The 121054-nt window shown below is 35.9% G+C and overlaps 9 protein-coding genes across 13 annotated transcripts; 5 read left to right on the top strand and 4 right to left on the bottom strand.

The window, feature by feature from the left end:
- Positions 1-28314: 28314 nt before the first annotated feature.
- Positions 28315-29684, top strand: LOC140884592 (uncharacterized). The gene is made up of 2 exons (XM_073291389.1): positions 28315-28756; positions 29393-29684. Exon 1 carries the CDS (start codon positions 28388-28390, stop codon positions 28730-28732), a length of 345 nt encoding a protein of 114 aa, XP_073147490.1. The 5' UTR covers positions 28315-28387; the 3' UTR covers positions 28733-28756; positions 29393-29684.
- An 8505-nt stretch (positions 29685-38189) lies between these two features.
- LOC140882186 (homeobox-leucine zipper protein HDG11-like) lies at positions 38190-42294 on the bottom strand. The gene is made up of 10 exons (XM_073288007.1): positions 41597-42294; positions 41280-41397; positions 40998-41186; positions 40434-40904; positions 40228-40329; positions 39933-40145; positions 39661-39841; positions 39302-39570; positions 39134-39223; positions 38190-39029 (listed from the first exon to the last, which is right to left on the bottom strand). Exons 1-10 carry the CDS (start codon positions 41716-41718, stop codon positions 38622-38624), a joined length of 2163 nt encoding a protein of 720 aa, XP_073144108.1. The 5' UTR covers positions 41719-42294; the 3' UTR covers positions 38190-38621.
- A 5754-nt stretch (positions 42295-48048) lies between these two features.
- Positions 48049-53855, bottom strand: LOC140881414 (probable cyclic nucleotide-gated ion channel 20, chloroplastic). Its single transcript, XM_073286705.1, has 13 exons — positions 53618-53855; positions 52338-52840; positions 52082-52273; positions 51783-51881; positions 51413-51550; positions 50859-51107; positions 50461-50721; positions 50177-50322; positions 49999-50076; positions 49706-49835; positions 49310-49556; positions 48511-48673; positions 48049-48401 (listed from the first exon to the last, which is right to left on the bottom strand). Exons 2-13 carry the CDS (start codon positions 52833-52835, stop codon positions 48284-48286), a joined length of 2319 nt encoding a protein of 772 aa, XP_073142806.1. The 5' UTR covers positions 52836-52840; positions 53618-53855; the 3' UTR covers positions 48049-48283.
- A 1850-nt stretch (positions 53856-55705) lies between these two features.
- Positions 55706-58559, top strand: LOC140883764 (NADPH--cytochrome P450 reductase 1-like). 4 transcript variants are annotated; one of them, XM_073290349.1, is made up of 8 exons: positions 55706-56044; positions 56169-56252; positions 56331-56479; positions 56651-56749; positions 56961-57110; positions 57223-57300; positions 57390-57541; positions 58244-58559. In XM_073290349.1, exons 4-8 carry the CDS (start codon positions 56744-56746, stop codon positions 58293-58295), a joined length of 438 nt encoding a protein of 145 aa, XP_073146450.1. In that variant the 5' UTR covers positions 55706-56044; positions 56169-56252; positions 56331-56479; positions 56651-56743; the 3' UTR covers positions 58296-58559. The 4 variants fall into 3 exon arrangements, 2 of the variants coding, with proteins under 2 accessions (XP_073146450.1, XP_073146449.1); XR_012150455.1 differs by lacking the exon at positions 56961-57110; XM_073290348.1 differs by having other exon boundaries at positions 56331-56749.
- A 7010-nt stretch (positions 58560-65569) lies between these two features.
- Positions 65570-68293, top strand: LOC140882431 (glutamate decarboxylase-like). The gene is made up of 6 exons (XM_073288430.1): positions 65570-65727; positions 65811-66015; positions 66612-66812; positions 66899-67367; positions 67516-67568; positions 67691-68293. Exons 1-6 carry the CDS (start codon positions 65642-65644, stop codon positions 68162-68164), a joined length of 1488 nt encoding a protein of 495 aa, XP_073144531.1. The 5' UTR covers positions 65570-65641; the 3' UTR covers positions 68165-68293.
- An 851-nt stretch (positions 68294-69144) lies between these two features.
- Positions 69145-73282, top strand: LOC140883979 (DNA polymerase epsilon subunit B). Of its 2 annotated transcripts, XM_073290615.1 has the most exons (13): positions 69145-69357; positions 69433-69616; positions 69983-70136; positions 70261-70393; positions 70730-70806; positions 71508-71612; positions 71705-71785; positions 71891-72021; positions 72103-72197; positions 72292-72391; positions 72595-72709; positions 72808-72918; positions 73010-73282. In XM_073290615.1, exons 1-13 carry the CDS (start codon positions 69195-69197, stop codon positions 73148-73150), a joined length of 1590 nt encoding a protein of 529 aa, XP_073146716.1. In that variant the 5' UTR covers positions 69145-69194; the 3' UTR covers positions 73151-73282. The 2 variants fall into 2 exon arrangements, with proteins under 2 accessions (XP_073146716.1, XP_073146715.1); XM_073290614.1 differs by having other exon boundaries at positions 69145-69616.
- A 275-nt stretch (positions 73283-73557) lies between these two features.
- On the bottom strand, positions 73558-82967 carry LOC140881954 (uncharacterized). The gene is made up of 10 exons (XM_073287643.1): positions 82405-82967; positions 81201-81945; positions 80014-80638; positions 78997-79168; positions 77973-78333; positions 76920-77030; positions 76043-76385; positions 74777-75002; positions 74452-74673; positions 73558-74004 (listed from the first exon to the last, which is right to left on the bottom strand). Exons 1-10 carry the CDS (start codon positions 82929-82931, stop codon positions 73851-73853), a joined length of 3486 nt encoding a protein of 1161 aa, XP_073143744.1. The 5' UTR covers positions 82932-82967; the 3' UTR covers positions 73558-73850.
- A 1368-nt stretch (positions 82968-84335) lies between these two features.
- On the bottom strand, positions 84336-107787 carry LOC140881875 (uncharacterized). The gene is made up of 9 exons (XM_073287512.1): positions 107478-107787; positions 105680-106962; positions 103707-105054; positions 102619-102898; positions 91500-91607; positions 91270-91425; positions 86023-86145; positions 85279-85422; positions 84336-85081 (listed from the first exon to the last, which is right to left on the bottom strand). Exons 2-9 carry the CDS (start codon positions 106899-106901, stop codon positions 84893-84895), a joined length of 3570 nt encoding a protein of 1189 aa, XP_073143613.1. The 5' UTR covers positions 106902-106962; positions 107478-107787; the 3' UTR covers positions 84336-84892.
- A 986-nt stretch (positions 107788-108773) lies between these two features.
- On the top strand, positions 108774-113139 carry LOC140879009 (uncharacterized). The gene is made up of 5 exons (XM_073282640.1): positions 108774-109096; positions 109254-110247; positions 110337-110835; positions 110998-111138; positions 113129-113139. The coding sequence occupies exons 1-5, from the start codon at positions 108774-108776 to the stop codon at positions 113137-113139; spliced, it is 1968 nt and encodes a 655-aa protein (XP_073138741.1).
- Positions 113140-121054: the final 7915 nt, after the last annotated feature.

Genomic DNA, 121054 nt, shown 5'->3' with positions numbered 1-121054 from the left:
AAAATTATAGTTGAGTGGCATGGATTGCAGCCTTCGCTTTCAGAGCCAGAAGACTCTCTATAATTGCACCAAAGTCATAGGATTAAAATACTTGATGCCGCCTAGATTGGGAGTGTCGGCGGTTTGATAGTTATTTTATTCCTCGGGATCCCAAAGAACTAAGCTTTATTGATATCAGATTTGATAGCCTATTCCTTGGCACATGCATTGCATTTATGCATTAACCTAGAGATTGCTATGGTTTAGATTATGCAGATATAAATGCTAGCATGTTGTGATATGCTATTCAAGATATGAATATGTGCTATTGCTTTAGATGAGTCATTATGTGTTAAGAGTTTAAGCATCGATGATGATTCTATGATTTACATGTTATTACATGTTTTATGATTTTAGAGTTTTATAGCATATAGATTCCATATGCTTTCATGATGTATATGCATGTCTTTCATACTGAGATTTATTCTCATCGGAGTTATCCGGCTGTTGTTTTGTTTGTATGTGTGCATTGCATCAGGTTAGGGGCATGAGCGAGTCAGATGTGACTTGGATAGCACGAGATTGAAAGATTAGAAGTGGAGATTCGGGTTTTAAGCAGCTGATATGTATTGTATACAAACATGTTAGAAGACCAGGAATCTTGTACATGTTTATGTGAATCATAGTTTATATTCAAGAATGGATGTATTTGAATATTAGGATTTATTTGTCAATGCATGTATATTATTTGGTAGCTTATCAAAGAGTATATTTATGCATGTTCCTTGGTTGACAATAAAAGTGTTTCCTGCAGATTTTCTGGAAATACAGCTCGCTCGATCGGTAGGATTTCACCGATCGAGCGAGGCCTTTTTGTGCTCAACAGAAGGTTGAAATTTTGGGCTCGCTCGATCGGTAAGATTTCACCGATCGAGCAAGGCCAAAATGGATGCAGGCCGAGAGTTTGAATATTTAGCTCGCTCGATCGGCAAAGTTTGCCCGATCGAGCGAGGGGCCGAGTTTTAAAAAAAAAAAAAAAATTTTGTTTCCTCTTGGTTTGAACAATCTTTTATTACATGATTAATTGTTAATTAATCTTTTATTGCCCTAAGATGAGATTAGCAACTCGGGTCCCCACAACAGGTGGTATCAGAGCATAAAGTCTTGGATTAAGATAGAAGTTGAGCGGGGTAGATTGAGTCGCATGCATTTATAGTATTACATGATTATGCTTTACTTGCTTTACAGAATTGTATGCGACGATGATTGTTTGATTGAACACTGCTTGCTTTATCGATATGAGAATTACATGCTTATATGCTGATATGTATGCATGATTTCTTGAATTCATCAGAATAAATGAATTCGTTGCAAGCATGTTTTATATGAAAAGCATGATAATTTTCAAGCATGTGTTCTATTCAGAAGCATGAGATTATATGCATGTTATACTGCAATTGTATTTTATAATCTCTGCCATATATATTGCTTCTGGTATTGAATAAGACAGATGATGCAGAGAGCATGAGAACCTCAGACAAAACAGAACCTCAAATAGAACAGAACCGTGTTGAGGTAAGATTTTGAACCGAATTGTACTGAGGAGTATGTTAGTTGAACAACTCCAAAGCTATGAATCATCAACTTAGAAAGATACAGAATATGCTATGTCTAGAAAGGAGTTGATTTGAAGAGCTAGATCAGTTGTTCAAGAGAAGCATATTCAGATGAACATAGAACCAGCTTGATTTTATATCAACTCCAGGACTTAGCAAGAGGTTGGTGAAGTTGCCAGAAGAAGTACTGAAATTGTTTGGCAGGTAAGTAAACAGAATTGTTTCTTTCCGTATATGCAAAAGAAGATAGAACAGTAAACTTTGCAGAATAGAAGCATAAGTTGATTTTAAGCCAGTAATAGAAAAACGAAATCATGAACCGGTAGTATGAGGCAGAGTTGAATTTTTATTCACGCCTCTGTAATTATGAAAACCTATGATCATCACCTCCACTACAACTTCCATAGCAGTATAGCTATGAAGCAAGAGATAGTGGCAATAGCAGCAAAGATTGATTTAGTCTAAACGCCAGCAGATAAAGACATATAAGCATAGCTTCCTTAGCCGAAACAGATCAAGAGAACATGTGAATGACAGATAAGGTCATAGGCAATGCAAGTACAGAAAATGAGGCTCAAGTTGTATCAGATAAGAATATTATAAGTAAGTGAGTTAATTCTAGTTAACCGCTTATATATTGATTGCATAGTATACAGTCATAGATTAATGATTTGTTATGCTATAATCCGTATCTGATGAGCCTTTATTCAATATATTTGCTGAGATTTTTGCCTTTGAGTAGAAGAAATTCATTTGAATAATTAGACAGAGAAGATGAAATGCAGACTTGAGGAAATAAGATTGAATATGCATTATAGATATTAATGCAATAACTGGGTATCAGATAAGAATTGATTGATTCTGTGCAGTGATTAAGTTAGATGAGCAATAGCAATGACTAGAGATCTATTTGATATGAGTTGCAGAAATAAATTTCTATTATGTCGGTACTGTTTATATCACGTTTGACCGTGGAAGAATGTCAGTAGAATTCTAGTTGATATATTGAACTAGTACAGAATTAACCTAGAATTGACAGCTATGTCAGTGGTTCGAATGTACAGAAATAGTTCAATGACATATTTTGACTTTTCTACGACATGAATGCAGATCTATATAGAGTGGTGTCTAGTACGAAAGTATTATGGCAACTCATATAGAAGAGCATTACTTGAAATGAAGAACTTCAAAAACAGCTAGCAGATTGCGTAGAAAAGAGTTATGTAGTACCGAAATGATGATTAATTCTATGACAATAAGTTAAGTCAAAAAGAGTATATTCGACTATTGTCAGCTGAGAATTAAGAATTAATAAATGAACTCATATCAATAGAGAATAAGAAAAATCAATTACAGTGGAGTTTTTTCTTCAATTTTGCTGAAGCTATTCCATCATAGAAATCATGATTCTTGAATTTCTTGCTATCGATTCTGAGGTTTTTGTATTCGACATCGATCGATTTTGATTGACTCTTATTTCTTTGCTAGAGTCTGATTTGATTTACTCGCTTTAAGTTTTGATATGCAAGTGAGTTGTTTTCACTGTGCAGATTTTGTCATTCAGAATGTTTGATTTTGGGTGACTTGACTTGGGCGAGTTCCTTTGATTTGAAATTTGAGAATTCTTGATTATTTGATGTGAATATTCCGTTTATCTTGAAGAATTTGACTTGTAACTGATAGAAATTCAGATTCAGACTATTAGCAAGATTTCTGGGGTTTAGCTAATTGCTGGATTTATTGGGTACAGATCTGTACTTGTTGAATGTTTATGCTTGGCAGATACTTAAACAATCAGAATTGTTGTGATCCAAGCTAAACTCGAATTAGTTTGGACAGATAAAAGCAACAGATTGATTGAGAACGCTAGATTAAGATAAGATAAGACAGCAGAGCAGAACAGATGAATTTTTGCGGTGAATAATTGTTTGATTATGCCAGATATTCTAGATATGGAATATTAGATTCTGAAAGAGGCATATGAAAACATATTTAATATCCATTCAGTTGTCTAAACATGTATGACTTACATGTAGTCATTACTTGGAAATCAGTATTGGTGAAAGAACTGAAAGCAGACACGACAGAATTGACAGTACCACTACTAAAATTCCAGTAAAAGAAGCAGAAAAAAAGAACTCAAGTGGTTTCTGTAACAGATTAGTTACATAAGAGTTGAAATCAGATCAACTTTGTGAATGACTTTGGTTTGAATCTACTTGAATCGTCATGATTTTGCGATTTAGAGTGTAGTAGATTTCGACAGATTCATGAATATGTTGTATTAGATATGATACAAACATAAAAAGATACTTGTCATGTATTTAGCAAGATGATCAGATTACAGGAATTATTGAAATCTATTGTCGAGATAGAGACTTTAGATTTGTTTTCTAGATTGTGACATTGATTGTCAGATGTTCTGAGTGTTTGGTTGTATGAGATTTCATTATACCATCCTCTGATTAGTGGATTATCAGATGTGATTATCTAGATTTCCGAGGATATTCTCAGAACGATAGTACTAGATTCGGTACTAGTTGATTGATTATTTTCCACGTTATTACTATGATTCCTGTGACATCTATTTGATAGATATAAAGACAGTATTTTGATGATTGATTGATCAAAAACACAGAATTGTCTTTATATGGAAACAATCTTACAGAAATATCAGCTATCAGACCAGATATGAGTCAAGAAACGATAGAGAATGTGAAGATTGCTTCGAACAAAATAAGAATAGAGCAGCATGAACAGAGCTAGTACATGAGTAACAGATAGAGATTTGAAGCCTGAACAGAATGATCAGTGAAGAATTTCTTTTCCGAGCATCATTAGGTTCAGAAAGAGGTTTCAGAATTGATTCCTATGAGTATTTGATCTAGCTTATGGATTAATACTCGAATTGTCAAATAGATGAATTGTTATCCATATGCATTGGCTGAAGAATATCAGCTAGAATATGTATGTGCATTCAATTCAGGTACAACAGAAGTAGATAAGATGTTAAGCAAGACAGATTAACTAATGCAGAATTCGATCACGAGAAAGAGCAACTTAGATATAAGTTGACTCAGTGATTATATGTATTGTCAAAGCAATCAAAAAGAAGATTAAGATACGATAAAAGAAAAGATATCAGAATAGATATCGAAAGCTCAGAGAATTGAAGTTAGTATTACTTCAGTCAGCTATACAGTTTACGAGAATCAGCAGTAAGATCGAATGCGATTTCGAGGACGAAATCATTCCTTAGAGGGGAGGAATTGTAAGGCCCGAAAATATTAAGTTCTTAATTACGGGATTTAAGATTTAAATTCCGAATAAAAGAGAAAAGATGAATTTAAAAATTTATGAAAATTAGAGATTTCAATTTCGGGTAAGAAATATTTAATTTGAGAATTTTCGGATTTTAAGATTTTAATATCCGGAATTCTTAAATTAAAAGATGAAACATATTTGAATTGATATTTATAGAATTTAAGATGTGAATTCCAAGATGATAAATATCAAGGATTTAATTTGAGGATGAAATCCGAGCAAGGACCCATTTGCAAATATTGACCAGTTCAAGGACTAAAATGCGATAAGGTCCAAAATGATTTAATTTTAATCCGAGAATATTTAATTTGAGAATATTTAGAGTTTAGAATTAAATTCTAATATTCTTAAATTATTTAGGATTGAAATTGAATTACATCGCTTGTCCGGGGACTGAATTGCAATTAAGCCAAAGTTCAGGGACTAAACTGCAAATAGGCCAATATATATCCAAAATTCACATATTTCCTAGCCTTTCACGTGTGAATCAGAAAGGAATCAGAAAGTGGCCGAGAGAAAGAGAGAAGGGTTCCAAAGCCAATTTTTGTCCCTTCAAGTCCCGATTAAAATCAATCCGCCCGGTAGAATTTTCGATTGAACATATATTTGCGATCACAGCTCCGAGTGCTACGTTTTGACGTAAGTTTTGTGAAGTTCTACCATGTTTGAATTTTAAGTTGTTGTTAGAATTAAGATTTGATTGTATAAACATGTTCTAGCATATACGACGATAGTATATCTAAGACGGATCGTGAAAAGATCGTCGTTTGAACATGTTTCCGATTTTTGAAAGACTTGTTGAAATTCTGAAATTATGGGGCTGCATATTTTGAATTTTAGCTGTAGAATTGGTGATGATATGAGATTGATATGATTATCATATTGATGTTTATGCTTTTGGAAAGACTGAAATCGTATCGTTACGCCGCCGGTTCAAGATTTTGAATTGTTATGCATTCTCAATGTCTAGAGCTCATCTTCAAGTTATTGTAGATGAATTGAATATGTGATTATGTTGAGAATGAAGATATAATGATATTTGAATCGAAAAGATTTATCGGACTCGAATAGTTACGACGTCGGTTTGAATTCTGATTGTAGTAGCACGATTTGAATTGTATAAGCTTTAAAGAAACATCGATTCAGATTGGAAATTGATGTTTAGATATGTTATAATCTATTTCAGATTTGAATTGAAGATTATTGAAGTTGAATCGATGAGTTTGAGTTCGAATGACTTGAAGTGTTTGAAGTTGAATCAAAAATACCTTCAAGTAGCACTGATTGAAATGAGCAGATTTTGATGACTGATTTGGCTAGCATTGAGATGATCAGCATTGGAAACAGATTCAAGAGATTTGAATCGCGATGAAAGGTATGAATCGACATTATTCCTGCCAGGTAGAACAACTCGAGAACGTGGTGGTTTTCGAGTTATCCTGAAATCACATACTTAGTTGTTTAGTGCTTTTATATGATTTATATGAGTTTTGATGCTTTGTTTGATTATGTGATTATATGTTCAAGTTGTTTTACAGTTTTTAATGCATACAACTTATGTTGCATTCATCTTGAACTCCAGCCTGTAAAGCATAAGGGCAGATTAGCCTAGAGTGCGAAATGACGTTTGGAAAATTATAGTTGAGTGGCATGGATTGCAGCCTTCGCTTTCAGAGCCAGAAGACTCTCTATAATTGCACCAAAGTCATAGGATTAAAATACTTGATGCCGCCTCGATTGGGAGTGTCGGCGGTTTGATAGTTATTTTATTCCTCGGGATCCCAAAGAACTAAGCTTTATTGATATCAGATTTGATAGCCTATTCCTTGGCACATGCATTGCATTTATGCATTAACCTAGAGATTGCTATGGTTTAGATTATGCAGATATAAATGCTAGCATGTTGTGATACGCTATTCAAGATATGAATATGTGCTATTGCTTTAGATGAGTCATTATGTGTTAAGAGTTTAAGCATCGATGATGATTCTATGATTTACATGTTATTACATGTTTTATGATTTTAGAGTTTTATAGCATATAGATTCCATATGCTTTCATGATGTATATGAATGTCTTTCATACTGAGATTTATTCTCATCGGAGTTATCCGGCTGTTGTTTTATTTGTATATGTGCATTGCATCAGGTTAGGGGCATGAGCGAGTCAGATGTGACTTGGATAGCACGAGATTGAAAGATTAGAAGTGGAGATTCGGGTTTTAAGCAGCTGATATGTATTGTATACAAACATGTTAGAAGACCAGGAATCTTGTACATGTTTATGTGAATCCTAGTTTATATTCAAGAATGGATGTATTTGAATATTAGGATTTATTTGTCAATGCATGTATATTATTTGGTAGCTTATCAAAGAGTATATTTATGCATGTTCCTTGGTTGACAATAAAAGTGTTTCCTGCAGATTTTCTGGAAATACAGCTCGCTCGATCGGTAGGATTTCACCGATCGAGCGAGGCCTTTTTGTTGCTCAACAGAAGGTTGAAATTTTGGGCTCGCTCGATCGGTAAGATTTCACCGATCGAGCGAGGCCAAAATGGATGCAGGCCGAGAGTTTGAATATTTAGCTCGCTCGATCGGCAAAGTTTGCCCGATCGAGCGAGGGGCCGAGTTTTAAAAAAAAAAAAAATTTTGTTTCCTCTTGGTTTGAACAATCTTTTATTACATGATTAATTGTTAATTAATCTTTTATTGCCCTAAGATGAGATTAGCAACCCGGGTCCCCACAATAACCGTGGCAAATTTGCCACGATGAAATTAATCCGTTGCAATTTGCCATGGTTTAAACAAACCGTGGCAATAATTTTGCCACGGTTTTTGTTTAACCGTGGCAAATTGCATTCATGCGTTAAATAAAATAACATTATATTTGTCACGGTTTAATCAACGGTGGCAATATTGCCACGGTTAAAAACCGTGGAAATATTGCCACGGTTTTGCACAACCGTGGCAAAATTAATGAATTCATTTAATATAAAATTATATTTTGTCACGGTTGTTATAAAACCGTGGCAAAAAATTATATTTGCTCTCTCTCCGACCACTCCTCTTTCTTCTTCCTCTTCTTCTTCTTCTGTTGGGATCGGTTCAGAGGGTAGAGGGGGGGTGAATACACTCTGAAACTTATTTTCTTCCTTTTCAAAATGATCAAGTGAAGTTTAGTTCACTTAATCTGTTTTCTCAACTTCTAAAACGGTTTGAACAACTTAAATAGTGCGAAAATAGTTCAGAGGTTTTAGTGATGCAAAGGCAAGTTACAACACGATGTATGAGCAATATGTAAGATAAATATGCAGTAAAGACTGAGGCACGATTTATGGAAGTTCGAAGGCTTAATCCTTCTACGTCTCCCCTTCTTCCACTTAGGAAGGAATTCACTAGAAGACTTTAGTTATTACAACGTCTTGCAATACACCCACTTCAGACTTAGGACTTATCCAATGTCTAATCCGAAACTCCTAGATTTACACAGATAAGATTTTCAGTTCTTATCAGACTGGTGGAAGCTTTCAGAGTAGCTTCAAGTCTCTTCAATAATGAATACAGTCCGGTTGAGCTTCTCAAACTGTAGAGCGGTCGAGAGGCTTGGAAACCCTAGGATGATCCTTGAAGATCAGATATGTAAACTGTAGGCGAGGGTTTATTTGAGCAGCAAGTGAATGATCTTGTAAGTGTGCTCAAGTATTGCTTCAGTATATCAGATGAGGACTTCTGATAGTATTCAAGTGATTGAGTTGATTGAGATTTTTCGTGTTGCTTGTCCTCTTATTTTGTCTTGAGCAATCTTCCCTTTATATAGGTCAATCATCAACGTCTTTATTTTGAACGTTCTGATGCTGCATTGAATGCACATTTAATGCTTCATAAATGCATTGATGATTCTGCATGAAGATCGTACTCTTCTTTAAATGCAGACAACTTCCAGGGTCCAAAACTGGTATAAACGGTCGAATGCTTTATCTGTAGCCATTCTGCGTTTTTGCCATTTTAGTGCAACATGTTGTCTCGATGCAAGAGTCAACAGATCTTCTGATACGCCGGTTCTGCTTTTGATAAAAGATCTTGCAAAGAACGTCTTGTCTCAAGTATTTGTCTTGAGATATCTTGATAAACAGTTGACTTTCTTCCGGTAGAGAGATTTATCCTCTGCTGGTTTGAATAACCAGTCGATAGGCTTGTGACTGCAACCGGTCGAGAGACAAAGGCGGTTGACAAGCTTTCGGTAGATAACTTGAAGGGTTTAGACGGTTGCGGTAGGAGTTGTAGTGGATTCCTGAAGTACAAAAGATTGGTAGCACATTCCTATACAATGAGTTGTTGTTTGTTATCACCAAAATGTCGGATTCAACAATTTCCCCCTTTTTGGTGATGACAAAACTTAAGTGCTCCAAGGACAATATGAAAGCATTACAATGAACTTCATTGAGAGAATGAATTTCATTAATTACAATGAGCATTCTTATTACACCTACTAAAGAAAAACAAAAAAGAGATGCAGCTGCGATAAGTAAAGAAGAGATAAGTTGTTCATCTTTTGAACCAACTGGCTCCTCCTGACCTATCGCCTTCTCTTCTTCTTCTGTCGGCTTCTTCCTCACGTCTTCTTGCCTCTGCTGCTCTTCGTTGCTCTTCTTCCCCCTTTTGGCATCACCTTGGTTGAGTCGAAGGATGATCTCAGTGAGTTGAGTGCCAAGGCAGGCTTGCATAGTATCAATTTTTGCATCTAGTTGAGCAAGTAGAGTAGCTTGCATAGTGTCCATCCGATCATTCAACTGCCTATGAAGGCGGTTTTCGGATCTGACAACTTGTTCGGAGACGGTAGAGAGCGTATTGATTTGAGTGCGATGATGGGCAGTGATCTCTTTGGACAGGTGAGCAAGGTCTCGAGACACGGTCTCAAAATGCCGAATCATCGTCTGGCGTGAATTGTCAACTGATAAGGATGAGTTTGTGATGTCTTGTGAGAAGGATCGAACTGTTTGCATGAGCTCATGAAGCCTATTTATCAAAGTGTGATCCAGAGCTGCGGCCATGGCTTCAATTAATGAGTCATCAATCGGAAGCATTTGACTCTGTGTGTCATTCCTTGGTGAAACCGGGCCAGACTCAAGATGATGTGGTGCTGGTGATCTGGCTGGTGAGCTAGCTGATGGACCTTCCAATAGTGGTACAGTTGGAGATGTAGGAGTCTCGACTGCAGCCAAGATGGTTGGTGGAGTAGCAGGATCAGCACTCGGTTCATCCATTAGGAGATCTTCCACAAACTTTTCAGTAGATGGAGACGGTTAAAGTGCTGGGTCAGCATTAGTCATTGGCTGTTCTGAAGGTGCAAGTGATACAATAGTGCTTGGTATCTCTGTTGGGGGCACTACTGCTTCACTGCTGCAAGGAGCTTCTGTCACAGAGGTGACAGGAATCTCTTTTTCAATCACTTTGAAAGAATCTTGTGGACGACTGGGAGAGGTGTGAGCGGTCGTCGCTGGAGATGAGTGAGCAGGCACAGCTGCTTCCGGTTGAATTACTGCTTGGACTGCGGTTGAGGCGGGGTCGACCGATGAAGATGCTCCCACAATCGATCCTAGAGCGGATGACTGAAACAGGTCAGCAGTGATGAGACCGGTCAGAATCCCATCTGAAAGAGTAAGAGCAGAGACGTCTTCTTCACCCTGATCTTGGGTAAGAAAAGTCTTCATCATCACCTGTGCTTCCAGTCCATAAGCCTGTAAACAAGCTGCTGAAGCTGCCGTTTTTACGTTGTTAAGAGCTTGGAAGTGCTGAAGTAGTTGAGTGATTTGACGTAGACTATTCTGTAGTCCAGTCAGAATCACAAAGTCATTGGCGGCGGTAGGACTCTTGGATTTGAAGTTCTTGACACGCTCATTAATCAACAGAGATAACAGGCTTCCTCGAAGCTTCAAGTCGATGAGTTGTCTTCTTCCCAGAGCCTCCACGATGTCTTTAGTATCAGCAAAAAGAAGCATCTTTTGCTCAATAACATTCAGAGCTTTCCACTTAGGAAATATTTGAGCAAGCGTCAGGTGAGTACGGGAATGATGCCATCTGTCAAAGCGTTGTAGGTGACGCTTGACAGTGCGGAGAACGTGAGAGATGATCAAGTTGAGCTCTACAGTAGTTGCTGGTTGAGCCTTAGGTGAGTAGATCATCACACCTTTCCCTTTGTCCTTGGGATCAGCGAGAGTGACATTTGGAGTTGATGAGGCACCTTCCCTGATTATCACACCCTTGGTAGGACGTGGAGCAGTAGTAGCAGCAGTGGTAGTAGTCTCAACCTTTGGCAGAATTGGTGTTGGAACGGTAGGAGCAAGTCCAGAAAGAGACTTTAACTTCTTGTGCTGCCTCTTCTTCTCGCCTGCAGGCGTGGATGACACAGCTGCTTTGGAGACAGAAGGAGATGACTTGCTGAAGGCTTGAATCAGTGGAACGTTCTCACGTGATTCGTCTTCAGAGTCAGACTCTATGATAAGTTGACGCTTGGCAGATTTCTTGGTATGGGCTGGTTTGGCCGCTACCGAAACTGTTGAAAGCGGTTGAGTGACAGCAATAACACTTGCGGTTGAAGGCAGAGTGTCGACCGCAACCTCTTTCTTGTTCAGAAACTTGAAGATTGTAGACTTGTTGAGCCATTTGGTGGGATGCAGAGGCTCCGTCTTGGAGAAGTCTACTCCAAGGACGCTCAAGATGTGGCAAATTTGCAGAGCAAATCCCTCGGATTGCCCTTTTCCCCTGATCATTTCACATAAGGTAGTGAATAATATGTCTGACCAGTTGATGTTGATTTTGGAGGCGATACAAGCCATGTATTGGAATTTCTCCATCGTCACCTTGTCGTATGATCCAGTCTTGGCAAGAAGATTCTTGGCCACGATGTTGGTCAATAGCCGGAATGGAGCTTTAAGAGATGTCTTCTGAGCCGGCAGTTTGATCGGAGCATCAGTGGTTGAGAACTCCTTTAACCAGTATGAGCAGTTACCATCGGGAAGATCCGCGCATTTTGTCAAACCCCTGGAGGGCAGATCAAATGTGCTGGCGAAGAACTTTTGATTGAATGAGTAGGACTCTGTCCGGATCAAGCATTTGACAGTCCCATGCTCGATTTGAGCGGTTGCAAAGAACTCCTTCAATACAGGCAGATCGCAGATGGCTCTGCTTCCCAGAAACTTCTTTAGTCCAGAGGCTTCAAGCATGGTGAAGACCTCAGTGATTCCTGCATTGTTTGCCTCAATAACGGAATCAAAGTTGATTGCAAGGCAAGTCTTTTGGATCGACATGATAGCTGTAGATAAGAACTCGAGCAGAGAGTAAGCAAAAGCTTGATAGTAATACGATAGAACTTTTAATGCAATATGAAAGCTTTAGCAACGGTGAAAGATTGATATACGAGTTTAAAGAAGTATATATAGGAACCTATGGGCCATAGGGTGACGTCATGAAAAGTATTTTTGAAATTCAAAAAGTTTTGAAGAGTATAATCACCGTGCCCAATTAATGTCATTTGGTTCAAAGCACAAAGCTGCTAGTACGGAGCCTGTCAGAGACTAGCTAAAGGCGGATGATATGCCAACATTTATGTCAATGTAACAGCTAAGCTATTAACGTCATACTGGCAATCATTCCCCCTAAAAACATGCATACTAACTTAGATCTACTAAACCAAGAATATTTCGAAAATATGAAAACTTAGCGTCCGGTAAAGGCTTGGTGAATATGTCTGCTGCTTGCTGATCGGTAGAGATGTATTCCAGCCTGATTTCCTTCTTTAAGACATGATCTCGGATAAAGTGATGCCTGACATCAATGTGCTTTGTCCTAGAGTGCATCACTGGATTGTGAGTGATGGCTATGGCACTTGTATTGTCACAGTAGATTGGAGCTTCACTCGACCGGATTCCATAATCATTAAGCTGCTGTTGAATCCAGAGTATTTGAGCACAACAGCTGCCAGCAGCGAGATATTCTGCTTCGGCGGTCGAGGTAGCAATTGATGTCTGCTTCTTACTTGACCACGAAATTAGTCTATCTCCAAGGAATTGACATGTGCCACTTGTACTTTTGCGATTAATTCTACAACCTGCATAATCTGCATCTGAATAGCCAATAAGATTAAGATTTGAATCTTTGGGATACCAAAGACCCACATTAGTAGTTCCTTTAATATATTTAATTATTCGTTTGGCGGCAATGAAATGAGATTGCTTAGGTGCTGCTTGAAATCTAGCACATAAACAAACTGAATACATGATATCCGGTCGAATGGCAGTCAAATAAAGCAATGAGCCAATAAGGCCTCGATACATTGTTACCTCGACCGGGATTCCCCCTTCATCTTTATCAAGCTTGATTGATGTACTCATGGGGGTAGATACAGTTGAGCACTATTCCATTCCAAACTTCTTTACCAATTCCTTGGCATACTTGGATTGATTGATAAATATTCCAGTTTCAAGTTGCTTTACTTGCAATCCAAGAAAAAAATTTAGCTCGCCCATCATGCTCATTTCAAACTTCTCCTGCATCATCTTAGAGAACTTTGAGCACAACTTGGGGTTAGTTGACCCAAATATAATGTCATCAACATAGATTTGTACTAGTAACACATGATCACCTTTTACAAATTTAAACAAGGTCTTATCGACCGTTCCAATTTAAAAATCATGTTCTAGTAAAAATTTTAGTAATGTATCGTACCATGCACGCGGTGCTTGTTTTAATCCATAGAGGGCTTTGTCAAGTTTATAGATATATTGAGGATGAGTAGGATTGACAAAACCTGGTGGTTGTTCAACGTACACCTCTTCTTGAAGTAGACCATTGAGGAATGCAGACTTGACATCCATTTGATAAACTTTAAAGTCCTTGAAAGCTGCATAGGCAAGAAAGATGCGGATTGCTTCTAGTCTTGCAACTGGTGCGAATGATTCCTCAAAGTCTATGCCTTCTTCTTGTCTGAATCCTTGGGCAACAAGTCGAGCTTTGTTACGCACAACAGTGCCATGTTCATCGAGCTTGTTACGAAACACCCATCTAGTTCCAATCACATTTTGATTTTCCGGTCGAGGAACTAGATGCCAAACATTGTTGCGGGTGAATTGATTCAACTCTTCTTGCATAGCTTCAATCCAGCTGGCATCTGATAGAGCTTCATCTATCTTTTTGGGCTCTACCTGAGATATGAAAGCTGCATGCAAGAATTCATTAATCATTTGACCACGTGTTTTTCGAGGAGCAGAAGGGTCACCTATAACCAACCCAGGTGGATGATCTTTGTTCCACCTAAAATAATTCCCTAAAGGGTTGTCATCAATTGGTTGACGAACGTCCTCGTTTACTGAATCATTATTGGCAGGAGGATCATTATCAACCGGTGGATCCTCTTCTGGCCTTGTTTGATCATACACGATAGAGGGAACTGGATCATCCTTCTTTTGAGGATATGGATCACTGTCACTTTCTTCCTGTAGATTTGTGTTTTCCAGTCTATGACTCAGATCATTTATGCTCCCTTGAGTTTGTTCTGTACAGAGAGTAGACTCATCAAAAACAACATGAATGGTTTCCTCTACCGTTAGTGATCTTTGATTGAACACTCGATAAGCTCTGCTAACGGCTGAGTAACCAATAAAAGTTCCTTCGTCTGCTTTGGCATCGAAGGCTGTCAAATGATTTTTGCCATTGTTGTGGATAAAGCATTTGCATCCAAAAATTTTGAAGTATGAAATATCAGGTTTTGTGCCATTCCAGATCTCATATGGAGTTTTGTTAAATCGTTTATTAATCATAGATCTGTTTTGAGTGTAGCAAGCTGTGTTAACTGTTTCTGCCCAAAGCCTTTGAGAAACATTTGAATCAGCAATCATAGTTCTGGCTGCTTCTTTTAAAGTACGGTTCCTTCTTTCAGCCACCCCATTTTGCTGTGGGGATCTGGCAGCTGACAACTCATGCTTGATTCCCTGATCATCTAGATAAGTCATAAGAGCAGTGTTTAAAAACTCAGTCCCTCTATCACTCCTGATTCTATCTATCACAGTGGATTGTTCATTTTGCAAACGTTTAAAAAGCTTAATCAGGTGAGGTGCAGTTTGATCTTTTGAAGAGAAAAAGATGACCCAAGTAAATCGAGAGAAGTCATCTATAACAACAAGAGCATATCTCATTCCCCCTATGATTCTTACTGGTATAGGACCAAATAGGTCCATGTGAAGTAAATCTAAGCATTTGGAGGAAGACATACACCCTTTATTTTTAAAGGTTGCTCTCACCTGCTTTCCTAGTTGACAAGCAGGACAAACTTTGTCTTTTATAAAATCTCCTTCAGGCAGACCAGAAACCAAATCATGCTTTCTCAAGTTAGAGATGGACTTAAAATTTAGATGATTTAACCGCTTATGCCACAACCAATGTTTATCATGATGAGCAGTAAGACAAGTAGGTGAATAAGTATGTGAGCAAGACCAATTTACCTTGTAGGTGTTTAGGTCTCTTACACCGGTCATAAGAGTCTCACCTTTGTTATTTTTGATAATGCAAGTGTGTTTGTGAAACTCGACCGAATGATCATTGTCACATAGTTGACTAATACTTATCAAATTATAGCACAGTTTGTCAACAAGCAACACATCTTTAATAATGATGTTACCATGGATAATCTTACCCTTACCCACGGTTTTACCTTTGGAGTTGTCTCCAAAGCTGATCTTTGGTCCTTTGCACAGCACGACTTCTGTTAGAAGTTCTGGATTCCCTGTCATGTTCCGTGAGCAACCACTATCTAAATACCAGGTAGTGTCCTTGATAGAAGTGGTCTTCTCGCCCGTTTGGACTTTTAGTACCTGCAAAAAGTGAGGAACTTTTGGTACCCATATCTAGTAGGGTCCAGGTCGGATTAGCCCTTTTGGGACCCACACCTGGAACACCCTTACAGGTTTGCCCGTGTGCGTGTCCAGAAATCTGTGCGGTCGATAAGCAGTAAATGTGTGTGCTTGTGAGGTTGCTATGTGCTGCTTGCCTTTTTGATCTTTATCAGTTAGCCTGTACCTCTTTTGAACTGGCCTGCAATTAAAGTACTGGTAAGGCTTCTCCTTTGACCATCTTCTCTTAGAGTAGTTAGACTCATTCCATGGCCTTTTGAAATTAGATTGGTTTCCCTTTCTTCTTTCATTAGGTTTTGGTTTAATCCAAGTTCCTCTTTGATTAGAGATCTGGGGATCCACATATCCCAGCCCTCTATGCTTAGACTTTCGTTCATTAGATACTTTCTGATTTTTGTCAAAGCTGCACTCATCATGTTCATATATCGTGCTGGACCTGACAAATCTTATTTTGTTAAGATTGCCTTTGTCCAGGCTTGACTGAATACAAGATTCCATAGACTGTTCATTTGTTCCAAACCCTAGACCGGTTTTGTCATGTGCCGGTCTTTGGATTTCTTGAATCTTGTCAATGGTTACCAAAGATTTATTCCGAGCCTTAATTTTTTCAAGTAGTTTTTTGTTCTCAGTCAAAGTTGCTTGGAACACTCTTTTCAAGGTGTCATTCTCAGTAGCCAGCAGACTTAGCTTGACCTTAAGACCATCAAGCTCTTTTCGCTGCATGAAGCTTGACTTGCTTGACTTATCTTTTAGGTCAGCTCTTTCTGCCTTTACCTCCTCGAATTCCTTGGATAATGTTTTGTATTCATTAGCCATTTCGTGTAAAGCAGTAACTAGATCATTGTGAGTAAATTCAGGTGAACCAAAGTCAAATACCTCCTCAGCTTCTTCTTCGATGTCAGCCATAAGACATTCAACCTTTTCATCATCGCTGTCATCTGAAGAGCTTCCGGTATTGGGGTTGTCAGAGTCAGACTCAGCCCACTTGCTTTTGCTTTCGTCTGCTACTAGAACCCTTTGGTTTCTTCCTTTTCCAAACATCCTCTTGTCCTCCTTGCCCTTTCTTCTTTCGAAAACTTGCTTCTGATCATTGCTCTTAGGCTTGGTGCAATCTGCAATGAAGTGGCCTGGCTTGCCACAGTTAAAACAAGTAGGACCATCGTCTGTATGGTCCGATTTATGATAATTTTTAAATTTAGAATTGTTTTTACGCATAAATCTACCAAATTTCTTGACAAAGAGTGTCATGGCTTCGTTGCTGATTTGCTCAGCTGATTTCTTTGGAGCTTCCTCGACTGGTGGACGCATCACCGATGAGGTTAAGGCCTTGGTTGGTTGAGAGGTAGATGGTTCATCTTCTGTCCTCATGTTGAGCTCGAACTCGTAGGCTTTGAGATCTGCAAAGAGATCATGCAGTTCAACCTTGCTTAAGTCTTTTGACTCCCTCATGGCCACTGTCTTGATCTCCCATTCTTTGGGCAAAGCTCTCATAACCTTCACAGCAATTTCACGGTTAGTATAAGTTTTTCCTAAAGCAATAAGGTCACAAATGATACTACTAAACCGTTCATCAAATTCGGCCATGGTTTCCCCTGGCTTCATTTTGGCATTGTCATATTTTTGAATGGCCATAGTGAGCTTGTTTTCCTTGGTTTCGTCATTTCCTTCACACAGCTGAGTGAGCTTCTCCCAAATCTCCTTTGCTGTGGAGCATGACTTGATTTTACTGAACATGTTCTTATCCAGAGTTTTGTATAGGATGTCCCGGGCCACATTGTCAAGATTGGCCTTCTTTTTGTCCTCAGTAGTCCACTCAGCTCTTGGTTTCTCAATCATTTGTCCTGCACCATCGGTTAGAGCTGGGTTGACCTTCATGATTTTGATAGGACCGTCTGTTATGACATATAGCATGTCATCATCCTGTGCTGCAAGATGTGCCTGCATGCGAATTTTCCAGTCATCATAATCTTCTTTAGAAAACATAGGAATTTTGTTGAAAGAAGTCATGATTTTAAAACTTTAGATCAGCAGTTGAGAAAGGAACCCGCTCTGATACCACTTGTTGGGATCGGTTCAGAGGGTAGAGGGGGGGTGAATACACTCTGAAACTTATTTTCTTCCTTTTCAAAATGATCAAGTGAAGTTTAGTTCACTTAATCTGTTTTCTCAACTTCTAAAACGGTTTGAACAACTTAAATAGTGCGAAAATAGTTCAGAGGTGTTAGTGATGCAAAGGCAAGTTACAACACGATGTATGAGCAATATGTAAGATAAATATGCAGTAAAGACTGAGGCACGATTTATGGAAGTTCGAAGGCTTAATCCTTCTACGTCTCCCCTTCTTCCACTTAGGAAGGAATTCACTAGAAGACTTTGGTTATTACAACGTTTTGCAATACACCCACTTCAGACTTAGGACTTATCCAATGCCTAATCCGAAACTCCTAGATTTACACAGATAAGATTCTCAGTTCTTATCAGACTGGTGGAAGCTTTCAGAGTAGCTTCAAGTCTCTTCAATAATGAATACAGTCCGGTTGAGCTTCTCAAACTGTAGAGCGGTCGAGAGGCTTGGAAACCCTAGGATGATCCTTGAAGATCAGATATGTAAACTATAGGCGAGGGTTTATTTGAGAAGCAAGTGAATGATCTTGTAAGTGTGCTCAAGTATTGCTTCAGTATATCAGATGAGGACTTCTGATAGTATTCAAGTGATTGAGTTGATTGAGATTTTTCGTGTTGCTTGTCCTCTTATTTTGTCTTGAGCAATCTTCCCTTTATATAGGTCAATCATCAACGTCTTTATTTTGAACGTTCTGATGCTGCATTGAATGCACATTTAATGCTTCATAAATGCATTGATGATTCTGTATGAAGATCGTACTCTTCTTTAAATGCAGACAACTTCCAGGGTCCAAAACTGGTATAAACGGTCGAATGCTTTATCTGTAGCCATTCTGCGTTTTTGCCATTTTAGTGCAACCTGTTGTCTCGATGCAAGAGTCAACAGATCTTCTGATACGCCGGTTCTGCTTTTGATAAAAGATCTTGCAAAGAACGTCTTGTCTCAAGTATTTGTCTTGAGATATCTTGATAAACAGTTGACTTTCTTCCGGTAGAGAGATTTATCCTCTGCTGGTTTGAATAACCAGTCGATAGGCTTGTGACTGCAACCGGTCGAGAGACAAAGGCGGTTGACAAGCTTCCGGTAGATAACTTGAAGGGTTTAGATGGTTGCGGTAGGAGTTGTAGTGGATTCCTGAAGTACAAAAGATTGGTAGCACATTCCTATACAATGAGTTGTTGTTTGTTATCACCAAAATGTCGGATTCAACATCTTCCTCCCTCCATTTCAAATCGGCCGAAACCCTAGGTGCCGCCCTCTATCCCCGCCTCTTTCTGTCGATCTATCCCACTAAATAATATGATATTTGAGATCTACGTGTTGTAGGGATCATTTTATTGAAGTTTTTCATTTTCTCGGTGCCGCCGCCGCCGCCAATGCCCACCCTTACGCCGCCGCCACCGTTTCTTCTGGTAAATCGTGTTATTTGTGAAATATTTTTTGTATTAGCTTGTGTTGGGTGAATTATCAATTAAATGGGTATTTTTTTGTGTTAATTTGTTAGGTGTTTTTAAGCCCCGCCGCTGCTCGCTGCCGTCGTCGCTCTCCGCCGACCCCGCTGCCAACACTGTCTTGCCGTCACCGCCGCCGGTCCTCCTCCTCCTCCGCCGTCATCTCAAGTATTTTATTAAATTTAATTTACAAAATTTAATTATAATTATTTGATACTAATTTAAATTAATTGTTTAATTTGAAATTTGGATAATTTGTGTGTATTTTGGTTTAATATCTGAATTTGTGTCTATGTCTGGATAAATTTATTTTTCAAATTTGTGATTGTATATATGAATTATATTATTTATTAATATTAAAAAATTATTATTCATTAATAATAATATATAATAAATATTTTTAATATAAAAAAGTAAACTTTTGCAACGGTTTATTATTTAAACCGTGAAAAATTGTTGCTATTGTTGTGCTAAAGCAAGGCAGAACATTTTCATGCTTTGTCTTCCATGGCAAATTAAAAAGCGTGGCAATCTTGTACTTAAACCGTGGCAAATATTTTGCCACGCTTTTACTTAAACCGTGGCAATAATTTGCCACGGTTAAGATGGCAAACATTTGCCACGATGACTTTTCGGACGGTTTTTGTGAACCGTGGCAACTCCAATTTTACCACGGTTTATGTCACGCTAGAACCGTGACAAACACCGTTTTTTTTTTTGTAGTGCTTGTTGTGGCAAAAGTACTCAAATATAGCAGAGATGATCAATTTCAGTGAAACCGAGTCATACTTAATTATAATAGAAAAAGTGTTTTTCTAGTTAAATTATGAAATTTAATACATTTATCCATGTACAAATTTATTCCAAACATGCAATTAAATTTTGAAACCGTTTCAAATCAATAAAGAACAGTGGTATATGTATATATTAGGTTGATACAAAGTGACACAAATGGATAGATCATAGAAGGAAAAATTGTTTTTTTGTTCATGTATGTTTGTCACTTTGCGATTTCAGTCCTTTATATTTTCAGATATCAGTTTTAGTCCGCTATCTTTATTTTTTTGGCAATTTTAGTCTTTTTTTCCGACGTGGCGCTGACGTGGAACCAATTCAGTGTTGATGTGGAGCTGACGTGTACAGTGTCACGTAAACATTTTCGAATAAAAATGACCGAAATTGTAAAAAATCGGAACATGCAGGACTAAAACTGAAATATGAAAACATAGAGGACCAAAATCGCAAAGTGACAAATACACAGGACCAAATTTGCAGTTTTTCCGATCATAGAATGATAAATACTTTTGCCTACGTGCATTTATATATTCAGCAAACCTATTATATATATATATATATATATATATATATATATATATATATATATATATATCAAACCCTATCATAATTCTTGAAGCGCAAATTATTTTGTATAGCTTTTCGACTTGGAGGAAGGCAGCTTGAAGAAGATCATCCCCAGCTGCAAGCACCATTTGCTGCATATTAGACAAACTTTCGGGTTAGTATAGTAACCTGCAAATATATATTAATATAGGTCAATTGCACCATGCAAGTTTTGCATTACATGCTTGTTCAAGAACGTGTTGATAAGAGAAATGTATGTCGTGAATCATTGATCAAACATCGATCAAATAACAATATTTTATATAAAAAAATGCATAAATATCAGTAAATATATAATAGAACACAAAACTTTTGTGAGAAGATATTCAGAAGTCAACCTTATCTTCATATATCTTTAATAATATTTGGTCCTTAATTTAATTTAATTTGTGGTTGGAGAGCATGCAGGGAGCGAAGTTGAAGAGAAGAAGTTGAATTCGGCCGTCACTTTAGGTCTTTTCTCCCTTCCGTAAATAGTTCTCATGAAATTACTCTAATTTTGCTCCTAAATTTGGTTTATTCGTCATGTGTGTTGATTTAGTTACTAAAGTTTTTTAGAACTAGCTCGAAATCGTTTTCGTTGCAAACTTGACTATTCTAGTGTGCTAATTGCATATCAGTTAATCATTGATCAAACATCGATCTACACCACAAACTCGAACACTACTTTGATACATCTAGGGATGGGATATGGTCGAGACCAGTCCCGTAACCCTCCTACCTAATTCTCATCCCGAAAAGAATTGGATTTTTTTTTCTCCCGACCTCATTCCGGCCGACACATTTCGGGATCCTGTCGGGCATGGAGAAAAAATTCTGAATTTTTTTTACATGTTTAAGATTTCGTTCAAAAAACAAAAACAAAAGTGTAATTATATATTTTTGAAAAATTACTATTTAGAAACTTATATTTCTAAAGAAAAAAAATATTCAATTTAAAAACAAATACTATTAAAATATTTCGAATAATACTTCAAAAAATTTTCAATAGAAGAACATCATATTATGCATCGGACAATTCTTAATAAAATGTTAAAATACAAATTACACATCTTTATTCTGATTAAATAATTATAAATATGAAGTGATTAAATTATTAATTGATTTTTTAAAAAATACAAAAAATAAAATGTCATTTCGTGATTTTATATTCGATCCTTCCAGTAATAAATAATTATGCAAATTAAGTACACAATTAATTGTTACATAAGTCGATGCCTAATGATATTTATCTCAATCTATTGTTAAAATTACTAATAAAATATATTATAATATTATTTCGGGATGAGTCGTGAATCTCGTCGGGATATAGTTTTCTCGATATTAATCGGGACGAAAAAAATCCCGAAATTTTGGGTCGGAAAAATGTCGGGTTGAGATTTTTTTCCGGACGGGAGAATGAGATGTGATTTGGGAAGGGTCGATGTAGTGACCCTTACCCGGATCACCTACTAAACAGAACTTAGGCATGCAATTAACTTAATTAAAACAGATATCAGAATAAAACTGCGGAAACCAATAACATTATACAATCCCAAGTAAAGGAATCTGTAATTATCCAATAATATACAACCAAATCGAATAGCTGTATAAACCCAAACAACAGTAATAAAACCTAGACGAAGCTCCAGCTGGCCAACCACTGACTAGCCCCTCCTGGATCCACCCTCCTCGTCCAATCGCAAACCTGCCCCATGGAATAGGGTGTCCAGAAAATACAGAGTACGAGACGTGAGCATACAACGCTCAGTACGAGAGTATGAGTATACATGCATGCAAAGTGAACTTCCTATAGACTCGAGGTCAAGGATCAGATAACAGAGACAGACCGGGCCCTGGTATGTAGCACGTTGTGCCGTCGCTTCAGGAGGTGGCTCCCATACCGAGATAATCGTGGATACGCCGGACCCAAATCGATGGAAGTCCATCCACTAACAGGATAGGGTACAACCCTACTACAGACATCTCGAAGGAGATACAGCAAGATGCAAATGAATGCAGCATAATATCATGGCATATAAATCATGCAGTCATATAATACATGCATACTCAGTCAGGATATCTCGAACAGTACTTTCGTACCTCAAAACAGTGCAAGCTCTACCAACTCTAGGTCCACGCCTATAGTCTGCTCTACACTGCCAAATGATACTACTATCATCAAAGTGCTCTAAAAGCCTTAACTAAGCTATTGCATACTCCTAAATATTTATAGGAAGCAAAAGCTATACCTTCGTCCGTCGTTAGCCCTTTGATGTCGATGCCTCCAGAACTTGGGCACAACTCCGCTACGACTATCGAACGCCTCGCCGACCTCCGGACCAAGCCTAAGAAGACTAGAACAGCTCCAAAAGGACTAGAAAGGAAAGGAGAACTCGGAATTGGCAAATGAAAGTGAAGTCTCGGCCTTCTATTTATAGACAACGATCGGAACTTCCGATCCTTGATCGGAACGTCCGAACCTCGATCGGAACGTCCGATCCTGCCATCGGAGCTTCCGAAGATCCTGATCTGCCACGTGTCAAAATATCACTTGTTGATTCCGGATAGGGGTGATCGGAGCTTCCGGTCCTGATCGGAGCTTCCGATCCAACCATACGTCATGCCTGACGTAATAACATCGGTGCCTCCGATCGCTCATCAGAGCTTCCGATCCTATTCGGAGCTTCCGATCGTGCCTTCGGAGCTTCCGATCCGTCCGATACCTAATTCAATTAATTAGCATTAATCCTTTAATTACTCAATTAGGGCACGGGCTACTACAGTCGAGATTTCAGGAATTTTTTTACAGCCGTAGATACATCTATCTCTTCTTTTATTTTTTTGGTCCAATATATAAGATTACAAATTTTATTATATCATTTTAAATATATTTAAATTTCATTTTGCTATCAATTTAATAACTGAATTTAGCTTTCATTTTACTATCAATTTAATACATTAACAACTATCAAGTTTTTGATCAATTACTCTTATATAGATTATTATTAATTCAATTCCTCCAAATTCAGTTTAATCTATATATATATAATAACTGAGTTTTTGCCAAATATAGTAAAATTCCGTCAAAAACTTTAAGCTAAAATAGGAAACAAACTTTATTTAATTCTATTTATATGTTTTATGCACCGAAATTTATTTTAAATATTACTTAGAAATAGTTGTCATTTTCATATATATCTATATATATAATGCACAAATATAATTGATTCAAATTAACTTACTTTATAATAATTTTATTTGCCAAAAACTTACGCTTAAATTGGTAGATATTAATTAATACTATAAATATAATAATAAATCAATTTTCAATTTAAAATTTGCTTAATCACTTTATAAAAATAATTAATTATTTGAGTCCATATATATTTCAAAATATCTTACAATACTATAAATAATAATGTACAAATGTATTATATAACAATTTATTTCATTTAGTATTTCGAATTTGCTTCATAAACAATTTTATACGAAACTAAATTCATCTGAAAACATGCTTCCAATGCCAACTAACAAACTTTTCAAACAATTATCATATATATGTGAAATCTTCAATAAATGCTATATATATATTACATAATAATAACAATAACAAACAACAACAACAACAACAACAACAACAACAACAATAATAATAATAATAATAATAATAATAATACAACAAAATTTTGCAGACTTCCCAATTATATATATAATTTTCAATAAATGATAAAATTTTTGTAATTTAGAATTAAAATTTATATGGGTCAAAATTCGTCTGAAAATTTGCTTCAAATCAAATTTTGAAACAAATTACCAAATCAAATTTTGAAACAAATTACCGCATATATGTGAAATTTTAATAAATTCTAAATTTCTATAATAATACAACGAATTTAGAATATTTCTCAATTACATATAAAATGTTCCATAAATAATACAATTTACCTAATTTAGAATTAAAATTTAGAAATTTTACAGAATTAAGAAGGTTCATTTTTCTTTAAAAAAAAGTTTATGTTAGAATACAGAAGATAATATTATTCGCAGAAAAATTTGATTCGTTTTAAAATATTTACCATATTTATGAGAAATACTTATATCATTTGAGATAATCTTTAAATGGACATACCAATTTTGTGTGATTACATTAAATTCTTTATCTTGGTTGATATAACTCTTATTAATAAAAAGAATATAAAAAGATATTATAAAAAATTATATATTATTTTTCTATCAGAATTTTTAAAAATAAATATTTTTCAAAAAATTCAAATTTTTTGTCGATTAATAAATTTGATTAAAAATGATAATTATTTTTTGGAATATGTTAAGTAAATTTATATCAAGGTTCTAATTAAGATACGTAATATAGATTTATGGAAAGTCAATATACCAAATATTCTAGACGACGCTCTTTTAAAAATTCTGAAAATGTAATATTTTATAAAACAAATGTTTTCGAAATAAAAAAAATCATAATTTTCCCTCAAATATATTTGAATTCAAGAAATTTAAATATTTGACGAACGCAGAAGTCATCTACGAATCAAAATTTTTTGTCATGTTTAATCTTGAAGTGTCGTGTAATTAAATGATCTTAGCATGCATTTATTATTATATTTTAATTTGTGTTAATTTATCACTTTATTTTTCTAGATGTGATTGGGGTAAATATTGTTATTTTAATATCTTATTTTTATGGTGATTATGAATTTGAATTCTTATATATTCCATATATATTTATAATTTTTTAGGCACCACAAGTTAGCATGCACTTTGTGGGAAAATTTCATGGATAAAATGATGATATTTTTTATTACAATTGGTGATGATCCTGTATTGAAAATAATTGGTGATCAATCACATAAATTTAAAAATATTTATATACACATAAAAAATATACGATGTAGATCATATATTGTAATTTAGCTTTTTTCAACCAGAGAAGTCGCATGTTGTAATTTAGCTTTTAAAAAATATTTCATCAAATAATTTATTAAATTAAAAATATTTATATAACACACATAAAATACATTTATTTTCTTATTAGTTTTTTTATGGTAAAAGAAAATATTTTTAATTTTGTCTGCATTGAAAATAAAAATAATATAAGAAGAAAACATAAAAATAAATTTAAATTATTTTTTATTATTATAAAAATAATATTTATCTGGTTTTATTACAATATATACTTTTGAAAGATAACTACACAAAACACTAAAAAAAACAATAATAAAATATAGTCCATAATTTTTTACCATAGATTTTTTTAACAAGATAATTATTTTTTTTAATTTTAATATTCATTATAAAATTTTTTCCTATCAATTATCTAATTTCGCTCTTTAAGAAAACTAAAAACAAATATAATAAAAAATATTTGCAATTAAAAACACATATAAAAGAAAAATATGATAGATTAAACAAAGATAATTTATTAATGAACATATTTTTGGTCTTTAAATTTGAAGAAAAGTATAATATTCTATCTTATTAGTTAAAATTTATAATTTTAAACCATTTATAATTTTTAAACTCCGAACAAATTGTAATTTTTTTTTTTTTTCAAAAAGGTTATTGTTAAAAAACTTTTATATTTGGTTTTTGTGTATATACACTTAACAATTTTTATAATCTTACCAAATTAAATAAATTTATCTATATGAAAATTTTACCCACTATATTAAATTAAAATAATAAAAAATTTTAAATATGATTTGTATATTGTTATTTTGGTCTATTAAAAAATAAATTTAAATAGTTTCCTTTTATACATTGTTAAAAATGGGTTAATTAAAATATGAAACAATATTTTTTAGAATTATAAGATTTTGTGGGACATTACGTTTTAAAATCCTAAAGAGTTGTAGTATATAATAATACTAGAGAGAAATAGAAAATCCGAAATTATATTAAAGATACCATAATTTGGTCGCCAAAATGATCTATATATACTTAAGGACAACAAATCGTATCGTACCAAAAATATATGTCATATCGAAAAATATTGAATAAAAATTTTTTATACCGATACCGCACCAAAAATTTTGATATATATCGAAATCGGTGTACCGAAAATTTTGATACATATAATTATCATAACGATTATACCAAAATTTTACGATATACAGAGATTTCGATACGTATTGATCGGTATATATATTCAACTTTATACAAAAAAAACTTTATATTTTTTAAAAGTTATAAATATATGATATTATTAAATTTTAAATATATTCATTATATTTTATCAATATTTTTAAAGATATTCAAACGATTATACTTATTACCTATATATTTAATCGTTAAATATATAAAATAACACACCGTGCATCGCACGGGTGAAAAACTAGTTTACTTTAAAAACACACACACACACAATATATTTCATTACAATCTCCCAAAATAATTTTTTCTAACATATTCTCTCTAATCTATTGGGAAATTAAATACTTATCAAATATTATACAAATCAAAGAATTTTTTTTATCGAAAATAATAATTGTTTATCCCATATTTGTCTATTTGCAACGTGACAATTCTTCTTTTTCTTCATATTTATTAAAACAACATAACAATTCTATGCTTATTTTTAAAAATACGATTATACATGGTTGTTTTTAATAGGCGCCATGGCCCATGTTGCCTGTTGGGGACGTAAATGGTAAATAGTAAAAATAAAAAATAAATAACAGGACTTAAATTGTATAATATATAGGATTGTTCGGTTTTAATTTGTCCAAATTTGGTTCGGTTTTTCGGTTTTCGGTTTATGAAAAATGTTTGGGTTGGTCGGTTTGATCAATAATACATAACATAATAAAATGTAGAGATGTTCATCGGCCGGTTCGATTATGTTTTTGGTTTTTTATTTCGTTTTTTTCGGTTTTTGTTTTAGAAATATATAATCCGATACTCGAACCGTTTTTCTTCGATTCGGTTCGATTTTCTATCAAAACAGTTCGATTATTTCGGTCAGTTATTTCGGTTTTGATACGATTATTAAAATTAATAATATAAATATGTTATAAAATATAATATCTTATCTTTTTACATGGTTTCTTAGTAAAATTTTTAAAAATAAAGTTTAAGTAAATTACTAAACAAAAATCAACTAAAAATTACATTAAACCACCATCTTAATCAACTATGAATTACAAAAACAATCGCAAAGATTTACATAAAGAACAATCAACAAGAATTATTCAAAATGATTATTTATTCACTAAATATTATGCCATAACATATATAATAAAATATAAATATAAATATAAATAAAATTATTAATTTAATGAAATTTCGTTTTTGTCGATCGGTTCGTTTTGACATATATAATCCAAAATCGAACTAAATAAATTTCAGTTTTAAGATTTATATCTGAATTACAAAATATGATTTCCGTTTGAGTTCGATGTTTGATTTTTCAGCTTTGAATTTACAGTTTTTTCGGTATTATTATTATACAACCAAAATAATCGATATCAAAATTACAACTTTCCCCAACTTTTTAAATTAAGAATGCCAATTGAGCAGAATTAGGTTAAAATACTTGTGGAGCTGAGCAAAAATAGATACGAAACACCTCAAAATTCAATCTCGAAGAATGTCGGAGGCATACGAGAGGGTTCGGGCCGGTCGGCTGGCCTTCAAAGGCGGCGAGCTCGCCACCCGAGACAAAGCCATAGACAAGAAGAAAAATAAGAAGAAGAGCAAGAAGAGCCTGCTCGACGACTCTGTGCCGTCGGAGGACCCGAGTTTGAGTGTCTTGGATCCGGGTCCGGGTACAGGGGAGGTGTACACCATCGACGCCGCGAAGAAGATGAAGTACGATGAGTTGTTCCCTGTCGAATGTAAGAAATTCGGGTACGACCCTAATGCTAAATCCAAGTCAGTTGAGGAAGCCCTCGATGATCGCGTGAAGAAGAAGGCGGATCGCTATTGTAAATGAGTGGAAACATCCTCCCTTTGATAGGTGACGTGAAAAGTACTTTTAGGGCTTTCTTATTTTCTTGATTTTTCTTGGTTTCTTCTGGTAAAGTTTTGGGTAGTTTGTTGGGGTTCAGCTGGGCTGATTGGTAGCGATTATTCGATTTATGAGAATGTAAAATCGAGTTACTCGTGTTTTATTTCAGTTTCTTGCTGTCGAAGTATTTTCCTTTTGCTTTACATTTACTTTATTTTGGCCTTTTGGGACATCGCTGATAATTGAGGAGCCGTGTTTCTTGTTTTCTTGATGCCTTTGACAAAGAGGAGGTGTGCTTGAGCTTTTGGCTTTGCAATCATGGTCTGATCTTGTATCTACAGGATGGAAAATAATGTTTGATCGAATAAAATTAAATAGTTATGTGTAAATCTGAGTGTGGACTTGACATTTATGGGGATAGAAAATGTCTGGGAACTTCTAGTTATTTGTTTGAGCTGTTTAGGTTTACAACGAGTTCAAGCGAGCGGCTGCTTGTAATTTTATCTTGATACAAATTTCAGTTATGTACTTTAAATTTGTTGTCTAGCGAGCCATTCGGGACTTTGAGAATTGATGGTTAGATATTGTGTGCTGATTTGGAACTCTGGCTTCTGGGGCTGAAATTCTCCTTATTGCTTCTTACAGGGGTGAATAAGTGTGCAAAAAGGTTGTCGAGGGCTGCTCAGACTGATGATCTCAAATGCTGTGATCTCGAAGCTTGTATATGTCCTACAGGGTGTTGTAATATGTTTTACTTCTGAATAATTTCTTGGAGGTTAGGTTAGTTTTATGAGGTATATCTGGTGCTGTTGGGTGGAAAGATGCTGAGTTTACTTGAAGTGATTCATTTTAGCACTTGTATTGAAATTGGGGCCGATTAGCTACAGATTTTTATAAAGTAGAATTTATAACATTTGATCCCTATGGAATTTTTCAAGACATCTTGCAGTAGGCCTACTAAAGCATTTTAAAGCTTCAGGCAATGTCTTACAACAAAATATACTCCTTGTTGCACATTTTTGGATTTGAATTAAATTTGATCGGCACGTATGCTCTTACTCTTTGCATCATTGTTCTTATTCGTAACTGTTGCCGGTACTTTTGCCACGTGGAAGGCCCATTTTCATGTGTCATGGAAGTTGATTCAGGGTTTCATTTTTGGGGTGGGGTTTAATTATGTACCTTTGAAAATTGATGTTTATTTTCAATTGAAGGCTGACAGTCATATTCTTCCTCCTGCTCTCTCCCTCTATCGACTATCCTAACGTTGGATGAACTTAAAAATTACAGCAGAAGTAACTCAGTTATACCAATTATTTGACATTCCTGTTTTGAAAAACCTTGAGATCTGAATCCTATTCCATCCATGCCATCAGAACCTGTTATTGTGTGTATAACAAGTCTTTTTTTTTTTTTTTTTTTTTTTTTAAAGTATTTTGTATTACAAGTCTGTATACCTAAGGATAAAAGGAAAACCAGACTATGCATTCATTATAAGATTTGTTTTCTGACTTTTATTCTTCCTGTTATGGTTTATTTCTCTATTTACGAGGAAAAGAATTTTGTGACTAATTGAAATATCAGTGATAATATAATTTTCAAATATCAGAGATCAGCTATGGCTGCTACATGTTGACTTCAAAAACATGTTGCAGAGATGAAAAGTTTCACAGATTTGATCATGTTCGTTGTTTGTGCATGAACAATGTCTGAACTGGCTGCACAAAGACTTTGCCATTATGCTTGAAAACAGGAAGACAGTGAAGAGACAATTGTATTAATCATAACTATAATGTCTATAGTCGTCGACAGTTATCCGTGCACTTGATCTGTACTCACCCTGTCCTCTGGAAATTCTCATGTTACCTAATTGAAGCATATGATCACTCGTTCCCCCATCCTGTGTTTGTCATTCATGTTGCTTCTGGTGTTGCCATCTTTACAAGTAGGTGTAGATTCGAAATCTCTTGAAATGAGCTGTCTGGAACTTTTCCCAGTGACAACCTCCTGCAGACGTTCCCAAAACTGTAGACATCTCCCAGGAATGGCACCTGCTTTGCCATGCCATACTCTGCAATGCGATTGGATTTTGTATATTTCAACTCAGCTGTGACTGCTATAATAACGTATCATTATATGAGAGAGTACTTTGATTGGGTGATCCTTGTTCTTTAAAATTGACTTCTATCAAGTTAAACTTGTTTGCTCTCTTTATCGCCTTTTGAAATAAAAGCAGACTCGCTGTTGCCTCTCATTCACATGTTCTGTTCCATATCTGCTGCACCAAGTTCTTGATCTGTGAAATGAAAAATCTTCCAATATTGTTCTCATTTACATGTTTTGCAGCGATTCGAAGCCGGTTCAGTCATGTTAATTGTTAAACATTGAAAACTTCCAAATATGGAAGGTTTCCGCTAATAACACTCCCTCATATTGTTTGATATTAACAGAATCTTGATCAAGCCATCTGACTATACAAGATGGACAAGTGTTCCAAATTTCTATCAACTAATCTATCTGCTTCACTTGATTTTCGCTGAGCAGTCACAAAATCTAGCTCATAATGAATCTTTCCCCTAGTCATCACACATGGTGTCTTGCATATGTTTCAAGGTTCATCGTTTGTTCCAGTAATATGCAGCATTGATACATCAAATGGGCTCCTAGATATGGAGGAATCTTCTTGTAAGAAACACGGTAACGACGTTTATACGTCACTAACAAACATCAATGTCGCCGCGTAGAAATATTTTGTTGGAAAAGGGGGATGCTGGTTAGCTTGTGAATGGAGAAGTACATGAACCTTCTTGGGCAAAATACAAAAATTGACAAGTGAAGTTTTGATCATGCAAGATTTGGACCCCTACCCCCAAGCTATGTATTGACCAAATAGACTAATGGTTGTATTCATAAATGTTGTTTTCACAGGACACATGTTTGAATTCATGTTTGGTCAAAAAAATATGAACAATCAAAACTCTTCGGACATGATGTCCTTGTTTGTGGTCATTAGTTCCCTTTATTCCCAATGTAAGACCCACTCAAGACTTGTCGATGTCTCTAGCTATTTGTAATGGTAAATTACTTGAAAGTCGTATTTGTATGAAATAATTTGATTTTTTAAGGAAGATATCGAATCCGGAAAATGATTTGATGCAATGGTATAAAATGAATTTGAAAACCACTCGAGTTATGTTTGGATTGAAGTTTTTGAATTTGATGGTGTATTTTAAAGAAGAATTGAAATCACTCCATATTGTGATAAAATTGAAATCCACTAAATTATTAAAATAAATAAAAATTAGTTTGGAATTGAAATTCACTATCACATTTATTTACCCAAAAACTTATGGAAATCTTTCTTTTTTGACGGTATTATGGATTGAAATCTTTAACTACAAATAATCCATCCAAATACAACCTTGAATTAACTCATCCAAACAAGTTGAATAATTTAAAATTCATCAATTCAAACACTATCTAAGTTTATTCAATTATCTTCTCATTTATTTAAACTAATTATATTACTAATGATTTAAATTTGGATTTTATAATAAAAAAATATTTTTTTGAAGAGTATGGTAATTAAATGCACGCAGTGTGCGTAGTTATTAGCCATTATTAGGGCGAAACATCCCACGCACACTTAAATCTAAACTTTCAAATGTGTATCTTTAAAATTAATAATCTCAACAAAACAAGAAACCTAATTTGTAGAGCCATAGCCTCACCTGGCTTGTATAATCACTTAATAATGGGATCTGTTATAGTGTAATTATGCAGAATCAAACTCGAAACTATATATTAAAATGTTTTGTCCAAATGAATTAAATAACATGTTGGATGAAGTTAGTACCTTGTAAGTACATTCATTTAACTTTTTATTTAATTTTGAGGCGATGCAAGTGAGTAATTAAAGTCTGATATGAATCTTTAATTTGGTGGATGTGATGTGATGGCTAAAAAAGGGTGGGTTCAAATATACTTGATATCTCATTATTGTGGCTGTTGGATTTAGTTTGATTCAGTTGGGGACTTGGGGCAAACATTTTACCTGAGTGAATAAAATTTTTTTTTGTGGCAGCGGATTTTGTGTATCCAGATCGTATCAAAAGAGCGATCAAATAATGATGTTCAGTTGTTATACGATAATATCAAATAAGATGCATATTATTTCTTGTTTTCTCTCAAAGAACATATTAAATCGCCACATGTTTGTTGGTCCAATGACATCTAATGTCTCAATATGCTATGAAGTATCAAATTTGAGACTTATGTAAAAATATTATCCTCAGATATCTATCACCCAAAAAAATATATTGAATTGTATTCCTTCTCTATATTTGCCCCAACCTCCAAACTCTGGGTTCGCCTCAATTAATAAACCAAATTTATTCTATCGTTGATAATCAAAATTTTGGAATTATGAGAATCCAAGACAGTTCAAGAAATGAGGAACCTGGGACATAGCAATTCCCACTACTTGTTTTAGTAATGCATAAATCTAGCAATTAATATATAATAACATAATATGATCAGACATGCCGATTAAGTATAGATTATCAAACATCAAGGTCTCAAGTATAAAATTAGGTTTCGATATCGAAATTCAATTATAAATTTATTTTTGTTCATCTCAATAATAATAATTATTATTATAATAATAATAATAATATGAGACATGGGCTCTTGTTGGTTAGGGTGCATCCGTTTATTCCCGCAAGTGTGTCCCCCCAACCCAAAGAAAAAAGCAATAAAAATTATTATTATTATTATTATTATTATATTATTATTATTATTAAAAAAAACATGCCTAATAATTAGCTAGAAGTAATTAATTCTGCATTTATACATATCCAACTGTTCGATGTTGTTGCACGTTTGGTTAGCAGTACTGTATACATCTTAATTTTATTATCACTTAACATATATACGAAAAATCTATAAATATGAAACTTCACATAAGATGAGATGTTATTTTATATTGTCTTAACATTGCATCCAAAACTTGATATTATCAATGTATGTGATATCTATTTTTTTTCAATGGACCTCACATAAAAGGAGAAATATCTTACCTTAAAGCGTCACATGAAATAAAAAATTGTACTGAGGTTAAATTGTGTTGATCAGGTTTAATTTATTTTTGGTTATATAATGTATAAATGTCCGACCTTGGATGAAACTTCAGACACAACTGATCGATATCATTACAAAGATGATTAAGCGGATTACAACGTAGTTGAGGATCTAAATTACTACAACTTAGTTAATATTTTTGTAACCAAAATTACATGTCAGAGTATTGTTCAAGTGATTGTTTAAAATAGAGAAAATTTTAATTTTGATCATGTATGTTTGTCACTTTGCGATTTAGGTTCTCTATGTTTTTATATTTCATTTTTAGTCTTTTATATTTCGTTTTTTTGGTAATTTTAGTATTTTTTTCTTCGAAAATGTTTACGTGACACTGTACATGTTATGAGTTCTGCATCAGCATTGCATTGGTGCTACATCAGCGCCACATCGAAAAAATGACTAAAATTGCAAAAAAAAAAAAAAAAAATAGCGGATAAAAACTGAAATATGAAAATATAAATTAAAAAACTAAAATCACAAAATAACAAGCATACCGGACCAATAAAAAAACAAATTTCCCTTTAAAATATTTTGCTCTTGATTAAATTCGAAAAACATTTGAAACTCGCAAACATAGGCGATTCACATGCGCAAAATAAGCAATGGATCAACAATTAATGATCCTTTTTTTGAGCAAGCTAACCATATTTCTTTGTAATGTAATCATTATGTAATATGCCAAACAAGTTCAAAATTAATAGACTCTAAAGGGGAAATGTATAGATTGATTGATTGATGGATTGATTTGGCATCAACTAACAAATGAGTTGTGGCCATCATCTTCAAAATCACTATCAAAAGCTGATTAAGCTTGGCAATAAATATGGAAGTATATTGAAAATGACAAATTGGACTAATATGATGATAAGGGTACTTACCATTAATTTCAATCCAACTTGATTTGGTCACTAATCACATTTAATTGAGTTCATTAAACTAATTGGAGGATACCACGGCTTGGTGTACTTATAAAAAAAGCAATGAAAATTATCCACATATTTTGTGTCCTCATTGTTGACAAAAGTAGCTAAATATTTTCTTGTTTTTTTTTAATTATCACGATAATGTTGAAGTTTCGGGATTCAAGCTAGATATATATTCATTTACAAATACAAGAGTCGGTTGATCGAAATTAATATACGGTGAAATTTAAATTTCTTTGATTAATCGTTCGAAGATAATTGGTTACTTTTAAATTAATTGCGCCTACAAGAATCTTCCGTCGTAGTGCCTATATAAATGACAAATATCTAACTACAATATGTTAAGATCATGAACTCGAGGCTAACTCGGCTTCTAAAACTAGCTAAAGTGAGAAGAATTGTCTAAATATGCATGCATATACAACTCCATGATCCCAAGAACTTAATTTAATCAGTCTATGCAAAACACATAACACAATACACCGACTCCCCCGTGATCGATAATTTGTTCATCGAATAGCGCCACAATAGTGTACGTCTACCTACAAATGTAGCTCGATGAAGATTATCAGTAAAATCAATATCAAGAGTTGCAATCGTAAGTCGTAGCAATTGACACGAGAAATTTAGAGTTATGTCGAAAATGACGAGTTGGACTTATACGGCTAAGTTCGTGAAAGGGTGTTTCTTATGGACGAACAAGAAAATTACAAACGTAAATTTCAATCCATTTGGATTTGGTCACAGTTCACATTGAATTAATTTCATTAAATTAAAGTGGAAGATGCCATGGCTTGGTTTCATATGTATATAATAATTTCATATCTTTGTCTTCATCATTGAAATTTGCCAAAAACTTTCGTACAATTCGTACCATTATTGTTAATTCAAGGACGATCCAATCTATATTTCAAATTTTATATTGAATTCGGCTTGAATGGTCAGGAAATTCTGAAAATTCTCCGGAGACTTGATTAATTTGTAGCCCTAGTTTATGTCTTTGTCGAATTCATGCCGATTTTTACTTTTGAATCTTCTAGCTTGTTAGAAGCTAACTAGAGCATTCACAAGAGCGAATGAGAAGAAAAAATAGATTAACTAGTTCGATGCAATTAAATTGTTATATATTTTTTAAAAATATATATGGATTGTTTTATGAAATATAAACAAAAAGTTAAAAAAAATTAAATTTTAAAAATTATCATTTGTTGGACATAATCCAGAAAAAATTAAAACATAAACATAAGTAAAGTTTTTAAACAATTTTTTTTTTTGAATTCTCAGTATCAAAATTCAATAATTAAAATATATAAATATGTAATGATGAAATTCAATAATTTCAACTTAAATCACATGTTAGTGTAACATCAAACTGAATATATATGATGATGAATAAAGAATTTCAATTTGTATATCTAAATGAAATCACATTATCTTTGAAATTGTTGGCTTCATCCAGTATTCCAGTTAAATAAAGATTTTTCTGAATATTTATCTTAAGCATATATACTAGTTACAGCGCACACGCATTGCGTGTGTAATGTTATATATTGATATTATGTTACGTTTTGTGTCTATATAATATATATTTATTTTTTAAAAAGTATTTGATTTAATATGATTTTATTTTTGTTGCAATTGATAATTTTGTGTGGGTTTTTATAAAAAAAATATTAAGAGTGAGCATACCAAGAGACTACTAAAGTGATATTGTTGTATATATATTAGCGTCTTGTTGCACACATTGCGTGCTAAACAATCCATTTTTTATAATAAAATAAAATTATATTCCAATTAAAAATGTCAAATAAAATGATTGTAATATATCTTAAATACAAAAATTGATAGAAAAAATGGGAGAAATAGTTAAATGAAAAAAAAAATTGAGATAGTTGAGACAAGCGATTTATGGTGTGTGTGTTTTTTTTAATATTTATTTTATATTTTTGTGGCATACCAAGAGACCAACTAAAAGTTTCTTACATGATAGTAGTAATATATATATATATATATATATATATATATATATATATATAAGTTTTGCTATCCTGCCCACCCACCGTGCCCACCTAATGTGCCTACCATGAGATGACACTCAACTATTGGACGTACAATTCATCACATCCAATAGTTGAGTGCCACCTCATGGTGGGCACATTAGGTGGGCACGGTAAGTGGGCAGGATAGCAAAATTGTATATATATATAGTTTATTGCACTAAACCCCCTGTGAAATATTGAAAATGCACATTTGTCCCTTGTGAAATTTTAATAGGCATCTCAGCTCTTAACCTTTCGTAATAGTTGCACATTTAACCCTTGCAACGACGATTTTGTTAAACATGCGTTGTTTTTGCGCCAAAATAATCATTTTTTTATAATATTAGGATTATGATACGAAAATGACTTTTTATTATTGTAATAATTTTCATATCTACTCATATACATCATCCACATCAAAATAAATAATTTGTATTCACAAATACGCGTGATGTATTTGAGTAAATATGAAAAATATTATAATAAAATAATGACATTTTCGTACTATAGACCATATATTGTACCATAGACCTAATATTATCAAAAAAATTGTTGATTAGGCGATGTAACAACGCATGCTCAATAACTCATTGAAACAAGGGTTAAACGTGCAACTATTACAAAAGGTTAAGGTCTAGGGTGTCTATTAAAATTTCACGGGGAAAAATTGTGTATTTTCGATATTTCACAGGGAGGTTTGGTGCAATAAACTCGGTGGCTCACCTCACATTGGTAGGCACAGAGATGGACACGGTGGATGGTCAACATATTAAAATTGATATATATAAAAACTAAAGTAAATATCCAAAGTATAGGTGCTAGGTCGAGACTCACATCATCTGAATAAAGATTCTTCTTGAGCATGAATCCTAAGCGCCACGGTCACTTTCGGCCACCCAACGTAAAATGTATATTCTTTCACTTGAAATGTGACCTCGAGGCTAGTAGGCTTGGGGAAACTCGAGCCCGAATATTTTCGAAAATTATTAAAAACGATTCGACTCATTGTCATTAAAATATTTATCCAACCATATCGTAACACAATACAGAACACCCTTGCTTCAACTCGATTTTAAATCCGATCAACTAAAAATAAAAAATATTTAAAGTCGAGGCTTGAGTTCAACTCGGTTTGCTACTTGTTCAAGTTATTGTTATAAAAATAACAATCAAGCTATCCAAGTCTGTCTTTTTTATTAATTACCCCACTGCCATGACTTTAAACTCATGCATGCGTGGCCTCTTTATTCCTACAATGGACCACAAAACTTAAAAATGAAACTTTCACTCAGAAAAATCAAAACAAGACCGTAGATGAAAAACTCTTAGCTAAATTCATTCCACAGGAAATCCAATCTGGTCGACTAACAGAAGTCAATACCCGAACCATACGACGTTCTTGCTTTTGTCTAAGCAGGGAAGTCGCGAATGGTGCGTTCTTGACTACTCGTTCGAGTAAAATAATAAAGGGCTGCCAACAAAATTAAAGTACAAATCCCTCAACAAAAAAAAAAAAATCGACGGTAAAAAGAAGTTGTAAACTGTAATGAGTCTTGGCAGGGAGCAGCAGCAACAGCAGCAGCTGATAAGTCAGCTTCAGTATTGATGAGAGGACTAAGGTGCATTCAAATTCTCCAACTAACCAAAAGATAGTTCCCTCATCCATTCAATATCATCAAAGACAGTCTGGAGGGGCTGTAAATGTTTTTCTTTTTCCTGATCCGTAACGGTCTTTATAAGACGGTATACAAACACTAGCAGTACCCTCTAGTATCAAGAAGTTGTGCAATTCAAGGCGGCTTTAATTTGGTGTACAGTGTTGCTGATAAGGTTATTAACCGTGGTCACTGACTCGGGGCTCATTCGGGCTGATGGGAAGCTGCTCACGAGTATCTGAAACACGACGGTGATGAGTGAACCTGATGACCTCCCACCAGCGCTAGGATTCGAGCTGGTCGAGGCACCATCACCCCCGCCTCCTCTGGTTTGGAGGTGGTCGGGCTGGCCATCGGGTGAAATAGTGAAACCAGATGGCAGTAGAGGGATATATGAAGGGTCTTCGCCACTCATTGCTATGTTGATGGCTGGAAGGTCGACGGGACAGTACACGACAAGTGCACCAGATGAGTCTATGCAGCTTTCTTGAAGTATCAGCATGTTGTTTTGGCTTGTGTTGAAGGCCTGATTTTCCAAGAATTCGTGGATTGTTTCATACGTCAGTTTCAAGTGGTTTGAGCACAAATCAACTATGAACCGAACAAAGTCGATAGTGGAAAATTATTTACCCGGAGAACTGATATGCAATTCCCAGGATGAGAGCCATTTGCAATGTGAGCAACTTCTTGAACTGGATTTTGATTTGACAGGACATCCCACTGAAACATTAAACAAAATGTAAGATCAAAGTGAAATTTGAACATTAAACTCTGATCTATAAAAGGTCAGAAAACTACCTGAGGTCGAGTTCTTTCATCCCTGAAAAAATTGAACACATTCTGTGGAGGTATAGGGAGCCAAATAGTGGCGGCTGCGCTAAGCACCACACCATTTGGCTGGCCAGGATCGGTGCTCTTGTGAAGTGTCGCTCGGACCTCAAACTCATTCAACCCCGTATTCGTGGTCCATTGTTGGCCATTAGCAGGGTTTATACTTGAACAAAAGTTGTTTACCATTCTCTGGGCAAGTTTCATCATGCTTCTTTTGCCTTCCGCCAATGGAATCACTATAAACAGAGACATTTGTAAAGATCAATATTTGTTACTAAAACATCTAACTTCGAACAAAAGAATGGAAGAACTTTAGAAGGATTTACCCCCTCCAAGATCACGATTCGAATTTTCAGTAACCATCAAGCAAGCAAATCTTTCGCATATCCTTTGAAGATTCGAAAGCCATCTTTCAGCTCCAAAGGCTAATCCACTTTGAATGAGTTCCCTATATAGCCTATGAATGGGAGCTTTATCTTCGATTTCCCAATGCTCCACCCAAGTTACCTGATGATAGTGAAAGCACAAAAAGTTCTTATAAACAAATTCGCAACACATCATGACATACTAAAAACACGTATCAAGTACACTCAACGACCTTTGAATAACCATTAGGCAAGTCTTGTATCAGGCATCCAGAAGGAAGCTTGTGAACTTTACATGAAGAAGAAAATTGGCTGCCTTGATGAGGAATATCAGAGGAAACATCGACTATTGCCCACGAGCCTTGTTCAATCTGCTGACAGAACCGGAGGAAATAGAATTGCCTAGTCGGCACCAAGGCCGAAAGAACCTGCAATTCTTCATACATCTGCCACAAACAGAAGAAATTTGAGAAGAAAAATGAATTAAGTTTACAAATTAACCTAGATGAGATTAGTTTCTTTTTTTACCAATTGCAATGTGCCGCTTCGGCCTCCAGGCATTCCGGATGATATTACTTCAATGGTTCTTGCCCTTGAGACAATTGTAGGGAACAATTCCACCCACTTGTTCTGGCATTTTAGAGCAAATCAGCACAAGATTATTCGAAAAGGATTATTTTGTTGAATAATATGGTTTTTTTTATGGCAAAACAAAATAAACTCAATAAACTAACCGCATCCATGAACATGTCGACCAATGCCAAACCGTTCATTATCACAACACCTGAATCTCGCGATGCTTCGATCCGAATGTTGGGATTTTTCAAGTGACTATTAGACCTTGGGAAAATACTATCATAGGTTTCCAGGTTAAGAATTTCCCTGCCATCAGCAGTGGACTTCATCCAGATTGGCTCATTGGCTTGCAAGAGCTTAATCAATTCATCCATTGCATTGACCGCAATATCGGCCATGAGGGACTTATCCATATCCGAAATGCTCATCGGAGGGAAGGCAAGATTCGGAATCACACTCGAAGAACTTCCGGGAAGAAGATCAAGATCAAGAGAAGGGCCAGGAATTCCATGGCTTCCAAAACTCGCCATCGACAAATCCAAAGATGATACATGAATAGGCTGCACCGGTGGCAGCTGTGAAATAGGCCTCCCAATGTATTTTGCTGCAATGCTAGAAATTCTGTCGAGCTACGAAAATGAAGTAAGGTGTCAAAATTTCGAAAACACGGGCAAAACATAATCAATCCAACCAAGAAACAAAGAATGGAGAATCAAATGAACCTCTTCTTTTAGATGGGCGTTTTCGATTCGCAGTTTTTGCTCGTCAAAGTACGAGTCCTCAGAAACAGGGGGACCTCCACAAGAGGGGCAGATTACATTCCTCAGGGCCTCTCTGATTGCTATATTTTCACACCTAATCTTATCGTTTTCTGCCCTAAGTGCACAGTTATCTGCTCTTTCATGTTGTGCCTAAGGCAAAAACACAAAGTACATTTCAATCAACCATAATATTGAAGATTACAACAACATAGAAAACAGCTAACATAATTAATAAAAAAAAACCTTCATCTGAGTTCTTCTGTTTTGGAACCAAAATTTGATCTGCCGAGGATGCAAACTCAACTCTCTGCTCAAGTGATTCCTTGTCTTCTCATCTGGGTGGGGACACTCTTTGAACATCCTGAACACACACAAATCACGCACAAAAACCTCAGTAACATCAAACCCACTTCCAAAAATCTTTCATTTGCAAGAAAAGACAAAAAAAACAAAATTTTTTCGGGCCCAGATGAGAAATTTTAATCAATTTTATAGCTATCATGGCCTTTGTGCATGGAGTTTCTGTAGCGGATGTATGTAGAATAGAAAAAACAGCGTACGATTCAAGCCTCTGGATTTGGTTGGCCGTGTGGCGATGGTAGCGCTTCTTCCTCCGGTGAGGATCGGAGGCGTCGCCGCCACTGGAGCCATCTCCGCCGCCGCCTCCGCTGCTGAACTCCATCCAAAAATCGACTCTTTTCCACTCTCCTCAGCCTCAGAAGCAGCAAAAGCCTCGATGTATATCAGCAAAAGCGCACACACCGATTTCAAGAATCTCCACCAGATTACAAGCAATTCCCATAATACACCGTAATAACTACTCAGCGGACAAACAACATTAACTCCCAATCCCAACAAGAATCCCTCCAACAAATTAATATATCCCTTTAGAGACCAAGAAATGAATCCGCAACAATAAAAGAAGAAGAAGAATATCTGGGATTTGATTCCGGAAACGACACCAAGTCTTGGGAGTGGATTTTTCCCGTCAGCATTGGTCAAGGCACGAGCAAAGCTCCCATTTTTGGAAGTTTGGCTTGTGTAACGGTCCCCAAGAACAATCAATCACACACAAACAACACACAAATATATATATTTGGAAGAAGATTAAAGAAAACAGAGAGAGGTTGGCATTTGGAGTCTGGTGCAGATGAGAAGGAAGATGTACAGAGTTATTAATATGGAAACGAAGAGGGAGTTTAGGAGAGGAAGAAGATTGGTAAAAGAGCCATTGAAGAAAATCAAGGAGGAGAGATGAATTCAGACTTCATAGCCAACGCCCCATAATAATAATAATACGAACCGTATTAATTGTAACAGTAGGCTACCTACGCTATACTGCTACGTACACACACTTTTACTACAACATTTACATACATACATATATATATGCACTGTTCTTACATTGTGTGAGAGAGAACGTGACACAGGGGGAAGATTTTGTATGCGAGAGAAAAGTTAATGGTGTGTATTGGGAACATACATTAATTTGTGTAATCTATCTACAATTTTCTACGTAAAATAAATATTTTTATGCCTTTTGTTTTTATTTATTTGGGTTTTTTTTTTCTTTTTTCGATTATGCTTATTTGGCATTTTTTTTTACTGTTCTTTAGGTTTTTTGAGTCATTGATTGTTCTTTGTTGTGTTTGAAAGAATAGCTTAAAAAAAAATAGGTTGTGTATTTTCTTTATTTTTAATTGATGTGTTTGATTTAGGTAAATTGATTACACCATAATTATTTTCGAAGTTAGTGCACTGTCATAGGCGTCTAAGTGTTTATATAGTCTTTTTTTTCTTATTAATTTGATTTACATTTAAATATGAGTAATATATTAATATTATAGTTGTAAAAAGTAATAAAATGTCGTATTGTCACTTAAATTGATTATACTTATATGAAGGTTGTGTTATAATTTAAAAAATTATCGAGAAATTAAAATACAATTTGAAATGTTGAAAGTTTTTTAAAAAAAAAAAAGTGTAATATTTATAAGCGCAATATTGGAGAAAAAAAATAAAAAAAAGTGGTTGGTGTTTTTTTTGTTTCTACCATACAAATTCTTTATATATAATATAATATAATGTCATATAGATAGATCAAACTAATGCTTTGAAATTTACTTGAATTTTTTAAATTCAAACAAGTCAAATAATTTAAAATCAGAAATCAGAAATTCATTAATACAAGCTTAACCGCCACTCGCTTTGGAAAATTCCTTATTTTGGTATTATAATATAATATACAATAAGGATAATGATGATATTTTACATGTATTTTGTGGAGAGTAAACACAAAATTTCGATTTGCTTGCGAAAAATTATGAAACATTTTTCAAATATTTGGAAGATGTAATTGTTAGTACACCAATGTTGTTGATGTGACAAATTATAAGACATTTGATTTATGATTAGGATAAACCCTTAATGTAGGTTGAACTCTACCTACACGGATCCAGAAGAAAACATAATTTTTTAGGGGTTTAGTTCTTGTTATTGTTAAATCCAAAAATTCAAAATTGATATGCAATTTACCATAAAATAAGTAGAATCTAGCCACATACCAAATCAAAATTAAATCGTAGATATAGTGTATAAATAGTACCTTTATGTTAGCATATCATCAATTATATTTGGGAAAATGATCGTTGTTATTTCATTTATAAATGCTTCCTAATTCAAGAGATAATAATAAGTATTAATGTGTTGATAAAATTATCTAAATGTTATTTTAAACAAATTTCTAGATATATATTTTTCGATTTTTTTTGAATATTAGTTATTATAAGTTGTAACCGACGAATTTATATGGGTTAGTGATGAGTGGGTGAGAGAGAAAGGATAAAAAGGAAGTAATTAATAGAGAGGGAGAAAAGAGGGGTAGGGGCTATTCAATGTTTCTTCGTGTAATACGCTACCATCGCTATGGTAATGTGTGAATTTTATTTTTTTTATGAAAATAGTTTTGAAAATTATTTAAATTTTTATTAAAAAAATAGTTTTAGGCAAAATATAATATGAGGTAAAATTGATAGAAAGAATAATTCACTTTTAAAAAAATATATAGCAGATTCTTTGTGAGATAGTCACGATCGTAAGAATTCATGTGTGATGATTTAACGAGTCAATTTTTTGAGACGGACCTTCTTCTGAAGTCATCCGTGAAAAATATTATTTTTGACGTAAAAAATTATTAATTTTTATCATAAATATAAGTCGGAGACGTTATTTGAATAAAAATCTATGAGACTGTTTCAAAAGAGACGATACTCATATCCAATATATAATTCGGGCGAAAAGTAATATTTTTTGACATAAAAAATAATATATTTTTTTCAAGTTGAAACAATCTTATAAGAAATTTTTTTATTATCGTGCTTTGACTCTATATTTTCAATTCTCTTTTTTTTTTTAAACACTATATTTTCAATTCTCATTCTTTATATTTTCTATATAATATATCCTTTTTCAATAACTTTTCAAATATTGTTGTGAAAAGTGAAAAGTCAAAGTTCATTTTTGTTTTCGAAGTTCAAATTGATATCTAAGAAAGTATTTTCATTTTGAACCATGAATCATACCGAAAATTAATAAGAAATAGTCGGGCAAACTTTTTAAACTATATATGATTTTTTTATATGATAAATTGATAACACCTAGAACCTTCTTCTTTTTTTTTTAGGGATAACACCTAGAACTTTATATCATTTTTTTAGGAAAATAGCATAACATAAAAACAAAGATTATTTTAGGAAATTTATATACCGTGAAGAAGACTTGAGTTATTTAAAATCATTCATAAATATAAATATAAATAATGTGAATATATAGATATATTCAAAGCTCACCGGAGAAAATTAATGCCGGTGGCTACCGGCGGCGGAGTAATATCAAAGGACGATTTTGTCCTCCCCGTTGATTCTTGTGGATGCTTTTTGTGTTTTTCATGTGTTTGTTGAAATTCCACACGTTGCTTCATATTACCATATTTATTAATAAATGAAATAATGAATGGGTAACTTATTAATCAAAACTTTAAATATGAGTTGAGACTGAAATATTTTTGTAATATATCACATTGTCATGTGATAAATTAATTTTAAAATAATAACCATTAGATCTTTATTGCAAAACATCAATAGTTGCGACTTCAAAATTCATATATTAATTTTTAAATCTTGGTGATTTATGATCAATTAGGACAAAACACGGATAAATCCAATCCAACAACAATATGAGAAATTATCACATGGATTTGTGTAATAATAAATTATTTTAGAAGCTAATAAATCTTTAATTTGGTGTAATAAATTTTAAGGTATCAACTGAGGACATCATAAATATTTTTTATTTGGATTGATGGAATTTTTGAGGTAGTATTAGTGCCTATAAATCTTCTTTAAAAAACAACAATTATGGGAACGCATTTGATTGAAATGTTAATAATTGAATATTAATGATTATATGGAAATTAATATTTTTGATTGAGTGTGTAAATGAAATTAAAAGCTTTTGAAATATTATGTAAGGGTTCAAACTTCAAGATACAATCATCAAAAATTAATTTCTCCAAAATTTAAAACCTATTGAACTTCATAGGAATTTTAGTCATAATAACCATTTATACCACCCTAGCCTAGCTATGTAGAGATAATTACATAACTATATTAATATTTCTTGCTTGAATGCACAATTTTAAAGACACCCTCGGGTTCATGTACTCATACAATAGTTTACTTTTTTAAAAAAATTATTTCTTTTTGAGAAAATAGAGTTGATTTTATTTTTAAAATAATTTTCACAATTTCTTGTGATTCGACTAGAAAATCCCTATGAAAAAAGTTGACATGACTTTAAACTTATAGGATTTTAAGGCGATTTACTAGAATACCCCTAGTGGGAACCTCCCCAAGTTAGCCTCCAATATGCATCTTAATGGTCGGAAAATTTTTCATCTTTGGTGATTATTGGGTTTTTCACATGAAACTACGTGCACTTCCCATTTCCAACACCTACACAAATTGAATATAATCATCTAAACAAATTTATACTCCTAGTACATTTTAAAAAGTAAATAAAAAAAATAAAACCATAGAAAATACTAGATTTATACAAATATCCGTCCGTTTATTAAGAAAAAAACAAAGTCCGAGAAAAACTAGATCGAGACCTCCATGACTCAACATGATCGCGAAAATAAGAGGTTGATCCTCACTTCATAAGCTTTACACGATCACTGATTTACATGCTTAAAAGACCAAAATAAACTCTTTTTTATGATGATGGGAAGACAATTTTTTTCTGTCACATATATTTAGGATTGTGTGTTTTTTTTACACATATTAAAAAATTTTAGAAAATGAAAATTTTAGAAAATATTTTCAATTTTATACTTATTTATTAATTTAATGTTCGATAAAATTAAAAAAATTGAAAAAAGTTAATGTATTTAATGATAGGGATATATTAATAGATAAAATAACATAAAATATGAAAATTTGATAATATATTTGAGCCGATTTAAAAAATATATGATCTTTATATTTAAAACGAATGTTGCATTCTTCTACGATTGAAGGTAAAAACATCTTGTCACATGGTATATTTCTAATAGAATTAACGGTAACAGATAACAAATGACATTAAGCTTATTAAAAAGAGCTTATAAGCTCCTAGTGCTTAAAAGTTATTTTACGAGCTTATAAGCTGTTAGAACTTATTTTAAAAATAAGCTGTTAAAGTGTTTGAGTAAACTTATTTTAAACAACTTAAAGATTTGATATGTTTGGTATTATAAGATCTTTTTATTGTCAAAATTACCAAAAAAAGTATAATTCTATGAAAATAAAATTTTTAGTTATAAACATACGAAAATAGTTTTAGAATAAACATATATTAAAAAATAACATTGTTTTAATATTTTACTTTAGAAAAATTTATGTGATTTGTAATTTTTTTAAAAATAATATTTAATATTTAATGAGTGGAGGATATGATGGAGATTTATGAAAATATTCAAGGATATTTTAGGGAGATAGAATATTAAAATAAGATCTTTTTGAAAAAAGTACCTCCTCTTACTTTTTTAAAAACAACTTATAAGCTGTCAAACAGTTTATTTTGACAGCTTATAAGCTGTTTTTAAAAAATTTTGCCAAATAAAATTTGAGAGCTTAAAAGCTCTAAAACAGCGTATAAGTTGTTTGCAAGAGCTTTTAAGCTCTCCCAAACAACCTCTAAATTGGTTGGAAGTATGCGTCCAAAGCCGACCATTTACTACCATTCAAAAATAATTATGCCCACTAAATCATTTACTACAATGTCAAATGTGTCATTTCTATCAGGTTCCGAATTTACCTAAAAATATACATATACTATCATTTATTATTCTTCCAAAAAAAAAAATTATTCCCACAAATTTCGTTAAAGAATTACAACTTAATTTCTTCCGCTCGTGCTCTTCCCACTTATAAGTTTCTCACTAACATATTATTGTCATAGTTATATTTTGTAAAACGATATCACAGATCTATACTATGAGACGGATAGATCATCTCATATCTACAATGAAATGTAATATTTTTAACATAAAAAATAATATTTTTTCATGAGTCAAGTTGATTAGGATATTCGTCTTACAAAATTGACTCAAAAAACTATCTTATAGGAGTTTTTGCGTTATTGTGATTCGAGTACATTACGTTTTTTAAAAAATTAAAAATGTACACTGCTCACCAAAATGACAACATTTGAATTATTATGGACAAAATAGCAAGGCAGGAGACGAAACAATATTCAATAACCTTAATTCTCATGCCAACCATTGTCCAGATATTACAGCCCCCTCACCTGTTACTGCTGAGACCCCAAAAACTTCATTAAATTGAACCTTTAATAACAATAATGCACACCTCATTGTAAATGAACACAGCTTGCATCTTAACTTTCGAGCATATACAATTATACAACAAAATAATGACAAGTTCCTGCCCAAACTGAATTTGGTCAGGTAGTAAGTAAAGCACAAAAAAAAAAAGCTAGCACATAAAAAGAAACGTACGTCGTTCATCGAAACAATGTTACATGTTATCATGTTTCAAGAAAATGGGGAGGTATACTATTGGATCCTATATATGATATTGGCCTACGGAATGTATAAATATACTGTAGTACATAGAAAGATATGCATGCCTGTGCGTGTGCATGTGCGTGTATACTAGAACAGATGAAACGTTGGTTTCTAAAGTTTAATTATTTGGAGGGTTGGTGGAGGAGTCGCCATGGCTAAGACGTCGTTTCTTCCTATATCTCCATGCAACTTGTATTCGTCTGGCTGCAAGTGCTCGCCAGTAAGGTGATTCGTACCTGCAAGGGAGAGGCGAGCTATGAGGGGTTCTTGATTGATACTATACTATGAAGCTGTGATGGCATGACATGTTCCTTTTGTTGGTGTATGTAAAGCATTAACAATTACCTTATGGCCCCCTGAACTCGTTGACTTCGCAAGAATCTTGCGAAAAGACTGGTGACTTCTTCAAGATCTGTCGCTCGCAATATAAACGCCTCTACGTTGGTTATGCATCTTACCACCCTGTTACTCAACAGTCTGTGTCCTGGAATCCTGATTCTTCTTCCATCTGGAAATAGAAGATAAATATACTAATTTCAGATGATTTTCATCGTACTTTATTCGAAAGGTTGATGTGAGTTTCATTTAAAAAGTGGGCAAATCTGATAAAGTTGCTGCTGCATGCTATAAATTTGATCCCAATGAATGCATCTAGAATGCTTTCTACTTAAGGCTATCCCACTTATAACTCCCTCCATCTTCCTTTGTTGACGGTTGGTTCTGATATTTGATTATCTCATTCTTCACTTGGTTCTAAAGGGCAAGTAAAAACTTCAAATGCAGAAACAAGATGCTTCAAACAAACATAGACTTTAGTAGAATTTTAGAACCTGAACTTATGAGTGACCCAACAATAGTTAGTGCACTAACGTGCTCCCTCCCGTGTAAGCCGATAACTGATGGAATATATGCTCGAATTGGTATACAAATAGTTCACATGGATGTTTATCAGATATAGAGCAACACGGCTCAAATATAAAGGGGATTGCACTTAAGGAGTCTTGAACTTGGTACATTCGAAATCACTTGTGCCAAAAACTTAAACCTATGGGAGTTGGTCCAACATAGCTATATAATTTAACAAAGGATGTAAGTAAAGCACGCAAGCAATACACAGAAAACAGAGAACCAGCTGCAATTTTACCTTTATTTACAGAAGAATGTTCGAGGCACCATGTGAGTAGCTCTTCTCCACAAACATCTCCTTCGGACAACGGAACCACATTGTGATCTTCCCCGATACTCTCCATCTTGCCTCGAATTATAAATGTCATTTTATCAACAAGACCGCCACGGTATAGGATTTTGCTTCTTTTGATGTACGTTTTTATCCTTAGACGCTCGCATATAGCATCTACAATAGGTTCATCCAATAGTTGGAAAATCCGGACCTACATTTGGCATATAGTCAAGAAATTCATCAGATAATTCAGAATCTTGAGTGTTTATTTGTATCTCAGGTGTCATGTGAAATCTTCAAGACATGTTTTTATGAGGCTACCTGTTAGTGAAAAAAAACTAATTTATCGACAGAACTTACTTTCTTGATGAACTTAAAGAGATGGTGCCTTATTTCTCTTTGAAGGTCTTCTGGTAGGTTCTCCATTAGCATTTCTTCATTTACCCCGCGAGTGGCAGCCCAGTTGAAACGCTCTGCTTCTTGGACTCGCCTGCATAAAAATACACCACACTCGGTCCAATCAATCCGGTCATGCTACTCGTTTAGATGGAATAAAACTGGGCCATAAAGATTCACATAGATGATCATAAATTCAAAAATAAATGGGAAATGAGATTATGAAAATAGTGTAACAGGATAAATAAAGATGGCACCGTCTTAGTTCTTCGGGCAAGCGACGATGGCTCATCCACTGCTCAACATCACGGCGTCTCAAAGACATTTCTAACCTCCTATTGGAAAAAGAATAAAACATTTCCATTAGTCAAAACTAAATTTTTGATTGAGAAGATATCAAGTTCACTACAACGGAAGTCGTTCAGAAGATCTTACCTCCTGCCAAGCGCCTGGAGGAAATTCTGCATATTTCCAATCAACAGAGCAAAAAGCAGGAGGCCGACCCCTATGATGGTCATGGTGAAAGAAACTTCCCACACGAAATAACTTGGAACCTGATTCCCAGCGAGGGTGCTAATTTGCTTTGTTAACACCAAAACATTATAGTGTCAGTGGAATAGTGAACCTTTCCAACAATACGAAAAAGAAATTCCAAAACTTATCATGTGTTTTGCTAAACTATGTCAGAAAAATAAACTGATTGTAAAGCAATACCATACCTGGAATCCCCAAAACAAAGAGTACACGTATCTCGTGATCACACTTTGTTCAGTGGTTAGATTAACAGCATTCTGATAAATTCCGTAATCAAAACTGCCTTCCCCAAAACAAGCAGTTGAATTGGCATTGCTCTTCCACTGTTCCCATGTCGAATCGCTCCTAAAATCCCCATAGTCATTTCCATGTCCGCAGTCAATGAACTCCATGCACCTCGTCATGTTGGTGCTGCGACAAGCATCTCTAAGGCATTGGTTCACTCTCTGTTGTTGCATTTGATGCAGAAATCAACATCAACGTTTAAAAAGAGAACATGTTTTGCTACAAAAACATTCAGATGAAAAAGGCTTGAAGAATATGAAGGATGACGGAAAAAAATATAAGTAATGCAGGACACAACCTGTAGGCCAAAGAGATACCAGCATGAGCCCACAACGTGGCTAGCCAACATATAAATCAGAAGATTTATGACAAAGTTTGCCCATGCGGACTCAAAAACAAATCCAGTAGGAGATTGACCAGCTAGCAACGGCAAGAATCTGCACAGCCTCGGTACATATTCAACAAGTATCGCTGCACGTAAAAGATTTTTCGCGTAATTGGCTCCATATGATCCTATGGAATCTGGTACAATCAATAATATGATGATCTACAGAAGCAAACAACCCAGTATCAAGGTATGGCACTTTTTTTTACCACAAAATAGACTCAAGTAAAAGAACTAGACCATATGCTGATAGTTGGAACAAAAATTCATTAAATACCGAATGCTCAACTAAAAATATGGTGCAAAACGACAATCAGTGGATGAGAATGGAAGTTACGAAATAAATAATAAATCTTGATAACAAGTTTGGCATGTCTCAATGACCACAATATCACGATGAAAAAATAAAACTTGTGATAATATAAATTCAGCAGAAGAGCTAGCTGCTAGGGAAATGGATACTTTACCTGTGGAAGAGGAAGTACAACAAAGAAATCAATAGAAAAATATCCAAAAAGATAATTCCGGGCAATCATTTTAGGATCATCAACCAATTCTCCAGCTCCCATAACTCTAGATTCGGGAGCAACATACGCCAACCTAAACTGCAAAATGAAGATGTATCTTCACTTGTAAAACATGTACATCAAAAGGGATAAGCACAAGAAATAATTTTATGAGTTTTCACATGCTTTGACAGACCAAGAAGATACCGTACAACGAGGGAAATGGAAAACAATTTTTATCAACTATAGACAAAAATAACTTACTTGGTCTAACAATATCAAGTAACAAAATACAAGGCTTAAATGATACCAAATAGTCGAGTACAGGTACCTGAAGGAGGATATGAATCAAGTAAATGAAGTCAGTTAGGCTCCTCAAGACCACAATGGTTGTCGTCATGGGCCAATTCAAAACAATGCACTTGTTACCCTGACAAAAGAAAGGACATCTTAATTGGCCGTTTACTATATTTCTTATAGCACCTTTACCACACAATTATTGACTTGTCAAAAAATGGAACGTGAATGATAACGTTAGCATTTGATTGCGAGAACTATTGTGAAAACGCCTCTCTACGTGGGATTATTGATTAAATAGGATATAAAAGTTAACAACTTTAAGAAGTATACCTGCAGCACAGAGAGCAGAAAGAAGAATAGTGGGTCTATAAACACTGCAAACAAGCAAGAAATCACAAAGAACTTGTTCCATCGTTGAACAAATTTCGAATGTGGATTCATGACTCCAGGAATATAAGGAAGCATAACCGAACATGTTCTCTTTGCCCAACCTTTTGCATCTCCATAGAACATATTGTGAAACTGCAAAGAAAATATATGCTTATGAGACACTCTATAAGGAGAACAGATGGCATAAGAACTATACCTTGGCATCATATATTTCTGATGTTCTTGATTGCTTCTGGCGCCCTTTAAGATTGTAATAAGTAGGGCATGTCGTGCAGTACGGATCATTGCACATCCCCAACTGTCCAGATTTTAGAAGATGTTCATTTTTGCCAACATAGTTGTCCATTGGCCATTGATTATTATCCTTTCCATTGATAGAGGAAGGATATCTTTCAATTTTTGGTTCAGTATTCATCTGTTCGGGTGGTTCAAAGATGACCTCGTGGTTACGGTTGATATATAAAGGACCACTCCTCTGAATGAAGGGATTCTGTCTTTCTTTCCTCAAAGGACCCGTGAAACCCATGACATTATTGTTCACACTTTCAGAGGCGTCGAAAGAGTTCATAGGAAAAGACATCGACGCACTCCTTGTCCTAATTGAAAACTCACTGCCTGTTGAACCGCTGTGGTCGTCTACCTGGAAATATGTGGCTGATAGCATCGGTATCCTTTCTTTTTCAGACGAATCCATCACGCCTACAAGAAAAGAATTTAACTGAATGAAGGCAAAAATGTTTCGGTTGTTGATATTTCGGTTGATCAATCACTGTGACAATCATAACACAGATCAAATGTTTGTTTATAGTCTTCCTACTTCAGATGAGTGTCTATAGATGGTCAGGGACTCGGAATTCAAAACGCAATCAGTGAATGTCCACAATAACAAATCCCACAACGCAAATGCACACCAACAAGAATCATTTACGCAACGCTCTACGACGATCCCAGTTCCACTCATATACCAAATAAAGGATCCAATTCGGAATCCGGTTCACTCCATCAGCATCTCATTCTCATCTATAAAAGCACACAGCATATCAACTCTAAGTAGACATGGTCATACATAGAGTTCACTCAATTTTCCCACTCTTTCCTCTATTTCGAGAATTCACTCTCTAATTTGCATTTCTTTCTTCGTCCCTTGATTCTGCTCCAATACAAACGTATAAACAAACACTTCTCATGGACTAAATAATCACCAGCCTCTTCCATCTCTTACATTAGATATTCCCACATATGCCATTCACGAATGCACTCGGATAACCCAAGATTATGCACGATTCATTAACTACAAGAAACAACAGAAAACTCGAAAAAAGAACCAAATCAAACAACAGAAAAATCATGAAAACAAAAAACCAAGAAAGAACAGCTCCCACAATTCCCTGAAAAAGGAACAAACAGCCACCAGCAACCATGATCAAAGATTCAAAGAACCCATTAGAAAAAAATAAACAAGAGAGAACTACAAACCTCAGCAACTCAAGCCAAAGGGGTGGCACCAACCAGTCTCTTGATGAAAAAGTGCGACAAAAATGAAAGCGCTGGGGGGTTTACTACGTCGCAGGGAGACGAAAATAGCGGGTAAGTCTGGGGAAGAATTTTCTGAAGGAAATTCCCTGAGTTGCCATACCATACGAGCTCTTGAAACCTTTACGTAGTTAAGGATTGACGTAGTGTACTATGTTTTGCCGTACTTGACTGGCCAAAGGTCTCGTCTTCTTTCCCTTTGTCAAAATTTTCAATAATGGACGAGATTATTATATTTTTCTTTGTTCTTATTTTCATCCTTCGAGTATTCAATTTTTATTTGCATATCATATTAGTAGGACGATCGGATATTTATATCTTGTTCAAATATATTTTTCGTCTTATGATTTGCAATTTTTCGCTCGTCATCTTATTATTTATAATTTTAATCATGTAACTTGTATTTATATCATTTTTTGGTACTGGTGTAGTGAATTTTCATTTTTGGTTCCGTAACTTTTTTTTTTTTTGGTTTTATTAATTTAGTTTATCATGTCTATTTGTCAAATGATAACCGAAAATTTAAAAGGAATAAAAAAATAAAATCATACAAGTAAAAGGCTAAAAATGAAAAACACATACAAGTTGTAAGACTGAAAACGTAAATGAACCGTAACATGATATAAAAAAAATTATTGTATTTTCTTTCTATTTTTTGGTTAAATTTTCATTTTTAGTACTGTATCTTATAATTTTTTTAAAAAAACTATTGGATAAGATTTTATAAAACAATCCGTCTTTTGTTTTATCTCAAAATAAAAATGTAAATTATTGCATAAAAAATAGAAATGTAAATTATTGAATTTTGTTTTCAATTCAATTGTGGTAAAAGTAAAATATTCATAATCTTAAAAGTCTGATGGATAATGTTGGCTGCGATTTTGAGTAGTGCTCATTTTAGGAATAGAAATCGAATTGTATATGAGGAAATCCCAAAAATGATGTATCTATTGTACTTTGGTGACTATTAATTTGTTTAGGAAAATAATATATTTTTTTAATTTTTAAAAATCTTACCATTATTTTTTTCTATTTTCCTATTAAAAAAATCAAACTATATAAGCATGCAACACATGTATCGGAGTGTGTGTATATATATATATATATGTGTGTGTGTCTTACTATATTATTATAGTAAAAATCTTCTAATTAACTTTCAAATAATTGGTGAAACTTGATTTGAAATTATCATTATATCCAAACTTCATTTTCAATAAAAACTATAAAATTATTAGGCAAATAGTCATTTGATGTGGCTTCCTAGTTTTTAGCCATTAGATATTTTATTATTTACTAAAATGACACTTATTTTGTGATTTTTTTTATGTTTTTTTTATTTATGAAAATGTCACATAATTTATAAAATTGATATAACTTGCGTTATGTGATTATTTGTTTAGGAAAATGATATAGTTTTGTATTTTTAAAATTTTAATTTTAGTTTTTTCGTCAACAAAACAGAATGTATTAGAAGGCAACGCGTGCAGCAGAATACTAATATTTAATTAAAAATCTACGCTCTTTACTGACTAATTCTCAATTAATTTTTTTGACGTAATTCTCAATTAATTTAATGAAGCTTTAATTAATTTCAACTATATTTCATTCAAGCATGCTAATCATGCACTAACTAGTCTTGTAATTTGGTGAAACCCAAAATAAATTTATACTTACAACAAATTTTAGATTCAACAACATCTAAAAGACAACGGTTTTGTGAAAAAATTGTTGTCTCTTAACATTTCACAACGGATTTGTTAAAAAGTGTTGTTGCTTTCCTTATTTTGATAAACAACTACAACGGATTATAGCCTACGACAACGGATTTTAAAATCTGTTGTCTATGAACGTGTTTTTCATGGCCTACGACAACGGATTTTAAAATCCGTTGTCTATAAGCGGGTATTTATATAATCTACTACAACGGTTTTATTATTTTGTGTTGTAATAGAATTAAATTTTTTTTTCTTTTTTTCAAAATATATTAGTTAAAACGGGAATGATTTCTTACCTCTTCTCTCGTCGCAGGCTTCTTTCCTCCTCTCTCTCACAATTGATTCTCCAATTACCAAACCCTAGCCGCCCTCTTCGTTTACCACCTCGCCGCCGCAACACTCCAGCCCAGTAGTCGCCACCACCTCACCGCCGCAGCCCAAGCAGCCAAAGCATCTCAGGCTCTCAATGAAGCGAACCAAGCATCTTCGTTTAGGGGTTATTCCTGATGGATCGAAATGGTGGAAGGATACGGGAATAATTAGCTTCGATCTAAACTTGAATCTCAAGTTTAGAATCCCGATTTCTGCGACTAGATTGCGACGGGACTGCGCTTTGTTCATCTTCTTTTGTTGGCAATTTTTGCTCCGATTTCAGGTTGTTTCGTGGTCTTTTAGTTTAGATTCAAAATATTCCAGTTCAACACCGTAACATCATATTTTTTGTCTGATTTCGTTGCACATTACTTGAATTTTTGGCTCATATGTGTCTGCTGTTCCAGTCCTCTTTACTTGCATTAGTCGCATATGCTTCAGACTCTGGTGAAGCCGATCGACTCAGGAATCTTGCTTCCCCTGATGGAAAGGTTGGATACGTTTGATTCCATCTTTTGACAATCAGTTTCCTTGATCTGTTTTCTTATGGTTATTTATGTTATCTTCAGGAGGAATATGCGCAGTATGTTATTGCAAAACAGAGAAGTTTACTCAAGGTCATGGCAGATCTTGCCTCTGCCAACCCTCCTCTCGGTATTTTCTTTGTAGTTGCTCGATGCCTGCAGGTCATATTTTACTCTATCTTATCGTCCCCAAAGTAAGTATTTATCTTACTGGTCCTTTGTATCTGCTTGAGTAGGCTGCAATTGCTATATCAAATGCAATGCTAGCAACCATATAATTGTTCTTGCTTATATTGCTCCTTGCCTTCATTTTCTCGTTTTATTGACAAATCTTCGTGAACTCAAGTTCTCCCATTGTTTTCTAGGATTTTTCACCATCAAGAATCCATGTAACATGTGCACTAGTTTATGAGAAAATGCCCACATGAAGAATTCACAAGGGTGCCTGCTCAACGTGGATGAAGGTATGTTACTCGTTCTTGAGATAAGGTTATATACTCTTAAATCTTTTCTTAATTTTCTTGTGATGCCAAAAAGTCAGTTATTGTTTTGACCCACCAGTAGATTTTCTTGATTGATGGTGCCATTCGATGCACACATTTTTTCCCCTCATTTCTCGTGGAATCTTCTTATTTGATAGTTATTTCTTGAATCTTATTTTTTGCATCCTTTTAGAATGTTGTGCCTTTGAAGGAAAGCAGCAACTGCAGTTGGGCGCCAATTTTTGTTAGAACTTCAAACTTCAGGCTTCCTGTTGATCCTAAAACACCCATAATAATGATCGGCCCAGGGACTGGCTTGGCTTCATTCAGGGGTTTCGTACAGGTTTTTGTCAAAATATTTCGTGTAGTTAGCCTCAGTAATCTTGTTTAAATACTCAAAATGATTTGTTTTATATTCCGATGATTACACCATAAATGCTTATTCATGTTAACAGGAAAGATTAGCACTGAAAGAATCTGGGGCTGAACTTGGTCCTGTCGTGTTATACTTTGGATGCAGGAACCGAAAGATGGTTAGTAGAATAGTAGTAGTTCACGGAGCATTTGTAAAATGTTCTTACTGAGTAAATTTATGCTGCACATTAACTCGCGTCATCTCCAGGACTTCATTTACGAGGATGAATTGAACAACTTTGTTGAAGCTGGAGTAATTTCCAAGCTTGTGGGATTTCCAGTGAGCGGCCGTCGAAGAGTCGAACGAGAAGGATGTTGTTTGAGTTTTAGTTTAGAAGGATGCTGCGATGTGGGCTTTTCGTAAGTAGTTCTTGAGGCCAATATATATGTATAAAATATTTTGTCTGCCCTCATTTTATTGCTTCGATTCTAGCTGATTTCCATGTTTTTTTTCTCCTCCATGTTTATCTTGGGTTCTAAGATAAAACGTAAGAGCTAGACTCGATTATTGAGCTATTTGATTTTCAGCTCTGTTTTTTCGAGTATCAATTAAGCTAGTATATTGATGTAAATATACCTCAAATTTTGTGAAACTAGTTGTCAAAGCACGTGGTTAATTAAAAAGAGAAAAACATTAGATACATAGGAGTAATTTAACAAGATTAAAAATCTGACTTTTCGATGATGCTACTTGGAACCTACTTGAGCTGTTTGAACTCGGCAAAATTTGATTTGACCGAGATATAGTTGAGTTAAGATTAAGCCACTTGCAACCCTATAATGTTTTAATCTTCCTGTTCTATTTTGCTTTGACATACTTTTTTTGTTTAAGAGTATTGATTTCCCTCGATGCATTGGATCCCTATCATGTTGATAAACTGCAAACCCTTGCCCTATAGAATACTGGAATCTGATCTTATTTGAATTGGTTGGAATCATTTCTGGTTATCAAGATGGTATAGAATTTAAGCACCTTAGATTTCACATTTTTCCTCCAAAGTTGATGATTTGCTTTTGTTGTGCTTAGTTTTTTCCTGGCTTTGTGTTTTTTCAATGAGACAGGTTACTTGAGTTTATCATGTGGTGGAACAACGAATTACATCGATTCTTCTAACATTTCATGGGCACCGGATGTGGATTATGTAGCTAGTGAAAACAGTACAAGTGTGGTTTTTCTAGAGGGGACATCTTCGTTTAGTCTCCCTGTCCGATTTTCCCAGATTATGAAGCTAGAAAGAGTTACCGTCTTCTGTTAATCATTTGATTTGAAGTTTTTTTATAGTGTGCATTGCATTAGAATTTAATTTCGAGTGATTTGTAATACTAAAAAAGTGTATATTAAATTTTATTTTTGAAATTTTAAATTTTGGTTTATTTATGATATTGAAATTTGTATATTATTTTTTTTGTTTTTTATATGGAAAACGACAACGGATAAAATCCATTGTAGTAGGATTCTAAAACTGTTGTAACTGAAGGTGTTGTTAAAAGCACGTCCCTACAACAACGGATAAAATCCGTTGTCTTTGTCCTTAAAGACAACGGATAAAGCCCCTACGACAACGGATAAGATCCGTTGTCTTTGAGGGAAAAGACAACGAATTTTATCCGTTGTCGTAGGGGCTTTATTTTATCCGTTGTTTTTGTCCTTAAAGACAACGGATAAAGCCCCTACGACAACGGATATTTGAGGGAAAAGACAACGAATTTTATCCGTTGTCGTAGGGGCTTTATCCGTTGTCTTTGAGGGCAAAGACAACGTATTTTATCCGTTGTCGTAGGGGCGTACTTTTAACAACACCTTCAATTACAACAGTTTTTAACCCCCTACGACAACGGATAAAATCCGTTGATACTTATTGGTAATTTATCATTCTTATCGTTAATTTGAAACTTATTTTTTATTTTCCTAAAATATAAGTCTTTTTCAATCTTCAATAATATCTTTAACTATATTTTAAAATGAATCATTTATTTGTTTATATTCTTAAAACTTTAGATTTGATACTCTATCCTTCCTAATAAAAAAAATATGAAAAAATCATTAACTTGAAAATAACATTTTTTAAAAAAACTACTATTGCTAAGGTAAATATCTCAATTGTTTCGTGCAAAAAAATCTATTTAGTACTCACATTAATGATTTAATCAACAAAATTTATTACGCAATGTATTTTTTTATACTAATGTAATTGGTTTGTTCAGTTTAGTTTTCTCTAAAACTTGAATGAAACCAATTTTTTCAGTTTCCTTGATTTTAAAATCAATTCAAATCATGCAATTTAATTTGATTGGATAATGCTAAATGTACATCAAATATATTGTATAACGATATTTACATTAATTATATCATGAGATTTTTAATTGAATTTATCTTGATAAATGAAATTTTTGTGATAGGAGGTCAATATGAGTCTGGCTAAAAAAAAAAAGTGATGGATACAACCTAACTGACATATTAAAACAATTGAAATTAACTTGCAAATTAAAATGAAAAGTCTAACTAAAATGTAGTTTAACACAATTATATTTTTTTTGGGTGTTCGGATAAATAAAATAACTCATACGTCATCCTTTCTTCCTTTTGGGAAGACTATTAACTAGAAGGCTTGAAACTTTACAAGCAGTTTACAAAATCTCAATTCAGTTTGGACTTACTAATACCAAACTGAAACTCCTAGTATACTCAACTGAACAAAGAACAATATACAAACAACCTTGGATACAATAAATTTATAACGTAAACTCCTAACACAAATTGATCCTCAAAGATCAGATATAAACTATGACGTGTGTTTTGAATGTTTGATCAATTTAGCTTGGGAAAACTTGAATATTTAGAACTTGTTGCTTCGAAAATTGCAGGGGGCCTTCCTAAACTAATATTGTCTTTTATTTATAGCCTCTGATTTCAACGGTCACGAATTTCAAAAAAATCCGTCATATTAATTACAGCCGTTGGTTTTGTTTGCCCTATTCCACATCATCATTTTCTGACAATCGTACAATTGTAGTGTGCTTAAATCTCTGCCACGTCAGTTTGGTACATAAAATTTTATCCAAATTCAGCTATCATTTTGTCCTTAAACAAATGTCGGTTGGATTCTTAACGAATGAATTGGTAGCTTTGTGCTTTAAATATTTCAGTCGAGTTCACATTCAGTCTAGTTCACCATTAAGTTGACTTGTCCAATTAAGGTAGTTCAGTTTAGATTGTGAACTGAGTCATTCAGATCGGTTTAGTTTAATTCAGTTGGGCTTAGATCAATTTTTGCATTTTATATTTGTTCACACCAAAACCTTAAATGTTGTAGTGAACCGTATCCACAAATCATGATTAATGAGTAATTAATCATGAGATCATGTTAGATTAAACAAAACATGATTAAAGAAATTCCAAATGGATTAACGGAGTACAGAAATGGATCCAGGACACTCGAAATGGCCGGGAATGTTTGGAGGGTTCGGAGGATCCGAACCAGGTTAGGAGGCTCCGAACTGGTTCGGAGGATCCGAACATGAGATCGGAGGATCCGAACTTGCATGTTCAGCTGTCCGAGAAAAATACGTCATTGGTGACATCACTGATGGGAATTCGAAGGATCCGAAGTCAGGATCGAAGACTCCGAACAGGATCGGAGGCTCCGAAGTCGAGTTCGGAGGCTCCGAAATTCGCCTATAAATAGGGGGCCGAGATTTCATTTTCAAACACACCGAATTCCTTTTCTCTCTGGATTCTTAGCCTTCTAACTTGGATCTAAGAAATTTTAGGCGTTCTTTTGGTATTCCGGAAGTGGCATAGCGATCCAGGCATCGTAGCGGAGCTGTGGCCTAGTTTTGAGGCAGTCGCCATCAGTGGGCTGAAGACGAACGCATGTATAGCTTTTGCTTTTTAAAAATATTTAGGAGTATGCAATAGCTTAGTTAAGACTTTTAGAGCTTATTGAATGATGCATGGGTAATTGCATTGTAGCGTTGATGATAGGCTTGAAACCTAGAGTGGGACTGCTAGGAACTGCCTGTAGAAAGGTACGTAAGCAGGGACGGAGCTAGAATTTTTATGTGAGGGGGGCGAATTTAATATTATACAATTATTGATTATTAAAAAATTTAAAATATATAATACATAATAATATAAATAAATTATTTTTGACTCATATCATTGAGAAAAATTTATTATAGTTTTGAAAAAAAATCTGAATAACTTATAATGAAATTTAAAAGAAAAAGAGAACATGTGATTTCATATTAAATTACGTAAAAGTTAAAACAACTATTTCAAAAAATTTTAATATTTAAAATACTAAAATTAAAGCTTTAATCACTGGAAAAAATATTTAACATATAGAATAAAGATTAAAATAATGTATAAATTTTTGTTATTTACTTATATATTATAATTAGATAAATTATTATACTCGATTTTTTAAATTTCAAACTAAGTAGTGACAAAATTTATTATGAAATTTTGAACAAAGTATGTGTAAGTGTAACATTAACTATAAATGTTAAACATAAATATTCTATTTCATTTGATAAACTTATATTTAATTACAATTTTAAAACCTAAAAATCCATGTTGTATAAAAATTAAAATAGTTAAATTAATCTAATTAATATGTTTGTGACATACTAACTTATTGTTTTTCAGTTTTTTAGAATAGTAATTATAATTTTAGTAATTTAATACAATCAAAAATTGATGATTGTACAAGAAATCAAATTAAAAATATAATTGCTTATTTATAGGTAACTGTTTTTTATTTTTTAAACCATCAAATACGTTTCAAATTTTTTGCAAATGTCATTCATATTATTATGTGAATTTTTGTATAAAAGTTTGTTTATGCAACATTAATGAAAAATATACATTGATCTCAAGAGAACCCATTTTTTATTGTTTTTTATTTTTTTAATTATATAATTATATATATATATATATATATATATATATATATATACAAAAAAAATTTGAAAAAAATTGAGGGGGGGTCGACGGCCCCCACTGCCCTCCCTCTAGCTCCGTCTCTGTACGTAAGTACTGACTGAGATGATCAGTATGATATATGATATATGTGTTGCATGAGCATGTGCTATGTGTTTTTCATGATTTACGGCTTTAGCACATGCATGTTTTTACGGTAGACTGCATCTGGTATGATGTGAGTCATGACAGTTTTCATCGGTGATGAGTTATTCCTTATGGATTCGTGTCTGGGAACGCTCAGCCCCTGATTTTGCTATCACTAGGAGCGACCACGACGGTGAAGTAGACACTATAGTTTATAGGGGAATATATGAATACCCCGCGGAGTCGCTCTCTTAGCACGATACTGTGTATTCATGGCGCCCTGATCTTATTGGTTTTAAACATTGTTTTAAAGTCATTTACGTGCTGCATATATTTTATATATCATTGCTTTCGTATTGAGCGTAGTCGCTCACGTCCAATATTTTTTGTGTGTTTGGACACCCCATTCGACGGGGCAGGTGTAGGTGCAGGTTGAGTATCAGGAGCTTGGAGTAGCCGATGGCCAGTGAAGACAACAGAATTAGCTGTAGGTTTTTGCCCTCTAAGCTTATTTATTCGATTGAGTTGTATAATCGAATTTGTTGTATTATGCCGGTCTGTTTTTATTTAAGTCTTCCGCAACAATTTATTTAATGCATGCTTAGTTATGCTCTAAACTCTGATTAGGTAGTGGATCCGGGTTGGTTGCTACAAATGTTCTCCAACATTTTGTATTGGATTATTTTATGTTGTAAGAATGATTATATAAATATTATTATACGTGTAGCATGATCTAATTTGCTTTTACAATTTGGTCTGTTTCGTGATTAGTGAATACCCTGTGAAGGGTTTACTTGGCCAAAAAACGAGTAGGGCCGGTCATCCAATATTCCAATTTATCACCCATTTTTACTCGAGTAACCAGGTACAATGACCCAATCTAATTTGTTTAAACACGCAAATGTAGAATATGATGAATAAAAACACAAGAACGAAAGGTTTTAACACATTAAAATACAAGTAATAATTAGGTTTTTTTTGTGCTTAATATATTTAATATATATATGTATGGCCAGCTGCCGATCAATTTCCCTTGCAACCTTGCGTCCTTGCTTATATAGACGATTCGAGCATGAGATATCACGGGAGTGTCCGAGAGAATTTCTAGTGGTAAACATTTTTTGGATTTTAGTTGGATGAAAATTGTAGTGGCCCATCATAGATCATCTATTAATAAAAAAAACTTTAAGCATGTAATTAACTTAAACAAATAAACATAATTAGAGTAAACTGCAAAACTTAATTAAATACCAGTCCGAAAAAATTGAAAACTCAAGTAAATATTAATTATACAATACAATCAAATAAATAAGTATAAAAAATAAACTTAAACTAAACCATCGGTAACCTCTGCTCTCAAGTTCCGGTCACCGATTGAACACTGATTTATCTCCTAGTCAATCTACAAATTGTCCCGTCGAATAGAATATCCGAGATAAAAGTAGAGACATGAGCGCTGACTCTCAATACATGAATATGAGTATATATGTTTATGCATTGCATCATGAAATATGAATGATCTAGCAAACATGGATCAAACTCTAGATAACATTATGCTCAGAACATAGGCGCCACAAGTATGCGCACGCTAATCCGAATATCCAATGAGAGCAACACATACTGACTCCGATCTTGGACTACCACCATCCTGGGTGACCACGCACGCTGCTCCATCGATCCAGTGGGTGTCAGACGATACTGATTGTACAAATAAAAATAGGGTTGGGAGACCCTAGACAACTAGCTATTTCAAAAGGATAACATGCTCAACATGGTATGACAATTCCACATACATAATCATGAACATTATAAACATGAATCACATGTCAAGTAATAATGCAACACACAAATATGCATAATCAACTAGCTACATCATTATGTACTTACGTAGTTCAACTTACTGGTCTAACAGTACAACTGCCTCAGTGACTCAGTCAAAGGCTACAAGTCAAGTGAATATATAATCAGTATAACTTATCTAAAGGCTTTAACTAGATTAATAACTACTCTCAATAACTATTAGAGATCCAATTATATACCTTTATCCCTCATCACCCGCTGATTTCGAGAGCGCACAAATTGAGTACAGCTCTGCTACAAGCCCAGTAGCCTCCTGGCTCCTACTACTGCCCGACCCTCGAGAATATGGCTAAACACTCAAAATAGACTAATATTTCAAAATCCACTCAATTTTACATATAAAACTGAGGGTTGGACGCTTATTTATAGGCCAGGGATCAAAAGATCCGATCTCGGTTCGGAAGTTCCGATATGGGCATGAATTTCACGTGTAGACATCATTTTGACACCTCAGGGTACAGACGAGTTCAGAAGGTCTGATCTGCCACTTGTCCAATCTACCATAACACATGTGTTGCCTGCTGAGTTCGAATGATCTGAACTGGTTCGACTGCTTTCGAACTGTTCGGACCCCCGAGATTTTTTTTTACTATTTTCGAACGTTTCAGAGCTAATTTTTCACTTATTTTTCTCAAATAATGAGGTAAACCCAATGGGAATCAAAAAACGGGGGGTACCACCTCTAATTAATAATGTTTTATCACTTTTAAAATTAATGTCTTTGAACGTGTAAAACGAAAACTCATGTTACTACAAAAATGTTTCGGGATGTTGATGAATATTAGCTTCGATGATTTTTTTTCTTCTTACTTCTGCTTTTGATTTTTGCATTTTTTAATAGTAAAAAATAAAAATTATAATTTGACACTTATATCTTTAAGAAGTTATAATATTCCACAATTCCCTTCAAATATATTTTATCTCGAATCACGCCCTCATTAAAAACATATCTGCATTTTTTTATAATTGTCATTTCCATTATTTTTTTTTAAAGTTATTTTGTGCATGTATACAACTTTCATTTGTTTTATCTTTATTAATCTTATATAAAATTTCAAGCATTCATTTTATCACACACACACACAAACACGGATATACACATATAACTTATAGTTTGTATTAAAAACGTTGGTCGATGGACAAATGGCGTGGTTTTACAAATTAAGTAGGAGAGATAATAATCAATAATTAATAATTAAACCACAGGTGAGAGTCGAACAAGACGTGGCAGGCTCGTAAGGCCCGTTCGTAAATGGGCCCTAAAATATATGAAATGGGCCACGCCACCCCATTTCTATAGAGTGGGCCCACTCACAAGAGGACAGTTGCCACCACCAACCCCGCACTACGTGTCAACTCTCAACTTCCACGACAGAAATGGAGAATCCCGCGGATTTGTATGTATACATGCACACACAACACATTTTCTCCATAGTTCCATTCGATAATCTTCAAATTCTTCAATATTTTTCGAATTTCCGACCATAACCCGCAGTAAAGATCCGACAACCGGAATTTCTGGGAAAAAAATGGTGGTGACAACAACGATATCGGGCTCGGACGAACACATTAACTGCACCTTTGCTTCGAGATATGCCCGAAGTTCTCTCCCCAGGTAGGGGGTGATTAATCGAAGGTAACATTCGTTTCCGCCTGTTTTTGGATGGTATGCGAGTGAAGGGTTCGTGGGTTTTGCAGGTTCAAGATGCCGGAGGATTCGATGCCGAAGGATGCGGCTTACCAGATAGTGAAAGACGAGTTGTTGCTGGATGGGAACCCTCGTCTGAATCTGGCCTCGTTCGTGACGACTTGGATGGAGGAGGAATGCGAGAAGCTGATAATGGGTTCCATTAATAAGAATTATGTCGACATGGATGAGTACCCTGTCACCACCGAACTTCAGGTCTCTCTCTGTCTTTTTTTCTTTCTTCAGTCTCTTTGTGTATTTCATCAGTAATTCCCAAGTATACTTGCTGATTTCCCGGAAAAAAGAAACTGTTTTTATGTGGTTTTACAAGCATTGATTGTTTTAGTTTGGTGAGGAATGGATTCGAGTCCTTAAAGTTGCGTGTTTTTCGATATTTGGTCTCGTTGTAGGTCAATTTACGATATTAATCAACTTATTTCTATGATTTGAAACCGGAAAATGAGACGTCTTGACATGGGAAAAAGATTGCGTGGCAACGAATATTGCTCATGTTTCGAATCCAACAAGAAAAGACTAAAATTAAATAAATGCTAGTTAGAAGAAAAGACAGAGACATAATCGATGGTTTGACAAAAAGTTGGAAGACTTGTAGGACCAAAATCGTGATTTTCCGGATTCGATGCCATCTTGTTTTAGAATTCTGGGATTTTTTAAGTTTGATTTTGGAGGGAGGTTGTGAGAAAAAAGAGAGAACGGATACTTGAGTACCGGAGTAAGTATTATGTGCAACATTCTGAAGAAACTATTTGTGCCTTTTAAGTTGGTGAATGATTTAATTGTGGATTTGGCAGAATCGGTGTGTAAATATGATAGCCCATCTCTTCAATGCACCTGTTGGTGAGAATGAAACAGCAATTGGTGTGGGCACTGTCGGATCATCGGAAGCTATAATGCTTGCAGGCCTTGCTTTTAAAAGGAAATGGCAAGCAAAGAGAGAGGCAGAAGGCAAGCCTTACGATAAGCCAAATATTGTCACCGGGGCTAATGTGCAGGTTTGTTTATCAGATTCTTCTTTCTTTTAGTCATTGGTGTCGAATTCCCAACCGCCTAAGACTCTGATGCGATTTATGTTACTTAGGTTTGTTGGGAGAAATTTGCAAGGTACTTTGAGGTGGAATTGAAAGAGGTGAAGCTAAGGGAAGGTTACTACATAATGGATCCTGCTAAAGCAGTGGAAATGGTGGATGAGAATACTATTTGCGTTGCTGCCATTCTTGGTTCTACTCTGACAGGGGAATTTGAGGATGTGAAGCTCCTCAATGAACTTCTGACAGAGAAGAACAAGGAAACTGGGTGGGATACACCTATTCATGTCGATGCGGCTAGTGGAGGATTTATCGCCCCTTTTCTTTACCCTGAGCTGGAATGGGATTTCCGTTTGCCACTGGTGAAGAGTATCAATGTCAGCGGTCACAAGTACGGGCTCGTTTACGCGGGTATTGGGTGGGTAGTGTGGAGGAGTAAGGAGGACTTGCCAGAGGAGCTTGTCTTCCATATCAACTACCTCGGATCCGACCAACCTACATTCACCTTAAACTTCTCGAAAGGTAATCCCCGTTTATTCGATTAAGTTTTTCTTGGACGTTTACTTAGTATCTGTATATCGTTGTGTGCGGTAGTTGTTACAAAGACCTTCGAATTCATGGCGTCTTTAAAAAAAAAAGTGGTATTTACCTATATCATTTACTTTTTCAGGATCTTCCCAGATCATTGCTCAGTATTATCAGTTCATTAGACTTGGATTTGAGGTATTTCCTATAACTGCACAAGAAACTGTGAATTCTTGAATTCTCTCAATATTGGGAATGATAATAGCATGGCGTGCGCTGTTGATTTTATCGCATTTACCGCTGCTGTTTTTGTGTTGAAGGGCTATAAAAACATCATGCAAAATTGCATGGAAAACGCAAGGTTGCTTAAAGAAGGACTCGTCAAGACAGGGAAATTCGAGATAATTTCGAAAGACGTCGGTGTGCCCTTGGTTGCATTTTCTCTCAAGGACAGCACCAAGTTCACGGTTTTTCATATAGCCGAGGCCCTTAGAAAATTCGGGTGGATAGTTCCCGCGTACACCATGCCCGCTGATGCCGAGCACGTTGCTGTTCTTCGAGTGGTGGTTCGAGAGGACTTCAGCCACAGCTTGGCACAGAGGCTCGTCTCAGACTTTGAAAAAGTGATCAACGAGTTGGATGAGCTGCCGCCACGCGCCTCCGTCAAAACGGCCCATGTAACCGTAGACAAGGCGAATGGGCCGCAGATGAAGAAGAACATTGTGGAGACTCAGAGAGAGATCTGCAGCCACTGGAAGAAGATTGCAGAGAAGAAAACTAGTAGTGTCTGCTAAATTATGCTCTCTTTGATTGTGTGTGATTATATATGAATGAGTTCTCTATATATTTGGAGTGTATAGCTTAACGTGTGTTTTCCCATTATTTTATGGTAATTATATGAATGAATATGATGATTGCACTGGAGTTGGTAGTTCTTATTTGCATTTTAGTATCCTTTGTAATATATATGTAATTTATCTTATTTAATTTCGCTTTTTTGTCATATTATCAATTAAATAATTAATTATTTATTTTACATTAATAAAATTAATTATTTATATTATGTTAATCAAAACATTGAATTTAAATTACTATATTATCTCTTATAAATAATATTATTCATATTTTATTTATTGGTGGTTGCAATATGCTTTACACCATGGGCAAGTGATATTATTTGTTAAATTGGAAAAAAAACTCATCTTGAATTTAAACGAACATCTCATCGAATTATTTGTTAAATTGGAAAAAAAAACTCACATTGAATTAGAACATCTCATCGAAAAACATGTGTATGTCATTAGTGTTTTTTTGAGTAAGTTGTTCGCGCTAATATCCCGAGAAAATATGGAGGGATATTTTTCTCGGTATAGCATAGAATTTTCCGTTATTCGAGGAACAAGTCAAGAATAAATGCAACTAATAAAATGGTCACTTTCACATGCTAAATAAATCACATGCCATAGATTCCGTTTGTTTTAACACCAAATTGAATGATCAATCGCGAAAATATGATGAAAAATAGAAAGCGATGGACTCAGCTGCCATTGTGATATAAAATAAGGGAATATATTGAAAATTATCATAAAAGCATTGTGCGGCCTTAAATTTCAAGTCTCGTTATGGAGTCTAAGCCCATATTAGTACTCGGGCCATAACCCAAAGAAATAAAACAGAAAGCCCATTAAATCAGCCCAAACTAAAACCTCTTCATTTCCCGCCAACTGCCCAACTCCAGACCATAATCTCGAGTCAGAACTCAACAGATCGACAAATCCCGCCATTGTTGGATTCCGAAGAAACCACAGAGTTTGAAGAAGCAAAATGAACAGCGCTATCAGAAACAAATTGCAGAGGAAATTCAAGATGAGAGGTTATACAATCAAATTCGAAGCTTTGTCTGAGTTTCAGCGTTTCCTAATCCACTTCCCCGGTGCCGAAGACGAAGCCCTCGATATCCTCCTGGAAGAGATTCGCCGCCGACCTCGTAACAAATCAAATATTTTCGAATTTCGTAATGTTATTTCATTGAGTAATATCGTGACTATTGTTTTTGGTATAGTGAAATCTTCGGTACTGGACAAGGAGCCGGTGCAAAAAGTAGTGAGTCTTTTGCTGGAAACGAATACTGCTGCGGAGGGTCTGACGGGAAATGGTTGTGAATCATCTGCACAGCCTATGGGCATCATCGATGCGTTTGATTTCCCGAAATTTCGATATGACCCAATCAAGAAATTATTTCACGAGTACGTGGAGCTATCTTGGATGCATTCAGTAGTGTTGTTTTGATTGTGGTTTATAGCAAAGTTTAGTCAAAGTTAGAAGCTTTACGTAGAAGCTATTGAAAGCATATGGTATTATTGGGAAATGTGAAAGCTTTGTTGGTTCAAGTGGTAGTTCTGTTGTTTAGCAAGAGGATTAGGTTATGTGATGGCCTGTTTTCTTGAAATAAGACCTGCAAGGGTGTGAAGAGACTTTAGAACATGATAAATACTGTACTAACATTTGCATTTTTGGTTTATTTTATTAACTCGTGTAACAACTTTATGTTGGTGCTTGCACATATTTGGTTCATTACTGTAAATTGGCATTTCCCCCCCTATTTCGTGTAGGTATAAAGCGAAGCCCCCAATTCATGGTGATGCTTCAGCAAAGGCCACATTGTATAAGGATAGATTTCTCTTGTTGTTCCAGAAGCTTTCTCGTGACCCCCATTTTTCCACTCCTGTTTTTGATAGCGATATTTCTGATTATGGTAGCTGCCAGGTGCTTATTTCCTCCCACCACCAATGTGCAAAATCACATATTTGCTTGCTATACTATGAACAAACAAAATTGTTTATGACTGCGATCTTCATCCATTTTTACGAGAAATTGTCTTCCCTTTCAGATTTCTACGATTCAATCTCTTGTTGGGCAGACAGGAAAGAAATGGGTGATGGGTTTGATTTCACAACTTGAGGATGGTCATTTCTACTTGGAAGACTTAACTGCTGCTGTGGAAGTTGATTTGTCCGACGCAATATCCTCTGCTATCACTGATCGCCATGCATCTTAAATCTGTGCTCCATGTTTTTAATTTCCTACCACATTCTAATTTCTACCATATTCGATTAATTTTCTGAGTTTTATTGACTCCACACACTGTTTCACATGCCGGTTCCTATCCTATTCTTAAATTCCTGAAACAAACTTAGCTCATGCTAAACTGAATAATTAAGAAAAAAATACCATAGCCATTGTTTAACTGTGCATAATGTTTTGAGAATCCTTGTCATGTGATGTGATTGGGTGAGGTGTTGCTTTCACATTTTACCTATAAAATATGAGTTCTTTCAGTTTCTTTAATATGAACCACAGAATAACAACAGGGTTCTTTTCAGAAAACACAATAGTCTTAGCAGAAGGCGAGATGCTCTTGAATGGCATTTTCAAGGTTTGTTCTTGTTCTGTTTTTAGACGATTCGACTTGACAAGGACTGTAAAGTAGAACTTGGATCTTTGTAGGTTGTGTTGATGGTTGTTTATAATGTGAGTGCTGAAGTAGGACAGTAATGAGAATACAATTCTAGGTAGTTGTCAATATGCACGATCCTTGTGCCTTGAAATAAAGATACTTCAACTGGCCTTATCAATCGTTAATTTCTTTAGAGCTATAACCGTATCTTAGGCCATTCTATTTCTCATCCATCTATTCATGTTTTTGTTGTTAAAGAGGTTTTTCGATGTTGTCAAGAGTGCTACTTGTGTTGCCAAGTTTTGTCAACTGCGATCTATGCTGTTAGAAAATGCCAAAATGGGGAATGCCTGTGCTTTGCTACGAGTTGAGTCATTATATATTGGCTTCTTAGATTTTGTTGGTGTAGGCAGTAATCATGAGATTCTGTAGCTAAGATAGTGGTCAGGGCTCCTTTGTAGATATTAAATATATGTGGAGAGTGAGAACATGAGAAATATAGGAGAGGTTAAGAAATATGAACTGAGATTTGTTAGCAGCCTTGTTCTGAGCTACAAACAAATATTAACTAAGACCCTAAACTTGAGGCCTTGAATTCAATCTAAAGTTTCCTCGTTGAATATGAAATTTAAACTCTTGTCCGGATAAGCGTAGTTTGCCTTTTGCAAATTATTGTGCAGGTAAAAACTTGTGGATTTCCTCCACTAGAAGACAGAGAAAAGTCAGTTACAATGTTTTCTGGAATTGATTTTTTTGGTTCTGGTTCGCTTACAAAAGAAGAAACTGTATCCTCCCACTCTTTTCGCTGCTGATTGAAAAATCATTTTGCTTCTCATGTTTACAAAATGGTCGATCACATCCCTAACTCATGCTACAGAGAAGGCTGGCGGAGCTGGAAAAGGAGGCTGTGAATGACATGTTCGTTATACTTTCCGATGTTTGGCTGGACAATGAGGATGTAATTTTCTCTGACTGTTATCCCTGATTATTCTATTAACTTTGTAATACCTTTCTATTGGTTAATGTGCTTACTAATCGCTTCATTGTCTAATCATTGGAGAAGACCATGGAAAATCTTAAGACCATCTTCAGTGGTTATGAAAATGAGCATGTTGTCCCATCTCTGTTTGTGTTCATGGGAAACTTCTGTTCTCGTCCATGTAACCTTTCTTTTAATTCATACTCAAGCCTCAGGTGAGAAACTCTCTTTTATATCCTAATTGTTATTACAGTTAGTCGAGTGTGTGAGAGTAATAAAAGATGGAACATCTGCAGATCACAGTTTGGAAAGCTAGGAAAAATGATTGCAGACCACCAACGTTTAAAAGAACACAGCGGATTTCTTTTCATTCCTGGTCCTGATGATGTAGGTGGGTTGATAATTAGATCAGGGTTTTCATGAAATGATTGCGTGCATATATGCATCATATCTGTATAAGAAACATGTACTCTGCTGATTTTCAGGACCTTCTAATGTTCTGCCCAGATGTTTACTGCCTAAGTACGTAACTGAAGAGCTTCAGAACTACATTCCAAATGCTGCGTTCTTGAGTAATCCTTGCAGGTTTTATCTGATTACTTCCCAGTTATTCTTGAGAAGTTTGAGTCAAATTTGAGTAAAGCTTTCCTCGTAATTTGATTATTTTTATGTCGATCTGAATTCTTCCAGCCAAATCATGATTATTAGGATACTCTTATGTTTTACTTCTCGGTTTCTTTTTCTGGTTTTTCCCAAACTGAGAATCAAGACCTTTTTGTTGGAGTCAGGATCAAATTTTACACGCAAGAGATTGTCTTTTTTCGTCAAGATATGCTTTATAGAATGCGCAGATCATGTCTGATGCCACCCTCGAATGAAGAAACAAGTGATCCTTTTGAGCACGTGAGTCTGTTAACATTCACAACTCGTTATAGATGATGCTCATCATTCATGTAATCCTAGAATATCGATTTACTGATCATTGTGTATTTTTTCTGCAGCTTGTCGCCACCATCACACACCAAAGTCATCTCTGTCCTCTGCCCTTGAGTGTACAGCCAATTATTTGGAATTTTGATCACTGTCTTCACCTCTATCCAACTCCACACACAGTAATAACCTTTTGTTGATAAATATATATAACGTTGAAAATGTAAATTGATCTGTATCTGTTGAAAGTTCGTGTTTTGTTTTGTTGAACAGATAGTACTGGGAGATAGAAGTGAGCAAAAAGCATTCAATTACACAGGAATTACATGCTTTAATCCTGGTTCCTTCTCAAACGACAACACATTTGCGGCTTATCGACCTTGCTCTCGAGAGGTTGAATTATCTGCCCTCTGACTACTGCAATGGAAGATGCGGCACAAAGTTCTGGACTTCACTCGATAGATGACATTCTTACAAGTATTGTGTGCTTGCCTTGGGTTGGATTTTTTGTTGTACAGTTTCAAAATTTTGAACCTCTAATGTTAAAAAAGCTCATTTTTTTTATTTTTTCTTTAAAAATTTTAATCACTAGTTATTCAAATTCATCGATGTCATTATTCTTTTAGTATCTCTCCATTGAATCCACAGTGAATAATTTCAGCAAGAACACATACAGCCATGAAGCTGCCACATTGGTCACCTCATAACTTTACATGGCAACTAAACATCTAGTGAATGACTATGTACATGACTCCAACTTTATGCTAATTCATTGGAAATGACAGATACAATATGTGGTGGAATCTAGGGCTCACTTTTTAAACAACTCCATTCAAAAAATATGATAAGATCACTATAAAAAATATCTTGAAAACGGAAAAATTCATGATATTCAAACATACAAAAAGTGAAGACTAATGTTACATTGTCCATACGTAATATACATTAGTATAGTACCCTAGGCTTCTCACTTTAAATTGTCCTATTCCAGCAACACAAGTGATCTTGATTTACAGCTATTTATGGCACAAGTCACCCCTTGGGCTCTGGATCGAACTGACTTGAACAACAATGGCTCAAAAGCTCGACTCAACAGAGGCGCGACGTTTGAAAGCTACACATCCATATCATCTTCCAATAAAATCTCATATATATCTGTCCTCAAATTGAGTTCTTTGTCCCGCATGACTTCTTGGAGATCGGAGAGTTCTTTGACAGTCAGTATGGAATCAAGTTTGAGGAATCCATCGAGCCACAACCTTTTAGACCTGGAATGATAAAAAAGAAAAGTCAGACTGGCAATGTCATAAAAATTAGAATGGAGAGACATGACGAAAATAAACAATATGTTTTATGCTTTCTGTTAAGCCCTATTGGTCATTTCTATCTTTACTTTTACTTATTTTTTGCGAGAACATTCTTTTATCTTGGAAAAGCAAGCATCATTACTATGTAAAAGAAAACGGATACACATTTCATGATGATGACAACTATTTCCATGCCACGCCATGGCAAAAATCAATTGGGATAAAAAAGATTTGCTTAAATTTGAGGATATATTCAGTATATTATTGCATACAACTTCCGGATTCTTGGAAGGAGTATATGCAAAAAATTATAGATTTTTCCAAGTACAAGGATGACAATCAATTCACAGAAATTTATGTCCATTAGTGTGTATATACATGCACCAAGTAACATCAAAGAAATGATACCAGGGACAAGCGTGAATTGCACGAAAGAAAACTCTTTTAGCTGCAGCAAAGTTGCATGCTATGTTCATCTCATATTCCAGATAACAACGCCAGAGAATCACCAAATTCTGCAATTTGCCATCCTCTAGTGCCCTTTCAAAAAGTCCACGTATTCTGTGTTTGGAGCCCCCTGCATTCATCTCAAATGACAATGCATAGAGCCATGTGATCACCGATGGTTTTCTGTGACGACAAGCAAAAGTGCAAGCAAATTTAGAATTTGTGAATCTTGCGTCGATTAATATCACCAAAAGTCCAAATAAGAAAGAGGATAAAAATATTTTACTTGTGAAAGTAATCATCCAAGGTCCATCGCAGTTTATTGGGTGAAGTATAAAGATCACTAATTTCAACCAAAGCATTGTGTAAAGGTGAATTAAAGGGATACATCTGTAACCCTTTCGTGATGGCCTCCCATACTTTTGAAATCTTAAGTTCCACATGATTTCTACAAAGCATCCTCACATAGTAGTTCATCAAAAATTCTAGTTGTTGACTTTGCCGTCTTCTCTCTGCATCATAAATTTATAGCAAGTCATTTTGTTGAGGAAACAACAAATAATTGCACGATACAAGAACAGACAATGAAAACATTAGACTGAACAGTGAAACCAATAGAAAGGCATGAAAACTATGTTTCTACTTGGTAAAATAAATAAAAAAATAACTGTGATAAAAAAAATTTATCACCTTCTATTAAAGTAAGAACTACAGTAGATAATTACAAAAGTTTAAGTGTCACATGCCTCAGCATCACCAATTAACTGTCCCCAGTCAATGTACACAGATGGATAATAAATAATCTATAACCTATGATAAATCACTCATTCATGGACATGATTAAATACAATAACTAGTGTAAGAAGATGCTTAAATAGGCTTGATTTTGGTTGAAAGTATATTGGTTATGGTCACTGCCCAAATCATTGTTCAGAGTTGCATATTATTAGTTCCATGGCCACATTGTCTTCTGGGAAATATCTTCTCGCTTTTGTGAAACAGTCAAAAAATTAATTTAGTCATTTTAAACTACGGGATATTTTGAATCTTTGATGTAACCTCGGTCAAATCTCTTTCTTTTTTTCTTTTTTTTTTTCTCGGAAACTAACTCTCAAACATACACTTGGGAAGGTCATTTTTCAAAAACTTAGTTTGACCGAGGTTATTTTTCACTATTTTCCCTTAAAAAAAAACTACCCACCAGAAGAAACGTGTGCATATCTTTGTTCTTATTGACTATTGCTTGGCTTCAAAAGTTTGTGGATCCACGCTAGATTGCAATTGCTTTAACTTGACATCATTTAACTGTTTATTTCTTAAAGAGTTCGGGATAGATTTAATCTTGTGAGGGATAACATCTATTTCTCAAAATAACAAATCTCCAAAAATTGAACGAGAAAGATCGAGCAGTTCACCAGCCAGTCAATGACCCAGTCTTCGATCTCTCTTCAGAGACGGGACATTTAGAAAAATTTCCCAATTCATTAGTTCAGAGAAAAGAGCTCAAAATTTCAAGGATAATAAAAAAAATCACAGGAAAAGCTTATTTCACCTGGAAGCACCATTGTAAAGGAATGCTCCAAAATTTCCAGAGCAGAAGTCCATCCAGAAGTCAGCTCTTCAAATAAAGCTGCTGAGGAAATGATAGCAGCTGAAGGATCATCTATGATACCGCGTGCCCACATTGAACCTAGCATTTTTATTTGATCTTTAAACCCCTGGCGGGCTCTAAGTTTTTGCAAAGCTGATGGTTGACCATTAAATGGACTATATCTTGCTCCACTACCTAAGCAAGACAAGATATGTGTTGCACGCGATGATGATTCAGCATTATCATTTGATATCTCCATTTCAGCATACCAGAAATATAAAAGAGGAGCCTTTGGACGAGCATCCTGCTTTGTCAGATTTAATAACATACAAATGTGTCATCGACTTTTTCAAGGACAGGACGGCACAAGGATAGCATAGTTATGATGTACGGGAGGGATTTTGCAATGCAAGAATATTGTCTCAATATCACCTGATCCAGTGCACTAAATTTAGTACGATTTGAGGAATATTAATAGGAATAGCACATACAAGCCTTTCATTATCTAAGTTCACCTAGTTGACTAACACATGGAAGAGAAAAATGGAAAAACTTCAACCAAAAACAAAAGAAATAAAACCACTCAACAAAAATTAGCATACTCTGCTGGCCCAAAACTTTTCCCAGTGAAACGTGCACATGAAATAGGGGAAAATACCAGCAGAAAATACTAATTTGGCAGATAATCATCAGACTAAAAAGATTTACAATTTGCTGAAAATCCTTTATTCACCTCTAGTGCGGAAAAAGCTACTCAGTAAATTGACAGCAGTCTTTCACCCGAACTAGTGCTAACAAGTGACATCAAGAGCAGTAAAAAGTAAACATAAAATCATACCTGTGGAAGCCCCTCAACAGATGTTAATGCCATATCAAAAACCTTCCTGGAATTATCAATGTTGCCGAAAAGTGCTTCTCTTTGTGCATAAACTCCACAGAGCAATACATCCTATAACGACGAAGCACAAATAGACCGTCAAAACATCAATCCAAGAGCATCATTATGGAAAAAATGAATATGTATCAGCCAAACCGTCAACTAATCTTCACAATCTTCAGTTGGATTTTACGAAATGATAAGAAAGAGGTAGTTATCAATTGAGGATTACTACTTATACTTGGGCATCTTTCTGCTTGGCAGGAAAAACGCCTAGAAAATAGCAAACGCACGTTGACACAAGTCGGACACCTAGGCCTCCCGGATGCTCTCATTTGTGTCTCAAAAGTGTCAATTGGTGCGAGGACACAAACAAATCCTCGACAATACACCCAAGAAGTCTTAGATGCCATTCCAACACTTCCAACAAAAATATGCCAACATGTTTAACAATATTTAGAAATTAACCAGTCAATTGGTAATTGCTGAGTGGAAATATAGTTCATTAAGAATGAAAACATGAGAAAATTAGAGTTTGACTGATGGTTATTATGCACAACAAACTAATATGATCAATAAGAAATTTTCCAGTCAAGAAAATGTTCTAGCTTTCAATGTTTAAGATTCTACTGTCCTTTTTAAGGCTGGTTAAACTACTTAAAAAGATTATCTCATGAGACTTGTGCTATGAATCAACATTCCATTTTGTAAGCTTTACAGAGCTATCATCATCTTGATGCTGGAAGTCCTTCATATACAATAAAACAAAGTTGCACATACATTTGTGGCAAATACTCTACCGAAAACAACATAAGATCATAATTTCTTTCACCATAAATGTCCCTAGAATATAATGATAAATATACACATAACACAAGCATCTAAAGCAATTAAGAAACACAAAAAGCAACAGGTAATTTGTTTCTCAGATCTGGTCACAGGATAGGATACAATGGTAAACACACAGTTTGTGTGCTTCAAATATTAAAGACAAATGGGAGAGAAAGGACAAACCTGCCGATCATTTTTCAATAAAGTTTTTGCCAGAGCTCGACAAGGGGTTACAGAACTGCCTGTTGAATCGGTACTTGTGTTTGATAGCTCTTCAGCTATGAGAGCAGCTTCTTGCAGCATGTAATTCTGAGGAAAAGCTTTTAAACAAAGTAACGAGGCATTGCGAAGGAATTTCATGGTGTCGCTTCTCACATTTTTGTCATTGGAGCAGTTCATAAGAAGCTCCAAACTGGTACTCCTTGAGTGAGTTCTTTTTTCTGTCAGAACATCATGCACTCTTCTCAAGTTCTCTAACACAGAATGTGAAAGAGCCTCCAAACTGAGGGTTTTTTCAACCCAACTTGGACTGTTTGTACAAGTCCTGCAAAGATGAGACAGCAATCAGAACAGCAACAACAATATTCCTTTGTGGCTAAGTGAGAGACTCATAATTAAATTTAAACAAAAACTCATATCAAATTAAACGATCACTTAGCAAAACTAAAATAATAACAAAAGTTGAGAAATTATTAGTCATGGTATGAACCAGGTGATAGCCTCATACGGCATACCAGGTGATAGCCAATCGCTTTATGTTATCATTAAACCACTTTTGTGTATTTTGAATGTGGAATTGCTCTATTTTATGGTACAAACAATTGAGGATATTATATGCAGTTTTTAGTGCACAAGAAACAAATGGGGCTGTCAATCTATATTTGCAAAACACAATAATGTTATAAATTTCAATTGCAAATTTTATATTTATTATTAATAATAGAATTGTTTCTTATTTCAAAAAGTGCTCAATCAGCATCAACAGGATAAGATTTAGATAAAGCGAACTACAAGCGAACAGTTAAAAACCAATTGTCTACATGCTACTGGAAATTCCATATGACATCAGTATCTTTTCCCCAAAATAACAGCAATTAAGATATCAACAGTTCTCTAAACAAACAGAAGTCGAAGAATTCCACAACCAATTGATGGTAAAAATTTCTAATGAAAGAGCATATATCTTTTAAAATGCCACAACACTCACCAGTGAGCTATTCTCCCTTCATAGAAATCTATAAACTGGGCGATCAGAGACATACGGGCTTCCTCAGATTTTAACGAGAATAGGTGATCACACACATCTTCATATAATATGGTCCTGAAAAGTTGCTCATTGTCCTCGTCGTCAGCTGTACCATCATTACATGAATTTGGATCTGTTTTGCCAATTGTTGGAAATTATTAGGCTGCGAAAATAATGTATAAACAATAAAATTTAGTCATTTAACACAAAAAGCAAGAAAGGAAGTCCACATGCTATGAAGCATGAATTGCTGGCAGGTGTTTTATATGTTAACTTGTTAAAGTCAGTTCTCAGGCTTAGCATCACACATAGTGAGAATGGAATGAGAATTCCAAAAGTTTCCATCAATATATAAGTAAGTTCCATTTTACATGAAAAACGCAAAAAATAGGAGGTACTTTCAAAATTATTAGTGTCATGAACAAAGTTGTTTTTTCATTGCTGGTGTGTTAGATTTGAAGAAAATATTTATCCAATCATTTAGGTAATATTCAAGCTATAAAATGACAAAAATACCAGAAAAACTTTTAAAACTTCAACAAATTTAAGATTCTAAGTTTCTCGGGTAATAAGATTTACAACCAAAACTGAAACATTTCCCAATGTTTTAAATAATCGTTCCATTTTTTAATAAAGTTAGCGAAACACCTTAAGTTTAAGCTATTATGCACCTGGAGATCGTACGATGCTAGAGTGCAAATAATACAAACCATCTCATTTGGTTCAGATACTGTTACTATTAATTTTACAAACAAAAATTTGAATCGTTGATGTTTCTATCTTTTTATTACACCCTTGATAGAAATATAATTGGAAAAGGTTAAGGTTCTCTCCTAGGTATGGGAAACACATTTCACCATTACATTCCATTCCACATTAAAAAAATGTAATTTCGGTAACATTTCATTTCACATTTCAAATCATCGTTTTGCAACAAAATCAATCAACGAATCAGAGTAAATATGAGCGAAGGCAAACCAGATTTCGGATGAAGAGGCATCCACTGGTCAAAATCTCTGGCCAACTCTGCCTTAGACCAATTAGTCCATGTTCTTGTATCTTTGACCTTAACATCAGCTTCAGCAGCTGCATCAATCCCAAGCTCTTTAAGCAGAGACTCAATATCATCCTTCTGCTCAACATCTCTAGCATCAGATTCATCATCAAACTCCCCAAAAATGACATCATTCTCAGCATTACTCACTGGAAATTCATCAATTTCCTTATTCTGTGATATCGGATCAAACCAACCTGTCCAGCCACCCTCATCAGCTGTTGTCGAGGTCTCTTCACTAATAAGTCTCTGCCTCTGTTCTTCTTCTTTCTCTAGCCATGTTGACCATCCAAATGCACCATCTTCCCCTATTCTGGCACCATCACTGCTCCAAAAGTGTTCAAACAGTCTTTGCTTACTTTGTTCAGAAAGAACTAAAGAGGGAGAGAACAAAGTATATTCAATCTCTGCCTGAAATAAAGCAGTGGCCAACTCCTGATAACCTGCTTGCCACTCTAGGCGGCAAAGACTAAGAAATATATCAACTAAACCAAGTTCCAATTGCACAATGGACGGATCAACAGGAGTTTCATTGCCAGATGGGCATGCCTGCATTCAGAACAAAATTTAAGGATTTAGGATCAACATCTCGGTAGCTCATTATGAATTAGATATATGATTCCAAAATAGAGAGACATGTAGCTAAATACAAAAAATACAGCAAATTTGTGAGAAATTATGTGTCCAAGGTTTAAGGTAGGAATAAAACAGAAAAATGAACAAGTCATTATAAGAAGAAAAGAGTATTAAGGCCCATAAGAATTTCTCCAAATAAATGCAAGTTGATTTCTCCGCGCAGAGTATCTGCTCAATAAGTGGAGACAGCACACCCAGTTACTTATGGTCTCTCATGTTGTCTGCAGATAGGTTTTTTATTTAATAAAGTCTAATGAGGTATCACCTGACAGTATTTCTTTTTCTGGCAAAACAATACACAAAGTTCATCTTCAAAAAAACACGGAGCCAGTCATGGACGCCTATCAATTTCAATTGATGTCAAAACAATTCTGAACCTTCATTCATGTGAAAAAAAATACACGGTGCAGCCAAGATAAATTTTTTGTTAAAGTTCTACCAGAGGGAAGAAAATGTGAATCACTAAAGTGAGAACCTGCCTATGCTGCTTGATACAAGCACCACCTAAGGCTTGGATTGCATTTGCATAAATCTTCCTCATCTCAGAAACCTTGAATCTGGAGAATTCACCCTGAACGACCCTAAAAAATTCTCTCCACAGCTTGTAACTCCCTGAATTGGATGCTAGTATTCTTTCCCATCTCCTAATTAAAACATCAGAACTATCTCTAGTTTGATAAGCATTCAAAAGAGCAAGCAACAAATCTTCACTATCAGGGTTAAACTCAGTTGCCTTCTCCAAAATGCTGATCTTCTTCTCTAGAGTCTGTAAACGAACACCTTTATGAGGCTGCATTCTAGAAACCTTATCTTGAAATTCCGCAAACGCCAACCAAACACTCTCATCCTGTGGGTGTTCCCTAGTCATAGTATTGAACTCCTTTGTTTTTCGCAGCACCTCATCTTCCCAAGACTCTTCAACGACTGTTACGTTTAAAACCGGTGCACCACCTGAATCTTCATCCGATGATATGGGAATAAAATCAGTAACCATATTCCCCATAGACTTGGTAGGAACAAGAATTCTTATTCGTTTCAGGTTCTTATGACGTTCGACGGCAGCATACTTTGCAGACCAATAGCGACCCCCGGATTTAAGCTTTGTGTCTAACCAATCAATATCCTCATCCCCATCCATACCTCCAACTCTAGTAAATCGCAAATTTCTGCTCTCAGAAACTTCCTTATAGTTGTAAAGTTTGTAATGTGCAACATCCATTCTGCATTTTATCAAATAAATGTACTTTCAAAATCAGCACAAAATGATATATCGCTGTCAAACAAAATTATTTGATCCTTCCACGCAAGAATCTCCATTTGGTACTGGTCAAGTAGATTATGCAGCAGTAAATATTATACACAAGAAAAAAAAATGAGGTGCACCAACTGACTTAAGATCTTCCCACATGACATGAAAAAATAGAAACCTGAGCTAAGTGCCACTGTAGGGGGAACGGATTACCTGTGTGTAATATAGGTTACAACAGTTTTCAAATGAACGCAAATTAACACAGCATACAATTAGAAAGGTTTGAATCAACGATTAATCAAATATGAGACTGACATTGTTGAAATTAAGACATTCATTTCGTAGACAAGGAAGATAATGCGGATCAAAAGAACAAACTGCAAACGAAGCGAAGCATTAGAAAAGCAGAAAAAGAATTTATGAACTTGACCTGTAAACTGAACCAAAAGCCAAATTATCGCGATCCCCTCGAGAATCAAAGAAATACTCTTTCTCGCCAGGCCTGGTAGCAGAAGAAGCCCATTTTTGAACACCAGACTTTCTCGAAGAAGAAAGAGAAGTTGGAAAATCATATGCAGATGAACGAGCCTCGCTGGATGCCTCCCTCCTTCTCCTTTTCTTCTTCTTCCTTTTCTTCCGGCCTTCACCTTCAGACGCATCTTCATCAGAGGCCGAGGAAGCCACCATCTCGTACTGATCCCGCCGTTTACTGGCGTCAATTTCTTCAGATGCTTGTTCTTCATCGTCGAGTGCATCGTATGCGAGCTCATATTTTGAAACGGCATCGTTTACGACGGAGAGATCGGTAGTGAAACTGGAGTTTTGCAGCCAACTAGCGGCGGCGGCAGATGTAACGTCGGCGTTGGCTGCCGCGGAGGGAATTTGGGGCGGTTCTGAGGGGAGGAAAGCGGGGAAGAGCGACGTCGTATTGGAGGAGAGTTCCTCTCCTTCCTCCATGCTTGCAAGTGATTGAATCGCAGAGAAGAAATGGAAGGCTTGGCTTGATTTTTATATTGAGTTATTTGAAACACCTCATATATAAATTTTGTTTGAAAAATATTTATATAAAAAAATTTCATAAGTATTTGTTCAAAGGAAGGTATCTTTGTTTTTGCACGATTTCATTCTAAAAATATTTAAAAACACCTTATGATTGTTATTTTTAAACTATATCTAAAGAACATTTTTCAAAAAATATACTTCAAAAATATTTTATAAAAATCTTATCTAAACACATACTTACAAGTTTTTTTTATTTATAAAACATTTTTAAAGTACATGATTTATATGTTTTGAACACGGGTCAATGTTGCGAATAAAAAAAATTAAATTTTGAATGAGAATATATGTATAAATAATCTCTTATTGACTTATGATGATTTTAAGATTTATATAATACATTTATCGAAATATACTTTTTCAAATTCATAGTAATATTGAGCAAGAGACCATGAAACTTTCAAGCAAGATTCTACGATTTTTTGTGTGATAAATATCAACTCAATTACACCGCTAGTTGGTTTCTTACCCGGAACACGAGTGCATGTTCAAAAAGTTAGGTTAGCAAAAATAGATCGTACAATTTTTACAAAATGTTAGGGCTGAAACGTCTACTAAATTTTCATAAAGATCAAAATTGTTTTTTTCTTCTTGAAGAAAGTGAAATTCGTATTTTTGATATTCACATAAGTTTTGATACAAATTTTATTATTATTATGTTTGGTTTATTGCTACTATTATTATTATTCACAAGATTTGATAATATAAAAAGTCAATTTACAAAATCATAAAATTTTATAACAATTTTTATAAAAAAAGTTTCATGTAATTAACAAAAACAATCATTTAAGTAAGATATTTTATTATTTTTAAATATTATGGTGTTAAATTATTTTAAATTATGATTGATGTATTATATCGTTGATATATCATGACATCAAAATAATTACTATAATATTCTAGTGGTCGAGATATTTCCAGCTCAATCCATCAATTTTATGTTGCGGGATAGCATTTGCACAGCTCAGTCTGGCATCAAACTAACAAGTGCTTACATTCTTAGTTATTGATTAGAAAAACTTCTAAGAAGCACTTTTCAGCTTTTTCTTCACAAAATTTTGAAAATTTGTGAAATTTTGTGAAGGAAAAACTGACAAGTGCTTTCTAGAAGTTCTCTCAAACAATACTTTGTAATGCTACGAGCAAATCTACAATGCTAGTTTTACTTACGCCTCGCATGGTAAAGAAACAATACACATAGTCACACACATACTAATACTACCTACTTCATATAGTAAATTGATAAAACTTGAAACACAAAATAATAAGTGAGATGCAATTAAAAGTTGGCTAAAAGGAAAATGAATGTTAGCACCTACCTGCGAAAACTCGGCCACTCCGGCTCGGGCCCCTATCCTTCCCACCAAGCGGAAGGCTTAAAGACAAAATGCCTCACAGCACAATTTCAAATATCACTTGTACAAATAAAGGACTCACAATAACACCAGACACTAATTTTTTGAGCAATCTCTAGATAAATACAACAGATATTTCTTTGAGATTTGCCATGCTAATACAACTACTAGAACACACATCGTATACAACAAGAGTGTAAGACTTTTCTTTCCACCAAATAAGATGGAAAAATTAATCCTAGGCATAAATACTGGTTGGCGGGTTACATTTGAGTCGTGATAAAGGAGGACAAGTTGGCCGTGGGATAAAGGAAGATCAATGAACTGTTTAAAACCAATCACACCTACCGATTGAGCAGGCACTTGAAATTTACAACCCCGTTGATTCAATGAGCAAGCCGGGGGGGGGGGGGGGTGGGGGAGGGAGATTTACTCCAATCCTGTGAATGGACGCACTCAAAGACGACCTTCATATGTGATAATGCATCCAAGAATTTCATATGGTTAAGAAGATATTGGTTCATATGGATATTGTAACCATGGATGTTTTAACGCCTCCATTGCAGAAAGCCGCTTCTTTGGGTTTGTTTCAAGCAGATGAGCAACAAAGTCGATGAAGCCTTGATCACCCATTGGCAACCGATGTCTCAAGGATGACTTTTTGGGTATCAAATACTCTAGTTTGTTAGTGTCCTGAAAATGATCGAAGTGATTAAATGATGAAAAAGAGTTCAACAACAATACAAATCATTCTTGCATTCATCCATACATACTTTAGGAACCCCAAAATACACATCATTTTCAGATCTGTTCGTCGGGTTATTAGCATATGATATCGATTTTTTTGTGCGTCTCAAATATAGCCAAGACATGACATAAACTGAGTTTACCTGGTTTCTTTCATAAACTATGTGATTTTTGGTGAAATATTTGAATGTATCTCGTCCCTTTGCAAGCAACTCTTGGTCGATCGGGCCTATGATTCCAATTACCCGAGCAAGTAGAGTGCCAGCAGAATCATTTTGAAAAAGCACCTACATGAATAAAATTATAAATCTATTTTAGAGAACCAAAGAAGCAACATCAAGATCATAATAATACAATAATAACAGCAAAATCATGAAAGTGTCCTAATACTGAGATACTTGATAGCAGATCAGGAAAAGTAGCACATCACGCAAATGAAAGAATTCATACACATGTAGGAAATTTAGATCCTATTAGGTTTCCCAACTTTCAGCTTAAGACAAGCCCTGCCCTGAACTCAGATTCTGAATAACACAACTAAACATCAGGAATGAACATCAATTGTAAGAAAGTAACTTGCTACATTTTTGCACTATAATTGAAGGAAATCAGAAACTAGATAAAGCAACAAGAATTTTCCAAGTACAAGGGTAAGGTCGCAAGGAATACATTGAGAAGCAATCACTCCTCTACGACACAGTTACGATTTCAAAATGTATTCCAAATACAAATAAAGTGTCAAAATCAAGAAAAGACTGATAAGCATAAACCTAGATCTAAGAAAAGAAATAACAAGATTCATAGTTTCTAGGTTAGTATGGGAAAAAAACCTGGAAATTACCAAGTTGATCAGAGATGAAAAACAAACAAAGAATAGAAAAGCTTACATTTCCTGTGCAAATTTCAGCCAAGATACAACCAAGGGACCAAATATCGATCTTTTTATCATATGGAAGCCCCAAAATGACCTCCGGAGCACGGTAGGACCTAGATTGAACATAAGAGCAAAGATGATTGATAAGTGCATTTTTTATGCATTATTTCGTGATATGTTTATGTTTATTTTGTGTGCATTCATATTATTTTTATGTGTTTTAGTGCATGTGTGTGTATTTCACTCCTCGGGTTGATTTTGTAGGAAAATGGATTTTTGAAGTGTGAATTACGAAGCACCTTTGTTCAAAAAATCAAATTTAATTTTAGAAAGATCTAAATCCGATCTCCACCGTTCAGATTAAAGATTAAGATATTTTAAAGCTGCTGTCCAAATTTCAGCTCAATCCGACGGCTAGATCTTGAGATATAAATTTTTGAAAATCGTCACTCGGAGCAGAAATTTGTACTCTGCGCGCGCGAGAATTGAGCTCGCGCGCGCGCGCGCCAGTTTCTTTTCCAGACCTCTGTTTTTTACTTTTGCGTGCGCGCAAGGCCTATTCCCCGTGCGCGCGTGTTCTGGCGTCAGATTTACTCCAAAAAGTCCTTGTTTTGAGAGGAAATTAACTGGTAGGCGTTCCGGACCATATATATACAAGATATAACATATTTTTGAGGGTTCGGAAGTTCCAGAAGGCAGACAACACAGAGGAGGCGGCTACAAGGCTTGGGAGAGAAGATTTCTATTTCTTCTTCTTCTTCTTCTTCTTCTTCTTTTTATTTTTGAATTATTGTTTTTAATTATTGAGTAGTTTATTTTCGACCAAGACGGCGTGATTGGGCCGAACAAATTCATGTAGAAAACTTGGATGTTTGTTTGGGATTTTTCAGAGTTGATTTTATTTTATTGATTGTCAGATTTATATTTATCTTGTGAATAGTCTGATCAACTGTTTGCTTGCATGTTAATCGATTCCAAGTCGACAGAGGAGGTATTGATTTTGATCACTTTGATAATCAACATATTGTAAAACCGACTAGAAATAGAATTCAGTTTCATTGTGCGGTTTGGGTGTAAACTGAATTTTCATAAATATTTAATGCATTCAAATTTGATTAAAATTATGAAAGATTAGTTTATCAATATTTGAATAGGTTTGATTGTTCTAGAAATAGTCCTTTGAACAAATTAGGAGAATTCCCGTGAATTAAGATTAAATATGAGTCCTGAATCGTCTACATGTTACATGATTTGTTCGGTACCTACGTGTGTCTTGGTTGTCTTTGTTTTAATTATTTTTATCTTTAGTTATTTTTATTTTTATTTTATTTAAATCAAATTGCTCTTTATGATTTTGTCTAGATTAAGTAAAATAATTAATTCTTGAGAATTGACTGCAGTTCCTGTGGGATCGATACTTGGACTCTCAGTCCACTTTACTATTACTTGACCTGGTGCTCTTGCCAGTAGATTTATATCACATCGATTTAGCCGGTCAAGTTTTTGGCGCCGTTGCCGAGGACTGTTTAGTTAATATTAGAATAGATTATTTGCTTGAGATTAGACATTTTTTTTTCTATCTTTTCGTTCCCTTTCTTAATTTTTTTATCTTAATTTTATTGTTTCTTAATTGTGAGGTACTTGGAGATGGATCATCGACAGGTGTTCACAAGGTTTGGCCATCAATATTTGAAGCCTTTCTATGTTGTTTGTGGGAGATTCAATGAATTGGCGAACAGATTTCAATGTCATAAATTTTCGAACTACACGCTCACTCAGTTTTTTATGGTGGTTTGGATAAGACTACAAGAAGTTGGGTGGATTATGGAGCTTTGGCCACTGGCAGTCACCTGTTCAGAAGAGATGAAGACAGTGCTATGCACTTGTTAAATGATATGGCGGATTTCGACTACCATTGACATTGTGATCCTTAATTGCAAGGTTGGAGTCACAAATATCCTCCAGAATTCAACTCCACAAATTTTGCGAACCAACCATCGGAGCATCAAGAAGAGTGTGTAGGGTATTTTGAAGATCATGTGGCTCAGTTGGAGAATTTTGTGAAAAGACAGGAAGAGACAAACCAGTTCTTCGAAAGCCGCATCAAATTTTTGAGTCTTTTGGATGAACAGATTGCACTTCATAGAGAACCAGTTTCTGAGATTTTCCAAGAGCGTGAAGTAATTGAGCCAGAGCATGAGAAAATAATTTTTGAGGAATATTCTTGTGAGGATGAACTAAAAGTGACAGTGGAGGAGGAGGATACATACAAGAAGACAGATTTGACCTCGTCAATGGTCGTTCCATGTACACCGTTAGAAGATCCTTTCTTGCCATTGACGCCAACTACACAGTATTCCATCCTCTATGAGCTTCAGCCAAGATTTGGAGTCTCCTTCCAAAAGAAAAATTTCAGACCAAGTATTGTTGGACCGACGAGCTTTTCATGTCAATATCACGCCAAGCTTGAGGGCGAAGGAAATCAAGACCCATACATAGAGTCGTATGATTCTTACTATGGGCGGCAGCCGCTCTTTGATGGTTGCTTCTGCATAGTCGAGCTATAGACTATAAACTTAGCGCTTACTGGGAGGCAACCCAGTATTCTTTCCCTTGATTTTTTAGTTTAATTTTTGATTTTTGTTTATTTCTATTTGATTTTTGTTCTTTCTCATGCCAGTTTGTCGTGCCTGACTGATGTATCCCGTCGGCTATTGTCATCCCAAAAGATGCTGCCGAAGAGGAAGATGAAGAGGACGAATACAAAACCAGGGGAGTGTTATTTTTGTTTTCATTGTGTGTTTGTTTTGCATTTTGTTCATTGTTCTAGAGCATTGGGGGCAATGCTTTGGATAAGTATGTATGAGGGGTTTTATTTAGTTTTGTTTCGTTAATCATTGTTTTTTGCATTCTTATGGTTTAGTTTATTGCATATAGTTCGTATTCATGCATATCATTATGTTTTGTGTTTATGTTGTGTGAATAAGTAGAATGATGAAGGTTGGCCGATGATGATAGAGTTGTGAAATTTTTTTTTTTTTAGAAAATGTTGCATTTGATTGATCATGAGAAACTGTTGGTTGAATCGTGAATCTTTTTAAGCACGCATGTTAGACTAGTGTAGTGTAGCGATGTAATTGATGAAGTTTGTGTTTGTTTGATCATTGCACGACAATAGATGCGTGTTGATCATGATAGTGCATTTGGATTCTTGATGATTGTTAGACATTGCATGTATGATCTTGGGCGTACCTATAAAAAAATTTTTGAAAAACTTTTGTTGAAAATTAAGTTAACTCCATCCGGGTTACGAGCAGAGATTGAAATCCTAATCTCTTGTTCTTGACTAAATATGCGGATTCCATGGGGTTAATAAATTTAAAATTTTAAAGTAACAATTTCATCCGGGCTTGGACAATGATTGAAATCCTAATCTTTGTTTCATAGCTAAGTTTGCGGGTTAAATGAGATTGATGCTCCATCCGGGCTATAGACGAGAGGATTGAAATTCGAATCATATCTTAGTTATAGCTAAGTTTGCGGGTAATTATTGGGGCTTATTAAAAATATCGGATGCAAAATCCGAAGGTACGTAATTAATCTCAAGAAAATGCATGTTTTGTTTGGGATTGTTGAGATGATGGAGTGATGAATTGTGATACTTGCATTGAATTGTCATAGGTCGCTAATCATTCTTAGGACAGAGTCTTTTGAAGTTGCATGAAGCTGGAATGACATGGCACACACACACGTTTACGTTAAACTGACAGTGTATTGTGAAAAATCAGAAGTTTTTGTGGTTTTTAGTTGTTGAAGTTGAAACTTATCGGAGGCTATGTTGTTCATGATTCATTCTTACTTATGTCGTTGTTTGCATATTGTTTTTGGTATGTCTTGCTCGAGTGCGAGCAAGGTTTAAGTATGAGGGTGTTGATAAGTGCATTTTTGTATGCATTATTTCGTGATAGGTTTATGTCTATTTTGTGTGCATTCATATTTTTTTTATGTGTTTTTATGTGTTTTAATTCATGTGTGTGTATTTCACTCCTCGGGTTGATTTTGTAGGAAAATGGATTTTTGAAGTGTGAATTACGAAGCACCTTTGTTCGAAAAATCAAATTTAATTTTATAAAGATCCAAATCCGATCTTTACCGTTCAGCTTAAAGTTCAAGATGTTTTAAAGCTTCTTTCTAAATTTCAGCTCGATCCGACGGCTAGATCTCTAGATATGAATTTTTAAAAATCATCGCTCGAAGCAGAAATTTGTACTGCGCGCGCGCGAGTTGCTTTTCCAGACCTCTGTTTTTTACTTCTGCGCGCGCGCGTTAGATTTACTCCGAAAAGTCCTTGTTTTGAGAGGAAATTAACTGGTAGGCGTTCCAGACCATATATATACAAGATATAACATATTTTTGAGGGTTCGGAAGTTCCAGAAGGCAGACAACACAGAGGAGGCGGCTACAAGGCTTGGGAGAGAAGATTTCTATTTTCTTTTCTTCTTCTTTTTATTTTTGAATTATTGTTTTTAATTATTGAGTAGTTTATTTTCAACCAATACGACGTGATTGGGCAGAACAAATTCATGTAGAAAACTTGGATGTTTGTTTGGGATTTTTCAGAGTTGATTTTATTTTATTGATTGTCAGATTTATATTTGTCTTGTGAATAGTCTGATCAACTGTTTGCTTGCATGTTAATCGATTCCAAGTCGATAGATGAGGTATTGATTTTGATCACTTTGATAATCAACATATTGTAAAACCGACTAGAAATAGAATTCGGTTTCATTGTGCGGTTTGGGTGTAAACTGAATTTTCATAAATATTTAATGCATTCAAATTTGATTAAAATTATGAAAGATTAGTTTATCAATATTTGAATAGGTTTGATTGTTCTAGAAATAGTCCTTAGAACAAATTAGGAGAATTCCCGTGAATTAAGATTAAATCTGAATCCTGAATCGTCTACATGTTACATGATTTGTTCGGTACCTACGTGTGTCTTGGTTGTCTTTGTTTTAATTATTTTTATCTTTAGTTATTTTTATTCTTATTTCTTAAGCAGTTTTTATTGATAAATTCTTATTTTATTTAAATCAAATTGCTCTTTATGATTTTGTCTAGATTAAGTAAAATAATTAATTCTTGAGAATTGACTGCAGTCCCTGTGGGATCGATACTTGGACTCTCAGTCCACATTACTATTACTTGACCTGGTGCGCTTGCCAGTAGATTTATATCACACCGATTTAGCCGGTCAGTGATCTGTCTCAAAACAACTACTTCCAAGATCAATAACCTTCACCTCACATCTACTGTAACTTTTAACTAATATATTCTCAGGCTTCAGGTCACAATGTATGAGGCCAAGACTCTGCAAGAATTGAAGTGCTTCCAAGCATTGAATAGTAATTGGCTGCACAAATCCAGGTTCTAAAAGTTAGAGAGGAATACAATAAAAAGACACAAGAACACAAGTGTCCCACAAACCTGCAGTCTTGGCATTGTAAAGTAGACTTCTCCTCCAGATTCTCTGTTGAATTTGTGAAACTCATACAGGTTTGCTTTAAGCAGTTCACATACAATCAACAAATGCTCCTGCATAAATAACAAAAATCAATAAAAGCTAGATGAGCATACAAAACAAAAATAACATTCATTAAACCACGAATAATTACAAACATACTACGTTTCTTATCCCCCCAAAAAAATACAAACATACAAAATAGTAACACACTTTATTGGCACCAAGGACATGTATCTGAAAGAGTCCGGTGAGCCAACTTGTGGCTAAGGGCTTTGATGACTCTTTGTATAAACAATCTTTTGTTTAATATAATTTACACTTTTATTAATGACAATGACTTTATCTTTCTTCATATTGTTATATTGTGATATACTATTGTTGTTTTGATAAAGACCTTGAATATACTATAGTGTATGTAAGATGTGGTAGAACATGGGGATGTCTATCATGAAACACATCTTATAGTCACTGTATATTCTAAACTGTTCCTAGTCGATTGAGCCGTCCGATAATAAGGATAAGGATCGCTCGAGTTTGAGACTAGCATTTGCGATGCGGAGTACCACGTTTCATTGGTAAGGAACATAGAGATGTTCGAAGCATGCAAATGGATATTCATATGATGAATGATCGAACTACCCTATCCGGACTTTCCAAGTGGTTATCACTTATCGAGTGGATATAGTCCGCGGTTTTGGTTGTACACCATTAGTCCTTACTACTTGAAACATCATTGAGACTCTATATACTAGTACTGTGCTTTGACTCATTTACCGACTCTATTGGGGTCATCAGGTGTCGGGATTGGGTATAGTTACAACACATATAGGAGTCGATGCTTTGTTGTCAAGGATTCACCACATACTTGCGAGTGTGGATATCCTATGCGATCTGAGGAGATATTAGTGTGACGAATCTCTGGCCAGAGTACATGATGTGATTTAAGAAATGGTTTCTTAGTAGCACATGCGATGTCACTATTTGATCTTCAAGATGTATTGCATAGTTATCGAATCTCGAGCGACTCTCGATATACCAATGGTTGTTGATTCGATCGGGATATATGGATGAAGGGACCGTACTGTACGCTAACCAAAATCTATTGGTTCTTGTAGGCACTATCAGTGATACCTAGGGAATCATGGGGCGATGTTGCTAGACGCTCTTACCATGATTCGATGGGCAAGTCGGAAATTGTTGTTCCGAGTCACAAGGAGTTGTGAGCCCACGGCTAGCTGTATCCCTGAACCATTGAGGGTCACACAGTGTAATGGATTTTTAATTCCCGTTGAGATAGTTAAATTTAAAGAGTTAAATTTAATGAACAAAGGAGTTGGACTTCTTAATTATGAGTAGAGGAGTAAGATTTCCTAAAATGACATAGGGATGGGCATTTTTGGAAACCACTGAATTCGGATTCAGAAAAATTTATCTTGACTTTAAAAGGTGCAGAAATGGTTTCTGTACACATTGGTGAAATCGGTTTATCAATCGGAGTCACGATGAATTTTATATTAATTTCTGATCATGCGGGCTTTGCTTGTCGGGCTTGAACTTATGACTAATGGGCCCTAAGCTGTTAGTGGCCTACATTATAAATAAGTTATTGCAGCATAGAAATTACACACAACAGGTCACAATTTTCGAAAACCTAAGTATTTTCTAACAAGAGTGGCCGCCCCCCTTCCCTGTCTACTCGAGAAAAATCCAGCCTGTGATTTTGAATTACAGTCTGGTTTAACGGATCAAATTCGTTAATCTCTTCGTAGAAACTTCTGATAGATTTTCTAGTGCAATCTATCAGAGGGATTGAATATCCGTTCGTGGACCTGATTGAAGAACAGTTCGTCCATCAGTTCCAGGGATATACAACAAGAGCAGAGAAATCTGTTGGTGTCCAAAATCTCGATTCGAGATTAAAGGTAAAAATTTTATAATTGTTATTTAATTTTTACACACACAATTTAATCGTAAGGTTGATACCTATTATGGAATCGTTCCATACAAAAATTTTAAACTTCCGCTGCACCGGGGTATCAATCCTGATTGATCTGATCGCTGCATTCTCCAACAGTGGTATCAGAGCCAGGTTGCTCAGATCAAGCGATTAAATTAATCGATTGTACAAAAAATTTTAGGCCTCGGTTTTTGAAACAAAATAAATATTTTAAAATAAAAAAAATATTTTTCGGGCAAAAACCCGGGCAGCGATTGGATCGCTGCCCGGGGCAGGGGCAGCAATCGTCGCTGCACAGGGCGGCGCACGGCGCAGCGCAGGGCAGCGATCGTCGCTGCCCTAGGGGCAGCCGGGCTGCCCGGCCCGAGCCCTACGGGGCGCGGGCAGCCCGGGAATGTCCCGGGCGGCCCGCGGAAAATTTTTTTTTTTTTTAATTTTTAAATTAAATTTTAATATGTTAAAATTCTATTTTTGGTCCGATCGAAAATTGTTTTGATTGGTCCACGAGGCATCGGATCGAATTGTTCGAGTTCGAAAATTTTAAAATTGATTTTTGGATAAATTTGAATTTTTTGAAAATTTAAATATTTTATCCGTTAAATTGAATTTTGAAATTAATTATTTTTGGTACAATTGATGATAAGATATGATCTTATGGATATATTGAGTAAAATATGATTTTATGTATAAAATTGGATTTTATAGATAAAATATGATTTTATTTGATAAAAAGATAAAATATGATTTTGTATGTAAAATAAGATTTTATATATGAAATATGATTTTATCCTTTTAAATTTAAATTGCCATTGCATGTTATCCAATACATTAATTTTGAATTAAATGTTATTGGATAAGGATGATCGATTGCCATGACCAATTTTGTAGGTGTATGTTAGGAATTTACATTTGTTTTATTGTTATTGGTTTTATTAATGGGCCTGGTTTATGGCCCAATATGAATGTCATATGTAATAAAAGTGGGCTTGGTTTATGGCCCGTTCCCACCCCTTAAAAATGTATCCCCTACTTGTCATTGTTATTTATTGTAAATACATTAGATTTAGTGGGAGATCAAGATTTGAAGATGGAGGTGGGCCCAGCAGACAATAAAGACAGAAGAAATGTAAATTGGAAGCAAATGTAATAGGATTGCATTGCATACTGCATATTACCTAGGATTGGACTAAGACTCGTGATTGGCAACCACGGGTCGATTAGAAATGGAATCGATCATCCTATATAATATGTGATATTATAGTTGTATGCATGTTTTAGACATAATTGTGTGAATCCGGCAAGCATACAAAAATTTTAAAAATGATGAGACAAATTTTTATAATTAAAAATCCCTCATTTTAAATATGATTTAAAATTGATATCAAGATAAATAAAGGAAATTTAAATTTGTTTAAATGTTCCTACCTTCCATCAACGATCAATGTATGAGATGCTACCCGCGGATACGGTCCGGCTCATATTATTGGGGGGGCCCGTTCGTCGGAAAGCTGTACATTGGATCGACACATGTTGTAAGTTGGGTGGAACTCCCATGGGATCGGCTCATATTATTGGGGGATCCACATGGCGACCGTCCATCACAACTTAATATTGATGGGTCATCTTGACATGTCACAATAATCGGCGTCATATTATTGGGCCCTTATTGGACATGAGGTAAAAACGTGGAGGTTTCTTTGGAAGCAATTGGGCTCTACCTTTTGAAAATTATGGTTGGCTGATATTATTCGGGACCATAAGTTTGTCAATTGGACTCCATGTTCTCACTAAGGAAAACAGTTTCCCGTTTTTACTAGAGGGTAGTGAAATCGTTAAAATAGTGGGAGTGAGATTCATAAAATAAATTTCGCCTATTTTATGTCTTAGTAAATTGCTTAAACAATCACTGATATTTGTCTGTTTCTTTTCAGTATTTCATAAGATGAATTCGCGTAATCCACTTTTCTCGATCCTCGAACAAAATAAGTTGACTGGCGCAAACTATACGGAATGGTTCCGTAAGTTGAAGATTGTCTTGACTTCGGAGAAGATGCTCTACGTGTTAGAAAAATCTCCTCCGAAGGAAGCACCAGCTGACGTAAGTCCGGAGGAGTTAGCCAAGCTTGATACATGGTGGGACCATGATATCAAGACCAAATGCTATATGCAAGCCTCGATGTCTGATGAACTCCAGAGGCGATTTGAGGACACCGTGAATGCTGCTGACATTCACGTTCAACTCAAGGAACTTTTTGGGGCTCAATCGAGGGCTGAAAGGTTCGCTACTGTAAAGGAGCTAATGACGTGTCGCATGCGTGAAGGGACTTCGGTCCGTGATCATGGGGTACGAGTGATTTGGCTCATACAGAAGTTGGTAACCCTTGATTTGGTGTTGGAGCATGAACTCAACGTGGACTTACTACTTCTGTCTCTTCCTTCTTCGTTTGACGGATTTGTGGTAAATTTCAATATGAACAAGATAGAGGCCTCCCTTGAAGAGATGGTCAATATGCTTGTGACATATGAATCCACATTAAAGAAGGATAAACCGGCTTTCTTGGTGGGCTCCTCTTCTTCTGCTAAGAAGGGGCCAAGTACAAAGGGTAAGAAACGTTCTGCCCCACCCAAGAAAATCGAACCCGAGAAGAAGTACAAGACAAAGGCTTCAAACATGAAAAAATCCAAGGATTTTTGCCATTACTGCAAGAAGCCCGGTCATTGGAAGCGTAACTGCAAGGAATATCTAGAGCAGTTGCGAACTGCAAAGGGTATGTTCTATATTGAAATAAATGTTTCACTTAATACTACTTCTTGGGTATTGGATACCGGATGTGGATCTCACATTTGCAATGATTTGCAGGTGATGACAAGAAGTCGCAGGCTTAGGATGGGTGAGACCCAGCTGAGGCTCGGAAATGGTTCCAGAGTTGAAGCAAAAGCCGTGGGAGATGTTTATTTAATTTTGCAGAACGGTTTTAAGTTACTTTTAAGAGATGTTTTATTTGTTCCGGATTTGATTAAAAACATTATTTCTGTTTCTATGCTTGATAGAGATGGTTATTCTTGCAATTTTGTGAATGGGATTTGCAATATTTACAAGAATGAATGTTTGATTGGAAATGGACAACTTGAAAACAATCTATACAACTTAAAACTAAAAGACGTTCCAATAAATTATGTTGATAAACCGGCAACAACAAACAAAAAGAAAATCGATAGCCAAAACCCGGCAAACCTTTGGCACGCTAGGCTAGGTCATATTTCCTCAAGGAGGATGAACAAGCTAGTGGGAGAGGGCATGTTTGATATGTCTGATATTAACTCTCTACCTAATTGTGAATCCTGCCTAAAAGGAAAAATGACTAAATCTCCTTTTAAGGGGAAACCTGAGCGTAGTCAAAATCTGTTGGATTTGATCCATACAGATGTTTGTGGTCCATTTAGAGTTGGGACTCAATATGGCCACACCTACTTCATTACCTTTACTGATGATTATTCAAGGTATGGGTATTTATATTTAATGAAATATAAGTCTGAAGCATTTGAAAAGTTCAAAGAATTCAAGGCTGAAGTAGAAAACAAGCTAGGTAAAAGTATTAAAGCACTTCGATCGGATCGAGGTGGAGAATACTTGAGTACCGAGTTTTTGGACTATCTAAAAGAGAATGGGATTCTCTCTCAGTGGACTCCTCCTATGACACCACAGCTTAATGGTGTATCGGAGCGTCGTAATCGAACTTTGTTGGACATGGTTCGGTCCATGATGAGCTTCACTGAGCTTTCACCTTCGTTTTGGGGCTATGCGCTTGAAACGGCGGTATTGTTGTTGAACAACGTCCACACTAAAGAAGTGGACAAAACACCATACGAGTTATGGAATGGCAAAGCTCCTAAGTATTCGTACTTGAGGATTTGGGGATGTCCTGCTTACGTGAAGCGGACAGTGGGAGATAAGTTGGATAGTCGATCCAGCTTATGTTATTTTGTAGGGTATCCGAAGAATTCAATCGGATATTATTTCTATTATCCTGCTGAAACAAAGGTGTTTGTTTCAAGGAATGCCACCTTCTTGGAGAAGGAGTTCTTATTGGATAAGAAAGGCGAGATGATGGAACTCGAAGAAATTCGAGAAGAACCCGAAATACAAAATAACAATCCTACACCTCAGGAACCATTGCTGGACACGCCTATACCTAGAAGATCCGAGAGGACTTCTAGACCTCCTATTCGATATGGTCTTCTTCTTGAAGGGGATCAAGATGAACCCGATGTTGGATGTGATCCAAGAAACTTCAAAGAAGCAATTTCTGATGCGGATTCAAATTTATGGCTTGAAGCTATGCAGTCGGAAATAGATTCGATGCATACAAACCAAGTTTGGTCTTTAGTAGATCCTCCCGATGGAATTGTTCCAATAGGGTATAAATGGATCTACAAGAGAAAGCTTGGGCCTGATGGTAAGGTATTGACCTACAAGGCGCGATTGGTGGCAAAAGGTTATACTCAAAGACAAGGAGTTGACTATGATGAAACCTTTTCACCAGTTGCAATGTTCAAGTCCATAAGAATCCTTATTGCCATAGCTGCATGGTATGACTATGAGATATGGCAAATGGATGTGAAGACTGCTTTTCTTAATGGAGACATTAAGGAAGAGATCTATATAAAGCAGCCTGAGGGGTACACATCCATGGGAAGCGAGCATAAGGTATGCAAGCTTCAGAGATCAATTTATGGTCTAAAACAAGCATCAAGAAGTTGGAACCAGAAATTTGATGAAACAATAAAAGATTTTGGTTTCATCAAGAATCCGGAGGAACCATGCGTGTACAAGAAAGTAGTTAAGGATGCTGTGACATTCTTAGTACTTTATGTTGATGACATCTTACTCATTGGGAATGATGTAGGGATGTTGCAGTCAACAAAGATATGGTTATCAGGTAGATTCTCGATGAAGGATTTGGGTGAGGCATCCTATATTCTAGGGATACAGATCTATAGAGATAGATCTAAGAGAATGATAGGACTCACTCAGTCAACCTACATCGACACCATATTGAAACGGTTTTCAATGGATGGGTCCAAGAGAGGACATCTACCCATGTGTCATGGAGTTTTTCTATCCAAGTCTATGTGTCCCAAGACTGAGGAAGAGATAGAGAAAATGACACATGTACCATATGCGTCAGCCATAGGTAGTATCATGTATGGGATGATATCTACCAGACCGGATGTAGCATTTGCTCTGAGTGTCACGAGCAGATATCAAGCTAATCCCGGTCAAATGCATTGGAAAGCCGTGAAGGACATTCTTAAGTACTTACGAAGGACTAAGAATATGTTCATGGTATATGGAGGAAGAGAACTAAAATTGGAAGGCTATACCGACTCTAGCTTCCAAAGTGACGTGGATGACTCGAAGTCAACCTCTGGATTTGTGTTCATGCTCAATGGCGGTGCTGTCTCTTGGAAGAGTTCCAAGCAGGACACCACAACGGATTCCACCACTGAGGCTGAATACATTGCAGCATCAGCTGCTGCTAAAGAGGCCGTTTGGATGAGGAACTTCGTCCAAGAGTTGGGCGTTATTCCTGAAGTTGTTGGTCCAGTCCCGGTGTACTGTGACAACACGGGTGCCGTTGCTCAGGCAAAGGAACCAAGGTCTCATCAAAGATCCAAACACGTACTGAGGAAATACCACATCATCCGGGAGATTGTGGAAAGAGGAGACATCACTGTCGAAAGAGTGGCCTCTACAGACAATATCGCTGATCCACTTACTAAGCCCTTGCCAGGACCATTATTTGACAAACATCGCGAAGCAATGAGTCTACGTAGTATGACTAGTTGGCTATAGGGCAAGTGGGAGATTGAAAGAGTGGGTGCCCGGTGAGCCAACTTGTGGCTAAGGGCTTTGATGACTCTTTGTATAAACAATCTTTTGTTTAATATAATTTACACTTTTATTAATGGCAATGACTTTATCTTTCTTCATATTGTTATATTGTGATATACTATTGTTGTTTTGATAAAGACCTTGAATATACTATAGTGTATGTAAGATGTGGTAGAACATGGGGATGTCTATCATGAAACACATCTTATAGTCACTGTATATTCTAAACTGTTCCTAGTCGATTGAGCCGTCCGATAATAAGGATAAGGATCGCTCGAGTTTGAGACTAGCATTTGCGATGCGGAGTACCACGTTTCATTGGTAAGGAACATAGAGATGTTCGAAGCATGCAAATGGATATTCATATGATGAATGATCGAACTACCCTATCCGAACTTTCCAAGTGGTTATCACTTATCGAGTGGATATAGTCCGCGGTTTTGGTTGTACACCATTAGTCCTTACTACTTGAAACATCATTGAGACTCTATATACTAGTACTGTGCTTTGACTCGTTTACCGACTCTATTGGGGTCATCAGGTGTCGGGATTGGGTACAGTTACAACACATATAGGAGTCGATGCTTTGTTGTCAAGGATTCACCACATACTTGCGAGTGTGGATATCCTATGCGATCTGAGGAGATATTAGTGTGACGAATCTCTGGCCAGAGTACATGATGTGATTTAAGAAATGGTTTCTTAGTAGCACATGCGATGTCACTATTTGATCTTCAAGATATATTGCATAGTTATCGAATCTCGAGCGACTCTCGATATACCAATGGTTGTTGATTCGATCGGGATATATGGATGAAGGGACCGTACTGTACGCTAACTAAAATCTATTGGTTCTTGTAGGCACTATCAGTGATACCTAGGGAATCATGGGGCGATGTTGCTAGACGCTCTTACCATGATTCGATGGGCAAGTCGGAAATTGTTGTTCCGAGTCACAAGGAGTTGTGAGCCCACGGCCAGCTGTATCCCTGAACCATTGAGGGTCACACAGTGTAATGGATTTTTAATCCCCGTTGAGATAGTTAAATTTAAAGAGTTAAATTTAATGAACAAAGGAGTTGGACTTCTTAATTATGAGTAGAGGAGTAAGATTTCCTAAAATGACATAGGGATGGGCATTTTTGGAAACCACTGAATTCGGATTCAGAAAAATTTATCTTGACTTTAAAAGGTGCAGAAATGGTTTCTATACACATTGGTGAAATCGGTTTATCAATCGGAGTCACGATGAATTTTATATTAATTTCTGATCATGCGGGCTTTGCTTGTCGGGCTTGAACTTATGACTAATGGGCCCTAAGCTGTTAGTGGCCTACATTATAAATAAGTTATTGCAGTACAGAAATTATACACAAGAGGTCACAATTTTCGAAAACCTAAGTATTTTCTAACAAGAGTGGCCGCCCCCCCTTCCCTGTCTACTCGAGAAAAATCCAGCCTGTGATTTTGAATTACAGTCTGGTTTAACGGATCAAATTCGTTAATCTCTTCGTAGAAACTTCTGATAGATTTTCTAGTGCAATCTATCAGAGGGATTGAATATCCGTTCGTGGACCTGATTGAAGAACAGTTCGTCCATCAGTTCCAGGGATATACAACAAGAGCAGAGAAATCTGTTGGTGTCCAAAATATCGATTCGAGATTAAAGGTAAAATTTTTATAATTGTTATTTAATTTTTACACACACAATTTAATCGTAAGGTTGATACCTATTATGGAATCGTTCCATACAAAAATTTTAAACTTCCGCTGCACCGGGGTATCAATCCTGATTGATCTGATCGCTGCGTTCTCCAACAGTATCAGGCATGTACACAGGCATATGATGCTCTGTTTCCACATGAAGAAGATAGGTTTTCATGTATTGTAACCAAATATACTAAACCTGATGCGTAAACTTGTTTAGAAATAATAAGCTATATATTAACTGTTTCTGAAATTTTTATTCTCATCTATTTGTTAAGCTGCTGAAGCAGCCCAGTCAGCCCCTAATTCAAAATCATTTCTCTCCTGTTAATGGCATTTTTTCAACAATGAAGCAGGCACTCTGAAGCTTGCAGTGGCCTCATCAATGCAGTTGCACGTCTTGTTTCAGTTAACCCTATTTTAGGCCCCATTTCAAAAAGCTGAAGCTAGAGTGGTTCGTACCAGAGATGACATTGCTAGTTATTTGTAATAAATCTGGTTTTACGGTTGCATAGTTTCTAGTAGCACAAGGCAAACTAAGACTCATAATTATCCTAGAGCCTAGCCACAAGGCACGAAGCAAGGAAAGCGCTTCATTGAAGCGAAGCGAAGCAAAGCATCCTATATAAAGATATGCTAGAATCTAAACATGTATTTACAGATTATTAAAGAACAAGAAAACAAAATAAATTATTATATAAGTTCATTATATTGCATTCAGCATGGTTCATGGATTTAGTATCTCCACACTGGAGGTGTGCTTATGAATGGATTTGAGCCTTTAAAGCGCGCGCCAACGCATGGGCTTTATGGTTAAGATACCCGCGTTGTTAAAGGACTGTACCTTGCCCTTTGTCAAGGTGCAACGGCAGAGCCTCAAAGAGCCTTGCAACGAGTCTTGAGTCTAGATGCACACCTTGTGGGCTTTTAATAAATATGTTAGGTTTTGATCTGAGGTTATTTGGCAGTCAAATGGGGTTATGATTGAGTGGATCAGCTGTAAGGACGGTAAAGTGACATGAGCTTGTTGCACTAGTCACCACAAGCCTCTTATATCAAGTTCATGTTCAAACCTGCTGAGTGTGCTCAAGATGAGAAGAATTTTTATGAAAAAAATTTGATTGCATGTACTACTTTTGCCCTCATAATAACGCCAACCAAGGGCTAATTTGGCCGATTCTGCATGGTTATACCAATGCCGCACAAAATATGTGTTCTGCCAAGCACAACATAACCTTTGCCATAATTCTTGGGACATTGACATCTTGCAGTGCCTTTTTTCCCATGGAAGGTAAAATCACGAAAATAAATACTTTGAAATGAAGAAGGTTAGAGAAAAGAAGGAAATCCAGCCACACCATGGGGTAACCGAAAAGAGAAAGTATGTTCAAAGTTTAGATCCAAGCTCTAAAAATTAACAATTACAAATACTCAAGTAACCTGTTAAAGAATAAAATATTGACAATTCATGACTCAAAAAAGTGGTGTGTTCGCCAAAGGGATGAACGAAATGCAAACTTACTCGATAATAGAAATAGTCATACAATCGAAGCAGATGATACTTGTCAGCAGGATCGTGTTTGTTCACATACTTGAGAAGCTTGATTTCATCAAGACTCTGATCGAAAAAATCTTTGTTGTTCTTTATGATCTTCACACAAACATCCATGCCTGTGTGAAGGTCATGTGCCTGAATGGCTTTGCTGAATGTAGCTGATCCAAGATACTCGGTAACATGATAACGCCCAGCAATGACTGAATTTAAAACAACATTAAAGTTTTTGTCCTCCTCAAAGCCAGTTCTGAACAAAAAACGAAACAAATAAGGAAACATGTTCCAAAATTACAAATGTAAAAATGAGAGACTTGAATACGTGGAATTCCACCATTAGGCAGTGTAAAGAGATTAATACAATCACAATGGAAACTAAATTTCATAAAAAAGTTAATAAGGCGAAGTGCAAAAATGTCATTTAACAGAAGAAAGCTACTTAAATCAAATATCTAACAAGCTACAATTTGCAGCACGAGCAACTAGGGCAATTAGGACATGGTAAAAGTATGTGGTTCCTGGTGATAATATAAGTTGTAATCGATCTCGTGGTAAATTTTCAGAGTTATTAACTTTGTAGATTGTTGATAATGATGCTACATTTGCACAATACTTCGGTCAAAACCAGTGTCTCCTATCTTCCCATCCATAAACTATTAAACTGACATAAAGCTACATGTCTAGAAATTAGAAACAAGGTTAAATATAGCCAACAGTGTGCTTCACACTCAACTCATGATACATTACCACCAGTCACCACATCAGAGATTGAACCAAATGGCCATTTTTTTTTATGAAATTGCTAAACTAAGACTATACACGAAGCTCATGAAGAAACATTATTGTGTCAAAAATTTGCTATAACCTGTGATATAATCATCAGAAACTAAAAATTTATAAGGATATTGAACTGCTATTTGACTTTCAGTTTGCGACACTCTTTGGAGGTGCAGACACGGGCATAGCAAACCGCGGTAAGAGTTCGTTTACAAACCTTAATTCTAAATAAATATGACTATTGATATATTCTATGATCAGCAGTAAAAAAGTTAGCATGCCTGTTTTTCCTATGAACAATTTTCAAATTGAAGGTTTCAAACTCCTTCTCTTGCGCTTTGATCTGCTTCACTTGCTCTTGCACGACAGCAGCTTCCTCATCCTCCAACAATGCTGAAGGGTCTTCTTCTCTTCCAACTTCTATGCCAGCATCCTTTTCTTTCTTTACAAGTTCACTTTCAATGTAACCATACTTTGAAAGAGAAGAAGGACTAGAATTTGCTGATTCCCCAGTATAAGCATTCGTTTCATCCCTTGAACTCTTACACGGAGAAGAGTCGCTGCTTTTGCGTCTTCTTGATAAAAATATGTCACCATTGGCCATTACAAACTCTCCACCCACATCATTGACTGCAGTGTCCTTGTTTGACAACAACGATTTACCAGAGCTTGCTTGCACCAACTTCCCATCTCTAGGAGGAGGAAAAGAAAAGCCCCCATCCATGTGGCCTTTTGCCTGTATATATGCATTCATGTCATTACACTTGACATAATTTTCAGAAGTATCTTTCATTGTTCTATGCATCTGTTTCTTGGATCTTTCACTAGTGTTCTTCTTTGATTCGTTCAGTGAATGTCTAGATCCATTGAAACCACCACTGTGATCGTGAAAGTACTCTGTGTCTCCTTCACTACTACCCCCAACCAAACTGTCCCGCACTTCACTGCCCATGTCTGCAACATCACTGTTGACTCCAACACCAATAGACCTAACTGAACCATGATGATCATTATCCAAGCAGATATCATCTAGATTCGGCCTTCCATAATCATCCATGACCTTTCCATCTCTTAGCATTCTTAGTTCATTAGTCTCAGCGACAAAGCCCTGCCAGACAGGCTCTGAGGGTGTTAAACTTAGCTCCACCTCATCCATCAACTGCCCATCATATTGACTAATCAAACCATTCTCATTATTTTTGTGGTACATCTCCTTCTTTCTCAAACCAAGAGGATCATCCGAAGATATAGCTGGATCAACATTTTTTGAAAGGGAATATTGCTCTCCAGAGAAGTAAGAATCCTCGTCAGCAAATGACTGATCATATTCATCATCCTTCGTCTGCTCCCTTTCTTGAAGGTCCGGAACACTTCCATGACCAATAGCCTTTTCATTGTCACTCGGGTAATCAATTTCATGGGCCAGAAACCAGGCCTCATCTTCAATAGGTTGCCTCATATAGCCATCATCGTCATCGTCTTCATACTCATCAGAGTCCCAGTACTCGTTAGGATAGTCAATGCATTTACTTAATCCATAACCAATATTTGCAAAATCAAAAACAAGGTCAAAAGCATCCTCAGTAATGCCTTGACTCACAGAGAGCCAACTCCCTCCTGTCCTTTTCCCTATCAAACAATACAAGACATTCATATCAAGGTCTCTAGGTTTCATGGAAAAGACACAAAGAAATGCTTTATCAATGATAATAAGGTGGGATTGTGGGAACAAAAAGAGTGTTGAATAATTCCAGGTATAAATTGATTTGGGGAGCAAACATTGAAAAAGAAAAGGAAAGAATGGTCTTTCAACAAGGGTAGACAACAAGGGCACTCATGAGGAAATTACCTTAGTTTACTCAATATTTACTTCTATAAGTTCTCCCTCTCCAGCTATTGTAGAGAGCCTAACCATAAAAATAGGGCATCTCATAACAAGTAGCATCAAGATTGTAGCACATTGTTCAAAACAGGCAATATCTTAAATCTTACACAATTTGACACACTGAAAGTTTTTGGATTGACCTATTGGGCTGCATTTTTTAATGATTAAATCTACAAGTACATATCACACATTCAGTGCATTCAAAAAGTACTTCAATCCAATAAGTTCAGATATGGTTAAGCCCCGCTTCTGATACAGGGGTGAATTACAGGCAAATGATGGGCAGGATTGAAAAAATCATAGCGTGTGTAATCAGCAACAACGGAAAGGGAAAAGGTTCAACTGAATACTGAAGTTTTCAGCGTATACCTAAAGGATTGACATCTTGGCCTATAGGCACATCAAGAAATGATCCTATGAGATAAGTGTTGTCGGCATTTAAAATCTTTGAATCACTGTCATCACGCTCATATTTCTCCTCCCAATGAATATTGAAAGACTTTTCTTCTGACTTAAGCCTTACTGGCGCCAGCCTTGGCAACTCTTCCTTTCGGTTCTCGGATGCAAAATGAAATTCTAATTCATCAAAAACTTTTGGCTCACCCTGAGACTTCCCAAAGTACGGAGCTCTTCCCACCTTATCCACTTGCTCCTTTATAGCAGTCCTGGAGTCGTTCGGTTCTACTTTCCTTTTCTCCTCCTTTTTATCAACAATGGAGACAGGACAATCATAACTGGTTGAAGTACCTTCCCTGGAGAAGGGAAAAACAGTTTTTACAGGAAAAGACAGATGGGCAGATACATCACTTTTGGACCAGGACTTATCCATATTGTCCTTTTTAGAGCTTGTAATGATAGGCTCTCTTTGTTGATTGACTTCCTTGAGCTCACTTTTCTCACTCCTCTTCTGCCTTATTTCTACAATAGAGTCACTAACACTACCAGGCCAAGACATTCCCTTCTCACTAGCAAAGCAATTTTCCCCAGATTTGGAACTAACATTACAAACCTCGAGAGCCTCAGCTGAACTCAGCAATGACTTCCCAATGGCCTGAAACCCCAAAAAATTATTTTCATTGGCAATGTCACCTTCATTTTGACGTGAAGGAACTTGACCGTTATTTGTCCCATAATTCCATGAATACAAATCAAGCACGACATCATCAGCACTTTTGGAGAAGGTAAAATTCTTATCACTGATTCCAACAAACTCACCGACCTTACTCCGTTCTTCAAAACTGCCACAACTTTTCCACTTGCCGTCAGATGCATTTTTCCATGTTCCACACTCAACCTCTTTCACAATGATCTCCTCCGAAGCCTCAGCACTACTCAAAATCTTTGAATCACTCAAACCTTCTCCACCACGTCGATAACTCAAAGCCTTCCGATCCTCTTCAACCACTTTTGCTGCATTCGCTTCTTCTCCTGACCAACAAGCTGGCTCATTATCATTAAGAGTAAGCTTCTGAAGAATCCCGTTTAAATCGGGTCTGTTACTCAATTCACTACGTAAAGCAGCCTCTGCCTTTCCAAATTTGTTCCTTCGCAAAAATTCTAGTATCCCATCAACGGGATTGGAATCAGCCATTTATACAAACACAATTAGCTCAATCATATTACCACTTACAAGAGATACCACTCACTTAACCCTGGAGATTAAAAACCAAAAGAAAGGAACTTTAATATGTTAAACCAGATTTAAACTACATTTCAAACCCATAATCAAAAGGTTACTCCCACAAATGAGAAATTCGATTAACTTTCTTTAACTTCCACACTCTAATTAAAATAAACCCGCACTACTCACTAATCACTATAACAAATACCATAACAAAGAAACTAAATCAAACTATAAGTACCATAAACTGAAACAAGAGCCAAGGAAAAGAAGTAGAAGAGGCATTCCATGGATCCCAACCCAGAAAAGTAGATTCACATTCACAACACTTGAGGAGAAAAAAAAACCCCCTTTCTCCTCGGGATTCGACACAAAAAGCCAACGGAGATTTCATTAAGATCTGCACCTTAACGAACCCTAATAAGCACCAATGATTCTTCATAGAACTAAAAACGCTAAACGATAGCCACAACAAATCAAATGGGTAAGAAAACATGAAACCAAATAATACAACTAGTGTAATCTTGGAGCAAAAAACAAGCTTACAGATCGAAGAATATTCTTCTTGAGAAGCCAAATACGGTGCTATGAAATCCATTTTTCCCAAGCTGAAGAAATTGGTCTAACAAGACATCGAACACTTGGTTCACTTTTCCAAATGCAAACAATAGTGGAATAAAGTTCCTGAAAAATCAAAAAAGGAATTTATTCACTTTTTTCCCCTTTTTTTCTTTCAAATCTTGGACATTAATTTGAATATTTGATGGGGTTTGGCTCTTGTTTTGGTAAGAAGTTGGGCATTTCTGAATCGGGTTTGTGACAAAGTGGAACCCTTGTTTGGTCTGAATTTAATTGTTTAAGATTTTTTTTGGCCTACAAAAATTTGCAGGGGTTTGAATGCGACCAAAAAGGTACATTTTTACAATCTATGCTATAACATCTTGTCAAAATTTAAAAAATATATAACTATTTAAATTCCAAAAAATTTAATTATTATCAAATTTAATATAATATTTAATTGATATAAAATAAGTAAATGAATTATGGGGTTTTTGAAGAAAAATCCCTAAACACATATACAATTTTAAATTCAGTCTCCTTGCCTTTACACTTTTGTCTGCACTCCCTAACACCACAAAATTTTATTTTTTACTCCCTATTTTAATTATTATTTACTGATTTTACACTTTAAATTTAATTAAAATAAGATATAATATAATAAAATAAAATTCAATGCCTCGGGAATATCATTCACTTCCATTCCATCGAGAATGGGTTCTCTCAGTTGCTTGAAACCCCATGGCTGAAGAAATCCATCAACTAGCGGCACCAATTGACCGAAGTTTGGAAGCGATCGACGACGAGGAACAAGCATAACCAACCGAGCAAAGGTTCGATTATTCTTCAGATGTTGGATTTATATGAACGATTCTTGGAAAAGGTTATGCAGTATTAATCAAAGATGAGTTACTGTGTATATTTCTGAAAATTGATTGATGTATAAATTTTCAAAATTATTTATTTAAATCTTCAGCTCTAAGCTGGAAACATTAAGACAAATTTGGTATGGGTTTTAGATTGTTTATTTTCTTAATTTTAATAGATGGATCTGGATATGGTTTTTATAGGTGTTAATGTCTCTTATATTTCATCTTAAAATTTTATTGATATAATTGATTTTGGTAGTTGTGAATTAATCTGTAGTGATCCATCTAAAAATGGTGTACAAATCTTTTAAATAATTTGTATATATATTTTTAATAAATTTGTGTCCATTGTAAATCTTCTTGTAAATTACATAGTTCTGAATTTTGTGTTTTATTCTTGATAGGCACAACCAACATGGAGTCCTGTTCTGGAGGAAATTCTAATTTTTCCTTTATTGGTAGTTGTCAGTACCTTAAAGGCCTTTATCTAATTTCAATTCCTAATGTTGCTACGCTGATGGAGTTGTTCCAAAATCTCGGACAAAAATGTCCGAATATTAACCCTGAAACGACGACGTTGCTTTTCACAGCCCCTCACAAGAAGATGGAAGTCACTTTGATTGACAATGATGATGTGCGTAACATGATAAATCTTCATATGTGTATGAAGTTGAATATCATTGAATTAAGAGCAGAAAGAAAGACTGATCAAAGTCACCGTAGCACAAACGTTGACAGGTAATTATTTTGCATTGTTTTATTATTAATTTTTTTATAGTCACGTATTTGACTTTCATTTTTGTTGTATAATTACTTAATTTATTTGTGAAAATCTGAATAAATGGACCATGCATAGTTATATTGTCTGAGTTATATTTTGTATTGGCGTGGTAAGGGTTCAAACTGAAAATGAGACACATTCGACAAGTGGCACCCATCTCGAAGTTTGCAGTATGAGTAATTCTATTGATTCGTGGCGTCAGTGCATACGTGGTGTTGGTCAAACATTTAAAGATGCATCTAATTTCCGAAATTATGTTAAAAACTATGCCATTGCTATCAGACGTTCATTTTCCTATGTGAAAAATGATAGTCAGAAGATCATTGTTGTGTGTAGTGATGCAAATTGTTCATGGAGAATATATGCATCTAAACATCAATCAGATAATGCATTTGGCATAAGAAATTGTAATTTAACTCATAGTTGTGGTGATGACAATTTAAAAACTAGAGGACATCCTAAAGCTGATTCTTTTTGGGTATGTAACTTGGTGAAAGATAAGTTGAGGGGAGAGCCATCATATCATCCAATTACAATGATTAAGGACATACAAAGAGATTTCGGAGTGGAAATTAAATACCACAAAGTTTGGACGGGCAAAGAAATGGCAATGAATGAAATTCATGGAACTGAGAAGGGGTCATATGATAAGTTGCGATGGTATTGTCACGCCGTTAAAGAAACCAATCCTGGAAGCTATGCTGAATATGAGATTGATACGATGACAAATAGATTTGATCGGCTGTTCATATGTTTTCACGCTTGCCTTGTTGGTTTCGTTTGTGGCTGTAGGCCATTAATATTTTTAGATGGAACCCACATCAAGAACAAGTACAAAGGAAGTATTCTAGTAGCTGTTGCAAAGGACGCAAATGATGATCTTTTCACCTTGGAATATGCAGTTGTGGATGCAGAGAATGACTGTAACTGGCACTGGTTTTGTAATCGATTGAAAGATGTTCTAGCTTCAAAAAATGTAACGTTCTTCCATAGCTTTACTTTCTTCTCTGGCAGGCATCCTGGTTTGATTAAGGCTATTCAATCTGTGTTCCCTGGTAGTCATCATGCATATTGCTTAAGACATTTAGTACACAATTTTGTGAAACAAGTTAGTATGACATAAATAAATATTTATTTACTGTTATGTTATATTGACTGTTTGGTTCACAATTTTAATATTATGCATATTTCTTGTAGGTATTGCGGAGGTACCCACTCCATAATAAGAAGAAATGGTCATCTGTATTGAAAAAAACGGCATATGCCTCATCGCGACATGAGTTTTTTGAGCTTATAAAATCTATAACCGAGTCAATGCCAATTGCACAAGAGTTTCTTGTGAATTCTTCACCTGATAATTGGGCAAATGCTCTATTTACGGGTAACCGATGGGGTGTGATTAATAACAATATTGCTGAAAGTTGGAATAGTTGGGTGAAACCTGCGCGCCACCTACCAATTGTGGCAATGGTAGACAATATACGCATCCAAATTATGACAATGATGCACGAAAGAAGAGAAAAATATTTGGTGATGGATAAAGATTTAACCCCTAGAAAAGAAAAGGATGTTTCACTTGCTTATTCTCAGTCCCGCAGCTTGAAGGTCCATAGGTCATGTGGATTGAAATTTGAGGTTATAGATGGGGATAAAACTTTGGCAGTTGATTTGAGTTCATGGACGTGTTCATGTCGAGGTTGGCAAATCTATAAACTTCCTTGCAAGCATGCATGTGCTTGCATAGAATCAAAGTCGTTGTCGGTTTATGATTTTTGTGACAAATATTTTACGATCGGAGCTTATCGTGAAAGTTATAAATGTGTCATCAATTCTATACCAACATTTGATATGTATGAAGGTTATAATGATGAAGGTGAATCAATTTGTGCTCCTATCGTGCGTAGTCAACCAGGTCGTAGACGAACTATGAGGATCCCTTCTCAAGTTGAACATCATCTGACAAAGTGTGGAAGGGGAAAAATTCAAGGGCATAACAGGCGTACTGTTGCGTGTTTTTCGCTCGCAAGCGCACGATGTCAAGTTATAATACAGGAATTTAAGTCCAGATCGTTTCCACGGAGAATGAATAAATGATATTATATCAAATATTTGCAACTAATATAATCCTAATCCTATGTAGAGCTACGAAGTTGATTTGATTTTTATAAAACTAAATTTTGCAAGAAACAAAACTAAATAACTACGAGTTCACGAGAAAAAATTCAATAAGTGATGAATGCTAGAGGTTCGACTTCACTTGACTGTATACCACAATTTATTTCTAATGATTGTTCAATTATAAAATCTTCTAGTTTATTAGCCAAGAATCCCTATTATTTTCTACTACCTCTCTCGAGTGTCAAGCAGAAATTCGTATTCAATAACAAACTCAATATCTCTATCAAAGTTCAATTATTAAATCCGTTAAATAGCACAAGAATTCTTATAACGACTTCTATGGAGTTATATGCCTCTCGAACAGTATAAACACCAAAGATGTATTTTCCTATGTCGTATTCAAAATCTCCTCTCTCGAGTGATAGATTCTAAATAAAATATCATTCAATCTATGGCCAGTAAATTGAAAGCATTAAGATCAAGAAAACACACATAAACTGTGTGAAGAAATTTAAATATATAAATCAAAATATGTCAATCATGGGTTCCAGTCAAGATCCGTCTACCTCTAGATTAAGAAATTAGTTCATAACGCAATTCAAAATCAAATAACTCATGTTTTTCCAACAATCCATAAACTAAGAAAAACAGAGTTCAAAGAGAAACTAGAACGAATTAGAATGAAGCTTCTCCGTCGCCGGATGCCGCCGTCTTCCGTCTTCGTACCGAATTCTCAAGCTCTTTTTCACTTCCAATCGCTCAATAGCCGTCTTATGCTCTGAAAAATTCTCTCTAACCCTCGTATCCCTCAGAATCAGCCTTAAAATCCTTTCTTAAACTCGATCAAAAAACTTTCCAAATTTTAGGATTGCGCAGCGCTGGAGCGCTAGTCATTGGCGCTGGAGCGCACGTCCAATTTCCTCAACAGCGCTGGAGCGCTGGTTTGATAGCGCTGGAGCGCTATTTCTTCGACTTTTCACCCTTCGGAAAGCTCCGTGTAGCGCTGGAGCGCTTGGCTTGTAGCGCTGGGGCGCTAGTCTGGGCAATTTTATTTCTTTTTTTTCAACTCTTTTTTCACCTCCTTTTCACTTCTTTTGGCCGATTAAAATGAATAACACTTAAATTCCTGCAAACAACACAAACAACAAGGAAAATGCATAATATCGCTCAAAACACAACAAAAGCCAAGCTAAATCATATAAAATATAAGTGCATAAATTGCACTCATCAAATCCCCCCAAACTTGAACTTTTGCTAGCCCCGAGCAAAACAAAACAACACAAACAAAATACTAAGACGTACAGGGAATTAAAAACACACAAGAAAACAGTAAAACTTATTAACCCAACTGGCCTCAGATGTTCAACAATTAATCCATGTGTAGCTAATTTTCTCAAGAGTTCTCGTGTGTGTGTGATTAGCCAATCTTGTCTACCCACCTAACTTTCGGTCAAATCATGCAATCAGTAAGCCTCAAAGAGTCATTAACCCCGCTCTCTAGTTTCAACACACTCTCCACCAAGTTCAACCGTTACTCCCAAAGATCAACAGGACTTATCAGGGAGTTCTTTTAGGCAAGCACTTTTTATAGCAGAGAAGTATCCATAGTCAATGTAAGCATATAAGATTCAAGCAAAGAGAATTGGATATTTATAATTTTCTGCGGTATTGAGTAGGCTAGGTTTATCAGTTGCAGGGCATTGTCAGATATTTGTCTGACTCCTCTACTCCATACATTCTACACCTTTTTGCATTTTTTTGGACTCAAATTTCAGTCCATTTTCAATGCCTCCCCTCACCTTACTTTATCCATCTTTTTCTATCTTTTCTTTTTCATCCAATTGGATTTTTCTTTTTTTTTTTTTCGCAAGGCTACAAATGAAAGACTAACAAATCAAAGGCTTGCAGGCTCAAAAACAAAGTTGCCTAAATCATTTCTCTGCTTGTAAAAATCTACCTCAGTTTCGAGTATGTATCACCAAAGTTAAGAATCAAATCAGCTAATCTTCTCACAAAATCCACACAATTTTCTCTACTTATCAGGAGTATCGACAGTCAAGGCTATAGTGCAGAAAAAGTGAGAACTCAAGATCCAATGTCGCCAACACTAGATTATATTTTCTTTTTTTTTTTTTTTTCAACTTCATCGTCATAGGCCATTTTTATTTTTCTTTTCTCATTTTCATATTTTTGTTTTTGTTTTCTCAAATAAACAACCACACCACCGAACACAGACAACATTAAAATAAAACGAACAACTGAACAATAAAACTGACACAAAACAAAACAAGCAAAAACATAATACGAACGAGAAACTAAAAACACAGATGCAGGAACTAGTGACTGATTCAGCATGCAACAACAACTATCCAAATTTCATACTACGTTTCAACCCAACCACTTTCGCCAATCCAACAATTCAACAACCACATAAACATCAAACATTGTACATCCAAATCACAACCAACATAACAGTTCAAGACCCCCCCAAACTTAGATTCGTGCATTGTCCCTAATGTACAATGAATCGATAAAAGAACAAGGGAAGACACGTACCTATGGCGACGACCATCAGTGGTCATCGCCCATGTCATCATCCTGGGGTTGCCATGTAGGAGGTGGGGGAAACTGCGGATCCTCACTGGAGCCAGGAAAGCGCTGGGCTAGAGTCGTCGTGAAATCCACCATATAATCCATGAAAATATCAGTCCGACGACAATGAAGGTCTAGCCGCTGCTCCACTCGCGTCAATCGCTCATCAAAATGCTCATACGCTCCAGTAAGTGGTAGTGGTGGTGGCTGGCTGCTACTCGTCGGGCGATCTCGAGGTGCGGCTGCTCGCGGAGGGGGTGGTATATTCTCTCGTGTAGTCCCAGTAATAGGTCCTTGAACCTTAAAAAGCTCTTCATCTGCACCCCATGTAACGCCAGCATGTGCACAAAGTGCGGTGATCAGAGCAGGGTGCGGCAATCCACCAGTCGTGGTGCCCTTTACCGCCGAAATAATGGAATCCTGAATGATGTTCCCCAAGTTCACCGTCTTTCCTGTGACAATACTGTAAGTCAGCACAGCCCGTTTCGCTGTCACCTCAGAAGTGTGGCCAGTGGGCAGCACACGAGCAACTATCAGAAAAAACCAAGACCTCGCATCTTGCTTCATTTTCCCGGAAGGAAAATGTACCACTGCTTCATTCTTCATCTTCCATTGTGCCCCTTCTTCACAAAGAGTGGCAATAATCTCATCATAGTCCACATCACTCGCCTTGAATGCCGAATACTCATCCTCATCTATAGATGGCATACCATAGAGGGTATTAATGGTGTGCCCATCAAATGCCACTCGCTTACCTCGCACTAGAACATGGAATTGCTCATGCTTACTGTAACACCCGGTATTTTTAAATACGTAAATCTGCCTGCATAATTAGGATATTTAATTATTTAAATTTATGATTTATGGGTTAAATAATTATGTGAATTATTTATGCATGATTTAATTTATTTTTAAGCATTTAACCCATAATTAGTGATTTTTATGATTTTTAGTATTTTTATTAATTAATCGCGTAGACGGGACCGTGGACGGACGAGATAACAACTTTTCACCCAAATTATTTTATGAGCCTTTTTAGAGCCTTAAAATATTATTTTGAGTTTTAATATCTCAAAATTTTAAGTATTTAATTTTATTTAATTTTAGGGGTCATTTTTATCCAAAATTAGCCAAAATTATGATTTTTAATTATCTTTAAAACTCCCCTAAATTTTAATTTCGGGATTTTATAAATGTTAATCTAATTTTCTGATTTGAACTTTTATTTAGAATGTTTAAATTTATATTATACTTTCCTAGTATTATTAATTAACCTAAAACCTATTTCCTTAATTATTAAAACCTAAATTTCTACCCAAACCCTCCCCCTTAGCCGATCATTCCACTCTTCAGCCGCCTCCCCCACAGAAAAACCTCACCATCTTCGACCTGGCAAGCTCCAAGGTGACTCCATAGCCATTTTTCTTCGAAGCTTCAAGTTGCTCGTCGTCCCGTCATCCCGGAAGTCGTCTCACGCTCGTTTCTCTTCGTCCTACGGTGAAAGGCATGTTCCTTTCTTAAATTTTTCTCTATATCAGTATGTATATCCGACTGATAAGGTAGGCATCCGAATTGGTTTAAGAAATTTTCAGAAAAAAATGGTTTCTTTATTGATGTAGTGCCTTGTGATTCGATTTTGATGCATATCTCACGTTTTTCCTCTCCATGGTTTGGTTAGACTGACGGCTGGCTTCCCTGGGGTGCGAGTGGGTGGTCTGGGTTCGGTTGGCTCGAGTGGTTCGAGCCAAACGAACCCAGGAGGTCGCCTTGTTCATCATAGACTTCGGCCGAGCACAGCTAGGGTTAGGGGTTCAGAGGCTTCGGGTTCACTGTTCAGTCGTGCATGGGGCTGGGGCTAGGCATGGGTTAGCTCCACCCGGACGTGGGCTACGTCCGGGCGGCGGCGCTCCGGCCAGGGGCGGCCGGAGCCGGCCGGCAGCAGGCCAAGAGGGCCTGCTGCTCACGGCCGAGAGGCTTAAGGGAGAGGGGTTCGGGAATTTGGGTTCTGCAGCGATCCGGGTCGGGTTATGGGACTTGGGTCGGGTCGGTTAGGTAGTGGGTCGGGTCAGTGAGTTCGGGTCCGAGTTTGGTGGGCCGGGCTCGAGTATTTTATTTTTAATGTATTTTACAAAATTATGCGTTTTTGAGTCAAATAAATTGAAATAAAATTATTTGGACTCCCAAATAATTTTATTTGGACTTTTAAAATTTTAATTAAGTTAGTCCATTAATTTTATGGGCTTTTGAGCCCATAAAAGTTATTGGGCCAGTCTTTGGGTTTTTGGGCCCATTGGGCCAGTTTAAGTTGTTATTGGGCTTAGTGTATTTTAATGGGCTTTATTAATTTAATTGAGCTTAGAATAATTATTTGGGCTTAAGGTTTGAAATAATGGGCTTAAGTATGTTAATGGGCCAGATTTAAGTTAATGGGCTTGTGTGTAGGGCCAGCAGTCCAGGACCATCCATGAGAAAATTTTCATGTGTCCTGAATATATATTTAATTATTTATATGCATTTAAGTTATTTTAATATTTATATGTTAGTAAGAAATTAAATTAAATATATATGATGGACACACATTTTATTCAAGTACATGCATTCATGAAATAATATTTTATGCATGATTTAATGTTTAAATTGAGCAATAAAAATATTTTATGTTGGAAGTTGAAGTAGTGTGACAATTTAAGGGGGATTCGTCCCCATATGATTGAAGGGCAGTTTACTGCCAATTTAAGAGGTGATTCGTCACCGGCCACGTACGTAGGTTTCCACGCTGATCAGTATTTAATGTATGATTTAAGGTTACACTACGGATACAACCATGCGATGTTAGAAAATGAATTGCTCAAATATGTTATGTATTATGTTATGTATGTTTATTTAAGTTAAGTATGTTATGTAATTTTTAAGCATGCTCATTCATGTATATGTATGTATTAGTATTATTTGGTTTAAATTATTTTTAAACCCTTGTTATGTTATCATGTTGGGCCTCTAGGCTCACTACACTGGTATGGTGCAGGTGAGTACGTTGAGGATGACATTGTACCCACCGGAGGCGAGGACGTATGAGCATGCATGCAGTGGCCCCGTGACCGTGAAATATTCTGAGTCGCTATGCATGTTTTTGTGTTGACAGCATGATACATATTTTTATTATTTTCAGTGCATGCAAACTTTTATTTACTTATGCAGTATATTTTTAATTAATGTTTGACTCAGATATTTATTATATTTTTAAGAATGCATTTTTATTTAAGTATTTAATTGTTTATTCATTTTAAATATTTTTATTCTGTGCATATATGTATGGGCATATATGTACATATTTTATTTAGTAAGTATAAAAAAAAAAAAAAAAAAAATTTCCGCATATTTATTTATTATAGAGTTAGGGTCGTTTCAGTTGGTATCAGAGCACGGTCCTCGGAGGGGTCCTCACTGCTATGCGAGCTCAGAAATCCACGCTACCGGTCTGTAAGTTTTAAATGTTTATAGCATGATTTAATTTCTAGAATTTAAGTTAGCCTTAATTTTAAAACACTTAGTTATGCATGGCGATTTACGTAAACAAATATGTGGTGGTGCAGAATGCCTCCCAGACAAGTGAACCGACGTGGGGGACCTCCACCTCCACCTCCACCGCCACCTCAGCAGCACCCCATGACAGCACTGGAGCAGGCCAGTGCCACGATGATGGCGGGTATTACTGCCTTGCTGGAGCAGCAGGCAGCCCGTCCCAGGTTGTCCCACGAGGAGGACGTCGCCGAGAGGTTCCAGAAGAAGGGGCCTAAGGAGTTTCTGGGGACCACCGATCCGTTGGTGGCTGAGGGATGGATTCGATCTTTGGAGTCCATCTTTGACTATATGGGGATCACAGACGCCGACAGGGTGAGCTGTGCTACTTACATGATGCGAGGCGATGCAGCCTCATGGTGGGAAGGTGCAGTACGAGGAGTCCATCTACCTACTCTGACATGGGCTGAGTTCAGGCGTATCTTCTACGCCAAATATTTCACTGAGGACGTGCGCAGTCGCATGATCCGAGAGTTCATGAGTCTCCGTCAGGGGGACAGATCTGTGGTGGAGTACATAAGCCAGTTTGAGAGGGGCTGTCGTTTTGTGCCCATGATTGCTGATAGTCCGCAGGAGAAGCTGCGACAGTTTGTTGAGGGCCTGAAGGCTGAGATCAGGCATGACGTGCGCATGGCAGACGTGTTTACATATGAGTCTGCAGTCAGCAGGGCTTTGCGTTCTGAGGAGGGTCGGAGAGCGATCCAGAGAGAGCAGCAGGGTAAGAGGCAGTTTGTGCAGACAGGGTATCAGCGACCATCTTCGCAGCCACCTGCGAAGAAGCAGTATACAGGGCCGGCTAAGGGCCCGAATCAGCAGCAGAGGCCACAGCAGCAGAGGCCGCAGCAGCAGCAGAGGGGCGGGGCCCCTAATGCCATAGCTCATCCCACTTGCCCGAAGTGCCAGAAGATGCATTCGGGACCTTGCCTATTGGGAGCAGGAGTTTGCTTCCACTGCAGAGAGCCGGGGCATCAGATTGCTAACTGCCCCAGGAAGAAGAACACCGCTGGTAGGGTGTTCGTGATGCAGGCTGAGGAGGTCGATCCTGACACCTCCTTGATCACCGGGAGAATTCTAGTTGGGGGCAACTCCACGTTTGCGTTGCTAGATTCAGGGGCTACGCATTCGTTTATCTCCCTGGAGTTTATCAGACGGGTAGGCATCACACCTGAGAGTAGTGACAGCGGGTATGATGTTACTATGCCGTCAGGGCAGATTATGTCTACCTCGAAGGTTATTCGAGGACTGAAGTTAGAGCTGCAGGGACACTCCATTCGAGCAGATGTAGTAGTCTTGCCTTTGAGTGGTTTTGATCTTATTTTGGGTATGGACTGGTTGACAGTCAATGGAGCTTCGATTGATTTTCGTCGGAGATCAGTGTCAGTGAGACCTACAGGGGGCGACCCGTTCACTTTTTATGCATCTCAGAGCAGTGATATTCCTCAGGTGATATCCTATATTCAGGCGAGGAAGTTGTTGAGACGGGGTTGCCAGGGGTTTCTAGCGAGTATTGTCACGACTTCAGAGCCATCTAGCAGATCATTATCAGAGTTAGAGGTGGTTCGTGACTTTCCGGATGTCTTTCCGGAGGATGTGGCAGGAATTCCACCAGTGAGAGAGGTGGAGTTCAGTATTGACTTAGTGCCAGACACCGTGCCTATCTCTAAGGCACCGTACAGGCTTGCTCCTACCGAGATGAAAGAGTTGAAGGAGCAGATACAGGAGTTGTTAGAGAAAGGCTTCGTTCGACCTAGCTTTTCTCCTTGGGGAGCTCCGGTGTTGTTTGTGAAGAAGAAGGATGGCAGTATGAGACTGTGCATCGATTACCGAGAGCTTAACAGAGTCACAGTGAAGAACAAGTATCCACTGCCGAGGATAGAGGACTTGTTTGACCAGTTGCAGGGAGCTTCAGTGTTCTCCAAGATCGATCTGCGATCTGGTTACCATCAGTTGCGTGTTAGGGATGCAGATGTGTCCAAGACTGCTTTCCGGACACGATATGGGCATTACGAGTTCTTGGTGATGCCATTTGGGTTGACCAATGCTCCAGCGGTTTTCATGGATCTCATGAACCGAGTCTTTCAGCCATATCTGGATCAGTTCATCATAGTCTTTATTGATGATATTTTGATCTATTCTAGGAGCATCGAGGAGCATAGACAGCACCTTCAGACCGCATTGCAGACTTTGAGGGAGCATCGGTTGTATGCCAAGTTCAGCAAGTGCGAGTTTTGGCTTGAGCAGGTGGCATTTCTTGGCCACATTATTTCGAGAGATGGAGTTGCAGTCGATCAGTCTAAGGTGGAGGCAGTGCAGAATTGGAGTATTCCGAAGAATGCTTCAGAGATTCGCAGTTTCTTGGGTTTGGCCGGATACTACAGGAAGTTCATCAAGGGTTTTTCCTCTATTGCAGTACCCTTGACTTCCTTGACCAAGAAGAATGCGAAGTTTATATGGAGTTCAGACTGTCAGAGGAGCTTCGATCAGCTGAAGGAAGCACTCACTACAGCACCAGTGTTAGCGATGACAGTACCACACGAGGAGTTAGTGGTGTACACCGACGCGTCTAAACTGGGTTTAGGCGCAGTGCTTATGCAGTGTGGTAAGGTTATTGCGTATGCGTCGAGGCAGCTAAAGATTCACGAGCAGAATTACCCGACGCATGACTTGGAGTTAGCAGCAGTGGTTTTCGCTTTGAAAATCTGGAGGCACTATCTTTACGGCGAGAAGTGCAAGATTTTCACCGACCACAAGAGCCTCAAGTACTTCTTCACCCAGAAGGAGTTGAACATGAGGCAGCGCAGATGGCTTGAGCTTGTTAAGGACTACGACTGTGACATTAGCTACCATCCGGGTAAGGCTAATGTAGTGGCAGATGCTTTGAGTCGGAAGTCATCAGTGGTAACATGTTTGACTGTGCAGTTACCACTACAGACCGAGATTCAGAGATTTGGTTTGGAGTGCTATCCGAGTGGCCATGCACCGAGCTTGTCAGTGTTGACGGTGCAGCCAGTTTTGAGAAATCGGATTAGAGAGGGACAGTCCACTGATGAGGAGTTACAGCGATGGAGACAGAGAGATGAGGCTAGAGGTAATCTCTTGTATACAGTGGAGGATGGCATCGTTCAGTACCGTGGTAGGATGTGGGTACCGAACGTCGATCAGTTGCGAGCCGAGATTCTAGCAGAGGCTCATGCATCTCCGTACTCCATTCACCCCGGAAGTACGAAGATGTACCGAGACTTACAGTTATTGTATTGGTGGCCCGGGATGAAGAGTGACATCGGGAGAGTGGTGTCAGAGTGCTTGACTTGTCAGCAAGTCAAAGCAGAGCATCAGCGTCCAGCGGGACTTCTTAGACCTCTTCCTATTCCGGAATGGAAATGGGAGAATATTACGATGGACTTTGTGGTTGGCTTACCGAGGAGTGCCAGAGGTTGCACAGCGATTTGGGTGATTGTGGATAGACTCACCAAGTCAGCACATTTCTTGCCGGTGAGGACTAACTATACTTTGACGCAGTATGCAGAGCTTTACATTAGAGAGATTGTTAGACTGCATGGCATACCAGTGTCTATTGTGTCAGACAGAGATCCGAGATTCACATCTGCATTTTGGAAGAGTCTGCA

This window comes from Henckelia pumila, chromosome 2 (assembly GCF_033568475.1).
Source record: "Henckelia pumila isolate YLH828 chromosome 2, ASM3356847v2, whole genome shotgun sequence".
In the NCBI taxonomy this organism is placed as follows: Eukaryota; Viridiplantae; Streptophyta; class Magnoliopsida; order Lamiales; family Gesneriaceae; genus Henckelia; species Henckelia pumila.
Note: the sequence above shows the minus strand (reverse complement) of the source record. Positions and strands in the feature narration are given on the sequence as shown.

Excerpts from the sequence above, each read along its gene's own strand:
- LOC140881414 (XM_073286705.1), bottom strand. The coding sequence starts at position 52,835 with ATGGATTCGTCTGAAAAAGAAAGGATACCGATGCTATCAGCCACATAT. Across the intron at positions 51,551-51,782 it reads TGATTCATATCCTCCTTCAG|TTTAGGTTGGCGTATGTTGC; the intron begins GTACCTGTACTC and ends TTCATTTTGCAG. Across the intron at positions 50,077-50,176 it reads CTCCAGGCGCTTGGCAGGAG|GAGGTTAGAAATGTCTTTGA; the intron begins GTAAGATCTTCT and ends TTTTTCCAATAG.
- LOC140882186 (XM_073288007.1), bottom strand. The coding sequence starts at position 41,718 with ATGGAGTTCAGCAGCGGAGGCGGCGGCGGAGATGGCTCCAGTGGCGGC. Across the intron at positions 40,146-40,227 it reads GAAGCGGCACATTGCAATTG|ATGTATGAAGAATTGCAGGT; the intron begins GTAAAAAAAGAA and ends TGTTTGTGGCAG. Across the intron at positions 39,842-39,932 it reads TGCCTAATGGTTATTCAAAG|GTAACTTGGGTGGAGCATTG; the intron begins GTCGTTGAGTGT and ends CACTATCATCAG.
- LOC140884592 (XM_073291389.1), top strand. The coding sequence starts at position 28,388 with ATGTCGGAGGCATACGAGAGGGTTCGGGCCGGTCGGCTGGCCTTCAAA.
- LOC140881954 (XM_073287643.1), bottom strand. The coding sequence starts at position 82,931 with ATGGAGGAAGGAGAGGAACTCTCCTCCAATACGACGTCGCTCTTCCCC. Across the intron at positions 81,946-82,404 it reads GCTTTTGGTTCAGTTTACAG|AATGGATGTTGCACATTACA; the intron begins GTCAAGTTCATA and ends GATAAAATGCAG. Across the intron at positions 74,005-74,451 it reads GCAATTCACGCTTGTCCCTG|GTCTAAAAGGTTGTGGCTCG; the intron begins GTATCATTTCTT and ends TTATCATTCCAG.
- LOC140883764 (XM_073290349.1), top strand. Across the intron at positions 57,111-57,222 it reads CATTCAGGGGTTTCGTACAG|GAAAGATTAGCACTGAAAGA; the intron begins GTTTTTGTCAAA and ends TCATGTTAACAG. Across the intron at positions 57,301-57,389 it reads GATGCAGGAACCGAAAGATG|GACTTCATTTACGAGGATGA; the intron begins GTTAGTAGAATA and ends CGTCATCTCCAG.
- LOC140879009 (XM_073282640.1), top strand. The coding sequence starts at position 108,774 with ATGGAGTCCTGTTCTGGAGGAAATTCTAATTTTTCCTTTATTGGTAGT. Across the intron at positions 110,248-110,336 it reads TACACAATTTTGTGAAACAA|GTATTGCGGAGGTACCCACT; the intron begins GTTAGTATGACA and ends TATTTCTTGTAG. Across the intron at positions 110,836-110,997 it reads ATGGACGTGTTCATGTCGAG|GTTATAATGATGAAGGTGAA; the intron begins GTTGGCAAATCT and ends ATATGTATGAAG.
- LOC140882431 (XM_073288430.1), top strand. The coding sequence starts at position 65,642 with ATGGTGGTGACAACAACGATATCGGGCTCGGACGAACACATTAACTGC. Across the intron at positions 66,813-66,898 it reads TCACCGGGGCTAATGTGCAG|GTTTGTTGGGAGAAATTTGC; the intron begins GTTTGTTTATCA and ends TATGTTACTTAG. Across the intron at positions 67,569-67,690 it reads TCATTAGACTTGGATTTGAG|GGCTATAAAAACATCATGCA; the intron begins GTATTTCCTATA and ends TTTGTGTTGAAG.
- LOC140881875 (XM_073287512.1), bottom strand. The coding sequence starts at position 106,901 with ATGGCTGATTCCAATCCCGTTGATGGGATACTAGAATTTTTGCGAAGG. Across the intron at positions 86,146-91,269 it reads GTTGTTTTGAGACAGATCAC|CTTTGCTCTTATGTTCAATC; the intron begins TGACCGGCTAAA and ends CTTATCAATCAT. Across the intron at positions 85,082-85,278 it reads TAGTTTATGAAAGAAACCAG|GACACTAACAAACTAGAGTA; the intron begins GTAAACTCAGTT and ends GATCATTTTCAG.
- LOC140883979 (XM_073290614.1), top strand. The coding sequence starts at position 69,195 with ATGAACAGCGCTATCAGAAACAAATTGCAGAGGAAATTCAAGATGAGA. Across the intron at positions 70,807-71,507 it reads TCTTGAATGGCATTTTCAAG|GTAAAAACTTGTGGATTTCC; the intron begins GTTTGTTCTTGT and ends ATTATTGTGCAG. Across the intron at positions 71,613-71,704 it reads CGCTTACAAAAGAAGAAACT|AGAAGGCTGGCGGAGCTGGA; the intron begins GTATCCTCCCAC and ends CTCATGCTACAG.